Genomic DNA, 144,179 nt, shown 5'->3' on the forward strand with positions numbered 1-144,179 from the left:
AAAGAAAAATTAAGTTGCATTGAAAACGAAAGTAACTTTTTTCTTTTAATATCTAATTCTAAATAATCGTACATTGATAAAATAATTATGAAAGAGGAACACGATCTGCATTAGGAATATATTTGTTGAATGTATAGGCCTCGTCAGGCACTGCTTTTTTTCTAAGTCCCTGATCGATCACTCGATCGATCATATCTTTTTTTCTTAAAATAATCGTCGACTCACGGTCGCACAAACATTAAGACACCACCATCGCCCCAACTGTCCACAGAACGGTAAAAGGGACATAAACATGTGCCTCCTGCATTCGTGCAATCCTCCCAGGCTGCCCTTTCCTTGCCACGAAGGAAGTTGGGGTGCACGTCCGGACTCCTCAGCCTGCTCTTGCTGCGCCAGTCAAGTGCACTATCTACGGGAGAGGGCTATCAGCCTACAGAGAGGATGTCTCGTTACCAAACTTTGTCGGAAACCCGATAAGGCGATGACCTTTTCGCGTAGTTCACGAGCACATACAGTCTGCGAGCTTGTCACGCGAGTTACTGTCCCGTTGGATTCTACGTGTCACCATGTTTACGTGAGCGAGGCACGTGAATGTTCCACCAGTCGTGCCTAAAATAGACGTATCTTCTGACTGACTTGTCGGAGCGTTTGTAATTTACGCTGTAAATGGGCCCTGACAAAAACCCACACATTAAAGAAAATGGGTACCATGCTTAAGCATCCTTCTCTTAAATAAAAAAAAAAAAAAGAAAAAAAAAAAAGAGCGAAGGTGCCTATATAAATATTTCACACACATAATTAAGAAAGTAACCCGAACCCTTAGGCGGTATTAGATGGCTACGCTTGCATTACCCCTTTATATGTATATAACACTCGTAACTCGCACACCTACACGACAGGACCAGCATCATGTTTGCACACAAAGCCTCCGCCCCCTACACACACACTCGCTCTCTCGTGTACTGCACTCGATGTTCATTTTAACTCCTCCATCTTTCAAGATATTTAAAGATTCAGAATCAATATTCATTCGATCCCTATTTATATATACATGCAGTTCACTTGTTTGCGATGTGCTGTGGTTTTACGTTAAATTCGCGCGATTGTTCATTAACAATATAATTAAACAATTATAAAAAATGTCACGACACAGAAAAACTCAAAATTTGAACACAAGGCCCGCGCTTAGAACCTTCCTTTCTCATTATGTAATGATTTCCACACAGATTCCTCTGTATGCAATAATAAGCACAGGGTAAGCTTATGGCAGAATATAACTCGCAGAAAATGTATTCCGTCGATAAACACTCGATGTTAAAGTTAGCCTTGTCAGTACACAGCGTGTCCAAGCTTAGAGAGGTCGAGATACCTGACATTCCTACCCAACTGTCACGTGACCCCATATTCAGCGGAAGAATTTTTGCTACCTGCTTCGCGGGGCATGATGGACTTGCACTATGACGTCACGGCGGTGCAAGCCCTGTACCATGATTCGAATCTTCGCAATGGATTGTTGATATCACCGGATCGTGCGTGTATGTCCCCTCCCCTTTTGTATCTCTGCCTTTGGATCATATTGGATTATCTTTTTCATGCGTCGGTGGGCTGCCAAATTGTGATTTTGCAGCCATGCTGAAGTGTATTCCCCTGTTTCGAGCCTGCAACCAGCAGGTCGAGTCTGTAGATAGAAGACACTGGGGACTTACTGCCATTCCGGACGATGTTTTGCGTTATGCCAGGAGTTTAGAAGAATTATTTCTCGACGCAAATCAAATCAAAGACCTTCCTAGAGTAAGTATAATGTGTGAACATCTATCGAATTCCTATATGTGTCAGTTTTAATGCCGCTCATAGCTTATCGTCGTCTGTTTTTAGGGCTTTTTCCGACTGGTTCAGCTTCGAAAGCTGAGTTTGAGCGACAATGAAATCTCACGTCTGCCGCAGGATATCAGTAGTTTCGTCAATCTCATGGAACTGGATGTCAGTAAAAATGGTGAGTAACATCTGTAGTTAAGTAGCCGTGTCATAAGTTTGACGTATCGTTCGGGACAGGTGTGTGTATCTTATCAAAAGTAGCAAGTGTGAGGGCAGCCATATTGGACGTTCCGCGCATGTGTGGACGAAGTCGAGGTTTGTTCAATGACCAAGATGTACTTCTAAAAACGGCAACTTGTCGGCATTGACAGTTGGATGTCCAGGGTTTCTAGGTAGGAGTTGCGGAGGACATATCCAAACTGAGCGCGCAGAAGTTAGGGCGTGTAACACGATTGTGTTCATGCTGACTTGCTCAAAATCTGCCATTCTGTCTTGTTTCTCATTCAGCTGGCAGAATACCTTCATATGTTGATCTACACCCATCTACACCACACCATGAACATTATACATTCAGTGCTGATTTTTTTTAAATCATGGAAATACATTTTTGATTATCAGTTTCGTATGGAATAGTTGGACGACAGGTACCCCACAATAAACCCTTTTGCCAGTTTAATTCATGCACAATAAACATTTTAAATCACACTTTTAGCAAATTATGTGTGTTGAATGTTTCACAAGTTAACCCACATGTATAACAGTTATATTGGTGATATTGTAAGTTTTAGTACTGAGTAAATTTTTACCAGGCATCATAGTTCAATCTGCAAGGTGAAAAAGATAAGGGTGTTTTTGGTTACCAGCACATTTTGACATGTAAACTTGCTGAAGTTTATTATAGTATAAGAGTATTATAAATGAGCAAGATTAAGAAATACTGTTTGTTCCTAGCTTTAAAATTGCAAGGTTGTACTGTCTTGTTGAGAACAGGTTTTTTTTTTTAAAAGCATTTTCTGCTCATTGGTTTCAGCATCACCACCGTACTATAATTAAGTTGGAGCAACATAGGTTAATATAGAGGCTATATGCATCATGAATTGCATTCATAAGTTTGCTTTCTTACACAGACGTTTCAGCTCTGGTCTTTTATATTGTTATCAGCATTATGTGAGCAGTGTGCATTAATTTATAGTTCAGCCATCACTTTGGCTTTGAGTGTAAGATGATGTAGAACTTCTAAATTTATGACTTAGTTTACTTGGTTATTTCTGTGAATTTATGTTGTTCATTAACTATTCATCAGTTTAAAGAAATCCTTCAAAAATTAAAATGTTGAGGTTGTCATATTATACATCTTTCATATATGCAATTTAAGGATAGAGATTGTAAAATGAAAAAAAGATGAAGCAAGAATGTGGTGTCAGGGGATTTGCCAACATGCAGTCGTCGTCCCCCCCCCCCCCCCAATCTTATGTTTGACCCTAAAATAAGTACAGACTTCTTAGGAAGGAAGTTTAGAAATGTTTCTTTCCTCCTTAGGTCAAGTGATCTGGACTTGGTAGAGGCATTAGATGATTAATTATGAATAACAATAGTGCTCACAGAGTTTTCTGTAAAGACTTTGTCATTTCTGATCAGTTTTTCCAATCTTTTTATTTCTCTTAGATTTATTAAAACTGCTGATCCAGCCAGGTGTCTTTTAGCATTAAATATTCAGCAGCAGCTAAGTAGGGGCTCAACAAATTTAACACTTATTTTGATCAATACATTTTTAGGAAGATGAAGCATTTAGGAGGCCATGGGAGTATCTGGGGGTCACATTTTAAAAAAAAAAAAACAAGTTTGTTGAAATTCTGACACATTATAGTTATAAATATCTTGAGTACTAAGAAGTATAGCTGTACTTTTTGTAGCCTTAGACATAGTAGATTATTCATAGACTTAGTATGGCCACTTTTATTCTGCTTTTTTTACATGGCAGTTATAAAGAAGACATGAATGACACATAGAAGTTAGTGCCACCCAAAAGTCACACTGTGGTGATATTCCACTGAAAGTCTCAGCAGAAAATGAAACAGATTAAGTCACCCACCATGGTTTAACTGTTAAAAGAAGGCTGTTAGTGGCATTGCCAGTGCTTTATAGCTTTGTAGTAGTTTTTTTTAAATTTTTCTTTGTTAGTTGAGCTGCATTTTTTTGGCATAAGAGATTTCAACAGTAAACTCGTTATTCACACTAGTAGTAAGGTTATACATATTAGCACCATTTTCCAGTAAAATGTGGACATATGTAAAAGTGTTCCAGATCACACGAAAAATATTGGTCAAAAGAGTGTGAAAATGTACATGAGTTTAGAGAGGAGGTAAGGTAGTGTGTAATAAACTAAATATATAAAAGCTGATATTTCATGATTATTTGTTTTCAAATGTCAGTGTTATAGTTTTACATTTTTAAAAAATGCCCTCTATTTTAAACTGTTTTTTTTTCATATCCAGAATCAACGTTATGAAATGTTAAGTGTAGATTGATTTATAGGTTGTCTGTTTTTGCTAGGGGTATGAAAACCCCTTGTATCTTATGAGTGGTAAACATTAAGTGGCAGAGTAACAGCTGCAGATGGTGTCGTTGATGACAGTGTATGCTGCCATCATGACTCCCTCAGGGGTCAGGTTTCTTGTGAACTTTATAGTGAAGTAGTAAGATGTGACAATGGGGTTAAGATGACAGTGTGGCCCAGACAAAGGCTGGCAAAAAAAAAAAAACCTCATTAGGTTTAGAGTTGACTTTTACCATATCTCAGAACTTCAGTTCTGTGCATGCCTTAGTTCATGTTAATGCAGGGGTGCTTGAATTACTTTTTTTAAGTAGCATAATGTCTATTTTTTATCTAGGTTTTAAAAAGAATCATTAAAATGAATATAAAACAAAATATCTAATCTTGAATGTACTTTTTAGCTTGATATTTTGATCCATGTATTATGCAGGCCAGAAATTATTTGGGTCATGTGAGCAAGAAAATGATACGATACATTAACTGAAATACTGGTTAATTGACACAGTTCTTGACCAAGTTGGTAAAATGGAATTATAATGTGAAAGGCAAGTGTTTGATTTTGAACTGAAGATGTGTAAGCACACTTCATCTGCATTCTCAGTTAACTGTTGATACCAACTTCATTTTAGCATTCATGGGAGAACATTTAGAACTATCTGTTACAAAAGTTCCCCATATGCTTCACTAATTTATTGGATATGAAAGGAGTGTTGCTTTTCAAAGGACAAAGTTAGAAATGCCTGTTCTCTTTTAGAATCAGAAAGATAGTGCCTTCTTTGAAAAGTTTATTGCAAAAAAGGATTCCAGGTCTACTCTGCTATATTGCTCCATTTCTATAATGACTGACAAGAGGATTCAGTATTTATCCTATTGCCACACAGCAAGGTAGGATGGGTTTTAGCTAGTAAGGCATTTCTCATTTTCTAATTGGTAGTAGATAGCATAAGTGGAGCAGTGAATGACAGCCATGTGTTTGAAGAAAGAATTTGGGGGTGGTTATTGAAGCAAAGGATTAATCTCAAAGCTACAATTTATTTACAGGATATACCTTTCTAGTAGTAGTCAGCCATAACTTCAGAGCATAGAGTTGTTGGTTTGAAGCTTGTTTGGATCAGTGGCTGAGAAACCTTGCATGATCTAGCAACAGACATGCACCTGGCTTATCAAGAAATGTAGCATGCTGTGGAACCAGTGGTATACCCAAAGAGGATGGGGCCAGTGATGGGGAACTATCCTGGGTGCCACAGAAAGGGGGCACAAAAAGAAATACCAGAAATATTGGCCATCTTTTCAGGTCCTCCATTGAATTGTCTTCTATAAAATGTTCAAGCATTTTATTTAATTGTGAGCAGGAGCATGGTTTGCTTCTTTCAACCCTGTCGTTGAAACAAACTTGATGTGCTTTACCTTACCTTTTACCTGTCTACCAGTCAAACATTGCTTTCAGAAGTGTCATTCCTAATGATTCTACATCTGTTCCAAAAACTGTGTGACTGAAGTTGAACAGTGAATGTCCATTGAGAGGTTTTGATTGGTAGATTGTCACTGTAGACAGGGTTTAATTGAAGTCCCTTGATCTATTGATCATATATGGATTAGGGAAAAGGTGGCATTGGTTTGGCCATGTACTTTCAGTAGCATAAAAACATGTAACATAATGCCTGTAGCACATTTAATAGCAGCAGAAGTGAAGTTTATTGTTGTTTGTTTATATTAAAAGCATTTTTTAGTGAATTTTCCTTCCCAAGATCAGTATCAGTCTCTGATAATTAACAGAAAGGTGTGATTTACTAGAGTAGAAAATAATCTTTGGTTTAAGTGCGTGAAGCAAATAGTGGAGTAACTGACAGAATATTACTTGTTTCAGCCCATTGACATTCAGCTCTATTGCAGTGTGGATGCTTCTCGTGAAATTTGACAGATTATAATTTTAAACTGTTTTGCATTCAGCATTTTGGATCCAATATCTATATCTGATAGTTTGACAATACCTTGGTGTGAGTTTCCCAAGTTACATAAATAGGCAGATGCCATGCAAGCTTGGTTTTAGAGCAAAAAGTAACACTACAATTCTGCACATATTGACTGAGTAGCAAATGTATTTGATTCACTATCCTTTCTGTTACAAAACAAACATTCAGCTGTATTTGCACATATGCACATATACCATGGTGCTGCTAGGCTGGCAAGTGCACTATACGTCTTTGTGCATTCACATGCTTGATCAACAGTTGAGGAAGCCAGACCTCTAGCATGGTTGTAGAAGTTTATGACCTCTTTTTTCATTCTGACCTTTCATAGCTGACAGCTTCTATGGTAATGGGTGGACTTTATTTATGAAGAAGACAGCTTTTTAATGCAGGCTATGTTAGAAATCATTGACTGGGAAAGCTGCGCTGTTATGCGTTAGGAGAAAAGACTTATGTGGGAACAGAAATTTTACAAAATTGCGATTAATTTTTACTTTAGTATCATTCTTCACCATTAGTAACAACTGACAGAAAGTGAATGCCATATAGAGAAATTGAGGTCTAAATAATAAACATCAGGGTAAAACTTACAGATAAGAAATCTCTATAAGAACATGTTTCATTTTAGTAATTAAAAAAAGTATATAACATGTTGACATTTCAGAAACTAATTTGAGGAAAATCACTGTTGACTTGCTACCTTAAGACATTAATAATGCTGTATATGCGTAGCTTTTTTATGCAGATTTGGTTATCATTACCTCATATCGACAAGCTATTATTAGGTATCAGATTTTGTTTGTTTGTGGGTATCTTAAAAGCTGATTTTATTATTTCATTGGCCTTTATTGTTCTCAAAATATTTTATGATGCATTGTGGTTCACAAAATCCTAGCTTGTCAGTACTGTGTAAAGGGGAAGCAAGTAAGCAGAAAAAGCTGCAAGTGCCTTATTCTCATATTTTTTCATTGTTCATCATAAGAGCACCAGCTGCTTTCAAAATGCACAAAAGCAACAAAAGTAGATGTAATAATATTTATAAATTTTTATTTTGTCTTATTTAGGTAGAATACCTTCATTCATTGTGACAAAATCCTTTCTTGTAAAGATGCAAACGGAGATATGTCTGGAAGTCATTAACATTGAAGTATTTATATGTTTACTTTCCTTCCATATAAACCTGGAAGTTCTGCTCCTAGTTAAGTATTTTGTAACAAATTCTAATGTAGCCAGGGCAGTAACTAAATTTGAATGGTTTTCCTCCCCACCAGACAAATGTAGAGGTTCCTGCTTGTAGCTAGTACTGCCTGGGTAAAGCAGACTTGTTACTTACCACAACCACAGTTTAAGTGCCCATGTTTAGGATCAATTATTTATGGCTTTATTTCCAACAAGGTTGACAGCAGGCCTGTCAGGGGATTTTGTATTGATTTCTGTGCATGGCATTAGTAAAGCTTGGTATTGGGTTTGGTTAGTGGTACCCATTAATTACCTGGAAGATATATTTTCATATTTTAGGGTTTTAGAATTTAGAAAGAACATCAAATGCTTTCAATTTCATGTAGTGGAAAAGGTTTCCTGTAATTGTCACTTGAACTATTGGTCTAATTGGCTTTTTCCATAGACAGCTTTGAAACTAAAATTTGATAAGTTTTTCTCAGTGGTAGAGGTGATAGGAATAACAGCTCACTTTCATGTCATCATATAGTTGATGAGAATAAAATGTGCACTCTTACACTGTACATTAACATCGGTTATCCTATTATACATTATTAGTGGACCAGGCCAGTAAAAGAAAATGTTTTCTTAATTTTAAAAGAACAGAAATCACATTTATCACTTTTTTTTTACTTTTGTTTATGTCCATAAATATTTTCTTTCTTTCAGTTACAAATGTGTGTATTGTGTTACTTTTCATTGCCAAGCTGCTTGTGTGTAAATATTTTGGCAGTGTATGATGCTTTTTGCTGTTTTGGGTTTTGCTATTTTTTCGTGTTGCAGAGCTGGTAATGTCATAGTGTTTTGAGGCATAGGATAGGATACCAGACATTGCCTTAACCAGCTGCTTTGTGTTCATCAATGCTACACCTGGATAGACACTCAAAACTTAACAAAATGCTGGCAGGAAATCTGAACGCACCTATTCATTCTTGATATTGAAATGAGTTTCTTCTCAGCAGTAATGAAAATGAGTTTTTGTATTCAGCAACACAAGGAAAGGCCACATACCAACCAGCCCAAGATACTTTGTAGATGAAAAACAAATTTGAAAGGTCAGCACCTAGCTTGTTCTGCTCTCACAGCTTGTCAGATCTGGATAGGATGTGGTCCAAAGTGGGAAGACAGTAGAATGAGAACATAAGCAACAAATAGAGGGGGAAGCTAGACAGAGGGTAAGAAGAAGAAAAGACAGTTGAGGACAAATCAAGGTGCAATGTACAATCCCTTTTTTCTATGTTCAGGTTGCTATGAGATTAGAGATTAAATTTGGGATGTTGATGTTGATGAGAAATGTAGGTGAATAGAATCCCCATGCCCAAGCTTTTTACTGTTGGCACATGGTTACAATTTTTGTTGGTGGTGTTTGAGAAGAATTTTGCTTATGCTTGCCATCACTCTTTGCTCAGCAGACAAATAGATTGAAGCTGTGAATGAATGTGTGATTTAAAAATTTTTTTGGAGTGAAGCAAGAAGTTCTGAGCTGTATGAGATATTTACCAGTTTCTAGAAGAAATGTATGTATAATTAGACTGTATATATGGAGACCAAAAACATTTGAGATTCAGCGTGTCCTTGGAGAGGCTAGAAAATTGATCTGTCTGTGCATCAGTGTCAGCAGCTAGTGCTGATAAAATTCATTTTGGCATTAGCAGTCCTTTCCTTGATGTTAAATGGGAAATGGGCAGATTCAGCAAGTTCTGGTTATTGGGAGAGCAAAGGTCCAGCATGCATCAGTCAGTCTTAGATTAAGAACAGGGGAGTAGACCACCTTTTAAGTCAGCACCAGATCACAGTCAAGAAGTGAAAAATGTAACTGTCTTGGAAAGCCTATGCATTCTTTTGGGGTTTTTTACCTGACACATGATTGTTGAAAAAGAGGTACAGTCACTTAAGGGAGACTGTTGACATGGCTTAATCTCGAGCCTTTTGGATATTATTCCTTCAGTATAGTTGCCCTGAGTGTCTGGAACTCACTGCCCACGGCACTGAGAAATACACTTTCTCAGTATTTTCAGATCTCATCTAAAAACATATTTCTTTTGTCTGGCTTTCCCTTAAATAATCCTCCATTTGCTTGTGCAGTGTATAAATTTATATTTTCTCACTGTAAAGTTATATATGTGTGTGTTATTTTGTGTTGTTTGGTGGGGATGGGATGTATATATCATAATTGTAAAGTTCATTGAGGCTTAGGAGAAGCAGTGTGTTGTAAAAGTACTTAAGTATATTATTATTAAAGTATATTTGTGTGTGTGCATGCTCATGCATGTGTTTATTGTGCAGTAGTCATCTTTAAAGTCTCTATTTCAGTTTCAAAGTTAATCTGACAATAAGTATGTGTGTCAGTACATCATCCTAAAAGGACAGACCTCCCAGTCCATACAGGATTCTCAGCATTGGTTTAACATTTCTGTTTCCTTGCTTTGCAAGCAGCTCTATTGCTAGTCTGTTTTGGCTGCAGTATGGATAGTAGAAATTGTGTTATATCCAACTACACACATGAGCAGGAAACAGGATTACCATTTTGTTTAAAAATATTTACATCTTGCACTGTATATTTGAAGTCTTGGGCAGTAGGCAGGTTGTAAACAGAGGCTTAAAACCAAGTGAATGTCATTAAAAAATCAGTAGAGGAGATTTTAAACTTAACATTGTCATGCACGCTATTTTAGAGTGCTTCAATGGAGTTTACACTATTTATAGGTCTGCAAACATCTTGGACCAGCTGGTAATTAAAAATGCATATTGGTGTTGGTAAAGAAAATACAGATAAGCAGAAAAGTGCTGTATTTTACAGAGTGCATCATAAATATGCCAGGTGACAGGAGTATTACAAACTTTCTGCAGGCTAGTTAGTACATTAAAACCGCTCTATTAAGACTCGCTAAATACCCCACAGTCGGGTGGTAACTTACAGGGGTTGTAGTAGAGATTAACCTGTCTGCTTTCATTCCACCAACTATGACTTCAAAGACTTTTAAATTAAAGTTTATTTATTTAAATGTTTAAAGTTGAAATAATGCTTTTAATTGTCATTTTTGTGTTCTCTTGGCGATGGTTACTCTGCTGTACTGAAAATTATTAGGGGAACTCTCAAAGTAAGAGCAATTAATATGATCAATGATATGTACAGTTGCAGGCAAAAAACACTTTCTTTAAATGTGCTATTCATATTTTTTAACATGATTTCTGCAAAAGGTCACAATAAAGCACAGTCACATAATTTTATCTTTATAGACACGTATATTCTGAAAAAGATTATTAATGATGCACAATCGACTGATGTGGGCTGAGACAACAATGATGTTTCAACCAAAAACCATATCTACTCTGCACCATGACCATGTTGTCTCAAAACCAAAAGTTGAATCGACCAGGCCCAGGCTAAATGAATTCCCGAAGAGTAACACCTGTTTTGATATTAACCTAGCATCTCCATATACAGTTAATTAGTTCCTCCAGACTAAAGAATAATGACAACAAATGGTGATTTTTAAAAATTTATTAAAATCGCGTTTTATGAGATTTTAATCAAACGTCAGCAGAAGCATCTGAATACAAACCTCTAAAATAAAGAATAATGAAGACAATTGCTTTAAAAAATATCATGTTATGTGCCATTGTATGATTTGCTCTTCAAACAGGTATTGCAAAGCAGCCATTTTTTGTTGTTGTTTAGTACGATGGTAGTAAAACTTGTTCGAACAACACATGACTCCATTGAAAATATTTGTTATTAATAGCTACTCCTGTCATTGAATTGCGATTCGTCTTTTGAGTCTGGATAGATTTCACTTTCAGAGGTGGGACAATGTGTTGGCTATGGCTGGAGCAATATGGGTTGGGTCAAAATGACAGGTGACCCATTGAACAAGTAGCTATTGCAGGTGATTTCTGCAGAAAATCGTAATATTGCCAGAAATAGTTTTTTAAAATGTTCTTAATTTCTTTATCACTCAGCGTTGCAAAAAGGTTGTAGTAGAGCACAAACTGTCAGTCTAAGTCGGGTTGGGGAGGTAATTGTAATAGAGATGAGATTTATATAGCACAATACGCTCGTGAAACATTTGTGGGTCCTAAAAAGTCCTTAGGTTTTGGTATTTCATGTGCAGTAGACTGTAGTGTATTTTGTCAGTCATCTTAAAACTGTTGTCCCTTTGTTCAGAACTTTGTGTCCTATCAGGGACATTTTTCCTTTAACCCTCTTAGCACTGCATAAAAGTATAAGTATTACAAAGGGTGGCAAATAACTGAAGACTGTGAAGATGAGGGTGGGGGATGCTTGTTTTGTTTTATTATTGCTGCTCTCAGGTAAACATATAACCAAAAAAATCTATACAGTTTTGAAAAAAAAGAAAGCTTGAACTTTGCAATAAAAGTAATGAAAATTGCCTTCCCCATGCTTCCCTGGCAAAGCCACGATCATGGTTCATTGCACTATAAGGGTTAAATATCAGGAAAAGTTTGTTCACTTATTCTTTCCACACATTGATAGCCATGGCTTTATGTTGTCATTTGTCAGGCTGAACAATCTTGCCTTAGATGTGTTGCAGTAAGTTCCTGATCACAAAAGAAAAAAGATCTTCTCTAATATTCAGCATTTATTTAGTTTTAAAAGTGTTAATCAATTTAAAAATAAATTTGTACAGTTTGTGCCTCTTGCCACACATGTTGAGATGGAGTTTCACAAAGGACTTATCATTGTATTTTGAAAGTAGTTTTCTTATCCCAACAAAAGTTAGGCACCTGCATCTTTTTACCCCTTTTTTTGTAGTTTTGTTTAGTGAACAAGTGTTAGTTTCACAAGATACTGCAAAGAGGTTTGCAAGTAAGGTGCTAACAACATGGGGAGAGAGTGACAGTTTGCAGTATTTGTGTTGGTGTTGTGATTTAGGCATGTGATGCAAACCTACTCCTCATGAAAGAGAGCAGTTGAAGGAAATAAAGTACAGCATGAAAACAAAATGCTAGTTATTTTGCAGCATTGTTTGGCTTTTATCTGTGCTTTTAATTGTTTTGTTTAATCCTACAGCATTCATACACAAAATCAATTATCTTTTAAGGCAATGAGATAATGAATATGCATTTTTTATCCAACCTTAAACTGCAGAATCTGTTAGATTCTTTTTTCCCAAACTGTTTGGTTTTCTGATGTATAATGCTTACTTCTTTAAAAGAAGTACTTGTAGCAAGAATTACTGCAAAAATTAAGAATTGCAAATGTCATTCAGGTATAAAATAATGTTTATATTGGCCATGAGTTATAATTGAAGAAAGCAAACCAGAAGTTTGAAAACTATGCATGTACCTTAATCCCATTTATATCTGGCCACCCACATGTGGCAGCAAATTAATGCATAGACAGGTGAAGAACCCTGCTTGTGTATAGTGAGGTGTTTGTAAAAGGTGGATTGCCTGTGTCCTCTCTACACACCTGAACCCTTTCTGTAAGGAGGCTTGTTGGGGTTACAACGCATGAACAGTAGCAAACAAAAATCTACTTTGCGTACATGCAGTGGAATTGTGGCTGAAATCCTTTTGAGAAATACTGCAATGTGTGCAATTTTGAAAACAAAATTATTGGCATACTAGACTTTGCATCAAAGAAGAAAGGTTGAATCAGTGACATCAGTCATAAAGATTAAATAGTCTTGATGAAGTAGTGCTTATTTTGTATCTGTTAAAGGGTGGGTTGCACCCTTTAAGTTTAAAAATCCTGTAGGTTATGTCTAGCGACAGTGCACATCATCCAAGCAGTTAACTCGTTATCAAGCAATTAGCTGGTATTATTGCTCCCAGAAGTTTCTGATCAGATAATCATCTGAGTCTGGTGTTCTTTTCCTTTCTGTTGTAGCCACAAAACTGCTTATATCTCATTCAAAGGCAAATTCAACATTAAAGAAAATATTATTCACCTGGTTCCCAATCCTGCTGGAACGAAAGACATAACTGTAGATACTTCCATTGTTTTCAATGGGGAGCTATATTTTCTTACTTTAGTAACTTCATTATGAGTGCATGTGCATTTGTACAAAGCTGTTGGAAATATTTGCTCTTTTCATAACAACTAGTGAGGAATAAACTGTTTATGATGATGAGCATTACAATGGTTTTGTAATTATACATTATTTAAATCTTACATTCTGTATCTTGATGTGTGTTGTATTTGAGCTTAATGGCTGATATATCTCAAAATGCTTGTGCTAAGCAAATATTTGTTGGAAGCTTCACTTTTGAGTATTAAAATGTCATGAGAATGTGCGTATGAATATTTTGGTCCTTATTTTTCTGTCCACTGGCTCCTTGTATTATCATTTTGTTGATGATAGATATGTTCCTTTTGTTGCAGAGATATGTGAGATTCCAGAAAGCATTCGGTTTTGCAAAAATCTGCAGGTTGTTGATTTCAGCAGTAACCCACTTAGCAGGTTAGTGTTGAAGTTATCTGCTGTTTATGTTCGGAGTTGATTGTGGTGAAATGGGCTGAGAACCTTTGACTTGTTTTCTTCTCCCATTGCTCTTGGTCTTCTCAGTAAGCCTTGCCCCTTCTCTGTATGATTTGAGGGAGTAAAGAGGAAATGAATGAGAGTTGGTAAGGAAAAAGTTTCGTAAAAGGTACATTTCGCCCTAACATCTGCTGTTATTATGTCATTCAGGAATTTATGGGCCCCCAGAGATCTATTAAAAAAAAGAAAAGCATTATTGTATTCTTGACATTAAATCTGTTAATATATTTAGTGAATATACCATTTTAACCTCAGTCTCTGAAAATGCTTGTGTTTATTTTATATATATATGCGACATGTTTACATTGTTTTAGTTTATAATTTCATTTGATGTCATCTCACTTTTTGATCTCTTGACCAATGCAAAACATTTCACAGTCCACTACAGTTTATAATTTGAAGTCTCTTGTATTTTATGTCATTTCTGGAAATATGCATTGGAATGGCAGAAAGTCCGATTTTTCAATCATTTTGGTAACAGCTGAAAATATGCAAATATTTGTGCCTTCTATTTTGTTTAACCTAAAAGGAGACTAAATTTTAAAAAAATTTGTTTTGCGCAGGCTACCTGATGGATTATCGCAATTGCGAAACCTTACCCATCTAGGCTTGAACGATGTCTCACTTACACGGCTACCATATGACATTGCCAGGTATGTTATATACCATCTGCTGATGTTAAGTTTATTTCTAGAATTGTGCTGTTCAGTAATGAGAGTAACATTATCAAAATAACAAATGATCTATTATTGGGTACAAAATGTCAGATTTTATTACATGAGTATGTAATTAGCAAGCAAAGCCTGAAGGGAAAAATATGAAAAAGCCACATTTTCATCTGAATATTTATTTTTAACTGAATAGTTGAAAAGTGTTGGAAAAAAGTTTTCAAGGGTGATGACATTAACCAGAAAACAGACCTTAAGGTTATGCTGTGTGGGTGAAATGGAGAGGAAATAGGATATTTTGTTACCTCAGCATGTGGCAGTCTTGTGCTGTTTGCAGACAGCTTGGCGCTGTTTTGTTTTTGATTGCACTAAGAAGCTCTTGCATACATGTGAGAAGCCTTTCAGCCAACCCTCTTTCCTCTCAGCAGACTGCAGCCTGTATGTGGGTGTGGGGGTATTTCTGGTGAGGGATGGGTTATACCTGTTGATGGGAGGTTGTGTGCAAAAGAGCAATAGCATGGTGGCATAATCATAATGGCTAAATCTAGCATAATATCGCAAATCAAATTGTATTAAACTTGGAGAAATGTTTAACAAATTACTCTTTAGGAATGCACCTGAAACAACAGGTTACTAGCTATTTTGTAAGGCAGGTGAAAACACAAACCCATAGTTGAGACTTGCAACTTAGTTGAAGTTGATGCATACAGATTTTGGGGACTTTCCATCCACACTGTCCAGCACACAGCAGTTTTTGTCTTTAATTAGTGACAGTTACCTAGCAAAGATGCTAATAATTTAGAACATTGGAAAAGAGACTAGCAGGGTATTAGAAAAGAAAGAGAGAAGAGAATTCAGTGTGAGAAGAAGAGAGCATAACAATTAGTATAATTTTCTCTCAATTTTCATAAGCTGTTCTTTTTATGGCATAATAAGCTTTCTTCAACACCTTGTGCACACAAGTGTGCCCTTTGTGTGCATGACAAATAGGGGAAGGGGAGAGTGTATGCATGCACATGTATGCAAACTTTTATGTAAACCACATGAGAGAAACATGACTTTTATATAAACCATATGAGAAGAACATGAAACTTTGAATGGGTTGACCCAGGCATGTCATGAAGTAGATTCTTAGGACAAGATAATCCTTGAGTCTGACCATTCAAATGGCATACAGTTATTCAAGTGACAGTGTATATTAATAGGACCATGTTAATTCAGTCTGATATTACCATCTATCCTGGCAAGCCCTTAAGTTGTATTAACAGCCAAATGTTTCTAAGAATAATAAAAAAACACAGGCTATTTGGTCATCTTGGATTTTTATTTTTAAAATTTAGAAAACCCCCAAAATTAAAGCTTCGAAGTTTTATTTTTTTTTTCAGAATAAGACGTATTTCCTTTTCTGTTCATAATTCTTTACTTAAAACTTATCAGAAATTTGAGAGTTCAAAACAAAATGTGTAATAGCTTGCGGTTAGAGCACCTTAAAAGGTTATGAGTTCAGCACTCATTCAGGTCAGTGATTAGAAAACGCCTTCTGTCCACCCAGCTGTGGTGGATAAGCTAATATATTAGAGGCCACTGGGTGTGAATTCCTTTTCTTTAAAAACAATTTTAGCAAAGTATGTGGATTATCCTTTTCACTGGTACTTACTACAAAAGCAGAAAGTCAGTTGCAGGTTTTTTTTTAAAAGTATTCACTCCAGCTGCACAAGGTTGCTACTTCTTCATCAGCTGCACCACCACAACCAAAATCATCATTTATTAACCAATCTATCAGCCATTCTTAGGATTTATTGCAGAACCAACTGGAAGTTTCTGCATTGAAGGTTTATATCATTTAAAGGGATTCCACCTCTGCAAACTGATATACATGCATATGCCGGTGATTTCTTCTTGCAGCATAGTGCTCCCAACCAGTCAGAGGATCCTTCTGATATTGCATGCAAGATAACAGAAAAAGAGTTTTGACATTCATGTTTGCTTAAAAGGCTACAGCTTTCAGAGGGAGTGTAGGGGGAGCTATTTCTGTCCTGCCTAGTGCTAAAGATATTATTTGATGGTTGATTGAGAGCAGTGTGTGTTGGGGTTAAGAGGACAGTCATGGGGTAAATAACTGAGATGAAGCTGAAAAAGAAAAGGGAATCCCTCTGACATATATTTCAGTCTGTTATAATCACATGAAACTATAACTTTTTTTTAAATGTTCAGACACATTTGGCTGCATATTTTGTAACAAGTTGTACTGTGTAGTATGGTCCCATTCATTAAAAAAGTTATAAAAGAGAGGAAGACAAGGAAAACCCCCAGATTTCCTGGGACATGCATTGCCATCTGTCATAATGACATGATAGAGGTGGGGTTTTTTGTTCCTTTTTTTTTTTTGCTTAAATGTGTTTTTTTCATTTTGACAGTAGATTTCAACTGAAACAGGGTAAAGGAGATCATTCTTACACTGAAAAAGCTTCATAAATACAATAACCTTCAGCATGAGTTAATATTTTGCATCCTGTGAACATATTTAATTAAAGCTTAATAACATTTTTGATGCTGCATGCATTAACACATGCTCACATGCTTATGCAAAGTTAATTTGTTGTGCTCTATAAACAAGGCCGCAGATGTGAATCAGGTGTGAATCAGGTTGATCTTGAATTGTTTTGTTTTGGTCTCAGTCTTACAAGCTTGCAGTCTTTGGAGCTTCGAGACAACATGCTTCGCCAACTTCCACAGTCCCTCTCCTTCTTGGTCAAACTCCGTATACTTGACCTGGGCAGCAATGAGATTGAAGAACTGGTCAGTCCACTGGTTTTTAACAAAAGCTGTTCTTATAATGTGCCTATCTTTTGTTTATATTGTGTCTAATTCTTATCATTTAAGATGGTCTAAACATTTTCTTCATAATCTTTGAAGGAAACTGACTCAGTGTTGCATTTAGAAAGTCTTTATTTAAAGTGGGAAATTAAACTTTAGATTGGTAGACAAAAATAATGATTGCTACAATTTATTAGGAGGGGAGTTTACTGAAAATTTATTAAATAAAGGCCTTTACAATGCAGTCTCGTGGACATTACATGCCTTTGAAAATGCTGCTGTTTTATAATAATTGTATGTAGAGCACATTACACTCTGTGGAGGCAATGCAAGAGTTAAGGCATTTATCACCTTTTGTTTGATTGTAATAAGATACTGATGCTGAAATCAGCTTATGGAAATCCTTAATTACAGAAGATGAATGATACCACTTTGTAAAGTTTTGTTTGGTTATTATTTTTTTATTAGTATTTTTTTTCACTGTTTTGCTTATCAGCCCTCAAGTATAGGGTCATTACCAGCACTTGAGGAATTGTGGATAGATTGCAACTATTTGGTGGAGTTACCTGCAGTAAGTGTACAGATCATTTTATTGGCAATGGGATTAATAGTTTACGTGTTTTCTTTTTTTGTATTTAAACGTTTTCCCTGCACTTTGCCTCTTGTTGTTTTTACCTATAACATGCTCTGCAGTGCATTGTACTAAATGTGTGGTTACCACCGCCCAAAAGTTTGTTACAAAAAGTCACCAGGTAAAGTGATTAAATGGTTAAATAGTTATCAGATGACTGAGAGAATATTCTTCAGTTTATTCTTTGTATTGTGAATTCCACTTGACCTGGCCTTGTGTATATGCTGTGCGGGCTAGAAATTTTTTAATACATTTATAAACAAACCCAACATGTACATTAATAATTACATAAATTTACTACAACAAAATCTCCTTTGCATATATAAATAACATTTTTACTGAAATTTATGGTTTTAACTGCAAACCTAAGACATATAATTTATATTAATTTAAAAAGCAAAGATAAATTTCAGTATTATGTAAAAGGGCAGTAATATGTATCAAACTGATATAGATCACAAAGTGTTGCCATTTTTAAATTGTGGAATTTTTCAGGAAATTGGTCAACTCAAGAAACTGTCAATACTTGATGTTTCGGAAAATCAGTTAGAAGCATTACCAGAGGAAGTCAGTGGACTGGTGGGGCTCACAGATCTATGTCTTTCCCAGAACCGCTTGGAGCAGTTGCCTGATGGTATTGGTAAGTTATCTCTGTTATGTGCCTTTTGAAAGTGCTAATTCCAATTTCATTTTAAGTGCCAACCATTGGTCTTGAGACTATATATGTTGCTAATGCTGTCTTCATTTTGAAATCTCTTATGTTCAGGCATGTTACAGATGTCTTCTTCAGCTACATAAATATTTTCTTCATACCAGCTGTTAATATAAAAAGAATATATTGAACTTGAGATTTAAAGATAATTATTGAGGGTGATGGCAGTTGTAATGGGATGGAACCAAATGTAGGTTTTATCTTGGGTATTTGCCATTGCTTATTTGAGGGCAAGGATCGGCATCAAAATTTATGCTGAATGGAAGAAATGTTAACAGTGTTGTCTAATGAGTTTTTTGTCCTTGTATGGCTACATGCATTAGACTTACTGTTTCTGTCCGGATAGGAGTGGGGAGAATAATGCTAAGCAGTTAGCTTTACTTTAAAGATTGCAGCTGCTGCATTTAGCCTATGTATGTAGACCACATCATGGACAAACAAACTACAGCTTCATGTTTGCCATAATCAGCGCCATCTCAAAATTTAATAGGAAGATTAAGGTAGTAAAGAGCAGAGTCATTAGAGGCAAACATTTGCAGAGAATGCTCAGTGTTAATAGAGGAATAGATTGTAATCACCATAAACACTATTCATTGCACTAAACAGTAATACAAGCTGATTTTTACCATCAGTTTGTGTGATCTTTAATAAGCAGTCAGTGTAGTCTGTTCCAACCTACCTCACAGAACTTTTTATAATTTACATAACACACAGTAACATAAAAAAAGTACTTTCTTTTTATTTTTCTTGAAGTCAAAACATTTTTCAAAGCGTGTTAGGCTTTTTGTTTTTTAAAGCTTCAAGTATTGCAGTATAACTGTCAATGATGCAATTTATTTGCAGGTTTCCTTAAAAAACTGGCTATTTTGAAGGTGGATGCAAACAGATTGCTCTCTCTTACACCTCATATAGGCAGGTCAGTAACAAAGATAGGGGTGCTGCTAAAAAAAGAACCCCCAAGGAATATGTGTTGTTTTATATAATTTGTGTCTTATTCTGATTGTTCTTTACGTGACGTTTATTTCTTTGCTATACAGCACCGCCAGCCATTTATTTCCTAAAAAGCAGCTAACAGAAACATTGCAGAGTAAAATGGTTTTTGATGTTATATGTTATAATTGTGATCTGATGATACTGCATGAAACACTAAGCAAGCATAATTATCTAGATAATTAACAACAGTGTTATTGTTCTTCAATAACAAGTCTCACTAACTGCCTCGCTAGGAAATCTACACCTTTTCAGATACCTCTTTCTGCAAAGAGGTCAAGATAAATTTTTACTTCTGCCATGAACTCACATTTGTTTAGACCTGTTTTCAAGAACTTTTTTTCAGTATCTATTGTCATGTATGTAGCATACTGGTGGCAAATTCCATCCCATTAGTAGTCTCTGGCCACTTCCTGCATCCTAATACCAACAACTGATGACTCATTTGTTTTCATTTGTTGTGAGTCAGTCTGAGCAAAATGGATATTGCTATGAAAGTCTTTATTTTCCCTGTTATGTTCATGTAAGTCAACCCTAGCTTTTGTACTGATCATAGCATGTGTGTGACCAGGATGTGCATGCATTCACGTGTGAGAAACATTTTTGCCCTCTCACTAGATGTCATAGTATGCACTAACAAAACACTGTATAGAGCAAGCGTAAAGTTTATTTTGTTTTATTGCTATCAATAAATCTGTACCTTTTGCAAACACATCTGTACAAAGGTGCACAAATGCATCAAGGTCAAGCATGCTACGGATGTGCACATTTCATCAACACTGGCATGTTTAGGCATCATGCTGTCATATCCTCTTAGCTAGAACACATTGATTTCGACATGTCCCAAGATTACTTGATCCTATCATTTGTGCCTGCTGCTGACACATGTATATGTGGTGCATAGGTGTGTTAGCTTATGTAAAAATGTGCCCTAGTTATTTACAAAGGCATATGCAGGTGTCTGAAATACTTTACCTCATTCAGCCAGTAAGGACGTGTCAGTTCTCACCTCATTCCATTATGAAGCTTGAAGATAAGCAGAGGGGCGTGATTAAGGAGGGTCAGCTTGGAGAGTAGGCTTTTTCTGTTCATGCCATAGATGGCACTTCTGACACCTCATATGCCACAAAGGAGATGTGGGACATCTTGTTAATCTCACTTTGCATTTGGTAAGAGTCACAGCCACAAGTTTTTAGTTGAGTGAAATTTTCCTTGCTGGAGCTAACTGCACCCCTGGTCAAGCTCACAGCAGCATTTGTAAAAAAAAGAGTGAACAAAAAAATTCCACCTGATGCCCTTGCACACGGCAGGTTGTGGGATGGCTCACAAGGATGTGGCAGTCACTTTCCTAACAAGCCAGTCACTAGTTTCATGCTCCTGGATTAGAGAGAGAGAAGACTAGAGATTGGCAAACTTAAAAGGTTGTGGGAAGGAGGGATTGTGCATCATCACAGATAGTTGGTAGAATAGAAGGGTTGGTAGTAAACATCTTTCCCCCCTTTTTTCAAATACTAAGTTGCTGTCTGCTTTGGCAGTGCAGTAGAAGAGATTTCTGTCCAGAGCAAGCATGTGTGTACAAGAGAGAATTATTTGTTACTTAGTGCAAGGTGACAAAATAAAGTAGAGTTAGTAGAGATTTGCAGCCTGTGGTGATGAGCTGGGTTTATTTTTTCTTAAACCTATTGTGCTTAGGTTTTCCATCTAGGACTGAATGATGAAGAAGATCCTCACATGCTTAAGTATCAGATGTTTGTAGAGGTATTACTGATCACCATGGCTACAACAGTGACTTTTTTTTTTTTTCTGGCTAATAGGTAATTATTTTCATCCAGATCAGGTATGAAAGACTAAGGTTTGCATGTAAGTCACTGATCACGTTTCATCTCAGTGGGGTGGGGTGAGAAAAAGGATTGGGAAGAGTGTGTCAAATCATGCACTCTAATAGCTAATATAGCTATACATTAATTTCTTATGTTGCAGGAAAAACGCAAGTTTCTTTGTTATAGATATAGTAACTGATTTTGTGGTGATGGGAGTGGGGGTGGAGGAGAGTAAAAGTTTTTCTTCAGCTTATATGTACTAATTTTTGATGACCATTTCACATTATTTCGAAAAGAAGTCAGTGGTTCTTGTCTTGACTGACATTTTTTTATGCTGAGACCTTTCTGAGCTTCATTGCCAGAACCATTTGAGCCTATGATGCATTAATCTTAAGTTATCCAGACTTGGCATTTCACCAAACCTTTGGCACATAAGTTAGTGTGAAAATAGATCTGCATGCAATTTTTAAAGGATTTTGTTGAAATGTTTGTGAATGAACCACCATAATAAGAGATCTTAAGTCAATGTGAGAGAAGGACGGTGATTTTAATTTTAACTTTTTCATAAACATGGAAATGTCTTTTGGGTGTTCATCTTTGTACTGTGGCGATTGAAACATGAATTTAATCTTGCAGCTGTGATGCATTACAAGAACTCATCTTGACAGAAAACCTTTTGTCTGTAAGTAGTCTTTATCTCAGCTACAGATGTTTCGTTATCATGAATCTATCTTGACTGCTTGATGGATATCATGTTTTCAGTCTGCAGTCTGGGTTTAAGCCATCATTTAAAATGGATAGGGTATACAAAAGTTGCACTTTAAGCAATTGCTAAAATATTTAAATCTTACTTATACTACATTTGCAAAAGTGAATTTAATGCTACAGTGAACAAATAAATTTCTTGCAAACTAGTGGAACTAATATTTTCAACTGCTGCATTGGTTATGCTTTCATAAGATGATGATATTGTGTTATGTACTTTTATGTGTGTTGATGTCAAGTGTTGAAAAATGTTTACCTTTAGCCAGTATCATATGACTCTTCAGGGACTTGAAGCGATTAAGTAGTAGTCAAATTACATAGAAGAGCGGGCTTTTGTACACAACCAACAAGATGGAAAGCGACTATAAAGGAAAGCAGTCTAATTGTTATGAAGCGTTCTCTTCTCTTGACAGTGTTTTGCTTTGGTAGGACAGTTTATGCATAATTCATCTACATTCTAACACTGTTAGTATCATTGCAGGAATTGCCAATAACCATTGGTAAATTGAAAAACCTTCATAACCTCAATGTTGACCGCAACAGATTAGCAGAAATTCCAGTTGAGGTAATAATTTGAGACTGATTAAAATGTGTATATATACTCTATGTGTGTGACATGCATGAAGATATTTATTATTGATCAACTGAGCTGTACAAATCTGCAGATGGTTCCAACTCTTTCAAAACATTTAAGGTCTCTCCCCCTCACCCTAAAAAGGCTCAGCTATCTATATTTTTATGTTACATGTGATAGGATCTTGTTTTCAAAAATCATAAGATGCCAAAGAGTCTTAGGGATGGCCACATCATAGTGTGTGTGAGCTGTAAAAGCAAGCAGTTCATTGGTTTTGGTTCATTAGTGTTAAGGGCATTTCTTTGTTTTAATTTCCTTGTGAGTAATGTTTTGGCTTTTCTCTAAATATTGTAAATACAATGATGTGGCTTTGAAATGTGTATTTGACTTCATTTGTCTTGTTTTATTGCCTCCTATCTTTGGAAAAGAAAATAAAGAAAGCCTTGGAAAATGCTTATTCTCTGAGAGGCTGATATGTGTGTTTCAGATTGGAAAGTGTGTCAAGCTGGGTGTGCTTTCTCTGAGAGACAATCGATTGCTGCGCCTCCCACAAGAGTTAGGTTCACTCAGTCGACTGCAGGTGCTAGATGTATCTGGAAATAGGTGAGTGAAATTCAAGTAAATTCTGGTGCTTAATAACTCACATTATTCAATTTTGTACCTAGTTACTCTTGGTGATCAGTCACTTGCTTTTAGCCACCACAGTTAAACTTTGCTAGTCCCCCTTTTCCCCAAAGAAGGAAAGGTGTATTTGACATAAATATACAAAGGCCTGGAAAAAACCCAGTTTTTTGTGAATGGATAGAATGTAACTGTTGCCAGTCTCTTGCAATTGTTTTTCAGAACATTTTCTCTTTTTTTCTCCTTATCATCTCTCCTTTTGTTGAAACAGATTAGAATATCTGCCAATAACTGTTGCCAATCTGGACCTCAAGGCATTGTGGCTGTCAGAGAACCAGGCCCAACCACTTCTTAAGTTCCAGACTGACTATGATGAGCGGACTGGGCAGAAAGTCCTCACATGTTTTCTTCTTCCCCAGCAGGGATTCCACACAGAGAGCATGGGTGTGTGACTAGTGAAGCATTTATATGACTGTCATAGCTCGTGACAAGCATCGCACATAGTTAATTGCTGGCTAGTTTGATTTGTTGAGAGCAAAGATTCTATGTTTTTGTGCAAAGGCAGGGTTTGAAAGACTGTTTCATATAATATAAAAAAGTTTTCTGATATTGTGGTCAGCTTCTAATAGTCACAGACGACAGCTTTGTCATATCAATTTAGGTTGTAGATTAGTGTTAAATATTTTGAATATATATATTTGTTCTGATAAAGTTCATTCACACGTTTCTTTTAACAGAAAACCTTTTGAAGGGAAGCATAGCCACAGAAATTGAAAGTCGACAAAGCTGGTCAGACAAAGAGCGTGAACGAGACAGGCCACGTGACAGCGTAGTTCAGTTTCCTGATGGTTATGACTCAGAGAAATCTGACGATGAAGATGTAAGCATGATCACAAATAAGCAAATTACAGGGATTGTGTGGCCCAATCCCATTCTGCACCCACCCTCCCCACTTCACTTTCTTTTCATGCTGTTAATGTCTTCAATTTCCTGACATTGACTGCTGTTTCTGCACAAAGCAGACATTTTTAGTTGTTTGAATTGCTCATATATGCATGAATTTTTGGGTGTCTTAAACTTTGCCCTTTTTTTTCTCTTTTTAAATTTTGCATGTCAGTGCTAAAATTTTCTAAAATGCAGTCTTCCTTCTTTTGAGACAAACAATGACTAATATCACCAGCTCTATTATTGAATCCATATTCTCTTAAGCATAATACTGCAATGTGTTCTTAAAATTTTTGGGTTGTCATCTGTTGTTGACTGATTATTTTTCTTAACTTTTCATACTTATATTGTCATCTTTTTCTTACAGCTTTCTTTCACTAGTTTTCAGTTATACTGGTAGCTGGGGAGGCTTGTGGCTGCATTTATTTCTTTGTCTCAAGTAATAGCTGATATGCATTGTCTTCATTTTAGTTGCCATAGCATCATAATGTCATTTTTTAATGTGGAATAAATCAAACACTTTTTTTTAAAACACTTTCTCAATGCTGAATCTATTTCAGCATCATAAATTTAAGTAAATTCAGAATTTTTTATTGTAGTAATTTGAGGCATCTTGCAGAGATGAGAATAAAGTGAAATGGAACAGGAATCAAAATTTGGGGAATTGGTGAATTATAATGACCTGAATATGGTGATTTAAAAAAAAAAATCCATAGCTACTGTTTAGTAAACCATAACCCTATGTATATGTCTAATGTAATCTTTTTTATCACAATTTTTACTTCTCAGAGGCTGTTGGTTATATTTCCATTGAGAAGACCTGATATGTAGATCTTTACTGAAGCATTGTCTAAATACTTTGTTTCTTCCCTTCCTCAACTTGTGATATTCTCTTTTGACCTCTTCTATCCTGTTGCAAGAATTATCGGAGGCCCATTTTTATGGGGAAAAAACTTTGAGATTGTATATGCATGCAGAATCTTCCTACCACAAAATTGAGATATGCTACCACAAATAGCCTTGAGTTAGTACTGCTGCTTTAGTTAGAGGATCTTAGCTGAATGCATGTGTTAGATCTCATCTTTTGGCTGGTGCTGCAGACACTATTTTGGCATGGCTTGTCTTGACGTGTCCTTTGCATTCTGTCTTGTCTCCCCTCAGAGCCATTTTGTCCGGCATAACACTCCCCATCCAAAGGAGCTGCGAGCTCGGCACACCAAATTCCCCAAGCAGAAAGACATTGATGGCCACATCATCCCACACAAAGACAAGACGGAGGAGGTGAGATTAAGCATGCGTGAAAGAAAGTAAGTGGCAGGTAAAGCACGTCCCATTCAGGCCTCCTTTAAGAGCGTGGATAGATGCATCAAGAATGGCCAGAATAGAACACCACAAGGAACTGCACCATGTGAAAAATTAAAAAAAATTAAGATACCCACCTTCACTTTTATATTTTCACTGAGAGTTTGTAGGTTGAACTGGGTAGAGATGACAGTATGAAGCAGCCCGACATACAGGTAGCATATATCAGGTGGATGTGCATGTGGGAATAAATGCTGATAATTGCCTGAATGCCCTTATTCCCATGAAAGTGTGTATGTTTATTTACGAGTATCAGCACATGCATGTAGATGTAAATCTATTATACTGTATGCACATCTGCTTGATTAAATACAGTAACTTGGATTGGTGCTTCGTGTTTCAACTGTTTATATGTGCACAGGCACATGCATGCACACTCAAGCATGTCATGTATGGGTATATACATGCAAGCACACATAAGTACAAACATGCATGAACACGCTAACAGATAAGAGACATCAACAAGCAAGTAGATGTATTGCTATTGATTCAGGGAATATTGATGTGTTCCATATTTACCTGCCATATTAGCTAGAAAAGAGAGATTACTGGTTTTATTGTTTTTCTCACAACCAGTGACCTGATGATTTTGTTTGACTTAACTCCAGTTAATGCTATACCAGTAATATTTATTTATTTGTTGTCTTTGCCTTCGTTGGTGTGAGATGCAATTGATTGTCTACAGGACAAGATGTTCATGCCTTCTCGTGATTATGATGCATCATGGGACAAAAATGCTAATACACATCCTGCACAGCAGGTTCCAACAATAGAAAAGGAACCTGCTCCCTTGTATCACTCTCAGCAGTCCCCATCACTGCAGCAGCAGTCACCTTCCTCACCTGTACCACCAGAAATCATCAAAGGTAATAATGGAAGGAGAAAAGATTGTCTTCGAGATTCAAAATGTTTGTCTGTGTTATGTGTTTACTATTGTTTGTTTAGAAATGTGTATGAGAACTTTTAGGTAGCTAACCTCATAAGAACCATTGAAACTGCCAAAGTTTTCTAAGGTTTGGTTTTTTTTACCCCCTTGGTCTATCCATAGCACCAGACCTGCAGGGAGCAACACCAACAACTGTGGCATCAGAATCTTCTGAAGATGAAGATGAGCAGTTGCCAAAGGAGACCCAACCCTTACTTGTGGGCAAGACTGTGACTATAGCAACAACTAGCCAAGATGATGAGGAGGGAGAGCTAGAAGCCATGTCAGCAGAAACAGGCAGTGGTCAGAATGTCAGTGACTCTGATCGTGAGCCTGCCTCAGATGATGATGATGATGATGATGATGATGTAAGGTTGCATGTAGACAGCCATGCATTTTTTCTCAAACCTTTCTATTCCAGATGTGATAAATGTCATCAAAATATTCAGAATATAGGTGGTTTTTTTCTTTATTAATGAAAAAAAAAAACATCACAATGAACTACAGTAAATAAAAAAAAGGCAGCCTCCCACAAGCATTGCTTGCATTTTTGGCAGGTGCAGTCACGTGACAGAAAGGTTGGCTTCGTGCCAGAAATTGATGATGAACCAGACAAAGATCATCGATTGCGGCGCAGAGATACTCCTCACTATTTGAAAAACAAAAGGGTAAACAAAGAGGAAGATGCAGAACAAAAAGTCCGTGAGATTCTTGCCCAGGCTGCTGCACAGAAAGAAGTGGCAGCCATTTCACCAATTGTTAAGGTATGGAACACAGTTCTGTTGCCTTATATAACTGCGACTACTTTTTTTTCTATGTTTGTAGTCATAGGCAATAATGGTGACTGTTGAGAAAATTTTGGAGTGTGCTTTTACACATTTTAAGAGATTTCCTTAGTGGAAGATCTGGGAAATGGTGATGATGATGATGATGAATAATTTGATGTTTGCTCTAAGACCCTCATAATAGTATGACCATCTTTATTAAGAAAAAAACCCAACATGGCTATCCTTTTTAAAAACAAATTTATATGAATAATGAAGATATATATATATAGAAGAGAAGTTAAAACTCGGTCACACATTTAAGTTACTTATGATTAATTTTGATGTATTTCGGACAATAATGGCTCTCTATGCAAGAAATAATGCAGTAGCATTTAAAGACCAAGTATTTGAAGGCACTAGAGAGAAAGAGAGTTATGATAAATACCTAGACAGACTGTACAGTTGGCCTTCAGATTTGCAGGTTTCACTTTTATGATTCTGATTTTTTTGTATCAGCCCTAAGTAATTGAGAGTTCTTTTTGACAATGACCAACTTTATTTAGTCTCAGTAGGCAATTTAAACATGTGAGTTACTAAAGATAAAGTTCTAGTTGCCGAATAAGTTCTAAGGTGAAAATATGAGCAAGTGGAAGCATATGAGCAAGTGACACACTCTAAAGGAAGAGGAAAAAAGTCTTATATCTGGATCATTCATATGCTTGCCTACAATATCACATACACACACCACTGACAATTCATCTGGGATTGAGCAGCTGGAGGGCACAAACGATTTCAGGTGTCTGTTGCTTCTACACACAGGCATGGCATAACGTTTACCTGATAACACAAATTCTTCCTTTAGTACATGTTCAAGAATTGATAAAATGCAGGAAGTTTTCCTATTTGTTGATCACAGAAAGAAGTTAATTTTTGTTACACAGCCAACTGCAGAAAATCACAGTGTTAGAATCCCCCTTTCCCCCAAAATTAAAAAAACACAAGAAACTTTATAAATAAAGTTATAATTTGTATTATCTGTTAACATACTTTTTCTGTTAAATATGGTCTATAGTATTATGGTGTGTAAAGGGCTAGAATTCTTCATGAATTGTCCACATATGGGACTTAGAGGCTCTGCACCCCTACCCTCGTGAATTCCAAAGGCCAGCTGTAATTATTGTATGCTTAAGAAAAATATCAGATTTTGTCAACTTTTCCACATTTGTCACTCCTCAGCCACCCCAGCATGAGACGATTGCTGCTCCTTCTGCTATTCATCAAATACCAGCACCACTTGAAGGTGAGGAGGAGATAACCATTCACATCCTGCGAGAACCTGGCCAGGGTCTTGGCATCAGCATTGCTGGAGGGAAAGGGTCAACACCATACAAAGGGGAAGATGAGGTAACTATCCAAGAAGGCTCAGCATGAGGGTATGTTTATGTGGGTATGCCCTTATTTAACCTTTAGTAAGTTGTTTTACAAAGTCTAAATTTAATTTTTTTCCCCCCCATTGGGAATGTACCTTTTATGTGTTTATGTTGATCATAAATAAAAAGCTTTAACTATTAGGTTTTTCCACAAACTCAAAAGATGGGTATTAGGACTTGTTTTATAATGAATGACCACAGTTGAAGTCCAACTAAAGAAAGAAATATAACTTAAATTATGCAGGTAGTCCAGATCACTGTACTTCCTGCTCTGGACATGTTCATACACTTTTGTCACGAAGAAACATTAATAAAATTAAAATCCAGAAATGTTTTGATGCTGCTCCCTAGATGTGCACAAAATTCACTCCCAATTATAATGAATAAATGATATAGGTGGAAAAAATTAATTATAGATATAAATATGCAGAAATTATTCATATTATAATTCCTCAACACACCACATTTTTTTGGTAAAATTCTTAAGAAATTTGATAATATCCAATAAACTTTCTAAAAATATATATGTGCACATCATTCTCTTTTGTTCATTTTCGTCTGTTTCGTTATCATGTTATCCATCTTTCTCTTTGCCATAATTTGCCATTAGCATGACGATTTTTTAATTTTGTAGTTCAGAAGTGTTGAGGTAAATGTTTTTCTTTGGTACAAAATATTTTGATCTTAATAGGTGTTCAAGGCTCACCAAAGCACAGGTCAAGCAGAACATTTGTCCAAAAATTTATGATTTTTTTCACTTTTTTGATATTGATAAATTACAATTAAGACATCATAACTCAGTGTCTAATTAGTCTGGCTGTATAACCCACTATAGCTTTAAAGATCTATACAGATATCTGCAAATTTTCTTAGCTCAGTCTGCATTGGTTAGTTACTAAAGTTTGAAAATGGCAAATCGGGAAACAAAACTGAAAAAGGAGTAGGATTTACTCATAGAGAAAAGGGTTGTGCAAGAAGAAGCAATATGTACTTTCCACTCAATATGTTAGTTTCCCTTGATATTCAAGTCTGTACTCTTTAGCTAGAATATGCGTACTTTCTAATGTGTGCATGCCATGTTTATGTTCAGATTTAAAGATGTTGTAGCCAGTCTCATTAACATTTTAAAAACAATCTGCAGAAGAGCATCATTAAGCAGCCATATGCCTACTGATTGAGTAAAGTTCTTTTCAGGGTGTTTTGAGCAAAACAGTTGAAGCACATTCAGTTAGATATGTCAAAGCCTCAACATTGGAAAAAGACAAACTTTTGTATTTTGTTGTTGAGAGAGAACTACATATATACAGCTTGTTTACTTTGTAACAGCAAAGATCATAGTGGGAGGGGTTTGTCACACTACATGCATACATCTCACATCATTTGTGCATGCACATAATATTTGCATTCTTTCATTCAACAACAACACAATCCAGATTGGCTAATATGGACCCTGTCTAAATTTAATAATATGTTGTACTTTGTGACACCATACGAGAATATACTAGCATTCATAGCGTATAGTTTGTTAACTGAATACAGTCATGTGCTCTGTGGTACGTACATGCCCATGACTGGTCTCAGTTCTTTTTTGTGGCAACCTGTGTTCAAACTATGGCACAACTGCATAGTTAAGCAGCACAACATTCCTGAAAGCATTTATTTAAACTGAACACATCTTTGAGATACCTAAGGGATACTGAAGTCAATATAGAAATGATCCCTAGTACTCCAGATGAAGGGTTGGTTCTAGGACGAACAGTCTTTCATGTAATGGGCAAGTGTCGTCCAGCAGGCTTTCCACCCCACAAGCTCAGTCTCCACTTCCCACGCACAACCTGATGTGGCATCCAGCATGTTTTCTTGGGAAGTCAAAGACTGACCACCCATTTACAATTTATACAGCACACTGATCCTTCTAGAACCTTCCAGACAACTCACACTCTTCTGCATTTTTGTGTGTGACGCAAAATGTCTGCAGTTAACAGGATGTCAGTATTCAGATAGCTTTGTTATTGCATGCGCACACAAGCAACTTACAGTTTTTGCCTGTAAAAATTAAAAAATCTTTACTCAAATTTTGTGTTTACAGAGCATTTTTATTTCGCGTGTAACGGAGGAGGGCCCTGCTGGAAAGGCTGGTATTCGGGTTGGTGACAAACTGCTGAAGGTAATGCAGCATTTCACATGCTAATTTCAGTTGACATAGATGTACGGATTTTTTTTTTTTAAGTTTTAGTATTCATGAGTTTATTAAAATAGAAAAGTCTAAAGGAATTCAAAACAGAGTTGAAACTTTTTAGCTGGTTTAATTTTTTTTTGATTCAGCCACTTTTTTCATGTGATGGTTGGTTCATGTAATAGCTAATAATGTGGTGCAGCTTGTATAAGGTGTGCAAGATATGGAAGGTGGACTCCTTTCATTGGGATAACACTACTTGTTTCTCTTTTTCCAAGATTTCATATTTTCCATATTATCAGTTTTTAGGGTTTGGACAGGCAAAACTTTCCTGCACTCTTTCCCTTTTGTGTAACACTTTATTGTCAGTGTAGACTTGTTAGTGGCCATTTTTATGACTGAACTTCACAGTTGTAGGATGTCTGGCAGGTGAACAGTAGCAGCTTGGTGGGTGCAGACCACTACTTTGCTGTTGATGTGCTGAAAAATAGTGGCAATGACATCACCATGGTGGTTGGGCGAGAACGGCCACTTCTTAACTCTCACCTTGTGGTAAGCCAGCAAATTGAGGATGTGACTATTAAAACCAAATAGCTGTTTACTATCATTAAAATCATTCGGTGGCTGCAATTGAATAATTAAAGTTCCATTTATCTTGGTTAAAGTGTTTGTTCGTTGGTTTTGATTTGTTTAATGAATTTGCCATTATACACATTATATAATTTTTGTGTTTGATTCTACCTTTGTAGAATACGCAGATATTTACAAATTGCAACTACCTAGGGTTGTTCCCCACCTTCCCATCTACTTTGTACTAGAAAATTAAAACAGTAGCACAGAAGGTAAATTCTTATATGTGTCTGTGTGTGCGCATAAATGTGTGTGGCCATGTTTATGTTCACATGCATACATAAAGGAGGATGAGGAGGAGGAGGTGATTGAGGAGGAAGAGATGGTGGCAGAAGAAGCGACTCATACTAGCATCGCCACTGTGTCTTTTACCCCAGAGCCAGAGATGGAAGTTTATGGAGAGGTAGTATGTTTTCAGATATTTTCAATTTTCATCATTTGATTTTCTTCATACAAGTAAGATTTACTGTTCTGTAAACATTGACACTCTGCCTGTTTTGAAATAATGCAGAAAATGGCCGTGACCTCACCGAGACTGAAGTTTAATCTGGTTTCTGGAGAGAATTAAATCATTGTTTTATCAGCTGTTCGACTGTCAGTGTATATTGTGGAACTTTGTTTCTTGTCTGTGGAAATCTTCTTGGTTTATGATTCTTTTTGTTCATTTTAGACTGTTACAGTTGAACTGTTGCGTGATCAAGGTGGCCTTGGGTTCAGCATTGCTGGCGGTAGAGATTCAGTTCCTTTCAAGACTAATGATAGTGTAAGTATGCACATATACACACACAAATTTATGAAACTTCAACTTCGGTGAGAATTACAGTCATTACTGGTTTGGAAAATGTTTAGAAGTAGTGTTTTAGTGGAAGATCTTTTAAATTTGCTTTTAAAGAAATCAGACCACAAATTCTGAGATCAAGGCTGGAAACTAAGGTCATTCCTAAGTACAGAACATATGTCAGTATCTTGAGATGTTAAAAGATGTCTGTAATGTTTGTTCTTTTTTTTCTTGCTTTTACATTGAGTCTATGAGTACCAATTGCATGAACATAGCATTTACAAGTTTTTCACGCATATTTTACAACTTTCATTGCACATTTCTAAAGTGATAAAAGTGGTTGAAATGTACATAGGAGTTTGTTTGGGATACATTTTGAGATGAAAATCTTGATATTACCTTTGTCAAAATAATGTACTGTTGGCGTCAAAAGTATCTGTACCAGAAGGTAGTAATGGAAAATGTCTTCCAGACCTCTCTTGCTTGTAGTTCATTTTGTCTTTAAAGAGAAAATCTGTTTTATATATGTCATGTTCCCCTCCACCCTTTTGTGTTTGTGTAGACTGGCCTGGGATCCATTGGGCTAGTGAAAAATGCATGCTGTTTTATGACATAGGAATAATAAGTTGACCTTTGCAGTTTTTGATTTTGCATTTTCACAGTTGAAGATCTTGTGCTTTTTTAATGAGCAGTTTTCCATAAATGCAGTGAATGTTTTATGTTTATTTAAAATTATTTCCATCTGAAGATTACTGTTTTGACAAACAGATTTGTCCATCAAACATATGCAGAGAAGCTTCAAGTTTGCATTTTTGGGAATTGCTTATTTCCACAGCAGTATTGTTCTTTCTAAATAACATGCATAGATACTTTGATTAGTTAGATTTGATTCTGTACTTTTATAATACGTTGAAAAAAGTTCTGAATGTAGAGGTTCTGTTAATTTTGTTGCTTTTTGTTGTTTATGTCCTTTTTTTAAGTTTTTGCCAAAAACATTTGAACCCAGAGACTTGCTTATAAGCTGAGACTGAATGACCATGTGATATTGCATGAAAGTAGAGCAGTTAGGGGAATAAAACTCACATGACAGACCAGGTGACCTGAAACCATTAGCATCAAGTGATGACTTTCATTCCAGAAATTTGCTTCCGCTTTCTCTTCACTAGGTAAACCTGTTTATCATGGCTACGTGTAAGGAACCATTTGTCACATTTTCAACTGTCTGTTGCACATTGAAGATATTAAAGAACTGCAAATTTGCAGATATAACATCCATTATAAATTGGTGATGAGGCATACATAAGAAAGTTTTGGAAAGGTGTGACACATAATTACCATGTTTTCCGCTCTTTGTTGTGTCTCGGCAGATGTTAAATGAAACACTACCTCTTTCTGCATCCCGACAGATTTGTAATCTCTTGGAGGTTGGTATCAGCAAGCATCTTGGTGTTCCGTTTTCTTACCTGCTGCCTTTGTAGTTCAGGTGTTTCACACTTGCAAAACTGTGTTTGCAGGATCTAACTCGCATGAGAATTCAGAACAGGTTTAACATGTTGCACAGCAGTCTGGTCCATTACTGGTGAATTTATCCATCTTTCCACAATTCTGTCACTGTATAATTTCTACAATAAGTTAATATGCAGGTGATACACAGGTTTGTGAGAAATTTTCCTAAACCTAGAAATACAGTGACTGGAGATGAAATGATAGTATGTAGAGGTGAGATTCCTGACTGTCTGGGTGAGATGTGGCGAAATGGTAGAATGTAGAGAAGTGAGACTTGTGACTGTCGTGGTGATGTAGACCGCATTAACCTGGAGATAGTTTTATTACATAAGCTTACATGAGTGTAGGGAGTTTAGTCTTCTTGTCATTAAGATGTATAGTGTACAAACACTTGAGATGGTGGATTATATAAATCCTAGACATGGAAAAGTGAGTGGGTACAATCAAGTTATGGATGATATAAGCCTTAAGTGAGTAGATTATATAAACTTTAGATGTAACTTTGTATGATGAAGTGAGTCTTGTTACCTTTGAGATGTACATCATACCAGCCTGGAGATAATGGATTACATAAAGTTGAATGTATAGAGCCTGTAGGTGATAATATAGACTGCGATGGGGGCCAACTGTTTGATCTGTTCATAGTAGAGATGGCCTAGCCTGCCATAGTATGCCCCACAGACAGATCCTACCCACCCTCGTTTCATCTCTATGCTCTGTGCATCCTTAGCAACCCAGAAAGACCCCATGAAGCTGTGAGAGAAAAAAGGGAAATTTAGCACTGTTGGAGGCCAAGTTACTTGTTCAGCCCATGTACTGGATGCAGATAATATTTTTTTGCTTGTGAAAAGACTGTCTTGTGACTGGTAAGGGCATCTGTTTTCTCCACTTGAGACATCCTTTATAGGAAGTGAACTCGGATGATGGTTTTTGTTTGTTTTTTTTCAGTTAAAACCACAATAAATTTCTTTCGCAGCCTTGTATCAGTAGAGATTGCACAGCATGGCTTTTGTTTCCATGATTTTTAACTATTATGTAACCATCTTGCCATTTTGGTGCTTTTTGTGAACCTGTTTGAGTTAAACAGCATTGTTTTCTTGTTTTATTTCCATGTTTAGTTTCAGCTTACTTTTTTGAAAGTTTTTGCATTAACTAGTCTTTTTTAAGTCTGTGTTTATCAGGACTGAACTGCAGCTTGTGAAGTAATTTGAAATGAAAGCAAGCGAAGCAGCTGAGGAAAAAAAGACTTGGGGTGGGGTGGGGGGGAACAGACGAAATTCTAATAAGACCATTGTGTTATCTGAGTTAAAGATTAGCCCCACCTCTACTGTGTTCCATGCATGGAAGTGACCTGTCATAATGCTTGAATTGTGAATTTTTGTTTGGTTTTGCCTGTTTGGATTTTATTTTTTATTTGATCACTGTGTAATGTTGTGAATAGTTGTCTTATAATTATAGCAAACATGCATATTTGTGCTGATTATTATGGGTATAAAGGTAACAGTATATGTCTTTATGTTGTTTATATTGACATTTAAGATATGACAAATCTATTTGTTCTAGAAGATGAGTGAGGTTAATTATTTTTTAAAGTTTTTTTGTGCCTTAATTTGTGTGGTGCAGTAGAAGATATTTGACTTTGACATGTGTTGACCAAACCAAAGTGTATGAAGAAAATGTGAACATAAAGGCAGTAGTCTTTCAAGTCCCCTTTAGCAGGTAGATGTCTTGTACAGTTCTGGATTTGTTAAATGCTGTTTAATGCTGTTTTAAGCATTATGCCAGTAGCATAAAAAGGCAAGTGTGCAGGCCTGTAAAATGCTTCTGCATCAAAGTTTTTTCTGTTGCAGGCAATTTACATATCTAAAATAACTCCTCATGGCAATGCTGACCGAGATGGTCGTCTGCAGGTTGGAGACCGGATAGTCTCTGTGAGTATTGCTGCAGTTTCAGACTGATAAGTTATTTAACTTTGATGATGTAGGAGACAAAAGGGAAGCATGAGTGCACTGACTTTTTGCAAAACAACATTTCTGGACATATTAACCATTACTTTTGACTTCAGTAAAGTTCATCTTGGACTCTGGAAAGGTGGGGGAGAACAAAATGTTCTGTACTAAAATCAAGTTAGGCCAATCCTATCCTTCATGCTCCTATCCCTTCTCTTAGTTATTTTATTGTTGATTTCATTTTTTTTTTCTGCTTATCCTTTATATCCTTTAGATCAATGGAGTAGATATGGCAGATGCCCGGCATGACCAAGCGGTGGCCCTGCTGACTGGAATAGACCGAACAGTCAAGCTTGTTGTCTACAGAGAGAAACTTGTACCCAAAGGTTCACTTCCACCACAGTCACCAGGGTCTGCATCCTCGACAGTCCAGCGTCTGCCACAAATTACACAGCCTGTGATTACCTGGAATCAGACCTCAGCTGGAGCAGCTGCAACAAACCCTGGTAGCACACCAAAGCTGCCATCTCCTGCTTCTGGACAGAGTCCTACTATAACTGTACCTCCCAGTACTTTGGCAGGAATAAGCAGCAGTTTGAGTACTGTTCCAGCATATAGTGCAGCAGTGCCAACATCATACACACATTTAGGTAGAACTGGTCAGATATCAATTTCCCCTGTGTCTAACAGTGTCTCCTCACCATCGCCAGAATCACCAAAAGTTCTTGCATCAGCTTCACCCAAAATGCTTTCGTCTGACTGGACCACACCGCCTAGTGCAGTGCAACCTCCTCGCTTTGTGTACCCCAGTTTCAATCGGTCTCCAACGTCTTCATCACCTGTGACCACCATCCCGACTGCAGCGTCACCATCTGTGATCACTGTGACCACCGCCACCACCTCCTCTGTGGGACAGTCATTTACTTTAGCTTCAGCACCTTTCCCACGGACTACAGAGAACAAAGAAACAGTGTCTTCTCCGCAATTTTTGGGTCAGACGGTGGACATTTTGCCAGCCACCCAGGTCTATAGCACAATGCCTACAAACTCTGCTAGTGTAGAGATGGGTAGAGCCGAGGTGGGGGCTCCTTTACAGCGTGATCAGATTAAGCGGCTGGAGTTCAACCATGTGCAGTCACCAACAGCCCCCAGTGTAACAGCCACTTCACCACTTTCGTCTGGGTCAGATATTTCACCACAGCCATACCCTGTTGAGGTGAGGTTGTGAGCTTTTTGATGCATAACACCCAGTTGTTTTTTTCCCCAGGATTGCCAGTTAATTCACACTTATGCTGTGCAGTTACTGCAGGTTTACATGATGTTAGAGGGGGCGGGGGCATTGGTGTTTTACGCCGTGTCAGCAACTATGGCTATATTACTGCAACTCAGCCAGCCCTGTAAACAGGTGCCACGTGCAGAGAAAGAACAGCGTGCCCGAGACGAGAAATGAACTCTGGGCAGCCAACCTTCACTGTATTGGTGACAGGCGCTAACCGTTGCGCCACTGGGCCGCTACACGATGTTAGAAAAAAATCTGTAAATTTATGTAAACTTAAGGTACCTGAAAACAGAAAGACTAGGCTAAAAGATATCATGATGCACAATTACACTATTAACAATTATGAAGCAAAAGTTCAGGATTATTATATATTCTATAATAATCCAATATTTTGTTAGAAACAAATATCCAAGGTAAATTTTATTTATTTGGGTTTTATATTTCTTTGTGGGGAAATATTGACTAAATCCATAATAAAGTTATAAAGCATACATGCACTACCAAAAACTATCCCCCCCAAAAATTTGATAATGAACACTCCTTGCATTTTTGCTGTTGGTAGGCACTGAAACATTTTAATGCATAGAATAGTCGGTTTTAGATTCGTGGTTAAAAAAAAAAAATTTTTAAGTTCAAACTGCAAAACATTTTTATTTTTTATTTTTTAGGGTTTTATGTCTGTTGCTTAAGTTGTTTTAATTGCTGTAAAAATGTGATAAAAATGAGGAGTTTGTTTGGAGAAATGATGTGAATATGGCAGATAGAGATTCTGTACTGACTGCTTGTTGGTTGAGATAGACCAAGTTTTTGACAGGTGGAGCAAATGTGGTGATACAACAAAATGTTCACTTGAGGAACACTCTTTAATAGTTCAGTTTTGTCATATAGATATCTTTTGTTATATTTATGTAAAACACAGTATGATGGTATGAGACATATTTAGCATTTAGCCTTGAACTAAATGCTTTTTTCATGTCACTGGTCAAGTTCTTGTTTTAAGAAGATTAAGTGTGTTTTTTCAAATAGTACCAAGTTAATCTTGTTAGTTATTAATTATTTTAACTGTTTAAAGAACACTGTCCAAACAAAACTAGGATGAGGTGTAACTAACAAAAGCGTGCATGTCTTCAGGATGTTCGGATAGTGAAGGCTGGGGGTCCGTTGGGACTCAGTATTGTTGGAGGTATAGACCATTCCAGCCATCCTTTTGGTGCAGATGAACCTGGCATCTTTGTATCAAGGGTAGGTACCTTGTTGCAAATACCTGCATGTGACTGGATCCACATGTCTGTAAGTACACTAACATACATTGACAGATGGGGAAACTTGCAGAAAAGTTAAGCATGTCTTGTTTCAGGTCATTTTCATATTAGCAAACTGTAGCAATTTCATTGAAGATATTTTTAAAAGAGGTTTTCTTTTTTATTGAAATGATGTAAAGATTGTAAGCTGCTAAGTGCATTAGCTCTTGAAAATAGCAATCTGTATCTTACCTTTCTAGAATATTTTGTATCATTTGATTTGAGTAACATTTCTTTATGCCAGATTGTCAAGGATGGAGCTGCAGCCAAAACAAACTTGAGAATAGGAGACAGGCTGTTGTTTGTGAGTATGCCTTTTATGAAAACCTGTTGGGACAGTTGAAATCTGTATTTGTTAAAAAGTAGTCACTAATTTTACACAGTTTCACTGTTGAAATGGCAGGTGTGATTGATTGCATAGTAAACTAGTGCATTGTATTGTAGATTTAATTTTTTTGGAGCCATTGAAATTAAGTATTTTCTAAAACAAGTAAACAAATTTTCGTACAGTACTACTTTTGATCTTGATGCACTCCTACAAGATTTAACACAAACTAAGCCACTGATTAGTTTTTAAGCACTCATAGGATGCATAACTACAAATACAGCTATAAGTTTAGAACTCCATTTAGTGTCATTGCACACATAAAATATGACCATAGTCATGTACAGTTGAACATCAAAAATTTCTTGGAACATCAATGAATATGGACAGGTGAAATAGAAAAAAAAAAGTAAGAATGATGCTTGTGTATAGGTAAATGGCAAAGATGTTCGAAAATGTACCCACCAGGAAGCTGTGATGGCCTTAATAGCCCCCACATATGAAATCCTACTGAAAGTCCGGCATGACCCACCACCAAAGGGTCTTCAGGTATTCTAAGTACTGCTTAAAAGACTTGGATGTTTATGAGCTTTCATTTATATTTGTGATGCATGATGCATTGCATGATGATATTGTTATTGATGAAATATGTTTATACTGTTTTATATATGCATATGATAGACTTATAATAGTAGTAAGTAGTGACTAATGGAACTTTTTTTTTCCAGGAATATGTGATAATCAAAGCTCCAGGAGAAAAGCTAGGGATGAGCATAAAAGGGGGAGCCAGAAACGTACCCGCTGGACCCATGGATCGTTCTGATGAGGGAATTTTCATTTCTAGGGTTTGTACAAGAAATAACTTTTCTGTGGTTTCCAGTCTTTTTAAGGGCATAAATGGTTTTGTTAACATATTTGTGTTTTGGTCATTTGTGATGTAACATTTATTTATGATGATTTTGTTTTCATTGAGTAAATTTTATGTGTGCCATTCTTGCAAGGTCATTGTTAAGATAACAGGCTTCAAGAGTTAATGATGAATAAATGGCCATGAAAGTGAATCCACACAGAAAAATGTTAAGTTTTCCTATTTGTATAATACATACATTAAATATCTTGTAATTAAGATGTCACTTGTCTCTGTAGATAAATGAGGATGGAGCTGTGGCTAGAGATGGTCGATTGAAAGCAGGACTTCGAATCCTAGAAGTAAGGCATCTACAGCTTCATCCTTTGACAGCCTTCCTCTGTCTACTTACAACATTAACCACTTCATTATCTTTCTCCATCTTGGCTCGCAATACCAACCACTTTTGATAATCATTTTCCAGCAGTCATCATACACCTTTTGCCTGTTCTGCACTTCCCTTATGACTTTTTAGTACCATATGCCTCTCAAGTTTTCATGGCAGCATCTTCTTACAACACCATTCTCTTTGATGGTTTTTTTGACATTCTAGTTCCTTTGCTGCTGTTCTAGCACCTTTCTAATTTTGTTCCCAAAGATTGTTCTGTAATGTGTCTGGTCTTATCACGTACATTGTGTAACCTGTCATCATTTGGGAGTACCTTTCCTTAGCGCTGGTTGACACTGTTGATCCGAGTGGAACATTTAGCCAAATATTCCATCAGAAAACGCATATGCGTTAGCGTGCCCACTAACCAAATATTTGGTTGTTGGAATGTTCTGTTTTTAAAAGAGAAACTAGAGCAACGGATGTGCAACGGTTGAAAGATATGTGATTTCCTAGATTTACAGCTTCTCTGACGCAATGCTTGTTTTGATTGGCGTTTTATTGGGCTGGAAATAGAGCGATCCCACTCTAGAGTTTTCCAACTGCACAGAGTCAGTGCAAACTGTACGCATGCTAGGACTACTGTGTGGTCAAAGAACACACTACAGGAGGCCGTAGCAGAGATCACGAACACTAATTTGGATGATCTACAATCAGTGAATTCCCTGGATCAGGAAAGGAATGGCAGGGAAAGTGACTGCAACATATTATTAGAGATGAAGATTCTGATTCTCTTCATTCTGACGACAACAACGGTCATCTTGATTTTGATCGGACAAAATAAGAAGAAAGTTCTGACGACATCAGTGAGACTTACAGATGGTGGTGAATTTGCTGCACAATTGCCAGAGGTACCCAGAAGTAGGAAACGAACAGCAGCAGACGGGAGCACAGTCAAAGAGGGTCGAGCAACAGGTGGCAGAATGGGGTGTGGCATAAAACAATGCTAGGTTGACTCAGAAACACTTCTCAAATGTGTCCGATACCGAGAAACAGGGAGTGAAAACATCTGCGCGATGTAGCAATAAGGGTCAGGGTAGGGTCTCTAAGTTCTACTCTGAATGTCCTTCCAAGCTAGGGCTGTGTGTGGTACCCTGCTTTGGAATTTATCACAGTAAGCTTGCCTACTGGAAATAGAATATTTCAAAGCATGGTACAATGTGCAGTCCCATCAATGGCATTCAGAGCAGCAGAATGTGGAGTAAAATCTTTTGTGTATGAATGTTGAGTTTGTTTTTGAAATGACAGTGCTTGTGACTTGTGTGAATGAACTACATGAACCGTTAAGATGGACATACCACGGGTTTCTCATGGCAGGTAACACATGTTAGTGAATAGAGAACAATTTTGTGAGAAATGAGTTGAGGTTTTCAACAAACAGTAAACCCTGAACTTTATCTAGGCTGTATTTTTCACTTTCTGAATGAAATCCACAAAAGTTACTGAGTTTTGAAGTCAAGAAGTACTTTGAGTACTTGATTGTGTGTGACATTGTCTGTGCATTTAGTTTTTCTATAAAAAAATACATTTACATAAAATAAAAATCCAAAGAATTGTATTTATTGGTTTTTATTGGCCTCACTTATTAGAAAAATCACTTCTCTCTATGAATCGTATGGGTTTTATATGCTTTGCATGCATCTACAGAGCTCCAGATTTTTTTTTTTAAAATAATGACCGAGAAATCATCAAAATTCCTTGGCACAGGCATGCGCACGTTCCTCATTAGCGTCTGGCAGTCAAATGGTTAAGAAAGAGTTTCATGTTAGTAGCTTGATTGAGAAGACAGAAGCACTGTAATATTAAAAAAAATCAGTAGGAGTAATTTTTTAAAATTCTAAGAAGCATTTTATTTAATACATATTATAATTTTACATTATTTATTTAATTATTATTTTGTTATACATTTTAAAAGAAATACCGTTTGGTTGCAGGTGAATGGACAGAGTTTGCTTGGTGCAAGTCACCAAGAAGCAGTTCGAGCTCTTCGCAGTGTGAGTGACCGCATGGTGATTTTGGTGTGTGAGGTGGAAGCAACAGCCAGTGCAAACATGTCTTCTCCTGAAATGGCATCTCCAGGAAGTCCTGTCGGCTTTTTCTCTTCGCGACAAGGCTCTGTGTCCAGCATAGACAGAGATGATGAAGATGCAAAGCTTTTACGAGAGGTAGAAAGTACAGTCAGTTTTATTGGCACGAAATGTTTTCATCTATAAGAGTGTTTTGTCTTTTCTTGGTGCTGTATTGATATAATTTGCTGAGTGTTTGATTTATGAGGTATTCTTCAGTAGCACCTTGTTTTCAGCTGAGTTTAAAGAGATAATGTCCATTGGCACCAGTCCTGCCAAACTTACTGACCCGTTGTGCTTTGCATGGCCATGAAAGCAAGATTTCTGGCTGTCTGACGTAAACATTAAAATTTTTTTATCCTGTTTCCTAGATTATAGTACAGATGCTGGCATAATATAAATTCTATAAAATCACCCCACTTCCCCTATGTGTCACGATAGACATGAGTTGCAGATATTTCTAGACAGTAAATAGTAAATAATAGGAGAGAGACTATGACATAAAACTGCTCAATATCTCTTGGTGTTCTAACTGCAGTTTGAGCATTTCTGGTGGTTTTTGCATCAAAGGCATCATTTAACTGCTGGAGCGAAGTAGAAGAAACGTCTTCATAAATTTTCTTTTTCTGCTAACAGTTGATGTCATGACCATGCTAGTCCATATAATTTATTTTTTATTGTAAATACCTTATAGATACTTTTCATGAATCCTGTGTGTAGTCTATGTCCATAAGTGATTTTAATGTCATCTTGAGGGGTTAACATGCTTGGTCATTATTCTCTTTGTTTAGTATTGTGTATGTTCATGATTTGCTTTTATGAACATTTGATGGGTTGATGTGCTTTGGGTGTTATTTCTTTAGTATGCTGAATATTGTGTTTGTCACTTCGTTAGATCCATGCACTGCAATCTGTTTCTTTTTTTAATTTTTTTTTTTAATCCCATGGTGAACATGTGCACTGTCCAGGAGCGAGCCATTTTGGATGAGGCTGAAGAGTGGGAGAATGAGGAACTAAAGGAAGCGGTAGGCATCCATTGTGGAGATTTTGTAGCTGCTCATTACACTTCAGTAGGACAATGAGTATACATATGCTTTAATATTGGAGTATTGGTTACTGATATGGTTGCTTTTATTAAGCCACTTCTTCAGAATGGTGACCTCTTCCATAAGAACAAGAGGCTACAGTGGCTGCAGCCATCAGTTGTGTTTGTGTTGTATGTCTTGCACAATAATAACAGAAAGTAGTGATTTACATTATTTATTTGATCATCCACTGCTCTCAGTAGTGAGTTATTCAGGTGAGACTTTTAAAGCATATGACTTTTCATGTAAGTCATATCCTTACCACTCATATTGGAAGAAATCTATAAGCATGAGGCCCTACATGACCTGTGCTTGGCTGGTGGCGTTGAACTGATGGAAGGCACCAACAGAAAACTGCAAAAACCTTATTAACAGACTGAGAATGCAAATATATATGGATTGGAGACCAGCACTGACAAGAGCAAAGTGATTATTAACATTAATGGCAACAACAGAAATCTACATGAAGGGAGTACAGCTTGAGGTTAGCAGCTATCTTTTCTTGGTAGCTCCACAACAGACATGGACCTCAACCTCAAGAGATGGCACAACAGCACAATCAGGTTTGCTGTCAGGTACAAACTGTCCCTCATAGTTCCTATTCTACTATACAAATATGAGACATGGACTCTACTTGTCAATATGTCGAAGAGAATCCAGTCATTTGAGAATAAGTTCCTCAGAATGTTGCTCTGAAGATTCTACGTAGAACGCAAAACCAGTGACCTTAGTATGGAGCAAGGTTGCAACTCTCGTGAAACATCAGGAACCCCTTCTTGCAACAGTCAAACTGTGCAGTCTGGTCTGGTTTGGCTATGTGACCTTGCAAAACACTTAGAGACTATTCATGGGGTACTTTGGAGAAGAGTTGATGCTAAGGTGCACAGAGGAAGAGTTAGCTTGCAAATGAAGGAATGAACTGGTAGTTCCATGCAGGATCTGCTCATCATTGCTTAAAACCAGCTTATGGGACCTTGTCAGCCATTGTGCTTACCCTTTTGTTCCCCTAATAACCTAAGTACTTGTGAGTCAGCATAACATTTGTCAACTGGTATGAGTCAAGGGATAAATGAATGAATAAAATGCATATAATGTTTACTAGTTCCAACTGGCAAAAAAACTAAAACTGGTATTTTAGAGAGTAATTTTTTTGGTGTAAGATCTTGCTGAGACCGAGTCTGGTTCCTGCCTCCCTCACCCATCTTATTTGATTTTGATAAGTTTGTTGTATTTAGGAAGGCTTTTGAACATTATCTGCTTTTGCAGTGGCTATATGCTATTTTCTTCTTTTTACACAGTGTGTGTGTGTGAGTGAGAGAGACTTAAGTCAGAAAGGAAGAAAACTGATCTCAAATTTTAAGGGCAATTTATCCTATAAAATTGTAGATTGAGCAGTACAGAGTAGTATTTTGCTTCAGATTAAACTTGGAGAAATGCAGTATTCAAAAACATCTATAAACATAAAGTTAAAAGGAAACTGGACTCTTCTAAGTTTCTTGTAAATAGTACATAGTCTATACAGTGTAAAATATGAGAGAATGGCAAAATGTTACGATACAAGTATATTGCTGCAGGAACGATTGAGGCAGCAGAGAGAACAAGCAGCTCGTCGCCTTGGCAATGGTACAGCTATGGAGGCTGTTCGCCAAGCAGCTATTCTCAAACAAGAGCAGGCCCAAATCAGGGGACATGGGGACTCTCCGCCAAGACTTGTAAGGCCCCCCACCCTCCGTGATGACATTGTTTTCACTGTTAACGCAATTGTTAGTTAATAAGAATTTTATATTTTTGTATGCATAGACATGTCTATGTGACAGAACAGAAATATCAGAAATTAAAGTTCTGATGAGATTTCTGTTAGCTGTACTTTTGCCTTTTTTTTTTTTAATATCTTTTTTTGAAAGAGATTATACAGACTTTCATCAGATTGCAAGTTTGGAAGTTAGCAGAAATCTTGGGTTAAAGCAACTCTTGTTTTTGTTTCTGTGAGAGATTATTATTATATTTATTTATTTTTTTCAGAGTGCAGCTACTGTGATTAATCAAGTGCCTTCTGGTGATACTGTTTTACATGATGGTGTGGGCACTAAGAGTCCAGGGGTCAGTATACTCGATGTTTTCTTTCCTTCTCTCCCTTCCTTCGCCCCATTCTGCCCCATGGTCACCTTTACTGCTTTGCTTTGATATTTTTTTGCTTGCTCACTGTCTTTCTCATTAGCCTACAGTAATTTCATCTGTTTTCTAGTCTCACCAAAGGTGCAGAGATGGACTACAGATTTATTGTTAAATAATGTTTAAGCATATGATCAGATTATTGGGAAAAATGCCTTCTTCATCATTTACAGCTTCTTGTCCTATATTAGACTGCTAAGACTAAGAGGTTGTAATTAAAACATTTTCAGAGTTAAGGCTTTTTAAATTTTGTCACTGGGAAGGACTCTTTCTAGACATTAACCACTGACAGATTTTTATCCAGAAATCTGGAGTATGAGCAACAGAGCCTGTGAACATACCTGTTGTTTCAATATGTAATTTTTAATTTTAAAGAGAGAGAGCAAGACAAATCTGTGAAACTTTGTTTCAAGGTCAAGGAATCTCATGGCAGTTATCTCCTGCTGGTTCTGTCACATATCATTGTTCCATTTTCAGACCAGACATATTGCAAATATGACCATATCCTCCCCAGATACAGCCTGGTATATCCCTGATGTGTTAAGCACCAATAACCAGTCTGTAGCTGAAATTATAGATTTATATGTATTCACTTGCTATGTCACATTTTCATATTTTATCCCCACAGTTAATGAAATGTGTCCTTAGTGCCTTAAGACTAATTGTATAGAACTTAAGGCACTTTACTTCTGTGTATGCATATTATCTTTTTATGGTATCTCTCACCTGTTGTCAGTTACATGGGCAGGTGGCAGTTTTCAGCTCTGTGTTGATAATTTTGTTGTTTGTTTTTTTTTTTTTTCAAATCACAACTTTTGTTCATCTTCTCCCTTTCCTTCCACAGGTGATTGCCCACAACTAACATGCACTCATGTGCGCACACACACACATTTACACACTCACAAACACACACACTTTCATTTTTTTCATCAACATTGTTGCAATAAGCTACTCATAGCATTCCCGCAGTCTTGCCTCGGACCTATTGTTGTCCTCACTAGAATGTGTGTGTGTGTGTTTTTTTTTTTTTGATTGTCCATTACTTCAGCACTGTACTCAAAGAAGGTCATCTGAAGAAGCACTCTATGCTATGCCTACATGAGCCATGCTCACCTGCTAAAGATATAAAACCTAATAGATGGCATATAGATTTGCTCAGGGCAAATCATCTATATGTTGATATGTTGAGCCATTTTTTCTAAATTACATAAATTTCAAACTTTAAAAAATAACAAAAACCACAGATTGGTCATATTTATGATTTTGCATTGGAACATTCAGTTGCTGTGTGCTTTAGTTGACTTTAGCAGTGTTGACCATACCTTCTGTATTAATGAAGTATGGACACTGCAAGTAGAGACTTGTAAGCATTTTGAGTGTTCTTCAGATGAGTTTCAGTGTGACTTGTTTTCCTGAGATGTGTGACTATGTTCTGCAGTCACATTTTTTGTATGTTTTCGGTTGCAAAGTATTCCATAAAATCTTGTTTTCACTGGCTGACATGAAAGTTTGATCCTGTCCTTTCCACAGCTTTGTTGTTGTTTTCAATCTCTTTCAGCCAGCTCTTTTTTTTTTAATATAGAGACATTGTCACTCTTTTGCATGGTATTTGCGGATGAAGCTTTTCCTGGAAGATCTTGTGAAGAGTGACTTGACTCACTGGCTTGAGACTGTGATTAATGTTTGATTTGACTTGTTTGCATGTGATTTCATGCTGCCAGTAGTGCTGATCCTGTTACCATGGAAACCATAACACTGTTGAATAGTTGTGATACTTGTGTGCATGATTTCCTTGTGTTGACGCTCCATGTACAGTTACACTTTGAGATGCCTTCATGCTACGAAGTCCAAATACAGTTATAAAGAACACGCACACATGGACACGCATTCAGCTAAGCACTGACAAGTTAAGATTAGCTAGAAGATGAGAGCCAAGGAAAATCTGCACTGGAGCTTTCCAAAGTATTTTGTGCTTGTCACGAGTGTGATGAATTTTTGAAGAGTAGTAATAACGTTTTTGTTTCCCTTGCAGCACAGGAATTTTCACCTGTGTGACCAGGTAGCCACTGTAAAGTCATTGTTGCAAGCTTGATATATTGTTGTCACCCCCTCTATGCCATTGACAATATTCTTGGTTGAGAGAATATTATTAAAAGTGATGAAGGGAGTGTAGTATTTAAACTTAAAATTGTATAATTGTACATATATGAAACCTTGCATATAAAAGAAGAGAATTATTTTTTTTACTTGTTAGTATGAAACATATACAGATAATTAAATTAAATGTGGGGGAACACAGATATTCTAAAGAGGTTGAAAGAAAAGCTAAGCAGTTCAACAAAGGCCAAACAAGTCACGAAGAAGACAGTTGAGATGCTAAAAATCAAATGAGCCACACAACCTACAATGTGTATTTATTGCCGAATATCAGTTTATACAGAAGGTATTGAACAGTCTCAACTGTACTTTCAGGGTTTTAATATTGGTTGAGGTGGTTAGCATAAATTTCCATTGTGGATTTTTTCTTTTAACTTTTTTGTTCTGTCAAGCTTTCAGTGTTGCAGCTGTCTGGACTTTGCTAATATGCCATAGTAATAAGCCTGCTTAATTTTTCTGATTATTTTATAGGTAAAAGAGAACAATATGAAAATTCTAGTTATTGACAGCAGGCCTTTAGCAAAAGGACAGGTTGTACCCCCCTCCCAAAATAAACTAAACCTACCCCCCCCACACACACACCAAAAAAAAAAAACCAAACAAAACAAAACAAAAAATGTTTTAACTGTTGTGAATAATTCTGAGTGCTGAGAAGTGAAGGAAGATGCATCCAGAGCACAGATTATGACAATTGTTGCCTCTTAATTTGAGGCGCAGTTCTGGTTTTCTAGTTTTTGCATTTCAGCAGCTGTATAAAAGCATGGTGTAAAGAGTTAGTGAAGCTAACAAGTAAATATTACTCTATTTATAGGCAGGTAAACAATGGCTTTACAGCCCTCTGTGGTCCTTCACAGTTTGTCCAGAAAATTGGAAAAGGGTGGGGGGTTGGGGCTCACGTGAAAACCCAGGACTAGTTTTCTATTATTTTCATCAGCTTTTTCATATAAGCTTGCGTCCATAAAAAAGTAAGAACGTATTGCATGGGGGGAAAGTGCATCTGAAAATTGCTCACTTTTGAAACTGCTGATCAGTCAAAATGCCTAGACAGTTTTTTTTTTTAAATTTACGAGGTGCCACTTTTCATTTTTAGCAGTACTCTGGAAAAAATGCTTTTGTAAGACAGACGTGCTACACCCTATTCTCTCTATTCTTGCTTTATTGTGCAGGTGTTTTCTGTGTTACAAAGATCTTTTTCAGAAGTGGCGGGGAGGGTGAACGCATGCATTTAGTGTGTAGCTTATTTGCTGATGTCTTAGATGCTTTTCTTTCTTTTCAAGCTGCAGTGAGATTAGAATGCACAGTATACTTTATAACATTAACCCTTCTGTGTTGGACTACAAAGTGTATGTTTTGTTGGTGTGTCTGTGCCTGCCTTTGCCTGCCTGCCTGCCTAAATTTACTGTGTACCTGCCTGCCTGCCTGACTGATTCGTGATGTAGCTTCCGAGAAGAGGTCCTAAACCACCTATCCCTCCAAAACGCATGGTGCCTAGCACACTGCAAAACATACCGCCCACACCACCGCAGGAGACCTCATCACCTACTGATGGGCTGGTCTCCCCTGGAACTGAAGTGCGGAAGTCAGCACGCCTGCCTTCTGGGACTAACATTGGATTAAAGGTAAAAAGTAACAGTGGCCTGTCTCATTTTCACAATGCAGGCTCTCTTCGTGGAGGAATTTCACTGGGGTTCGGTTTCATGCTTCTGACTGTATGTATGTGTGAGTGAGTGTGCAAATACATAGGGTTTTCTGTGAAAAAGAAGAATTCCTACAAAAGCTTGCACTAATCTCTACAATTACTTAGATTATGTAGCATTTTAGTCTGCTTTCTAATGAATACAAAATCTTTTAATATGTTTAAAATAACTAGCTCTGTTAACAGATGGACTAACATGGTGGTTGTATGCACTATTATTTTTCCTGATGCTTGCGTTATCATGGTCCCCTGCTGCAGACTGAGGTGGTACTTAATCATGCACTACATTACTGATGCTTGTTTATTCTTTTGATACTGGGTTTATACCAATTTGTAATCATCTGCTAACGCAATACTTTAGTATTGCAAAATATGAACCCAACTGGAGCCTCTCTTTTTTTCAGTCTTTGTTGACATCAGTTAATAATTACCTATGAGGTACTTAATATCAAGTAATCTTGTCATCACCCTCATCGCTGTCCTTGTTCACTGGAGTTCTGGCACATGGCGATATTCTTGAACCGGAGGCTTCAAAGAGCCATAGAGAGGCTGGGGATGGCAGGCGGTCAAGGTCTGCAGAATAAGGGAGGGTAGAGTGTGGGAGATCAATGTTCAACAGCCAGCTGGTCAGAAAAGGATTGGGAGGAAGGCTAATCTGAGTGGTGTGGGACAAAGCAGGGTGACTCACAACTGTTAGCATCAATACTCAGATATTTTTTTTGGCTCGTGGGGTAATTCTGAAAGCAGCCACAGGTCGTAATTTTTAAAAGGAATAATTAACATGCTCTTTAGGTGCTTTAAAACCAAGAGTCTTTTGAGAGAAAATATATGGTGAAGAGAGAGTAGTTAATATTTTATCATTGATTGGGATTATTCATTTACTCTCTGGCAGCTTGAAGACAACAGCTGTATAAGAAGTTCTCACAACAGCATGATCATGAAAAGTCAACAGAGGCGTGGGTCAGAGAGCATATACAAGAACATGATAAGATGTAATAAGCAGTAGCTCACTTGAGGGCAAGTAAGTACATGACCAGCAAGATAAGCATCCGATACCACAGGACTCCGGCGTCTCGCGAGGGCCTGTCAAACCAAACAGACGTAGGACTTGTAGTGGGACGATAGAAGGACGCCTACCCTGGCGCGGTACGTCAAGCTGGGGCTGTTGGCGCATCTGGTTGCCTGCCACCCGTATCGACTGGCTGACGGGCTGCAGCAGGCTGGCACCCAGCGGCCGCACGCGTGACCATGACCTTGCGACTGCCGCCTGTGCTGTGTGGCGCCAAGCTGTATCCGCGTCAACATGGTTACGGCCACGCAGCAGACCCTCCCAGCACAAGACAGGATCGGGTGGGGTGGGGGGGAAGGGAGGACGGAGGGAAAGAACAGGGGAAGGAATCAATACTGCTTTGGATATTCATTAGCGTGGGTTGCTCCCCGGTTTTCTAGCGTCGTGGCTGCGGGTGTGGGGATGTCGGATTGTCGCGCATTGCTGCACTGCTGCATCTGCCACTGCTGCTGTTGCTTGTTGGTTGTAGTGTAGCGGCAGTTGCAACGACAGACGCGTCGGTAGTGCAGACGGGTGCGTGGTCGGTCAGTGAGGAGCGTGCAGTGCAGATAGGTACGAGTTGCCGGTCCGTTGGTCGGTGGCGAGTCGTTCACGGGATTATCGCGAGTGTGTGTGGGCCGTGCGGCCAGCAGCTAACCCCCAGCCATGGCAGCTAACTCACAGGTAAGGGATCATCCGCATTTTCACGGCTTTATCTTTCAGTGCTTTATAGCTAGAGTTCTTCTGGAAAGCGTGTTGCTGTGACCGAACGCTCCTTAGTATTCGGAATTCGGCATTGAGAAATTTCAATTTTCCAAAATTCTGTGTATGTGTGCACGCGCGTGCTCCCAAGATGGAGCAGCACAGCTTGGTAAGCCATCGTCTGTCTTATCTAGGCGTAAATCTTTAAAGCCTCTCCCCAACAACAGGTTCTCATTTGGGTTGTTGAAACATTTGGTGTCGTGAGGAATGTTTAATATGTGCCTTATCTCTCGGGAAATACGGAAATGTCATGTCTGCGCACACATGCAAACCAATGTGTTGCTGCATGTGGGTCGAAATATGAGATTATTATTTTACAGTTTCGATGGTGATATTTTGTGTCTGTCACTCTGGACAGCACAGCGATCCTCTTGTTTTCTTGTATCGCCGTGGGCACGTCCATGCTTCAGTCTTTTGCATCATGCCACAGGAGCATGTTGGTCTGAAGCTGAAAACGGCAGATCGAAACTTACCCTTTTCCCATTTTTTTTCCCTTCTTCTCGATCTCAGTAAAGTGGCTATAGTATAGATGGCGAGACCACTGACAGAGTTAATGAAGTGAAATCGTAGACAAAACACGATTAACTCTAGTAAGGACGTGCATCCATCTGCTTCCCGCTTGTAATGTCTTATCTGCCTCCTTTTTTTGTTGTTGCAAGATTCTGTCTGTACTACCGGGACGCTCGTGCTTTGCGCACCATCCTGCGCTGCAGGCCGCTTGTTTCGAGAGCGCGTCTACTCACTTTTGCTTTTCAGAGATTAATCGGTGGGGAACAGCCTTGAAGTTGCTAAAACGTATTATATTTATTTGTGTGTGTGGAGGGGTGTTTAGAAGTCTTCCCGAGATACAGATAAACACCATGCGGTACCAGACTGGTGCAACTTGTGGGGGGTCAGCAAACTTGGTTAGACACGACTGTATTGATCTTTGTTGGCAAAGTCCCGATCCCATTGCGTGCAGCAACACGGGGGTCAGGGGCCAAAGGTGGCCCGGAGATGCGAGTTGATGACGGGTGTCCTCAAGGCTGCAAGTGAAACGATGACTGTAGGCAGCGAACCCAGGGTGACATCAGGTGGTGTACACCAGCGAACTTCTGCACAGAGGTGGGGTGGTGAGACTAGGCAGGGTGATGCTACGACAGGTTTCTCTCATTCACACAATTTTAAAAATGTCGGTTGCTATTTTGGAGGCAGACTTAAGTTGTATTTATTCTCAGTGAACTGGTTCTGACAACAGAGACTTCTTCTGGTGCCTGTCATAGAGGCGTCTGCATGTTCTTTCTTGATATGGCTCCAAAGCCTAAGACATCATCAGCTCACCATTTCTTGTTTACACTTGAGGACAAGTTGTTGTCATCTCCCTTTGTTGAAGACATCCAGGTGGCCGGTTGGATATCGTCGCTTGGCGCCAGCAGGCTTAGTTAAACATCAAACACTCGACTGGGACGATTACAAAATGTAAACTTTTCTTTCAGCTGTCGGTAAGCTACGAAGCTGATAGAATATCACAGCTTGTCGACTTCAGACACACAGGTCCTTGTGTAGAAGCATCCCGGCATGTGCGATGCCGAGGTTCTACGAGCAAAATAGTTTTCTTGGATCACCGAAGAAGGAGGGTCGGGACCCTCAGCAGCAGCACGTTTTTTTGTCCCGTTTCTGCTGCACGCGCCCCTGGCTGGAGGGGGGAAGAGAACCGAGGCGCCAGCGCCACCGCCACCGCCACCACCGCCCCTCTCTATTCTCTTCCCACCCACCCCACATCTCCTACCATTCCCGAAGGCCCGAGGACAGGATAACGCCGAAGTCCAATGTGAGAGAAACATGTAGACTTGGTGGAGCACGATCACTCAGGACATAGGATGTCGTGTACGACAGTCACCCACAAGCGATTAGCAAAGCTGAGTAAGCGTGACCGTGACATTTTAGTGATTTCCGCGAATAACCGGATGTGCAGAAGCTGGGCCCTGTGGTCACAATCTGTTCCGTGTTTTTGCTTTTTTTTTTTTTAACGTGAAAGTACGTCTACCGCTAGGGAGCTCCCCCGTCCAACCTCCTTTCCCCTCTCACACGCGGGAAGAGGAGGGGCGAAATTGTTGCAACTAAGGCTATACTGTATCACTGGGACGCAGTCAGCCCTGTAAACAGATGCCCCACGCAGAAAAAGAACAGCGTGCCTGAGACGAGATCTGAACCCAAGTCAGCTAATCCTCTCTGTATTAGGTGACAGGCGCAAACGGTTGCGCCACCGGACCGCCTCACTCACATGGGAAGAAGACACTTGTTTCACAGGAAATTTGTGCGACTGGAATAAAGGTGGGTTCTGGTTGCAGGAGGAAAACCAAGCTGCTCCGTTTATATAGCAAGGCAAGTTTGGTGGGTAACTGCCATCATTAATGATAAGCAGCATATGCACTTCATAACAATCGGTTTGACTGCCCCCCTGACATGGCCTGGGAGTGGGAGGAGTGACAGACATTTGGTTAGATAAGAAGCAAGGGCATTTACTACCCAAGCTGTCGCGATTTGTACTCGCGCCTATTAACAGGATTGTAGTAGCTTTTCTTGATCTGACCACGGGGTGTCTGGTGGTGGCCCCAGCTTGGTTCGCATGACACTTCCCCCGCTTTTTTTTTTTTTTAGCCGGACATAAAAAGTACCGCGACTCCCGTGTAGCCCGCATAGATTACGGATAGTTTTATGCAGGGGAAGGGCAGATGAACACGTATGCATCCCAGCCGTGCAGCACAGGGAGAGAGATCGGCCCGTGGCAATACATTAGAGCGAGCGTTGGTGAGTGAGGGCGAGTAAGTGAGCTGATCAATACAATTAGTCATAACCTCCTGTACCAGTGGCCTTGCGCCTTTGGCGTCCGCTTGTGCATTTCCGCAGATAACAGTAGGGGAGGTGTGTCTGCAACAGTGGCGCGGGGGGTCAGCAACAGTGTCCAGGGACCTTCAACAATGGGCTTCTTGGAGAGGGTTGCGCCAAGGTTCTTGGTGTCTGAATGCGTGCGCAGAACTCGTAGGAGTTAACCGACTGCGGTACTTGAGGCGGGTGACGGGTGGCAAACGGGGAGGGTGGGTGGGTATTGATGCATGTTCGGTGTGGTGGTGGGGGTGAGGCTTGGGAGCAGTTTCTGACGAAAACCTCGAGCTGGAGGCTGAAAGCTGACAGCTAGTCAGCAGCCAGTGTGTGTGTGAGAGAGGGGAGTCATTCCATTCATCACGCGCTCCCTCCGCTGTTGCTATTGGCAGCGCCAGCCTGATGAGCGCCGGCACGAGACTGTCTTTGATGTCAGCTTTAAATCGTGCCTGCTTCTAAAGGGCAATAAGGGACGGCGGGGGTGGGGGCAGGGTGGACGCCATGCTCGGTCAGAGGTCACAACATGGAAACTTGTGAATGGCTAGTGCTGGTTGGAGGGTTGTCAACCTTGACTACAGGCCTTTTGACCCCAAGTTTATTATGTTCTCTGTTCTCTTTTTGCCTTTTGAAAGGGAATATAATCCATGTCTGATATGACATAATCGGTTCATTTAAGCCTTGGAGGAGAACATGACATCTAAGAACTAATATCCATTAGCATTGGGGTTCATCTGATAGATAAAGGACATATAATGCCATGTTCAGTTACATTTCATTTGGCTAGTTTAAAAAAAAAAGACATGGCTTGGACAGATCATTATTTCTGACACAAATTGTGCATAATTTGTGCCAGAAGTGATAATACATTGTATGAGAGGTTTGGATGTACAGGACAAACTGAGACATGGTGACACAGACATAAAACACTGGGTAACGTAGCAATGGATTTGCCTGACCTTGTCAGCAACGCAGCATAAGAGTAGGGCTGGGAGCCACCAGAGCATGAACCTGTAGTGTCTAAATAGGGAAAATAGTGGAAAAATTAACTAGGACCTTCAATCTGGATAATGTGTTCTTTGGACTGTGTCATGTAGATGATGTATTCATTGGGACGTAGGACAAAACCTGAACATACCTTCCATGGGAGTCAATCCAAACCTGTCTGTTCAGGTTTTGTCAGTATGTCCAGATATTGGCGCAGGTGTTGGAGTATGGTACAAGATCACCACTGACTTCTTTTATAGTCAGTCCCACCATTGTTGCCAGCTGTATTTATGCAGAATTCTTGTAGATTAAAAAAAAAAAAATTTACTAGCTCTTTACATACACAACAGTGGTTAAAAAAACTACAGATATAACTAAGCCGAGAGATCGGAGGGTGTGGTGGTTCCTACTGTTAGTGATTTTGCAGAGCTGTTTTCCAGGCACACAAGATCATCTTCTACTATTATGACATTGACATTGTATTCTTACTAATTGGTGATATGGATGTTTTTGATGCAGAGTGCCCCAGGAGATCCTAACAGCATCAATCTTGATGGGATGAGTTTCCGGGAAAAGCAGAAATACTTTGAGAAGGAGATTCGTGAACACTCAGTTGCACAACCTGCAAAACCAACATGTAAGTTCTTTTAATAGCAGCAACCTTAATAACCCATTTTCCTCACTAGGGATGCACATGTCCAGCTGATGTGTCAAAGCTAGAGGCTGATGGAGGAGAAGTCAGCTGAGGGAGAGACTTTTGCCCTGGATGTATGATGTGCAGTATTTATTGTGTGAAAATAAATTGGCATAATGATTTTTTGTGCCTTTTATATTTAAACTATAATTTTTAAAGCAGAAATGCCTGTTCTCTGATTGTAAGAGATACATGAAGCAGTTTTGCAAGAATCCTTGGGGCGAGGTTGGGAATGGGGGAAGGAACTGTTAGACAGTTGTAGAGAGTTGTAGTTGATGGAAGTGTTTGCTTACATTAATGGTCAGCAATACATGTGTGCTTTTGAGAGGAAAGTTTGAGATGTTTTAATCTTCATTTTCCTGCACAGCCAAACACTTCAGTTATCTGGCTGAACACGAAATCGCTAAAATGAAACAAGAAGAAGGTATAGCGGTTTACGAATGAAATTTATTCTTGTTGTGCTGAAGATAAGATTTCTGAGCATTTTTCCTGTGCTTGTGAATGTTGTCTTTCTTGAGTGGTTTGCTTATTATTAACAGAGTATGGACCCTTTGGGGCTTTCAGGTGCAGTTTCATGTGCACCCTTGACATTGTGCACTGATGAATGTGCATGCGACTACATGTACATGCACTCTTTTGAAAGTCAACCATTTTGCATTGTTAGCATTTACTTTGTGTTTGTTGTAAATGTGCTATTGTCTGGAAAGATTTGATAGTGTCCAGTTTGCTATGCAAAGGAAGCCATAGATTTGAAGATATTTGAGGTGTGTAGTTTGTGACCTAGAGATAGGTTGAGAGGGATATCATCTAATATACCATATTTATCAGCAGCCATAATTCTGGTGCATACAGTTGCATCACAAATCACATTAATTAGACATGTCTTCCTCCCTTCCCATGTCTGTTTAATGCCGTTGGTTTCCATGCCCTTGTTATTTTGAAGCTTATTTCCAAGTATCTTAGAATCTGCTAGAGAATGTCATCTTCCTGCTTCCTTTTGTTGTCTGGCTTGCACAGGTCATGAGTGTGTGTGTGCACGCATGCTTGCACATGCTTTAGTCTTCTTTGTTCCCTTGTCAAACAAAGCCACAAATATCTCCTGTCCCCTTGCATGCAAGTGTCTGAGTAGTATCTCTAGAGGCATCATTTCTCCCATTTCTGTCATGTAGTAGATTGTGTAGGGCATAATGACCTGAAGAAGCGCCTGAACCCTCCAGTCTTCTGCTGTTGTCAGTCAGCTATTTTTATGGTACAATGACCTGCATGCCATATCAGTCATTTTGTGAAAAGCTGTCACAGCAGAACTAAGTTGATTTTATATATATCCCCCTTGTTACATGGCTACATGGAGAGTGCCTTTTTCTCTATTTAAACCATGATGTCTTGAAGCAAACAATTGTTATCTGATTGAATGCATTTTTTGATTTTTGTAATTGCAAAGTCTAGTCAATTCGTTAAAACAGCTATCTCTTTACATATGCTGTTGCATTGAGTGTAGATATCCACATGTTGGAGAGTACTTTATGGAGTAGAGAGGGAGGACAGGGTGTAGCAATGATGCATAGAGAGGTTGGACATGAGATAGTAGAAGATTTTAATTGTCTTGGTAAAGAGGAAACCCTTCCCTTATTTTCACTTTCAGATTTAAATATCCATCCACTAGGGAGTTCCAGAGAGATTTACACTTTATTTATTTATTTTTTTGTAGCTTGAAGATGACATTAGTATGCATCTTTGTCTACCAGGAAAAAGTTTCGTGGTTACCACTGTCCATTTAGTCAGTTGGATATTAAAGTCATTACCATTTGTATATTAAACTCAGATTCCTTACAAAGCTGTCACCTTGACAAGTTTTTCCCAGTTGTAACCACAGGGTGTTTTGGTTAGAGTAGAGTGGAGGTGGGGATAGCTAAGGTGTTTAGGGGAAATGTGTGCAAAGAAATTAGAGATGTTTCTAGAAGTAATTTACAAAGTGCAAGTACTATGGTGAGATATTATGCTGACCAAAAATTTTTATATTGCAGCAAAGAAAACAGCAAATATGTCACAAGAACAGCTACGCTCCTATGTGGCCAGTGGTGTGGCTGACATAAAACCTGACCATGATCTTGACCACATGCTATCCAGGTCAGTGTTAGAGATTGATTTAATAGGGATTTTGTAATTAAAAATAGACCTACTTTGTTGGGGAGGGGAAAATGGCAAAAGTGATGTCTTAAATGCTTAATGAGACAACAGGATTAAGAATATAAGATATATGAAAAAAAGTATGCGAAAATGTTTGTGACATCAAAGGAGAAGGCAAAAACTTTAAGCTAAGTCTCTGGCTTTATAACTTGATGTGTGAGACTACATAGGATTACTGTTTCCTCAATGATATCATTATTTTGAAGCAGCAGAATGGAATTATTGTTGATTTAGTTCATGAAGAGAATTGGGTAGACAATCAGGCTCCGGTAAAGGCAAAGTTGAATTAATAGTAAATGAGTAGTAATGATTAATGTGATATAAAATGTTTTTTAATTAGTTGTATTTTCCCCTTTTTTCCCGGCTACAGTCTGAACACACGGAGGTAACTGTATATAGGTGTTGTGTGTGGTGATTTTAAAATGTTTCTTGTACATTTTTTCTTCGTTTAAGTTGTTTGTTGAGGCATTTGAGGTGGCTTTTTGCACGCTGTCATTTCCAGTGCTAGTCACTTACATATTCTTCCCATTCTGCCGCAATTTTGTTAGGGAGGCATAAATTCCCCACTTACTCTTGCTTGTTTCACTCTTGACAAGACTGCACATGGGCTACGATTACTTGCATTACTTCCCTTACTACTTCCCACTGCAAAATGCCCATGCAGTCTTACAACAGATGGATATGCACTCTCCAAACATTGATCAGTTTCAGCCTTATAAAACTTTGTTCTCCTTAACTTCCCTCTCGTTATACAAAGCTACGCAGGTGTGTATAGAAAGAGAAAGTGTTCATTGGTGCATAGCAGAACAGTAATAATAATATATAGCAGAACAGTAATAATAATCAAACCTTAATAGTGTTATAATATAGAGGAAAAATAAATATGATGTAGCAGAACAGTAATAATATTATATGCTTGTCCTGTCAAAGTGAAAGCATATATATATAAAATATAAATATATATATAAATATATAAAAGGTTTGGTAATTTGTGATGTCCAGTTAAACAGAAATCTCAAAAACAACAACAAAAATCATTGCTGTTAGTGGACATCTTGAGGTACTAAGAAATATCTAGTAGGCTAGAACAGCAGTATTGAATGTCTTTTCATAGACTGTGTATTTATATCATGATTTCTAGTTTCTCATCTTTCACTTGTGTTGCCTCCATTGATTGCTGCTTTAAGGCCGCTTCTTGCTTGGGCTTTAAGAACTCCTTGTATGCATTCATTGTGCAGACTTCCCACTTGATCATGCTTAGAGAAGGTTTTATTTACTTTTTATTTTGCCCTGTTCTCATTCTGTTTTTGTAAACTCTCCAAAAGCAGAATATAATCATTAATATTGCAAAGCATGAATTGCAATTTTTCTAAATCTAGCAAATTTGTAACGTTTAATGTGCTGGCAAATCATGACATGTGTCGTGATACCTGCGTGCCTAAAGTCAGGACTTGGTTTGAAATGCATGTGAAGCATGTTTAATGATGGGCTTAGGTAAGATTTACAAGTTTTTAGGTAGGTGAAAACCGCTTAGAATATTGATAATACTATCACAGGAGCTACACTTAAAAGCCTGTCTTCTGTATTCAGAGGATCCAGTTTGTAATAAGCAGGCTAAAATGTAGCATCATGTGCAGTATTCTAGCAACCACTTGTGGAAGCAAAGTATGAAACAGGGTTTTGTAGAAACCTGTCAGTTTATCAGAGTTTTAGCTGTGGGTTCACAAGATCAGTGCTAGGAGAAAGAATGGAGGAAGGGATATGTGAAGACTAACAAAGGTGCATCAGGCTGTCAGTACTGTGGGTTCTGCATGTCTTGGCATGAGTCAGCTCATACCTTAGGTGCCAAGTTTTCAAGCACCCACAATATCAAACTTTTTGGCTTGAAAGGTTGACTGAATTTACCTTTGCCTTGGCCTTTGATGTTTTGAGGCAGGGGAGGCAGAGAAATGCTGGCTAGCAGAAGGCAGTTTTCAATAATAAAAATAATATTAATTCTTATATTGCCCCCGGTTTTTTTTTCTAGAAGCTATTCAGCACATGCACCCATGCATACAACACATGCACCCATGTGCAGGGAAATCAGTCAGTATTTTTGATTGAGATGAGATTGAAGATATTCTTTTATTTCCCTGTTTCTGCATATGCCATAATTGCACTGGCAGGGAATTCTCAACTGTGGGTCTAAAAACTGCACAGGAGTATTTACCAAAGATGGAAAGGGGGAACTTTGGAATTTTGAGCATAGTCTTGTGCACATGAAACAGACCAGATATAGCATAGTGCGTAGAGCAAGAAATACTTTTGCTCCGGCATGTGATGCATGTTTGACTTATTGCAGAGAGTAAGGTCCAGCACTGATTGAATGTTTATCTGGTTTCGTCATTCATTGCACTGCAATTTGGTGTGCAGCTTGCTGCCATGCATGCCTTTCCCAGTTTGATTTTTTTTTATTTGTTTGTTTTGGCATTAGTGACAGCTGGTGAAAGAAAATATAGTATTATTTAATGTAAACTCTATATTTGATTTGTGTATTCGCAACAGGAGGTGAAAGAACTTACTTATCTTAACCCAAACTTTGTATTTGAGTATTGTTTTAATAAAAGGTGAAGCAACAATACTATTTAACTCAAACTATGTATATTTGTAACCCAAGTTATTTAACTTAACACAATAACTAAAACGGAAAGGGTTTTTTTTTTTTTGGTTTACAAACAATTCAGGTAATAATAATGAAATGTTAATTATATCTTATTGAAGGTGTCAACCTTGAACAAATGAAGCAGTACGCTGTGCATTGTAATTTTGGGTTTAAATATTTTCAAGTTACAAAGATTGTAGCTATTTGGTAGATTCTGATACTTGCAAAATTAATCATCACTTTAATTTATGTAGCACAGAACACAGTAACCTCAGTCAAATCAAAGGCAAATCAAGGACAGATGATTTTAAACCTCTCTTTCTGTCTCGACTCAAATCTTTTATTTTATTATTGATGTGCTTCTGTTTACCACTTAGATGCATGAAATTTTAGTTTGCTTCATTGAGCGTCTGTTAAAACTCATTTCTCTGAGCAGTATGTTGGAATAACAGTGAAAGAAAGAACTTTTAAACATTAAAAGTAAAATCCCCTTTCATGTCTTTTTTTGAATTTAGTTCATTTTTAGACAGAGTCACTTTGCTTAAACATTTTAAGTTGCAAAAGTGTTTTGATATTTTTTTCAATCCCCAATTTTTTTTTTTAAAAAAGTGACCATAGTAATTTCAGTCATATTATTTATTATTACCAGCACCATGACTGGTAGTGGGGTAGTTAGAACACTGAAGGCAGAAAAACGACTTCAGATTTACAACTTTTCGGAGAACAACAATTCAGAATCTTCTGTTATGGATGACCAACAAATATCTTCTCTTGATCCACGGGAAGTTGAAGCAGAAAAGCGAGCTGCTTGGCGAAAAGCTAGGTTTGTTGAAGCCATAACACTTTACCTGCAGTATTTCTGTCTTTTGAAATGTGCACTGCTATTATATCAGAAACCCATGCAAAGAAATGGTCTTGGGAGTCTATAGAAAACTGTGGAGATAAAAGTTAATGATTAAATAAAAAGATCAGCTTTTGAAAGTGTTGTGTTCAAATAATTCACAAAGGTCATTTATCTGAAAGAAAACATGTTTATGATAAGGGAAGGGAAGGTCCCCGGGTGGGAGGTTAACTTTGTTCAGTATAAGAGCAGATACCTCATAACACCTCAGCTTCTCCCTCTTGCCAAAAAAAAAGAGAGAGAAAAGCATTCCATGGGTTGAGAAGTTTGATACTTCTAGACACAGCTCAGTTGTCGTGGTTTTAGTTGTTGCTTTTGCATGGTTTTTTCTCCCCCACCCCCTTTTTGGTTTCAGTGGTTTTCAGTCCAGCTCAGTTGTAAAAGATTCTTTTAAACTATTTTGTGTTGTCATAATAGTTAAGAGAAAGATGTAGTAGAATTGCTTAAAATGTTGCTTTTACAAATGAAAAAAAGTTGTGTGGTTTATTGATGTGGGTACAAAACAAGAATAGTGCATTATAATGTCAGTACACAAATCTGCTGCTGGATGAGCAGATTTTAATACACCTGTTGTGTTGTTTGTTTAAATACACACAGGCCTGAAATTTCCAGAAACAACTCTAAAATGAAAATACTTATATTTTGCAGTTTTGAAAATATGAACATCGTGAATTGGGGTGTCACCAGCACTCTCTTACCCAGTTTTTCAGAGATTTTGCATAAAACCCTTGGGAGGTGTCAGATTTTGTTTAAAAATTGATTTCTGGTGTGGTGGAGGTTGAGTTCACTTCTGTGCATTTAAAAATATTTGGGATTTAGTGGCTTTGAAGTTTATATCATTATAAATTGGTGGAAATGAGAATGTTACTTTTTATTCAACCCTAAAGATGGGGAAAGTGGGAGGCAGTGGGCAAAACAGAAAAGGGAGAAAGTTCTTCACAGTTGGTTTGCTTTAGACTGACGTGCAGTTATCTTTGTAAAAATGTTGGTGGATCTGGATTAGTGTGAGCATTTGCTTGCATGTACAAACAAGTCTATGATGGTCTTGCGACATTTGCAAACTGACTGAAGCCCTGCTGGAGCTAGCACCCAAAATGATGTGTTAGCTGATGTGTGGGCAGGATGAAGAGTCTGGAGGCTGATGCCCTGCAGGCTCAGGCTGTCATTGTCAAGGCTCAAGAGATGTCCCGGGAGCCCGTCCATCGCTCTGACAACACGGCAGCATCCAATTTCTCCACAGTAGACATCGCTTTTGCTGGTTGGTGTTTTTGTCCAAAGAACATTAGTGTAGCCTTAACTTTTTGTTATACTTATTTAAGAATTAATCACATAGAAGTCTATTGTAAAGAAGAACTTTTTACGAAAAATTCTGTTGATTTTATGGGATACAGCCTTAGATTCTTTTAATGTCATGCTGCAGTATTTTTCTAGATCCTTTTGGCTTTTGTGAATTAGTAGATTTACTACAAATTTCAAAATTAAAGCACACTTCTTATTAAATTACACTTGAGCAGTCCTGGAAAGGTTAGTTTTTAGATTTATTGATTAGCTGTAACTGTACATGTCCAACTGTCTTGCAAAACCTGGAGCCTCGAAGTGATTAGGTTTTGTCATTGTCTTAGTGCATAAGAAATGAAGGGATCACTTTGTAAACTGTTGTTGGTGTAAGTGTTTTATACACTTACCGTTTCTCTTTAAAAATTTCAGTTTCATTGTTTAGCTTTGTATTGGCTATATTTACTAGCAGTTTTTCAGATCTGCCATTCAAAAGACAGCTTGTGTATCTGTGTTCATTTTAAGGTACAGATATGAATTAAACCTCTCTTTTTATGTTACAGATGAAGATGACAGCCATCAGAACCACAATGGAAACTCCCAGGTAAAGTTAAAACAATTGTAAACTCTTCAGTTTAAACGTAGACCTGGGCACGGTGAAGACAACCTTTGTCCTGAAAGTTTCAATTTTATGTTTGAGGAGTCTGTAGCAGAAAGTTATTTTGTTCTTAGATAATAAAGGATCATTTCAGAAACCCTTTTTTTTCATTACTTATGTGCACACATTTGGTGTGTGATCCATACAACTGCTAGCACAGCTTTGACCTTGGAAATACATGCTTGACTGAGTCACCTGCTGCCTCTCCAGAAGGATTGTCAACACATTGTATTTCTCTCCACTAGCAGACTGTTGTCTCAGCAACTCCATTGGGTAACAACAGTAACCTGTCTTCGTTGAGTGTAGCATTTCGGCGAGGCAGCAACATGTATCATGAAAATATTACAGTTCTTGGTGAAAGTGTTAAAACCATCACAGAAGAGGTTCTGAATAAGCAGACAGGGAAGCTTGAGTTTCAAACAGTCCAAGTGATTGAAAGAAGATTAGAACGAGAGGTAGGTAGGGTGCCAGTCTTTTCTTTCAAACACCCTACCCACTTTTTTATTGGGTTTTGTTTTGGTTTTTTTGTTTTTTTTTTTTTGAGTTTGTGCCTGTACCAAGAAATTCCCTTTGGGTATGGTATTTGAGCTTCACATGTGGAAATAGCATGTGGGTAGTGACCATTCTGCATGTTTGTGTGCTTGTATTTGGGAGCAGCTGGAGTAGTAAGTAGATTGGGGGAGAAACTAGCATTTTGGTGGAATCCTATCCTAATTTCCATCCACTTTCATTTCTCCTATTGCTGCCCACCCCCATGTCTGGTTCTCCAAGCATGCATGCTTGCTTCTCTCTCTCTTTTTTTTTTTGAGGGCAGAATGCCTAAATATTGAGACATTTAGATGAGCTCACTCAAGAATAATTATAAAAGTTTTGGTGAATATGTGCTGGTTTCTTGTACCAGCAGAACATTCATTATTCAACGAGAGATAAAGCATTTGGCATGCTGACACCTGCCTGAATTTTTATTTTTTCAATGAGGCAGAGATGGTAAATCATATTGGAATGAGCATTATATATTTTCTCTAATAAATTTATTAGAAAATCCACTCTATTATGGCTGCTTTTTACCATTTTACTTTGGCCATTTATGCACCTTTGCCCCTTTGCTGTGATACATGGTACTGTACTAGTTGTACAGTTGAGTCAAAGGTTTGGAACTCTGGAATGTGGTGTTATAACTTTGATTTGCATGTCTCTTGTTTTGATTAACATTGTGATGACCTGGCCTATATTCCATAAATCTTGCATTCTTCAGCATGACCTGGATTCTCAGGGTCTCTAAAATTAGGCATCCATAGGTCTTATGTCTTTGTAAATCACTTTTTAATAGGAGCCTGCTTTTTTTACGTCCGTTGTTGATCATAGGTGTCTGCTTTCATAGATCGAGGTAAAGACTCGGCGGATTTTCGAGGTGAACTTGAAGAACAGTGATGGGTGGAAAAATGGGTAGACAGAGGTGAGGACATTTGTGAGACCATCTTCTGAAATCTAGGATGAGGGGCACATTAATCATTATGGTGGCTTATGTTAGCTAAAGATCCACGAAGAAGAAAGCACCCTATAAGACAGCTTGTCCCTCGAGCATATATTGCAGCGCAGGACACGATGAATTCATGGCAGAGGACAAGCTGACAGTTGTGTTAATGTACTATTTAGTGCTCCTTTTTTAGTTACACCCTCTTGTCATTTATCATACTGTGAGACAATATTTAGTTGTCCCTCTGTTTCTTGTTACTTCATGCTGTGCAGCAAATTAGGATGTTGACAATTGTCGAATTTCTTTGGAAGCTTCGAGGCCAGGTATCATCATATGTCAGCCTTTTATTTAATACCAACTATGGAATGCTACAAAATATAATTATAGAATGACAGTAGTCTCACATGAAAATCCAAGCTATAGACTGAAAAACAGAATTCTGTACATATACAGGTTCTGTCCCAGCTGTTTAAACCTTTATCTCTGAATTCCTTAACTTGAATGTCTTGGTCTACTATTTACTGACACAGATTTAGTGACTGACATACATCCCTTCCGATATTAATCATTATATGCTTAAAACTTTCTCAAATATTTGTTTCAGGTTCACTGAATTGACTGAAGTTTGTTTCTGCTTCCTTGCTCACTTGAACTACAACGCCTGTGTTTTTTCAAGAATGAATTGTGCTCATTTCCGCTGGTGTGGTCCTGTGAAAATCTATCACAAGCATTCTCATTTCAAGCCTTTGTACCTGAAAACTCCATGCACGACAGCCCTCAAGCAAGAGGCCCTTTCCCCATCACAGGCAGTCACATCTCAGGCACTGTTGACGACAATTTGATAACAACAATTCTGTGGGTGTTTTCTTGGCTGAGTGACAGAAGCATACATGCTCACATGGCAGGGTTTTTAATGTAGAGAAACCTGCTTCAGATACTTTCATAGTGACTTAACGACCAACATTTTTTCTCTTCTACTATGCTGGGCAGTTTCTTTTTTAGTCACCTGCAGTATCACAGTGTACACTTTTAGATGCTGCTTTTAGATTTCAATATTGTGCAATAAATCTCACTCTCTTATGCAGGTGTTGTGTAGGACTTTGTTTATTGTATCCCCCGGTTTGGTCCAGGTGTAATTTGCTGCAGATGTTTCATGATTTGTTTGCACCACAGTTTTCAAAGCCTGCTTTGATTTTTTAAATATTTAGCTACTTTAATTTTCTTTCGGGTCATGTGATTGGCTGGCCTCTGCAACTGATGTATAGATCATTCATTATCTGGAAAGTACAGAGTATTGTCTTGCATCAAACATCGTGTTGTGGTTTTTGGCAAGGCATTCTCATATCATTGACAAAAGTAGGCACGCTGTACATGTCCAATTTCTTCCAATTATTTGCCTGACAACCTCAAGGCTTTTATAGATAGCGATATTTATCTGTCTTTCCAAATAACCCCCACCCCAAATCCCCATTTTGTTGACTTGTGTATAATGGACTGTTGATTTCTTGGCTTTTATACATTTAATGAGACCATTAACTTTTTACTAATGCCAAAACTCTAAAGTTTCCTGTTTTTAATTCTGTAGAATATGCCATTTCTTCATACTTGATGCATTTTAGGAAAGGAACATGCTTCTGACAAAAAGAGACTGATGAACAAATGTGGTTTTAGGTCACAGTCCGGGTAATCTCCCTTGAAAGTTACAGTTCTTTTCTGTCTATAAAGCGTGTATATTTTTTGTCTTTGCCAGTTTTATGTGTACATGTGTGATTTGGAATAATCATGGTCCCCTGCCTTTTGTATAGTTCATTCAGAGATAAATATGATTCAGTATTTTCTTTTTGTGTCTCTGTTTCTGTGGTGGTGTAGTTTTGGGATTTGTTTGGTTTTTTTTTTTTTGTTTTGTTTTGAAAGAAAGTGGTAACTTTGTTTAAAAATACTTCATTTCTAGTAGCCATTTCTAACAGAAGTCGAATTTCTCTCTATACTTACATAGATCACAAATTGACATGCACCTTGTTTTCAGCAAGAATGACCATGGGTCATGGGGACTAACATTTTTTTTTATTGAATGTGCAGTAGCAGCTCAAATACCACACTGCAGATTGCAATAGCAGCAGGTGTATCGGTAGACTTAAAGTCTTTACACACTTGAAATGGTGAAAGCTAGACTTTATTGCTGAATATACCCCTTCAGCAAAGTTCATCATGGGTTCAGTTTCTTATACCTGGTTGAACAAAGAATATCAGTTTATCTGCACTTTGAGAAGTTTACTTCATGTTCTCTACTGCATGCATAGAAAAGTGTTTTGTAGGGATAGTGACCCACTTGGAAGCAACATGAAATATCCTGCTGCTGCTTTCCTCTAGAAGCTAAACAAGTCATTACCTTTACCAGCTATCAAGATTTTCATGCTGCTTCCCTTCTCTCACTGTGGCTCCGCGCGTGTGTGTGTGTCATGTGTTTTCTACATATTTGCTTATTGATTCTTACTTTAGTAAGAATTTTTTTATAACAGCCATACAAACATTTGTTAAAGGCAGTCACATATTCAGCAGTTTGTGTCAGATTACAACACCTGTCAGTCCCTTCATGGGGAAGATTGGGCTACAAGGCTGAACATTCCTACAGACACTGACATTATTCTCTCATATTTGAGGCCTACACCCAACTATTGACCTCATAATACATGGAGGAAACACATGGACTATAAACTGCTGCTTAAAGCTGTTTACTGTTTACTGGCTGTGGCACTATACAAACAAGCCTGGCAAAAATAGGGTGTTTGCCTTTCTAAGCCCTGTTTTTTCGCTCGAAGTCTGTGAATTTTAAGTAACTGGGTATATGAGTAGGCGACCATGTTTGGAAAATGTTTAATATGACCGTTATGTAGAAGTGTGGCAAAGAAAGTTTGCACCAGTTTGAACCCCAATATTACCTCTTTGCTGGGTTCTTAATTTTGCGAACATGAAACAGGAACATAGATGCTTTAGTTTTATTGATGAGAGAAGGCTAGTAAAAAAATTTTCCTTTAAAATCGAAAGCCCAATAAAGAGCACATAAGTCCTGTGCAAGAATAGACTTCTCTTTCTAGTTCACGAGTCACTCGAGCACCGAGAGGTGGCAGGGTGCACAAACCGAACATCACACGCGATGCAATGCAATGAAAGATGGAAAGATCGGGTCAAAATAGAAGCAATAATTCAAACATCAAAGCACTGATGCTCTTAAACCTAAATTAAAACTCAACCTATCGACAGGTGGGAATATAAAAGGAGGCGAAGCACAAGGCGGTTAAAGAGCAGTCGAAGGTGGCAGTAGCGCGGGGGAAGGGAGGAAGATGGGGTGAGATAGATGGGTGGGCTGCTGATGTTCAGGTGATGGCCGTTGTGAGGAAGGGCTTGCGTACGTCTGCACAGTTTCGGAGCAAACAAACATAAAAGTCAACGGAACATGTCTGCAGTGTTGTCAGTGACGACAGGAACAGAAGGGGACGCTGTGAAGTGAAAGGTGAACCGCGGCAGTCTGGTCCGAGGCTTACCTCAAAAGAGAAAGAACTTCTTAATTGACCTTATATGTCAGACATTTATGTAGATCAAAGGTGTTTGAATTTCAGGTCTAAAAGTCGGCTTGTGAAAGAGATTTTTTATTTACTCTGTGCTGTCAGGTGACGCTTAAAGGGGATTTGAGTTTTATACCGAGTCAGCAGTCACCACACTGTCAACAGGTGCCACACACAAATAAGAGTGTATCTATCCATCAGCTAGATAGCTTTTGAAATTTTAATCTCCAATGAAAACAATTGATAGAGTGAATCATCCACTGAGAGACTTGCTAATTTATCGAAGTTACGTAACCTATAAAAAATTAATATGCAAGGGAAAACGTTAATATAAAGAAATATACACTCCGATTTAATAAATTAAAAGAAAATCTTATGAAATGAAAAAGACTACCAAAATCATAGTTTGAAGGGGCCAGAAACTGACTATTTCACAAAGATGGATGAAGAAAGGGACGCACTCACATAGCACAGATCCCTAAGACTTACCGGCACAAAACCAGATATTCTCACAATAATTCAAAACAATAAATCTTTGATATCGTTTGTGACTTAACATCAATACTTTCATTTCAAAAGGTAAGGTTGCCAGTATCATGAAAACCTTTGAAAAGTTAGGAAAATGTGCAATTTTTGCATTAGCTCAGAAAATTACCGTCGTCCAAATTATTGTTCGCGTTAAACCACCGGGGTCTCTGTCCTCTAGGCATGATATCTGTCTTTCACGTGCAACAAATAGTCATAGACCATAGATAACGGATGTGAAGGGTCGTTACCATGACAACACTTATTTTATTTTTTTATCCGTTGCTGGATTTTTTGTGCGCGTATTGTTTATGGCATCAATGACATCAAGAAAATGACGACGGCCAGGAGGATTACCGCCTCAGGTAATAAAAAAGATCAGGGTATCTTAGAATCAACGCTAATGGACCGTAAATGCCTAATGGCTGTAGGTAGTAGTTATCTGGAAGTACAAGTAGTTTAACATGTCTAGGGTTTGATTTAATATGTTTAATATGTCTCGGGCTCTGACTATGGAAGAAGGAGCCCAACGCTCTTTATCCGTCGCTTCATCACTCCCACCCTCTAAATATACATCTTTTGTGGAGGGACTTGGGGGGATGGGATGGTCCACATTGTTCTACCCATTGTTCAGAAGATAATTGCAATGAAAATCATAATAATGATTAAAAAAACGTTTGTTCTTTATAATGAAAGTGACAAATCAACAGGAAAGGATGGTTGTTTAGGCTACATAGGACAGGGAGAAAAGAGATTTACAACCCGAAATTTTGAGCAGAAGCGATTCAACATGTATTTACACCCAACTTGCCATTTATCTTTTCTTCTTTAAGGGTTTGTTGTTGCAGTTGTTGTGTTGTTGTTGCTGTTGTTTTAATACAGTGATATGGTATTTGCACGTTCTTGGATAACAGGTTGGTGAGAATTAGAAAAGAAGACTAAAGGTAAATAAAAAAAGGAATTCCAGCGACAATTACATTTCTGGTCTGAGGCGTTGTGCACAGACATGATCTGGAGAAAAAGAAGATTGAAGAGACCATATATCATTTCTTTTTTATCACTTTATTAAACTTGTAAGTTCCCTTTAGTATACAATGTTTGCATTCCGGGGATGTTGAACTTTCCTCACCTAACAGGTGAGTACCGTAGATTTCGCGGCAGAGAAGGAAATAATAGTCTTGCGGTGATGACAGCTGATGAAAACATCAAAGAGTTGATTTGTGTGTGTGTGCGTGCGCGCGCGCGCGCTCACGTGGGGGGAAAATAAGCAAGGTAGTGAAAATAAGCAGTCCGAGTATCCCCTTCCAGTTGCATGTTGCGTGGATGAATAAACAGTTCTTGCTTTGTCCACCCGCGGAGCTGAAGCGCTGTTGTCGGTGATGGCTGAAGACTACTCACATATCCCAGTTTGCACTGGGCACGGGTTTCCGCTACAGCACACAGGGTCAAAGATTTCGCGGTCACACCGCTCGCCTTGAGGCATGCACTTCACCTGAAATATTCATTTCCAGAGGACAATGAAGCCACATTGCAGTCTACAAGGACAATTAGCAATCTTCCCATTCGTTCTGTAAACGTTTACAGGTGCGAGTTCACTCTTTGGCGGGATTTTAATCTGAACAAATTCAGGTCAAGATCGGTCAGGACAGGTCATATTCATCTTGTCTACGTCGGGTGCACTAATGCCGTTAGGCAAACAGACAAACTTGCGTTACCTGGATACTGGGTTGAAAGGTCTACGACACTGCTGAACATTATTTTTAAATCAACTACATTCACACATAGAAAACAAAACATAATAGTATGGTCCCACAGGACCGTAATGAAGACATATTATAGGTACGATAAAGGCTATGAAATAATTCCATAACGATAAAAGGAAACACGATTTTTTTTTTTTTTTTTTTTTTTCCATTTAAGACAGGTAGCTCAAGCGATAAAAAAAAAAAAAAAAATTTAAGAGAAAAAAATGGGGATGGGGAGGATAAAGTTGTGATATGCTCACTGTATACATGGTGTGGATACCATCAGCCATAACCTAACAGTGGCCACACTCAGTGTAGACATAATGTGGATTCTGAAGCAGATACGAGGCATCAACAATAGTCTATCAGCCAAACAACTGAAAAAGAGTAGCATCTCCTCAAACAGATGCTAGGTGTTCTGCACAGAACACTCAGACCGACATTGGAAGCAAAAAGGAACAGCGCAGGTCCTGCAATACTTACTGTGTCACATAATTTTGTTGTTTCGTTGCAGAAACCAACGCAACACTGATGACTGTGTGATTGAGGAATACACTTAAAGCCAGTGTAGATACAGGTCTGGAAAATGAACAGACTCACGTACGTACGCACGCACCCCACCCCAAACACACACACACACACAGAGTAACAAAAATGAGAAAGCAAGGAAACAGAGGGTAAATAAATAAAATAACAATGAATGAAAGCTACAAGGTTTATCACAGCGCGATTTGTACTTTAGTATATGAAGACCTCAACACAGGCAATGTTTTAGCTACATGCGGAGATGATATGTAATGTGTATGTAGAACCCAGCCACTACTTTATTGTGAGTACAGTTAATACTGAACATCTTTGTGGTTTGTGAAGATTAACTTTATCGTAGACAGCAACCTCGGTGGTGTAAGAGAGGTGAAACCCAGGGCAAAGTGGGAAAACAAAGTTAAGTGTCTTCTCTCCCAAGGGAGGAATGGTGCACCCAGATGTGCGGCTGTGGAAGTTGCCCGGCCCTGGTCGGTACTGTTTTGTTCGTTTCTTTTTCTTTTAAACAAAAGCGAAAATAAAATGGATCACGAAGGAAAAAATAAATAAAGACTTCAAAGAAGGCTATAAAGTGTAGGCTTCATCTGTACTAAAGCTACTGCTACCTCCAATAATTGTATCCAAATGTGAGAAGACTTTGACATCACACATGCATTAGGTGAAGGATATAAACATTCCATCGTCTTTCATCTTCGTTTCTTTTATCTGCCAAGTTTTTCATGTCCACTGATGACATTTTCTTATAGAATGGGTGTGAACTGAGCACTCGCATGTACACAGGTGTAAATTGTTCATCTCATGCAGAGACTACTTTGTTTACCAAAACAGTTCACCTTAGTTCACCTTTACAGCTGTAAGGAATACTCAACATTTCTTAAACAGTCGTGTCTTTGTCCGGCTGTTGATAGACTAATGGTGCGCACAGTGGCTATACACATATGAAACAGTATAAATCGTAACTCAGTTGTTGAAATTTTTCTGACATTATACATTTCCGTTTTAAAGTTTATAAGGCAATAATGTTAAAGTAACAAATCGTTAACAAACTTCATCGTTAGATATTTTGAAACAGACCATTTTAAACAGTTTTAGAAGGGCTGGCTGGAATAAGAACTAAAGGTTCCCTGTACGACCACAAGGCTTTAGACACGAAATGCCATTTAATATCAAAGAATAAGTGCAACAAGTTTTTCCTGCCATAAAAATGTGTGAAGTCAAAGAACCCTCACCCTTTTGTAACAAGACGCGAGTGAGAAGGACGGCCGGACGAAATTGTCATAATAATCGACCACTGGGAAAGCCTGAGTACAGTGGACCACACACACCAGGAATAGCAGAGCGCACTCATGCATGGCGGCGATGGTTTGCTGCAGATGAGAGCATCCACAACGCTCGATAACCGGAAATGATGTCATCAGGAACATCCTTTCATGTTCGTATTTACACATCTGAAGTTTACCTAATCAGTCAGTAAGTTCGGAGACTACTCGGTTAATCGGAAACTAAGAACATCATTAAATTTTTTTTTTTTGTACTGGACAAACATGGAGAAACATTTGTTAAATTATAAATGAACAAAGTAACAATATTGACATTGTAAACAGCCTTTCTGAAAACAAGAGAATCACTAAGAAAAATATATCATATTAAAGAAAGTTTTGAAAGTCTCGTGATACACAAAACAACAGCACAAAAAATATAACTAACAAACGCATGCAGAGAATTTCGATGTTGGTCAATCAACTCTACCTGAGGCCGAGCGCAGACAAGGGAGATGACTCCAGAAGCACTGACTATGGCGCAGACGACACGCTGTGCTGGACGTCCCGTTGGACAGAAATCTGGTGAGTGGGTGTAAATCAACCGACAAATCCGAGAGAAATGATGCTTAAGCTTCGCTGCATTTTCTCCGATAAATACTGACAGTCGCGAACACTCCGCGTAGTGGATAAGAACGAGTCGATTGTTCCTGTCCATAATCATTTACCTACAGTCGGCCATGCGACAGCTGCTCACTTCAATGGGTGGTCACCGCCGAGACAGATGGTTTTACAGTTAAAAACAAAATACACTATCCACGAGAAGATAGGAGAAAATGAAGGGAAGCGGCTGACACCTAGCAGCTCACCTCCTGTTAATGTCACTCACCGGCTTCTTAATCATCTGAAATTAACGACCACTCGTCGATTAAGCGCATTGAGATGAAAAACTGTTCATTGATTTTAATTGCCTTTTTTTAGATATTTACCTCTAGGGTTCTATGCTCTTTGTGCAAATTCAACGAACACTTGTGGGGTTTGATGGAAGGGTGAGGAAAGAATGGCCACGCGATCATATTTCTCAGTTTAAATACAACGACATGAAGATGTTACAGAGAGTGATTGTGAAGTCTCTGAAGTTATCTGACACATGTTCCATCCACTATAAAGTCGAGAAGTGGAGATAAGCACATGGCGAGCCCAGGATAGGACACTAAATTATTGCAATAATCATATTTATAAAAGCTGTCAAACAGGGAGGATAAAATGAGAGGCTAGTCTAAGGGTGGAGTGTCCAGCGACTGCTTAATTTCAGATGCTAAAAAGTTCAATTGTTTGCATTCAAACAAATCTGGAAGTTTATTTAGTTATTTGCTTGTTTATTTACTGAAATATTAAAAAGGTTGAAAAGACACCGAGGGACCACGGCATTCACTTTCGTCAACATAAAGTTCAGCAGAAAGCGAATTGTTTTAATATAATATTTCTCGCGTCTCTTTGTCATATATTTTTGTGATACTTTATGCTCTATGTTCATCAATTTTTGCTTATCACTTGGGTTAGTCTCTAACAAGTTCAATTGTGCCCCAGCATCACAAGACTTACCGCGGTTGCGTGAACCGGTGGATAATACCGAACACTAGAAATAAAGTGATAACTGGTAAATTTCGCACATTAAGAAATTACCAAAATTAAATAAAGTAATAATGAAGTGTATTGCACACTATATTGTACATATAAAGTGTATTATCGTTTTGTCTGCCACACCCAGGCGTGCGTATGAAAGTATGGGATTCTGACTTTTTTTCTGCAGCGGTAAACCGCAGATAAGTAAATCATTGGATACTGAATGAGGGGATATGGGAACACGACTACATGGTTTGTAGTTTCACCGAGGATCGTTAACACAAAGCTAGCCCAGCACACAAAGTGTTACAAACTTCACGTATCACGTAACGTAACGTAACGTAACGTAACGCCGCAAACGACGGGTGTGACGGACCGTGCAAGGGAGACAACTACAAAATTGTAAATAGTTTGCAATGTGAACAACAAATGAGGGGCAATATTTTCCTATTTTTAAATCTCGGAACCTATAGTGTGTGTGTGCGAGTGTGCGTGTGTGTGTGTGTGAGAGAGAGAGAAGGGGAATGAGTGAGAATGAGAGAAGTAAGAGAATGAATTTATATGCTAGAGCTGTGGATTCAACAAAATTGCAATACTAGTAAAAGTGAGTCCAACTGTCTCCAACTACTTACCTAGCCGTATCTTCGGTAAGAAAACGGGAAATAAAAGACTTTCTAGAAGTGGCGCATAAACTCGCAATCTTGTCGAGATTTCTTGGTCAGCATTGCCATTTTGAAGATGCTAGGTACTTTATTCTTTCACCCTTTCAGCGGGACTGAGTTCTTCAAAAGTCAGTCATTCGCATTACATACTAGTACAATATCAACATATAAAGCATCAAACATAGACACTAATACTCGTATGTCCATACACACACCCAAATTCTGTCTATATTGAATACATACGCACACACACACACACACATACACACATAATATACAACACACACACACACACACACCCTCCGCTTGGGGGCGCTCACGTCACAAAAAAATAAATAAATAAACAAATAAAAATCGAGAAGTGAGCTTCATGGATTTGTTTTTGTGTTTTACGATTTTAGGCTGCACACACCCACAAGGGTAGTTACACCCGAGTTTTACTAGTCATTAGAAAAAAATCATCTGTGCCATGCGAGCCCTTTAAGGCCACGTAGTCATTACACGACATGAGAAGAAGTTGTAGTACCACCGTTTTTATTATTGTTTGCTGTGTTTGCTTCAATCATTGGGATAAACACGTGCGTACGCCACCTACACACACACACACACAATGAACACTTGTAGGACATGCTAAGCCTGCTGCCAATACCTGATCCTTGGTTCCTGTTGAAGATCCTGCTATTGTTGACAGAACCCACGATACACCGCTGTGCCCAGTGCATACTTAATCAACTGGAACTATAGCAGGGAGATTGATAGGCCCCATTGCGCCTGGGATCACAGTAGGATTTCAGGTGCCTGGCCAAGGTAAACCGATCTGATAGCTCAGGTAAACATTGACATATGCAGACGACGGTGACAGTGTGTGAGTGCACGCGTGTGTCTGCGTGAGAGTGCATGCATTTGCAAGTATGAATGAACCTCACATAACGTTCTATCTCCGATTATGCGTTTGTATATGTGTATGTGTGTGTGCGGGCGCGCGTGCTTGTGAAAGGTTTAACGAAAACTGAGAGAACGAGAGTGCGTGCACATGCCCCCCCCCTCCCACACACACACACGTGCGCGCAAACGCATTTGCACAAAGAGCGTTGATATAAACTGACTTACAGACACGACAAACACTTGTCTGTAGGTTTTTGTGACGCGGTAGATGTGTTGGCGATGTGTGTACTTCTACCCGCTGTATACCCGCGATATCCCGTCTTGATCTGTCCGTGCCGTGTATTACTTTGTCAGATTTATGTCAGAGATGTTAATACTTTGCAGCCCACGATTACTTCCGGTAGTTTTGCTGGCGGGAGGTCTGCACTCAGGATACCCGTTAATTGCCACGCTGCCAGATATTCCGGGTACATGCTGGTAGGAAGTGGCCACTTCACACCTGCTCCGTCGTCCATTTCTGCCTTTCGTGAAATTGTTGCTGTAAACAAGGAGTCGCTTTGCTTCTGAAACTTCAGAATTGCGATTATTACTTAGCATTTAGCAACAAACTAACTGCTTTGTTATAGATAAGGCAACCGTCATGTCGAATCACGCACGCGTGCGCACACACACCCCTTGTTAGTTCTACAGCTAGAGTGGAGCTCGGTTAACAAGACAAAATTCAAGATAGCTAATCTTTGAGTGGATCATTAACTCGCTTTTACCTCCACTTTCCCTCTTTTTCTAAACTGACAACGTGCGTATTCACATTATCCAGGAACTAAGTGCTAACATCCAGAGTTGTGTACATGCAAGATAAGCCTTGTGTACCACCTACAATGCATTGAGACAGTCCACCCGACAGAAGTACAAACTTTATCTTCTTCTGCCTTCACAGGGCAACATCCGCCTTATATTCTCTCCATCGCCGGCCTCACTGTACAATGTCGGGTGGACTTCAAGTAACGCGCTCTTTGAGCTCAACAATGATGGTCAGCTTTAGGTTGTGAGACCAGTTTATCCACAGACAGACAAACAATATACATGCTATTTCAAATTCGTCTGCACCTGATGATTTCAAAATGGTGGAAACATTGGAGGTGCACTCAGAGACGATAGAAGACCGCCATCTTAATAGCAGGGCGCGCCATGTTGTGTTCATTGTAGGGGAGAATAATTATGGTCTCGCAGCCATCACACCGTCTGCTGTCCCGCCCTCCTCATGGCTGGTCTGAAAATCAAGCCAGTCATTAAATTATGCATGTTCAGTTCTCAGTAACAGTCCTGAAATGTAATATGATTTAATGTGTCCTAAATATAAAAAAACTCCCTGAACATGACGTGTTTCATGTCGTTCCCTATAGACACAGTGGACCACTCACGTTCACTGCCCCAACGCCCTCTAAGCTATGAAATCAATTATCTTTATCATTTCATAAAAAAAACTCTTAATACTGTCGGTGCATTTACGCGTGTCAACAGGCAGAAGGGTGTGTTCGAGTGGATGATAGAATAGGAGGTGTAGAATAAATACAATTTCTGAGAAGAAACGATTGAAAAAAAGGAAGCACACTTATTTCACCTACTCAGAACATTTTCACAATGGCTTTTAACAAAAAGGCATTGAAAACATTTCGATTAACATATCTTGAAAACCTCCATTGACCTGCCACGAAAGTGTCCTACTTCTGGTCCTTCAAGCACCTGGTTCAACGATTAATAATCTGCCGACATTTCCAGAACTACTCAAGCGAATCGAGAGACGTGTCCACCGACAAGGCACCTTACAGCAGTCGAACCTTACCTGGAGGTAGCCTGTACTCGGAAACTAGGGCCCGTGCAAGCGGGTAGACATGCTTTGTGTGAGGCCCACTGTTCACTGCGGACTAGTCATCGTGCTGTATGTACAATCAGTTCTCGCCACGAGGTGTGCACGAGAGGCAACGAGTCGGTGTGCATCGCAAGCAATGACATGGGTGGGCGGGGTGGAGCGAGCGTTTCTTCCGAACTGTTCCCACAGAGACTCTACTGATGGCTGTGTTCTGATGTGGGGTAGTTCAGAAGGGTCACAAAGATCGTTTTTTGAAGCAGTACCGAGTGATCAGAGCGGGATTGCACCGTTTGTAGAAGGTGAGTTCCAGTTAGTCACTTGCCAGACAACTGCTTACAAGCATGGATAGATAAATTAATGACAATTCCTGAATCGTTGCTAGACAAAGGTTAAGAATGTATTACGAATCGTTTCTCAATTTCACAGGTTTGTCTGTCTCTTGCGTTCGTGTATCTATCAGTCAGACCATTCAATAGAAAACCTATCCAACTACAGCGTGAGAAAGCGAAGAGGAAAATCCTTCCAATGAACATGCGCAGAAGACACTGGCAGTCGCTCGTACTGACACACACACACAGTGACAACTTATTCTACAGCCAGGAACTCTGGGCAATAGTGATCCAGAGCTATGCACACTGCACACATTTTATCACCTGACAGGTGTAGTGCTATCCAGGACCGGCACAACCTCGACTCCTCATGTCTTCCTTGGAGAGGACTGTAAATAAAACTTCTGTATATCAGGCCGCGGACTGTGTCTCCTGTGACTTTAAGAGCCCTTCTTACGGGTATCCTAACGGAGCTGACTGAAGTCAAACCCTACATTGTCACTCGAAGTTTTCACTGTATGCTAATCAGGTAAGCTATATCCGTATTTTACCACGGTCGTTTCGAAGGTAAATACAAGATTGATCACCAATGGTCTTATCTCGGATTTGAAGACTCAGCCGAGAGGTTTAAAATTTAATTTCCACAGAGCTTACAGCACAAACATACTAATATCCAGTCTCTGCTTTACTGAACACACCAATCACCATTTTCATTGCCAAACCTATTTATGCAAATCAGCCTAAACAAATAAATTCATCCTGCGAAAATCCCAAAGTAGCAAATGATGCTGCGCCGATGCTGTAGGTTTCTATTCCAGGAACAAAGAATGGCAGGAGTTTACATGTATTATATACACACAACATCCCGTGATAGTAAACACTGTACCGCCAGGAGGCGCCAGCAGCAAGCTGCTACTAGTGATGTGAAACACAACGTGATTGCGCGAGAAATAGCGAGATCGAAGGGAAGTCAAGACAAGCTGGCCCAAAAAAATGACAAAGAGTCCAGAGAAAAAAAAAAATTCCGCATGCTTGGGTGTTGTTGGTACCAGTGGATCACTCACTTGCACTAATTTATGTCGTGTCAGCAGCACAGGTTATCTCCAGTCAAAGCCATTAAACACGCATAGACAATTCGTCCGCAGGCAGTTACCTAGAGTTGTCTGTGCTCCACTTTACATTCCTTCCTTTCTGTCTTTTTTCCGATTTTTTTTTCTTTTGTATTTTTCCCTCTTATTTCTTGTTGAAACATTACATGATCAAGATCAGACAATCGCTCAATACCCGAGTGACGATTTGTTTGAATGGCCTCAGTCGGTGACACGACTGACCTCCGGATTGAATTTTCTCGACACTGTGCACAGGAATGAATTCCAAGCCGTTGAATACGATCGGAGACGAATCAAAAGAAGTTGCACCTCCACTGGGAGACCACGCGGAACAGTGAGACGCGGCCAGCATTAGGTGGCGCACACGGGTTCTGACGGGTGGCTGGCCGGGTGGCCCATTGAAACTGCAGTTCACACCAGAACACTTGTCGGACTTGTTGACTTTGGTGATTCTTTGTGAAGAAGTCAATCATACAGGAAGTTCTGCTTTGTCTAACACTGATAGGATGGATGGTGTCGCTCATCCAGTCCTGCACCTCGACAAGAGCATAGCATGTAAGTGTTGATCGTTGACTTTAAAATCCTTCTTGTCATGCTCACCTGTCACGATTAGATAATATCAATCAATCGGGGCCCAGTCAATCAATCAATGGAGAATCTATTAATTCACAACATAAATATACGATTTATTATTTAAGGGGAGGTGGAAGTATCTGTTTCCTATTTGTTTGCATTGTGTTTGTCTCTCTGTCGCCTCACAAAGTCTCTGTGTCCCAGACGACCGCGGGTGTGGCGAGTTATTGTAGTGTTTAAAATGAGTCACTGCAGGGTCAAGTGAGTTATTGGAGGATAAGTATCTTGTGTCTTTGTGTCAGTATTAAACTCTCTGCTAGACTATGGATTGTAACAGCGGCCCACCTACCCACCTTGCCCTGACCCTCAACGTTCCAACAGCGCGTTCACCGATATCGTTTCATCGATGGGGGTCCACCCGCTGCGAGCTCAATGACTGTTTGTGGGTAGACTGAGCACTCTGAATTATTTCATGCATGATCTGTGAAGCCTTATCTCGATTGAAAAAACAACAAACAGTGTATGAGCAGGTTCACAGCGCCAGTCCAGGCACCATCTTGTTGTAAAAGAAAGAGGATTGGGGGCGGGACGAAAAACAACCCAAAGCTTCTCTTGCTTTTGAACATTGTTTGTGTAATTTAAGTAGTAATTTAAACGAGATTTTATATGTATATTCTATAATATCTATAATATATATAGTATATATATATATATATATATATATATATAGGGAGAGAGAGACTCTTTTGCTACAATGATTTAGTAATCTCCCCAAACAAGAAATTTTATATCTCTCTCTTTATCTCATCACCCACAAGCGTGCATATTTTTTTTTGAGACAATGCCAAGCTCACCATTTACAACAACAGTCACATTCGGTGCTCTCAGACCATAGACAGTCGTGACGAGGCCACAAACAAATTTGATTGAAACTACTGTTAGTGCATTTTCTTATAACAACTCCTGTCGCTCTACGTGTTCAGTCTGCTCCCACCGCAGGTGTCCTCTCCTTTTTCATTTTTTCCCATGTAATTTGACTATTCGTCAATCATGTTCACTCAAGCGGGTCCAGTAACAAAAGAAAGAGAAGAAAAAAAAAAAGAAAAAAGGAAAAGAGATACAAGGGGAAATAAGTCTACAATGTCGTAGTCAAAGGCTCGCTGTTCTAAAGGATTAATTTAGGAGCAGATGAGCAAGGATAAAGAGAACAAATAAATCAGCTGGACCGTCCCGAAAAGAAATATGGCGCCGGCCGGATGTGCGCAAAGTGCGGGGCCTCACGCAATTAGTCTGGGCAACAATAGGTGTAGATGATCTCCCTTACCGTGTTACTAGGTGTGGGCTTGGGAACATTATCGCTACATCTTGAATGACAGTATTGATTGTATCGACTGGAGTCGATATCTCGCCAGTGATCTGTCGAGGCCGAGTATTTTATTTGGCAATAAATCATGGAAGTGATTGCCAGCTGATATCTACTCTTTTTTTTCTCGACACACCGTTAAGTGTTGCTGGTCACAAGTCATTGGTGGTCAAGTCAACGAGCAGTTGATTTTTCCCACTCGTGGCGAGTGCTTTTTGGTGTATAGAAGCATAGGTCACGTGTGTGTGTGTGTGTGTGTGTGTGTGTGTGTGTGTGTGCGTGCGTGTAGTATCTGTATCTGTAGCCAGCATTGCCCAGCACTGACCGCTGTGCTTCAAGAATGTTCCTTGTTCAGCCAGGCGCACGTGCGTGACGTCATAGGATGATGGATGCCGCGGTCCTCACAAAGCCACGACCACCATGACGGAGAAGGCACTGGAAGCGCCCCCTAGCGGCATGATGGGAAGAACCGGTCTCCCAGAGATCAGCAACTGTGGCTGCCTGCCGGGTAGGTCAGAGGTCGACTCACTTTAGATCACTAGGCAAACACGGGCGCAGATGAATGGGCGGTCGTATGTCTCTTCTATGCATGAGCGGTGCCATAAATATTACCTAAGCGGGGGCTGCGGACATTTTTATTCACGGGGAAGGAAATGAGAACGATTATGGGGCTCTCACCTACTCAGCGTTGTATATTTACTCACTGTACTTAATTACGCACTTCATAGTCATTTTTAGAATCAGTTTGGTGTCGATATAGATAAGGAGATATTTAACAATGTTTTTATAAATATTAATTATTATTTTTTTATGCAAAACCAATTTCCAGATTCTTACATTGACATTGACATCACCTCTGACATTTCAGACTGAAATTTATATGTGCGCTGCTTTACCTTCACTTTGCGCTTTATTTCTTGACCTACATATTTACCTATACTCTCCAGGCATGACCCTAGCGGAGACAGCGTCCCTGTCGATGGAAGCGCCGCCGCTGTACAGCCAGGGACTGCTGACGGTGGAGCAGTTGTCGCAGGTGGCGGTGGACGCAGACATCCAGGCCGCCGTCAGCGAGTTCCTCAGTGGCCTCAGCACGCAGATGTTCGCCCGCATCGTGCGCAACGGCTCGGCGGAAGTCGGTGGATGGCTGGGCGCCAAGATCCAGGGCGAGCGGAACGGATGGACCACGCGGCTCAAGATGGCGATGGGAGAGATTGAGCTGCACCGCAAGCACGCGCTTCTGTGGGGGTCCGCGCTTCTCGACACATCCGACCACCTCGCCTTGCTGGACTTCCTGAACGTCGTCCCGCAGGAGCCCACGGTGCCGGAAGTGACGCTGGATAACATGGCCGAGAGCGTTCACAAGCTGGTGGATGCGATTTCTGAGCGATGCTCGACTTTGCTGGAAGATCGTTTCGAGTGTTGCCAAGCTCTCAACGCCACCATTCCACCCCCAGCAAGGGTGTCCCCAGTTCTGAACGAGACGCTGAAGAAGCTAGAGCAGGAACTGGCACGCATTGAAGACGAAGCGGTGCAAGCTGAGGTTGAAAGTTCAAAAGTCAGGAACGAAAATGCCCGGATGTTGGCGGAGGTGAGCAAGTCTCAAGAAGAGATGAAAAAGAAGCAAAGCGAAATGGAAATGCTGAAAGTGCAGTTGAAAGAAATTGGAAAAGTAGTGAAAGTCAGAAAACACACAACGGCGGAAAAGGGTGTGGACACCAGCAGCGACTTCAACAGCTTGAAGACGATCGTGCACGCCGACTGCGTGGGGCGAGTGACCACGCAGTCCCAAGGTGTTAACACCCTCTCAACCAAAAGAGAAAACATGTTCACGCAGACGACACGCCAGCCCTCTATAATCGAGATCTCCGAAGACAAGCTTCGGATCTTGAAAGACCGAGCCAAGAAACTCGAGCACTCCATACACGATGCCATCAGCAGCATGGACAAGCTGAAGAAGGGCATCTTGTATGAGGGTTCTCCCAAGGAAGCCTTAAAGACCTCCCGTACGACTTCAAAACTCTCCCTCCACGAAGCCACCTAAAGGCAGCTGTGTACAGAACTGGGTCATGACCTCCTCCTTCGAAGTGACTAACAGAAGAAATACCTCACACGTCATCGCTGCCCCAAAGGTCAGGCACGCGCCGAAAGCTTCGGACCGGAAGTGCTTTTCCGAGAGACCGCCGAGCAGAGTGATTGCTCGTAACGACGACGGCGACTTGGTCAGCGACCAGGGCAAGGTCAAAGGTAGCGATCACAGGAAGTTGTCTCGCTCCAGGGGGGCGCAGGTCGCTAAGTGTCTGCGATGTCAGAAGCTGTTCACAGCAACAGACAACCACAAGCTGGCCTGCTGCTTCCACGCCCAGGACAAGGAGCGGGTGGAGGTGTACTCCGACGGTGGCCGTCTTCTGAAGGTGCAGTACATATGGAAGTGCTGCAGCCAGCAGGCTGAGAACGACGGTTGTTGCTGTGGACACCACATTTAGCATCCGCCACGTTCTATTCCACTTCAGAAGCGTGAAGTCCAATGGTCTCTGTCCAGTGCTAGCATCCGAGGACGGAGGCGTGAGCCCTGGCTAGTTGAATCCCAAGTGTACTTGCCACAGTCGACAGATGGGTTCCTGACTCTTTAGAGGTTTGGGAAAGAAGAGAGGGGACCGGCCTCACTACAAGATGTTCTAGGAAAAGTACAGTTTCTGACGACCCTGAAAACTTACTTCCTAAAGACTACAAGGCATCGGACTAAGTGTACCATACATTTTATGACCCCACTTCATCATAATTAGAATCCTTGACCGTTCTAATTTTAAAACTTCAGGGAGTAGAATAAAGGAACCTACTTGCACTTCGATCTCTTACACAGGGTTCATAAGCGCAAGTCGACACCCACCTTTTCCCCAAGTGCAATAAATCCTATTAAAGCACAACTGGAAAAGTCTGGCGATGTGGTCGTAATCTTCTAGTTGACAAGTGCCGGGCAGATTGCCCCAAGACTTCGCAAGGGGAAGTTTGCTAGAGCTCATTTCCCTGACAAATCTTATGATACAAGTCGAATTGCAAGGAGGGAACGAAAACAAACTTGTAATTTTGACTGTTTGCCTGTATGCTTAAATCCGCTGATACAAAACAGATCGTTCAAGCGAAGATGTGATATATAATACAGTCCTTAGTAGAATTCCCTCTTTAGGCAGGACATAATGGATGTTATTGTCTGTATATCTGTCTTTTGTTTAATGTACACTTACAAAAAATTACTTTATGACAATCGTCGTCCATCAATTCTAATCAGTTATTACTTTTTTGAAGTGTGTGTATATGTACGCGCGTGTGTGTGTGTGTGTGGATGATCGCAGTAAAAGTGGAGAATATAATTATATAAAAGGGGTTTTATATTATTGTCACACTCGCATATGGACATTGGCGTGTTGTTCCTTTAGAAAATAACTCTGTCCCCTTCGTAGGCCAGTCAACATTTAATGATGTTAACTAAATTTATACTATAGCAACTAATAAAATACATCAATCATTACTATTATTTCAGATATATAATTTTAACACAGTTCTAAAAGCAAGTTCCTTTTTTCTGGATTGATGATCAAACATAAGAATGAAGTGTAAAGTCCGACACAACATTGCTTTTACTGAGGACCAATCGGGTGATACTCTTAACTTCAATCACTGGGTATTGTTGTTCCACTGTACAAACAGTCACTGGGGACGATGTTCCAGAATCAAAAAATATATCTTTCACATAAACTCTTACAAATTATCTTAAACCATAAAAGCAAATAAAGAAACAAAACACAACTGACGCCTTCACTCGCGAACAGACGTTAAATACAATATGGCGCTGTCTCTGGGGACGAACGACCTCATCTTTCCTGAGACAAATACTCCAGGGTACCAATAAAACTCTAACTCACAAAAAAAACAACAACCTCTCATTGGGAAGTGAACTGCTGGCTGGCGACAGTTGATTAATTGTTCTTCCCTCTTTCTTTCCCACTTTCTAAAAAAAACCTCTGTCATTTGGCAGGTGCGGCTCGACCTCGCTGTCCTGGCTGTTTAATCTCATGTCACCCCTCTGTGACAATTATCCACTTGGATTACGATCCTCGATAGTAGCGCAATCATGTAACTACTGACAGATGGACGACGGACAGGTATAGTACTAAGGGACACAACCCTTAGCTACTTGTGATTTTATAGCTTAAATAACTTAGTGCATTGTATAACGAAGACTTAGTGATGTAGATAGTGGTGTCTATTTACCTGTCTGACCTTGTGATTCTAAGAGATGACACGTGACCAGACAACAGACTCAAAACACAGAGTTACCTCCCACAATGATGCGACTGTGAGGTCTGTACGAAATGTACAATGATTGCGCCACCTGGATGTGTCGAGGACTCAGTATGTTTGCGATGTGTCTGTTTTTATGTATGTTCACTGTGCTCCGGATGTGTGCCGGCGATACTAAAATAAGTTGTGTTCTTAATCACGTGACAATTTCGCCACCCAGCAGCTGTTTTGTCAGGAATGTTGAGCTATTCAGCAGAGTCAACCTCCTTTTCCTCGTCTGACACGTGGTCTAGCCAGAAAAAAGAGAATCAGATAGAGGTAATAAACTTTATTGAGCAAAGTAAACCCGAGTATAACTGATCGCCTTGAAGCTGAAAGCCACCGACACACACACACGCACACCGCTCACAATCATCATGCCAACCCTGTATCTGCCATAGACCCTTGTATGTAGTCCAGGGAAACCCAAAGTTGTGTAAGCGTTCGAATCTCCCCTATGTAAATAGATGAGTTTTGTTTTTTTGTTTTTTGCACACATCTGTGAAAAATTATTCTCCTTTATTTCTAAGCCAGCGAGCGATTAGTAGCGCAGTCCAGTCTTCATGACCTGGAGTCACCTAGCAACTGATCAGGTAAGCAGGTCGTTGCTGCTGTAGCACCGGTATTGAGGCTCTAGTTGAATGTGTCGTAGTCGAGCTGTATAGTGGGTGATGGAGAGTACGAGGGAACTTGAATGAGAGAAATAAATAAATAAAAAAAAAACAATGTCAGAGAATACTAATTAGAACTTCAAGTCCTTCTGTGTATCTTGCTTTTCCTTCTGCTCTTCTGTAAAAACAAGTATCAGACAATTGATAGTGTTGTGCACTGCACCGTGTGAACTGTAGACCTTATAGAGGGGGAGATGCCTTGTGTGTGAGACAGGTAGAGGCGGGAAATACTTGTATCGCAGGCAGCTGTGACAGGTAGAGGCGGGAAACACTTGTATTGCAGACAGCTGTGTCAGACAGGTAGTGACATGAAATACTTGTATCTCAGGCAGCTGCGGGCAGCCCACTCGGTCCTCGCAGATCCACTCAACTAACGGCCGCGCAACGCAAAGCCACGAAGTTCAAAGTTTCAGCCCGCGACTCGAATCTCAGCAGCGGGCAGGTGTAGCGCGAGGGGTGAGCAGGAAATGTCCTCACCTGAGCTTGCCGAAAATGACAGTTCCTCCACGTGCTATAACAGCAGTCAAGATGGAATCTCTTTGAGAGCGCGGATACTGGGCGGTTTGTTGTCTGGTAATTCAAGGAAGGAAGTACTAATAAAGTAGCTTCACGCCTTCCAGTTTGGGATAGCTACGGTTTATAGCTATAACTCCAGGATAGCTACACTGTATCTATGAACACGATGAACTGTAGAGCTCGCTGTGTCATGTGGAAGGCAGAACCCAAGTTTCTCTCTCCGCTGCATCTTACCTTCACTGATGAATCAGTCTTGCCAACGTGGACTGAGATGAAGTGCCCCGCTTTGTTTCCATCTCTCATTGCCTCCGAGGTAGCCAGAACAGTCCCATGGCTTTGAGAACGGGTGTAGGTGACGTATTCATGGAAAACAGGGCGGGAAGTCTTTATACTCAAGATTTTAGACGAGGCTTTCCGCAGAAGTGACTGCCAGGTGACTTAAGACTGAAGTATGATTGTGAACTTGTCGCAAGACCACTTCAGGGGCTAAGAAGCTTTATGCACCTTGTTGGGCGTCGAACCACGCTGAAGACTGATGTCTTTCAACTTTGTGAGGTGCTGTTTGGGATGAAAACTCAGTGCTCTGCACGTGCATGGTCAAGCATTCAACATGTAGCACAGATCGTCCAGACACTACCATGTGTGGGTGTCTACAGTTTTTAACGGTACTGTTACATAACCCAGAATAACTACCTCAGCTATCTCGTTAGAGAAACTATTCTCTCAATGTGATCACAAACTTCAACTCGGTGATATCAGCTTGCCACGGTCACGAATGCATGAGGATAAATTCGTCGTTGTTTTTAATGACAGTAACAATGAGAATAAGGTAATATGTATACTAGGGACGAAATTACCTCCAGACGTACGACGGAAAAAGTGAAACCATAATGTATTTGTGGGTCTGCTTTACCTGCTTCTCTTGATTCGTGACTTCCAGATATTAAATACTCAAGTAGTGTATGGACGCAGACAGAGATGATTTGCGGAGGTTTCTAACTTCTATTGATACCAAGAAATACGAGCCGCTGCATTTCAAGCGACAGCTCATAGTTAACATACAATAGTACAATTTTTAATGTGAAAATTAAAACGAACTTTGTAGATAGAGACAGAACACTTTGCTTTGTCTAGTCAGACAAAAATTTAAGTAATTTTTCTTTTAAAAAACCGCATAGATATACAAACACATACACGCATTCGTGCGCACGCAAGCGTATATATATACACACACAGAGTAAAGTACAGACAAAAAGAAGAAAGAGTTTTTCTCTCAAGCTGTCAGGTAGAAAAGGTGACTAGTGAGTTATGTATTGTTTCCACGCACGCTAGAGAAGCACAGAGCGTGGCACTTGCCTCCAACACCAGTAACCACGACACGCGGCACCACGCCACCCGGCAACCTCTACAGAACCTCACTGAACGCGACAGGGTTACCTGCCCTCACTGGCGACATTGCCTCCCCTTGTCTGAACACCTTTCATCACACGTTCCTTCTGACCTCGCTCCTGTGCGAAGTCAATCGAGCCTTTCACTCCTTTTATTGCTTTCTTACTTATCGTTTGCTGAAAGAAGTATTGACACGAATCAACAACTGGTATGCTGTGACGATCACGATGAAAGAAAACTGATCCTGTCTGTTTTTTTAAAAGAGAAAACGGAATCGGTGGCATTCTTTCTGAAGCACAGGAACCATCTGTATGTGGGGTAGGTAGTGCTCTTCACACCTGGAAGTGTCCACTACATGAGATTTTCGTCCAGCAGAGACAATAATTACAACTCACCTGTGAGCATAGTTCACACTCAGTATCATGTTCACTGAGAGGACTGACCTGTAGTGCCTCAACTCCTGTGTCCCTCGAGACTTGAAGGTTTGAGTGCTAGGCGGTCTGGACACCAGAAGATTAAAACAGACGAGAGGTAATCATATTGTTTTGCAATTTTAAGTAGCGATGGCTGCTTTTACTAAACTATCCTGTAGTTAGGAACTGGCCGACTGTGCTCACTGCATATCAATAAATATTTCTTGTTTTAGTTTAAGGTTTCAGCCTAAATAATAAGAATATTTTGTCATAGGTGTGATGTGTAAGAAAGTGTATGAAAGAGATAAAATACTGGTCATTGATTGCCATAAGATATGTAACATTAGACTGGTTTTTAATTGCCTTCGTTCTAATACCTACAGGCCTTGTGTGTGTGTGTTTTGGACTATAATATGGCTTCTGAATGCTTGTTTGTGTGACAGACTATGTATGACTATATATGATTGTATTGTTTGTGTTTGAACAGTGTGGTTTGTGAATCGTATCTTATCTTAATCGTCTATGGCTGCCTTAACATGCTGATGATTGCCTCGAGTATTTCAATCCGGAAATTCTTGAATGGCTGTTTCTCAGTAATTGTAAAAGTAACCTGATGATCTTACTACAAGAATTTGGCTATTTTTTAGTGATTGTTTTTGAGATCAGCAATTATTTTTCTTTTTTTTTCTTTTTAGTAAGCGCTTTGAGCCTTCCTCTAACGGTGGGGAAAAAGCGCTAAACAAATAATAATAATAATAATAATAATTGTATCTGAATAATTGCCCTTTGGGAATGAGACAAACTGAACTATATCGTAACGTATTTCTACTGCATTTTTTTTGTATTGCACTTATTTGTACAAAAAAACACTTGTATTCGTGCATGCAAACGTGTACCTTTGCACCATATATGTAACTTTGAACCATATTTGTATACACATTTAAAGATAAGTATACGATATTAAACACGTACATGCAGATGTGCCTATCAGAGTGACAGTTTCATCATATCGTGTGCACACAGTATCAAGGGAGAGTAGCCAGTGACTTATGGACTTGCGTTATATTCACAGGTTGTGTCCCCTCAAGCGTTCGATCCCTTTTGTCAGCGAGGCTTGCACCGTCAACCTGTGTCAGTGCGCAGTCATGACTCACACCACCATCACCAACCCTCCCACAGTCCTCGACGACGACCTGCAGCGAATCGTCCACGAGATTCTCAGGTCCGCCTCGGACAGTGACGACTTCGACGACGATGATGACAGCAGCGACCTGCCAACGAATCAGGGGAAGCTATCGACGGGGTTACGCAAAAAGCTGCTGCAGTCGCTGAGCACCGCGCTGCAGACGGAGCGAAACCACTGGAAGGACAAGCTGCATGCAACTCTGCAGGAGATGGACCGTCAGCGCCGCGACTACGTCACACTGCAGGCCGCCCTGCACGACCTAGCAACCGCCTGCGGCATCCGTACCACGCACACTCCGGAAGTCGACGACACCACCAGCAGCTGCTCAACGACAGACCTCCTCACCGAGCTACACGACTACGTGCAGAGGATGCAGATGGTGGAGGAGAAAGCTACGAAGAACGACTTCCTGAAGAGCAGACTTCAGATCCTTCAAGGCAGCCTTGCTCAGATGGAGAGCGACAAGTCCGAGCATCAGTCGCAGTTGAAGAAGAAGACGAAGGAGATACTGTGGCTACAGAAGGAGCTGAACTCCATCAAGCAACAGCTACAGAAGCTCCGACAGGTCGTCCTCAGCTACAACGAGTCTCATTCCACCAAATTTCACCTGTACGATGTCAACGCTCCCACCGACAAAGAGTTATCTCGCAGGGCTCTCACCCGAGAGACGACGTACACGGAAGGAGACCAGCCTCTGGATTACGTCCCTTTCGGGGGCGATGTCGCCGTCAGGAAACCTCGGGGTCAACATAACAAGTTCTTTCCTGCGAAAAACCATAGGAAATAAAGGCATAAGCCAGTGCCTGAGATGCCAGCAGCTGTTCAAACCTAACGAGAACAACCACCTGGCTTGTCGCTATCACAAGAAAGGGAGAGAAATCAAAGAGCAGTACGACCTCACAGGCCGCCTGTGTAAGGTTTTCTATAAGTGGGCCTGTTGTAAGCAAGGCTTGAATATACAGGGATGTTCTTACGGCTATCATGTCTGACATGGGGATTACAAGGCTCCAGTTAGTCAGATATTTGCATCAGTGCACGGACATGGCTTATAATAATATATTGTGTCAGTAAATGAACTTGGCTCATTATATACAGAGAGAGAGAGAGAGGGGAGGACCAAATGTTTTATTTACTTTGTATTTTCGACAAACACTTTTACGTTAAATAATGTAGTTCAAGTGTTTTATAGTGCTATAGTGCTCACCAAATGCAACTGAACTTTGTCACGGTTGCATGCAAATGTTTGGTTGACTAGCGCTTATAAACATTTTGTGGGAGAGACCTCTCGAGAGTAGTAAACTCTACCAACGATCGACCTTCTTGCAGCTGTGGTTGAGTAACTGAATGTGGCCATTGTTCATAATGACACAATGGGTTAAATTAACTGAAATATTTTCACTGCTGAGACTCGTTTAAAGAAAAGAATCTCATAGAATCTCCAAGAAGGGGATGGCTCATGATGAATAATTAGGAATAAGCTGCAGATTTTTAGGATAGTTTCTTAAATGCCACTTTTTGGGTTGCTAAGAAAAACTTATTCATAGCAACTATAGTACGTTTAGAAACATACTTCGCCCAACATTGTAAAACAGGAAACGCAAGTTCATTGGCCTGGTATTGCTACAATTAAAAGTTTGAAGAAGGATCATTGATTTTCGTCTGAATAATATGTATGATGAGAACACTAGAACTATTTCTCAATATACCATGAAAAATGTCTCCATGTTCAAAGTAACAAAGAGGAAACTATTTGATTAAAAGTGTTTTAAAAGTATAATTAGGTAACGAAACTGGTAACGACGATTTTGTTTATTTTTGTTTTGGTGGCTGGATGTGTGGTGAGGAGTGAGTTGTATGGAGGTTTCTGGTCAACACCCATACCCTTCCCGCTGTTAACAAATTTTAAAAGAGTATTAAGTTAGCGTATGTTCACATAAAACAATGTACATTAATGTAGTAACACAAGGAAAATTTAGACATCAGTCAGAATATAAGAACTGTGAAACAGCCGAATCATGTGGTCAGTATAGTACGCTCCCTCTGTGAACTTAGCTGCCTTCAGGATGGTAGATGAAGGAATATAAAGTGGAAAGATGAGCAGCAACTCTAGTAATCAGCTTAGCAATAGACCCTCCCCCACCCCTCACAGTCTTTTCATAATGGCTTTGGTTTGGGGAAAATGAACGTGGAAATGTGAAAGTACAGGAGCACATTCTCGATAATAAGCATTTAACATGATGTTAGTTTCAGTCAACTTTCTTTGAAATAATCTTTAACAAATGTAAGAAAAGTGTAAGTGTTAGAAAAATTATTATCGAAAAAACCCCAATTTTATCTACAAATATATAAAAGTCAAAGTAATCGACAAATCTAAGTTAAGAGTGTTTTTGTCATCATTTATTTTCATTAACTGCGGACAGAGAATTAACTGTTTATTTATGTACTATAATCTGTGGTTCTGAACAGGGTATCATTTGTCTCAGCCAGAATCCACCATCCTTATGGCCACTGTCAGATCGGTGTTGTGGATATGTATGTGGTCAGCACAAACTTTTATGATTCTGTAAGTCTGTGGGGTCAGTGTCGCTCTTTTTGTTTTTTTTAAAGCGGAGAACAGGCAAGGGGAGCAACTCACGCGGGCGATAGATTTGTTACCTGCATTTGTCTTCTCTTCATACAAACGAATGGAAGTCGTCTGCTCCCTGATGTCTGTGAAAGCTTGAGACTGACTGCCAGAGCATGATGGATGACAAACTGAGAAGAATAATTAGACAACATCGTTCACTGGTTCAGGACATTGTCATCAATGAGACGTTTCTCGCTCGGCTTCAAGACGAAGAGATCTTTCCGTCCGACCAGTTGGAAAGTATCAGGGTTGGTTGTGCTTCTATGTGTGTGTTTAGGAGAGAAGAAGGGAGAGAGAATTCAATATTTATCTGCGTGGTATGAAGCACACAACGACAGCGCTACCCGGATGATGACAAGTGCACTAAGTACATGGCTGCGAATACCAACCGCAAAGTTTTTCCCGGGGATCTCTGTGAATGTCAGGGTTAGTAAGCAGTCTAGACTCTCCCCATGAACGGTGAAAGCTGTCGTGTAAGATTAAAGAGAAGCCATGGGACAACGTGCCTAGTCTAGTAAATAATGTAGACATCTGACCTCGTAAATATGGCTTGACAACAGACGAGAAGCTCATGTTTTTAGTTGCCTTTCCTTTGTTTTAAATTTTAATATAAGTGGGTGTTACTCTCTCTCACTGACACACAGAGTAAATGTCTGTATTTTCATTTACCAAACCCTCATGGAGTCTCTTTGCGCCTTATTTCACGTGAACCAGTTTCCCGTAAATCGCTCAGTGATTGATAGTCAAGTTTAATCAGTCTTTTGGCATGACGCACGCATGAAATAGTCACACTTTTCTCAGTTGAAAGATTCTGCTTTGTATAAAAATACATTGCACTTCATTTAAAAGCTAACTGGACCATACTTCAAAGGCCTTCTATTAATATATATATAAATAGATACATTATCTGATAAGAAGTGTCAGGGTAGCAGCAGTTAGTGTTTCTCATTCTTTCCATCGTCATCATCAAACATCTTTTTCAGACTGATCAAGGTTACAAGATGCTGGAGCTGCTCCAAAGGCGTGGATTAAAGGCTTTTCATAAATTCATTTGAATACTTGAAACGGACTACGGCTGGCTGGCTGAACTTCTAAAAGGTGCTGAACTAAGAGAAATGTCAGGCCATAACAAAGCTGAAATGCAAAGGAAGAAGATCATGAGCTCCACAAAGCCGGTCACACTGGCTGAATACAGTGAGCTTATCGCAAAAATCGTCGACGTGGACACGATCTTGAAGACAGTAAAATACTCTTTGTCTTCTGATGAGAAGCAAGACATTAACTTAAAGTTAAGAGCAAGTTCGTTTGTGTGTGTGTGTGTGCATAGTATTCGAGAAAGAGACGAGAGAAAGGGAGAAGTGCGAGAATATCGTGTGTGTGCTTGTTATGTGTAATTCATTAAAATCTTAGCATTCAATATACGATTATTAATATATGCTTTTACACGTAGTCCTAAGACGACATATTATATTTGCTGATATTAATCGGGACAATAACATTTTCCCCAGAACCACCAAAGCGAAAAGGAAAAGATGGGTAAACTGCTGAATGTCATTTCGGCGAAAGAAGACAACACTTTCGATCTTCTGATAAGTGTTCTCCGAAAATACGACAAAGATCTCGCAAATCAACTGCAAGAATACGTTGCTGATGTGGAAAAACGTTCGAAGCCACAGAACAAATGAGGAGGAGCTACTAGAAGTGTGGTACTATAAACATTGTAGCCGACTAGGGATATGAGAGAGTATTTGTACATCCACATTTACAGTTTTATCAGATAATTAAGCAAGAGACGCTTAAATGCTAATTTAAGTAAAAGTACAATATTTTCGCTGTAAGATTCTTCTCTGGGCATGGTTGTTCTCTTTGTGTTTAGAATTTCAAAGGCATCACGCCCAAGACTTTGTAAGTTGACCTGTTAATTGTGTAGTTACAGAATTCATTCTAAAAGTAACTTCAGTGCATAATATCAATGAAATACGTTTTTACCGTTTTTCTCTCTCTAGCTACAGAATGAATTCTGTGCTTATAGAATAAATTCTACAAGTATAAAATTAATTTTATTACTAGAAAGAAAATTCCAGTCGGTGCCCCATTCGCCTGGTGGGTTTGTTCGGAAGGTCATCATAGTCAGATGGTGCAGAACACATTAAAAAGCTCAACCAGGATGTTTTAAGTGGATTGTTTGTCGTTACTAAGATCAACCGGGACGCTATGGGTGGTACTAAAACAACAGTGCACCAAAATAAACCTACCAGATCTTGTGGCTGTAGTTTCCAGCATTTGTGTCTCTTTGGTGGATTTCAACAAACTCCCTCCAGGAGATTATTTGTAGAGATAAGCACTCCTGTCCTTTCCGAAAAATCTCAAGCGAGCAGTTGTTCCTTGTTCTTGAGTGTAGAGGGACATGGCACTGATAATGATAGTCACTTGTATCAACCTGCACGAATCGTGTACACGTCAGGTCGACACACAAGAGAAAGCAGAAGTACTACTGATGCTTCTATAACTACAACTAAAATAAATTTCGGGTTTCTTCTCGATGTCGAGGCTATTAAAATGCGTGTAAGGAGGGTTGGGGTACTTAACGTCCAGCCAGCAACTGCTCCATCATGGTAAAGCATCTAGAAACTGGTGTTGTATGCAGAGAAACAACAGATATCTATTTTCAACAAAAACTCTATTGTGTGATGACATACTTTGTGAGGTTACTGTTTCATTTACAAACTATGAACTACTTTTTTGGTGCCATTCCAAGTTTGATACCAAACTCTTCAGTGTACCTTACTGCTCATTAGTAGATTTCTGTTTTATTCAACTAAGTTCCTCTTTTTTTCTCATATTGAAAGACACACGTGTACATCACTGAATTGTCTGGACCAAAGACACAGATGTATGCGATGAGTTCATCCACTTCGAGACACACAGACCTATACACACCTGCTGAAGATGCCTCTTTGTATCTTCTTGTACGCGTGCATATGTGTGTGTGTGTCAGAGAGAGAGAGAAGGGAGAGTAAGATGTGCTTCATGCACACGAACAGAAGATTCATTCATGTGCACATCATCTATTCCAATTGCACTGTACATTTAAACCACGTTTAAGAAAATCTATGCTGCCATGGTCCACTCCTCCACCATCAACATCCACCGGTGACGCCGACATCCTACATAAGACTGTGGTGCACAGACAGTTCGGTCAGAGGAGGAGGATCAGCGAGAAGTGTTTTAAAACACATGTAATAACTCATAACGAAGTTCTTTCTAAGAGCCTCATACATTTGCCCGACATTCTTGTGGAAAACCTACAAACACTTGGTAGTCAGCACCATGAGCATCTAACATTTTGATCAAGCTTGTATTCCATTTTCTGTGATTTCTTGTAATGTGTTTCTGTTGCACATTGTCTGAGCTTCTAAGTTTGATTGCTTAGTGCCTGCGTGTGCCAGTAGCTGTTATGAGACAGTCAACTGACCTACAGACATACGCTGTGTTTGACCTGACCTCTCTATCACACTGTAAGCGATCCTTGATAACGCACAACTCCTGTCACCTTGAACTTACAGTTTCAATGGTTCATTCAAAAACAAATAAACTAGGGACACTTCCTTTCACAAAAGTTGATAATGACATGCCATTGACCTACTTGCAATATCTACCCAAGTTTTTGAAAAACCGTCTAATGCCGCGGTTCTCAAACGGTGGGGTGCGCCCCCCTGGGGGGGGGGTCGGGGGTGGGGCGACGTGCTTACAAGGTGCGAAGGTGGTCATTTTTTAAAAGTTTCTTATACCGGTATTAGTGAAATTATTTTTACATTGCTGGATAAGGGGACCGCGGCCACGAACCTTTGTTCGTCAGGGGGTCACAAAAAAAGAAATGTCACAAGTAAAGGTTGAGAACCGTTTATCCGTTGACTCTAATGTGACACAGAGACCAGGAAACTTCCTTCTACAAAGGTCTGTACACTGGTAGATGGCTGGCATTTCAATCACGAGTTTGATCATCTATCGTACACTCTCGTGACAAAGTCCATTTGCACGGCACCACACCATCTGACAGATTCTTGAGCAAAACTTTCACCATCTTGTTGAACAGATTACAGTCACGGTGGTTTCTTAGCAAATTTGTTTGTCTCCGCATGGAGAGCGCATCTTTATCTCCTACGCTCTTTTGGTCTCAATACTATCAAGCTGAGTGTATCACCCTTATATATTCTTTCAAGGTGGAGGAGATGAACTACTAAACTGGGTCCCGCTAAGTATCACTCCAGGCCTATACACGCGCATCGATGTCTCGTTGTGACTATCTGTGAAGCTATGATGCATGGACACGCCGAACTTTCCGCTTTTTCCTTCTGCGTTCTGTTGACGATCAATGAAAACTAATAAAAACCGAAACGTCAGTCTCCTAATGGCCAAATAGAATAATTTAGAAAATACGTGATTGAAATAAGTCATGCAACACCTTGCTCGTTCATCTCAATTCAGTCTGCAACAACGGAGATGGCCAATAGGGAAGTTTGAACCGATAAATTCTTCTGTGTTTATTCATAAACTATCAGACTGGTTAACGTGGACATTATAACCAAACCCGTGTGTAGAGACATCTTGATGACCGAACCGATTCTGTATTTTGCAGGTTGAAAATACTAATGATGAGAAAGTATTCAAGTTGATAAATCTCCTTCTTATAAGAGGACCAGATGCCTTCAAGAAGTTTATTTACATACTCAAAAAAGACCACAAATGGCTTGCTTCAAGCTAATCAAAACGGAAGAAATATTCAATGAAGGCTTATATATGAGCTACCAGAAAAAATATCAACTGACTAGATATCGCCCTCTCATCGAGGAAACGGTGAGGTTGACGACATCTGGAACGACGTTGAACACATATTTAACCATTCCGAGAAGATGGAAATTCAAGTAAGTCTGAATAAAAACACATTGCAGTATACACAGCAAACAATATTCTGTGAGTGTGAGAAGTGCATTGCGAACAGTATACAGGCAGCAGCGTGTGATAACTTTTAGATAAACTGTTTTGACTCTTTAGATACTAACATCATACGGACCTGTTTTCCTTGCTAGACATTTATTGAAATCACATAAAGACTTCAAACAAACCTCAGTTTAATAATGAAACATAAATGCATGAGTTATGTCATAAAGAACATTTTACTCAAGATTTTGTTTTGTAGTCGAGCGTGAAAAATTTCGGATACGTTTCTTTTTGCCGTTAGAAGGTTTTATGCTTACGATGACTGTTCATGCTGAAAATACTGACAAGAGCATGAACTAATGTTCATCGGGATGTACCCAAGTTTGCGACAAATGTAATGTTCTCCCTGAAAGTATTATAAAGTGCGAAGGATATGAAATCACAACAAAGAAAACAAGAATATTACATTCCCTACATGGATACTCTGACACTTCTTATCATATATCTTATAATATATATCTATATAGAAGGCCTTTGAACTGTGGTCCAGTTAGCTTTTAAATGAAGTGCAATGTATTTTTATACTAAGCGGAAATTTTCGAAAAACTCGTCTCTTCCTTCTGGATTTCTACAAGCATGTCATGTAACATACTTCGCTATATATTTATATATCTATTTTCTGCACAATGAGTATCATGTAGACCTGGCTGTTAATTAAAACACAAGATACGTCGTTTAGTGTTCATGTTAATATAAATAAAATATTACACTTGATTACAGACACAGCCAAATTCACTTGAAGAAACTGAAGAAAATGCTGGATATATTAGTACATAAAAGCGATGCAGCTTTTCGTCATTTGGTTGATGCACTCCGACAAGTGGACAGAAGGCTGGCAGGTCTTCTAAGCATGGTACTTCTGGTGAGTAGGAGCCAGGTAAAGTGGAAAGACTCCATAACAGTTTAAATGATTTACGATGGAGCTAGTCTCACCTGTATGAACAGACCACAGAACTCCCACAATACACCTGTACAACGGGACTAAAACAGAAAGTAAGGAAGCAGGGTGGGTAGGGTGAGGGTTGACTCTGTGATCCACTTGAATGTGTCATTGTGTATGCTTATATGTGTCATGTGTCAAATATGGTTAAAGTGTACTCATTTTATTATTCAGTACTTGAATATTTTAATATCTCTCAGGGTTCCTAACTCTTCTTGTGGTATTTTTTGATCCAGTGATCTCCAACCACTTACAATGCGGATTACATTGATCATGACAACCAACACAGACGGAATGCACCTCTTGCCTTTGACCAGAATGGCAGAAATGAAGATTTTTTCAAGGGTATCAATCCATCCTGAGGCAAAGTGCGCTGAACAATCAGAACTTATTCTTACAGAGACAAATAAATTGGAATATAAGGACGCAGCAAAGAAACAGCGCAAGAAATACCTTGGGAAAACACTTGTCTAGCTTTCTCGAGCAACATCCATGAGAATTCTCCAGTCAAAAGTGGTTAACTGATCGTAATTGTCTTCTTTTTTCTTTTTTGCACCTTTTTGTAGCATCAAATCATTTGTCTCAATATATATTGCCTAACTCAGGTTACTGGCGAAGTGGCTAAGGCGCCGGGTACTACCCTCTCTCAAGCTATGATATATAACTGTTACACTAGTTACAGGGTTGATCGTCTGTGGGCACTTACTCTGGTCTTCTCCATTTTCTCTCTCTCTCTCTGTGAGAAATGACTAGAAAACCTTTATAATAACAGCAATAATAATTACAATAATAATTGCATAACATAATTACAACAATAACCTTTTACTATTAACACTTCATTTTTGTTATTTGTTGAAAGCACTCCATGTCGCCACGGCATACTGTGATACTGTTTTGAATGACACTCCTTTATGGGAGAATATGCGATAAACCATTCATCTGTGTAAATTTGAAATCACTTAAGAAAAGGGGTATTAATAAATCAATGTGAACTTGACTGACTTTTGTATGTAACTCTTGGTAGTATTGTCATTAGTCGGGTTCTGATATCTACGAGTTGCCATGTAGCTCCATTTGTGTTTGTCAGCGAAATTGCATTCACCTAGATTTCAGTTGTTCTTCATGTCTGTTGTAAACGGTAAACCAATCTACAAAGCTTCATAATAACCACTCACTCACCAAAGAAAGAAACTTGGAATAATAAGCTAGTGAAACAAGATAGAACAGAGAACAAAGGCAGCAAAGCAATTCCCACGGCAGGTCATGCTGTTAGTGTGTTTCTAACATCTCGTCAAAGTGTGCTACTAACATCTTGTCAAAGTGTGCTACTAACATCTTGTCAAAGTGTGCTACTAACATCTTGTCAAAGATCTGTAGAAAGAAAGGTAAGTAAATTTGCATCGCGTGTCTTCGGATGTGTGGCACTGCGCATGTCAGACGAACTTTGTGCAATAAAAACTTCTGTCATGTTGTTTTCCGTGTGGCAGCTCCCTCTAGTCTGTCACAATAATTAAGAAAGTCTTCTGAAAGAAAAAAGTCTTGCCTGGTGCTAACTGTGTTATATTTGTGTACGGTACTCACACGGCAAAGAAGTGGAGTTTGTCATTTTTTTTTTTTTGGATTCGGCAACGAAAGAAGTTGAACCTCGAAAAGGAGCAATAGTGGCTGCCATTGTTATATTTTTTGTATCCTTATTTACCACAGATATCTCGTACAAAATTACTAATTATCGGCCTTTTTCTTTAATAAAAAACTAATTTGGATGTATAATATTAATGCTTACCCAAACTTATTATATTCAGTTATAAACTTGTTTATTTCCTGGTCAAATGTCAATTTGTTAGCCATGTTGTTTTGATCTGAACCGGAAGTGTAATTGCGAGCGGTCAACGGCTCTTGGCATCAGGCGAACTGTTAACTCTCTCTGGGAGCTCATCATTCTTTCTACAGATTTCTCGTTTTGCTCTTGAGTCATGTGCCCATTTTTTTTTTTTACATTGATACACAGATCCTATAACATGAACATAAAGTAATTCAACAATTGAAAAATACACACACAGAATGTGAGCAAATAATAATAACAACAATAATAAAATCTTTTCCTATATAGCGCCATATCCTTTGCCCTATAGGCAAGCTACAGACGCACAAAGTACACAATTGACTACTGCACAAACACTTGAATACTATAAGAAGAGATACATTTGTTCTTATAATACCAGCCAGACACAAGAGACAACTAATATCAGTTTCTAGGCTGATAGGAAAGTCTGTTACCAAAAGCATGACAAACATCCCAATGTTGACCCTTTAACAGAAATCTATGCCTGTTCAAACCATATATTAAAAACTACAATGGTGCTTCCTAAATGTGCCCAAAAATTCTAATTACATTAAATGTAAGCAATTATATGCCTAATCACGAGAAAATGAAAAACAGACACAATACATACGTATACCTTACGGTCATCATGGAGCACAATACACTTCCTCGTAGTGAAAGAGAATGAAAGTAAGAACAGTAAGAACCGCGATTAAATTGTTATTTTGCTGAAACAAATTGTAAACATCTTTGCACATTCGATACGTTAAAATACGATAAAAATAAATAAAGCTAAAACCAGTTAAATACATTTACAGGATTTCTAATTCGGGGGTGGCATGGGTGCAAACGCTGCGCAAACTGATTGGTGCTGGTTCAATGTCCAGTCACCGATTTACTTCCCTGTACACCAAGACCTTTTATACCTTTGCTTGAGCGCTGGGTTCTGTCAGAGCCTAATCTCGGCATCACAGCAGAATGAACAGAACACACCGAGAGATTTTACAGCGGCACAGCTATACACTGACCACTAGGTTGACACTTGACGAAAACTTCATTCGTTTGTGTGAGGCAATGTCTCTCATTACTCCTGCCATGAAGATTTCTATCATGGTAAGTGACCGTCTGTATATAAGTGTATTTAAGGCCTGATATTGTTTTAGTTACTGGCGTGTATGAGTAAGTACACATGCGTGTATATGTAAGTCTGCCTGTATCTTTTATGCATAAGATAGAAATTTGGATTATTTAGACTACAGGTGCACACGTACCTTTCCATTGTTATCTAAAGACGAACACGGAAGTCAACAAATGGATTTGTGGTTACAGAGATAAATATATACTCTGTAGTGTGAAGTGAATAGATAGCGGCAACAGCTTGAGTAGAAAGTTAATATGTGACGAATGTACATGTAGTGAAATAATTCAGTTTTTCTCCCGCACGTCTAGCTGTAAACACTAGACAATGCAAAGACCTCTAGATCATCAACAACCAGATTCTCAGGTCTGCAACTGTTTTCAATGAAAGACCCCGCAACCTTAGTAGCTAACCATATAACTATAGCTAACCCCTAGGTAACGTTAACTACAAACGAGGTGATGTGATTGCAGCTTTTTGTATGTGAAATTAAGTTGCATAAACATTTGTTTACTAAAGAGGTACTTTAGAACTTAGTTGGTCTTTGTTGGTACTTTGTCACGAATATAAATGTCAAATGACCAAAGATGTAACCTCTGACGACACCGTGACTGACACAAACAGCTAGTATAAGGCCTCCCCCCTAAGTCCTAAGGGATGCACCCCCCCCCACCTGTATATAAACACAATCTTTTACACAACGGAACTCACCTCACAGAGGAGCACCCAGCTGACATAGGAGTATTACTTAAATCTTAATTACTAACCAAGATCACACTCATAAACAATCATTTTTTGAAAACACACACACACACGTGGAACTGTCCCCTGAGGATGGAGGTAAGATGTCCTATCATTAAGTGCTAGGTCACAGTATTGTTAATTAAAGGGACAACTATTACACGAGGAATAGTGAAAAATGTTGATTGCAACCAAATTTTTATTTCCTAGGCTGAGAAAAGCGACTCTGAGAAAACATCGAGGTTACTGGACTACTTGCGACGAGGAGGGCCAAACACATTCAGGACTTTTGTTTACGTGCTTCAACAAACTGAACGTGGTTGGCTCGCTTGCAAGCTAAACAATGCCGTAGAAATAGCTAATGCAGAGGGAGAGATGAGTCCCGAGAGAACAGCCAAACTGCAGCAATGCCGTCAGGAAATTACGATCATTCCATTAGATACGATTTGGGATGAAGTAGATCATATTTTCTCTCCTGATGAAGAAGTACAAATTAAGGTAACTGTCCTTTAAAAGCACGTGACCACAATTACTACAATTTAACTGAGGAATCTCAATTGTCTTCTACAGGTATCTACTTTGGGTAGCTTTGACAACAGCAGCTTCATGCAACTAATTTTCAAATCGCTTTGATCATTATCATTAGCACAACTGTTCCATCACTTGATGTAGATATTTATTGTCTACTAACTCCACTATTGCTGGTTTACATGTAATAGTCCTCGTGTCAGTGCCTTAGCGCACAACTGTTCAAAAATTAAGACGGACTTAGCCATCGCTTAATGTCATAACATCTTAATGTCTCTTTAGAACCATCACGCAGTCTATTCAGTTTTCATAACTGTACTTTTGTAATGTATTTTCAGCATGTTCTATACATCAATATACTTATTGAATGATCTGTATCTCATTTGAGAAGAAGACGGAGCGCAGACTGTTTATTTGTGCCAAACTGACAATAACACCTATTTACAGGACGCAAAGCAGTAACGAAATGAAAATGGCGACACTACTGTATATATTATCAAGTAAAAGCGACATGGCATTCGACCATCTGGTTAGAGCTCTAAGAACGGTCAAGCCAGAGTTGGCAGGTCGTTTGGAGCACGGCGCGCACGAGGAAGAAAGAAGACCTGAAAATCAAGGTTAGTTAGATTGTCTGATGCTTTTTTTACTTGATGTCCACTCTCACTTCTGTTTATCTGTCGTTAGACACTAACCCTGCCAAACCCACGACAGCTTGTTTTATCCACTTATCGTAAGCAAAAGCATTTTAACTAACAACATATCTGAATGGCTAGAATTATAAATGCTTTGAAGATGTAATTGTCCTGCAGTTGCGGGTATACATTAGTGTCTACATTTCCTTGTTACTAATATTTTTGTTAAAAGAAAAGATACATTGTAATTTGTGCGGTTATACAATTTTCATCCTTTAATTTCAGTTCGTGTGTTACAGCCTGCCTTTTTACATTCATTTCATAATTGTGTGCATTGTTTTCATGCGCATTTGTTATTTTAGTGGTACGCATTTGGCACCTTAAATAATGTTATGCAGTTCAACTGTTATAGTAAAATAGTCTTAACAGCCTTACAAAAACCTGTGGCTTTGCTAAACATTTTTAAAAGATTTTCTAGTTTATACTAAAATTCGTCTTGCAGATTAGTAACTTTTAGTCTGTGGTTCATTCGCGGTACTTTTTCTCCTTCGTTATATCTCGTCCCTTTTATACACTGATAATACAGCTTCGTTTACTTGCAAACTCAAAAAAAAAAACCTTTATCATGAACGACTAATTATTTTTGATTCTAAATGTTTAAAGAGATCAGCAACACGCCTATAACAGACTCGACAGAAGATGAAGAACTAGTTCATCGACCAGAAAAAGTGTTGGAAGCAGCAAGGATTCAGAGAATATCAACGGAGTGTTAAAAAGGCAAAAAGAACATCATAGTGAGCTACAAGTCTGTTGACAACGTCAACGTACAGCCTCCTACGTCACGTGTCTTATGAAGAGGAGAGCAACACAGACTGTACTGGAGAACAGTATGAGTGATACGAGAACTTTGGCTATGCATGGCATGATGTGAACCTTCGTCTTTCTGATTAAAAAAGCTGATAACATTTTAAGGAGGGGAAATGGACTGCTTGTAAGTGAAGAGTGTATACATGGTATTCTAGAGGGATATAGGGAGGTGTAGATGGTATACAAATGGGAGAACAGTATGTGTGGTATGGAGTGAGAACAGTGGGTATAGTATGGACAGAGAGACAGAAGAGTCAGCAACTACAATAGTTTTTTTCCTAATATTACCTCTTTTAAGTTACACTCGATTTCCTCCTTCGTATTTTCATCAATTCAATCATCTTAAACTTTTTTCCTTTCTCCTCTTCGTTGTGTCCAGTTTAAGATTCGCAAAATAAAATATTCTGCAATAAATTTAATCTCTTGAAACCGTTTGTTGCTTTGTCATGATGTTTTTATTAGCGACTGAAGGACACACATGTAAAAGAAAACAATTTATACTTACGATAACTTAACAAGTAATAACACTCTTCTTTTTCTTGGTCCTGTGGTGCAACAGCTAGCACCTGTCACCATGCAAATCTGTGAAGACTGGATGTCCTACGTTCAGCTCTTGTCTCGGGCACACAGTTTTTTTTTCTGTCTACATGTGGCATCTGTTTACAGGGCTGGTTGCTAGGCGTGATACAGGCTTAGTTGCTGGCTCTGTATTAAAATTATCCCACCGCACGCGTCTTCTCGTTATTCTTGCTGACAAAAATACCACCAAAAAATACTGATTTTGAGTGAAAACAATGTTACTGTTACAGCTAGGCTCAAACCCGTCATGTTCCTGCCCATTACACCACATAACTCACACTTTGAAAAGGAAACTAAAGAGATAAGATAAAAGAGGAGAAAAGGACTGACAAGAAATGTCATGTTAGTTTTATTTAGATTACTAAGATTCTCTCATGCTGAAATCATGAACACACGACAATAAAAAGTCAAAGCACGAGGGAAGATCCGTTGTCAAGTCGATCACAGTGACGTAAACTGTCATGGCGACCATGGTGCGTCACTAACGACAGTCAGCGGTCACGTCACTCACACACTGATGGCGTCACTCGCGTCTAGTAGACCTCCCACGGAAAGCAAATGGTGTAGAGCCCTCAGATTTCTGGAAAACGACCGGCTAGCAATGACGTTCGGTCACGGGTCAATTCACGCGCGAAAGGAGTAGCGCTGCTCAGGTGTCGGAGAAAACGACAAAGATGTTGTGACAGGTGTTTCGCCTTGTTATCAAGACCAGCCGACACCTTACAAGCTCGTGTAAGGCTTTCTTCGGAAATAGACCCAGCACACTAAGAACAATTAATTCACAAAGGAAAACCCAAAGCTTGTGGCTGCTATACTTCCTTCATTGGTCCTGAATCGTTCTCGTCATTGGCATACGACAGAAAGTATGAGCAAGCAGAAAAGGACATACAGCGTGCACTGACCCATGTTACCCCAGTTGCCAGAAGAAAAAAAAAAAGCAAGCACTATACTGACTTTGTCATTACATGCAGCACTTGACAAGTCAAGACACGCGCATGGTCCTTGTTAAGGTATGTGTACCTCAAGTCGAACTACAAGCACAAGGGTAGGAAGCTTTGAACTGGATCACGCCCTGGCTAAATGATTTGTTGTGCAATGGTATTGAGTAGGCGTAGAAGCACTACTAATAAAAAGCATCATCATCATTGTCACCTGAACATCACAATATGAAGGGAAAGAGAAGTGAGGGTAGTGCCTTGTGAAGGGTTGTGCTGTTTTTTAAGTGCTTTGATGTATGGTGCATGTGTTGTCCCACGTTGAATGTGGGAAGGGAGAATGGTAAATATGATTATTCCACCTATCAACACCAACACAGGATTACTGCGCAACTTTATGCAGATACAATCGCAATTCATGCCACAACAAATATTTATTTAACACAAAATGTGGTCCACTATAAAGATGTCTATATGCAGATACGCTTTTTTGGTTCCTCTGCAGCCTTTCTACATTTTTTCCTTGTGAAAATGTTTATTATTGCATTATTTCACTGTCACTTGCTCATAGATCTTCACGTATAAAGATCACAGGTCAATGGTAATCAAAGAGAATGAACAGCTGATAAACTGATTTTATTTTAAAAACAAATAGTTTGCACAGTAAACATCACTCAGTTGTAGGTAATGTCAAATTGCAACACTATAAAAAAAAACCCAGCACATTTACAGATTCCCAGTATCTGTACACACTAGTGACCTAAATCACCATAGTAAGCATCACTCAAATGTAGGTACTGCCAAACTGCAACACACTATAAAAAACAGCACATTTACAAACTGCCCACAATCTGTACACATTGTTATAAATTAAATCAACACCACAGAGAAAGAGCTATCCAATAGCAGTATAGGTATTGTTATGTTATATGCCTAGACAATACTCTGTGAACATAAAGTTACAAACTTTCTCCCCTGCTAACGCAGCATATTTAAGATGAGGCTGTTAGCTTGAGAAAGTGTGCTCAGCCTACTTGCATCCTGGTGCCTCATATTTATATATATGTATACAATCTACAAGCTTTTTATCCTTTTATTGAGGACATTTGTTCTGCTTTTGTTTTGAGGGTTTTCTTTAGGAAGTTGGGGGGTGAAACATACAGAGATCTTGAAGCTTGACTGAATTAATGTGTGCAGGTAGGTATGGTTGTAGCCAGAAGCCACAAACAAGATGAGTGGTGGGCTTTTTGGGTGGAATGTAAGATCAATAGTTCTGTGTTGATTCTGAATCCTGAAAGAGAAAAAAGACATCATTATTTCAAGCATCAAGGAGCAGTTAGGGATGTCAGTATGTGTCGTGGTTTCCTGATCACTTTTTAAGCTGCATTTTTGGATTGTTTAGAAGGTAATGTACAAGAGAGGGAGAGATTGAGGGAGGTTTCCTTGCTTGTGTATATGCGCATGAGTGTTTATATATACAGTGTAGGGCCATTAAGACACGTTGATTGCAGTTCAAACTGCTTAACCGCGACTTAAATATTTATCAGCTGCTGTTCTATGAATTGTTAAAATTTGGGAATCAACTCTTCTGCTGCTACAGTGTCTGCTGACTTAACCTTGCCATTGATTTTACTTGTGAAATGCCATGTCGCTGTTTCCACTTTTTCAACCACCCACTTGAAACTGTAAACTCAGGATCTGCATTGGGACCATGGATTTCCTTGTATTATTTTCCTGCTTGCACTTGGATGACTGGACCAGAAATAGGGATACCATTGTTTCTAGCCTCACAAAATGCATTAAAAGTTGCTATGTCTAATTCTGGATCTTTTTCTGTTCTGGGTTTCTTGCGTCTTAAACCACCTTCATCAAGAAACATTCCCAATTTTTGTCATCTTTGATCCTGTTCTCAATTTTTGTCATCTTGGATCCCCCCACACAGTGTTCTAGTAAATCTAATTTACTTTTATGCAAGTTTCGGCATTTTATATTTTTTCGATGACATCCAGCTTTTGCGGAAAGTCATATAAGGTGTGTTTACATTTATTTCTCATGGCATAAAATTTCTAAAAGCAAATATGATAATGCGCTCACTATAAATTCAGAAACTGAAGTGATTTACCTTGGGTTTGTGACTCACATTTATACATTTCAAGTTTTATCAGATTATGGAATTGAAGATAATGGTTTAAACACGAGTTGAATTTTTGCGTATGAACTTTGTAGCATTGTAAGGTGTGAATCGGTTGCAATGGCAGCCTCAGCGTGGATAAAACAGATTATGTGAATTTCATTGTAAGTTATTTTATCGTTTATTGATAAATAAAAGACGAATCTTCTATAAATAGCTATTTGAAGTTATAAACCAGCATTTAAATATTTAATCTGCAATTGTGTATAGCATGTTAATCACGGACATTCAAAATACCAAAATGACAGCTGTCAACACATCACAAATGTTTGAGAGCCACGTCCAGGTCCCTACAATCAATAGTGTCTTTAAAAAAAAAAGAAAAAAAAAAAAAAAGATTCAAGTATTTTGAGTGGCTTAAACAAGTTCACAGATTACTAGACCGTAGCTTAATGGCTCTACAGTCTACACCATCGGTTCTCAACCTGTGGGGCGCGACGTGCTTACAAGGGGGGTGCGAAGGTGGTCATTTTTTTAAAATTTCTTATACCAGTATTAGTGAAATTAGCTTACATTGCTGGCTAAGGGGGGCACATGGGCGTACCTTTGTTCGTCATGGGGGCATCACAAGTAAAAGGTTGAGAACCGCCGCTCTACACTATATGTGAATGCGTTGGAGAGAGACAAAGAAAAAGGGACTGTCACTGTTATAATTAAGTAAACTGTATAATTGTATCTAATTGTATTGTTAGGGACTGTAATGTAAAATGAATGTAAAAAACAAAAACAGCAAAGTTAGACTGCCCCACGTGGTGTAAATTACGTTAAAATCACAAAATTTCTCACAGACCATTGCAAGTCAGACTCAAACTTAATATGTTATAAGCTGTTCTAACTGAGCAGGGAGAAATGAGACGTCCAATATTAGATTTAAATTCTCTTAAATTTTCAGACCCACTGTCCTAAATCATTGGCTGGTTTAGGTAACTCAGAAATCACTTAAGCAATGATAATTAAATAGTACTGAATAATAAGGCAACCATAAAAAGTGAAGTCTCTAACACTTACCTCCCTTATGGCATAACAAAGGTAAGGAGACAACCTTTACCTTAATTGCCTTTGGTAATGTTCTCTTTCCTGAAAAGTGAAACAAATTAAAAGCAAAAATTAATATTACCAACTACATTTTAAAAACCTGAAGCCAAAAAATTATTTTAAAACTTTAAGGGAGTATATCCTTTACTTTCAAAACAAGTTTCCCTGCTAATCATTTTTGTTCTGGTTGCACATGCATGTGTGCAAGTAAAAGAAAAAAAGTGTATTTTACTACATCTGTGTCGCATCTTTAACAGGTGATGTTGTTAAGGTGCTAGAATGTCTTGCACTTACCTTTTTCTTAACAAGTAGTTCTGGACAGCAGAAGGTGTCCTTTGGAAATTAGAACTTCTTATAAATGTTAATATGTTGTCCATGCGGATAGTTTTCTTTCCATGTAACTCATCTCCAAATTGTTCATAAATAGTTTTAATCTCTTCAGAAGACCATATGATTCTTGGTGTTTCTGCACAAGAAATCAACAAGCATCATATTCCATAGTCAACCAAGTCAAAACATCTTTTAATCTACAAAGGACATATAGATCCTAATCTAGCACATAAACGAATGTCAAAACATTGTCAATTAACCCATGTGTGATTAAAGATGCTGCATGGTAATTGACCAACTAACAAAAGATCAGATCAATAAATTATTTTTTAAAAATGTCCATTACCATAACCAGCTTTAGCAATTCCATCCAGTGGTCTTTTCTGTATGACTGTAAAGAAAGAGAGAAAATCAAACTATAAACTCCATGAAATAATTTAACATAAAATATCCATTGCAAAGCTCCAGAAGGATTTCATGCTCCATGATCATAACTAATGAAATTATGAGATCTTATTCTGTCAAGGTTTTTAAAGCAACTTTGCAAGAATATCAAACGCACAATTCTAAATAACTTGCACACGAGAGAAATCTCTGTATACTGACCAGGGATGCGGTCCTATGCTCCTCAAAGGAGCAACAAGGAATAAACTAAACTAAACTAAACTAAACTGACCAGGGACATCAAGCACTCCAGATGCCTCTTCAGTGTGCTGATCCAAAGGGTGCACCACATTTCTGAGCAAAAATAAAGAAAAACATTTAATGTACTAAACATGATCCTCACTAACTTTGACAGCAGTTACTATTTCTATAAAACTGTGGGTGTATTTTTAGACTTGGCTGTTCCATGCTATGAGTATAATACATACACATTAGCAGGGACATCTGCACTCTCCTGTGGAGGTGGGGCAACAATGTCCTCTCCTCCAACTGGGGTGATGTCCACAACCTCACTGAGGAGAGATAAAGAAAAGATGATTTAGTCCTAAGTGAACAAAACTTTCGTTTTGTAATAATGTATAGTATGACACAATAAATAAATCACATATACCACACATCATGACCTGAGTGCATGCATACACGTAAACACATTTTCTAAAGTGATACTGCCACCTATCAAGCTTCAGGTAAAAAGCTGGACCAAATCATGCTCATTCTCATAGTTATCACAAGTAACAGACTGAGATTCGCAAGCCAGCATGATATTGTGTTCAAGTTGCACTGTATGAAAATAGACAACAATGAGGTCACTAGATAAACAAAATTTATCTCACATAGTACAACCACTGCTCTTCATAATTAATATTGTGTTCCAAGTTCTAATTGAGACTGTTGCTGCAAGAAACTAAAAACACGAGCAGTTCTTTCACTAAATTCTACAAGCTCTTGTGGCTTAGACACATTGGGTGAATGCCACCAGCATATCAGTCAACCACTTAAAAAATACCCTAGAGGTATTTTATCATTCCCACAAATGCAGTCTTCTCATAGTTATATTGGTTGATGACACAGCCATATCAGTTTGTAGCAACTGCTCTGATCCTTAAGATCTAATGTCGTTAGTGTCAGTTAATGCTTTGCTAAAATCTTCAGCACATTTTAAGTGTGGACAGGTAAATGTTTTACTAAATCTAAATACATACGCAATAACAGCAACATCTCCACTCCCATGTGAGGACAGGGCAACACTGTGATCTCCTTCAGGCAGGCTGGAGACAACACCAGTGAACTCCTCCTGCAGAGGCACTTGTCTGAGCAGATAAAGAAATAAAACTTTCTTCACATACAATTCCATAACACATATCTTGCTACATTAAAAATATACATATCACAAAAAGTTTAAATTTATTTTTATTTTATTATCTAGCTCTGCAGCTCAACACATGAGTCAATAAAGGAATAAAAGTAGGACCCATTAGGACTTATGTTTACAAATTGTGCATAGGAATACAGTAAAATTAAAATTAAGAAAAATTTGTTCGCAAAAATCAAAGTTTCTATATGTTAATTTCATGCTCATGGGAGTTAAAGGTACAACAAGAAAAAAAATGCAATAGTGAATCACCTTTGATTAAGAGGTACCATTTTGATATGGTTGCTGTTATTCAGTATTGCCTGCAGTGCAGGAAACCCATAGCTAAAAGGTTCCTTGAACGGAACTCCATGTGGCATGCCAATCACAGCCAGCTGTGGATTTTCCTTATGTCGTTTGTATGGGAAGTTTTCGTAATTTCCTGTGGCTTCATCTGGAAACAAAGTAACCAATTACAACCAAAAAAACCCACAAACTAGTTTATCTTCAGCAATACTACAAACTTACATACAACCAAATAAAGTAAATAAAAGCATCATCAGTAATACTACAAACTTACGATACAATCCATTAAATAGTTTTTGAACGCGTCGCCGCAGGTTTCTTTTTTCCTCATATGAATGTTTTGGGCAGGCTAGGGATACGGGGTCTGATGAGGCAGTTTGGGCAGATGTAGCAGTAGGGACAGATGGTGACTCTATTGTAGCAGCTGGGACATATGGTGACTCTATTGTAGCAGCTGGGACATATGGTGACTCTATAACAGAGTCTGTTGTTAAGATCTTGAAGTAAAATGTCCACCCCAGCTGCTTCATGAAATCAGTCTAAAAATGAGAGAGAGAAAAAAAAACAACAAAGCAGTTTCATGTCATTTTTTCCACTTCTGAAATTACCTGCAATTATAAAATACTGTATAATGAGCATCATAAGACAATATGTTTGATATCAATATGTTACATACCAGGTCTTGTAATTCAATGCATACTCTGCGCAGATAGGCTTCCTTTTCTTCTTCTGTATCAGGAACCTGCTGCTTTTCCAGGAGAGCTTTCCTTTGGTAACTTCTCCTGCCCTCCTCCCCTAAGTCGCTCCACTCCTTCCTCATTCGTTTAAGAAAAGCGGATTGCTCTGAAAATTAACATAATCCACATAGTGTAAGCAATACAGTATTCAACAATACATATTTTTAATGGAGCAATTATGATTAACTGGGGGATCTCACACTCAAACTATCTGAGTTTGGCATTTACACACACCATAAACATCTCACCAGTTTATTCAGTAGCTTGGCTGCTTTTATTTTCAACAATACATGTATGTTAGTGTTTTGATCAACAGAAATGTCTACATTAACATGCCATATACTGGAGGAAACTTAAGCCATAACTATGACCATCGTTTGAACCCAGCTACATGACACTGCAAATAAATGAACTACTGAAGATATCGCTTTTACACATGAAAGAGTTTCATATTAAAGTGAAAAGTAAAAGCATACATAACAGAATAAGGATCCATTGACACATTAACTTACCTTCATCAGGTAGAATGTTTCCATTTTTTGTAAATACACTGAGAGAGGTCATTCTCTTTTGTCCAATGATCTGAAAACAAACGCCCCAATGCATTGAAGATGCTACTGCGTTACATCCAATCTTATCACAATGTCTACATTGGTAATGCTATATATATATATGAATGTAAATGCTTTTAAATCAATGTAAAACACAGCAAAAGGCACTATTTGGGATGCCATGTACCATAATTATAATGAGCATTTATATGGTGCCTTTCCAAAACAGAGGTACCAAGGACTGGTACCAGAAACCGTAGAGTAAGTCAGAGTGGAAAGTTTGTAGGCTATATGGTCCACAATTAGCAGCTAGTAAAGAAAGCGAATAATAGAAGAAATATGTTTGTATCGTTAGGGTCTACAGATGAAGCGAGCAGCGTTATTCTGGATCCTTTGAAGTCTCAAGAAGATACTTTGGAATTTCAGCTAAAAGAGAATTACAATAGTTCATTCTTGATAGCACAAAGGCACACATTAGAATTTTAATTGCATCGTTTGTGAGATAATGTCGAATGGTACTAATCCTACGAAGTTCAAGGGAAGCATTTCCGCAGACTTGAGAAATATACTGATGAAAAGTCAAACGCTGATTGAGGACACCCAAGTTGCGGGCAGAAATGGAGAAAAGAATAGCAGAGTTGTTTATAGACAGCGACCGAGGGAAAAAAGGACGACTTGGACATTTCTCACATGTGACATGGCATGGCGTGGTGTAACATCAGAAAGTATATAACACGATGCCTAGATTTAACCCATACAAAAATCTCCAAATAATGGATCAAACAAAACTTACTCGTCGAAATGACTTCGATGATTTATCATCAGTTGGTCCTGGCATCTTTGACTTAAAAGGGTTGGTGGTTAGGAAACAACGAAAGCAAAACTTCCCGCTGGCGCCGACAATCCAGAAAGACTCCTGGCAGAGTAGCCGTTCTTGGCCTTAATGAAGAAAACGAGACAATTATTTATCTTCGTATAATTTGTTCTATAGTATAAGTGCATTCATATATTGAATTTCAAAACGTAACCTCCAACTTATTTTTTAGTCCTAAAGGTATACCGCTAAGGGAAAGACTATATAATTATATAAATTCTTGAAACTCGCATTTTACCTTAAATGGACAAAAATTCACAACTGTCAATTAAAATCTATTTAATTCACCGTATTAAACACATTTAAAGGTATATTAATTAAAAGAGCACATTTAGCTCATACTTCTAAAGCAGCATTTTTGATTTTTAAGTATGCAGAACCAACTGAAAACTAAAGCTGTCTGTATTATCAATTTATATAGTGGCTTTTAAAAATTGATCCGAATTTTCGAAAATGTGATACCACGAACTTGTATTACTGGACTGCTGGCAGACGATTTTTTTTCCAGTTAATTCCTAAAACGAGGCATGATATTAAAGCTTTCGGTTCATTCACATTTCAGATTATAACTACTAAAACCAGGCATGATACTACAAAGCTTCCGGTTTAGTCACATTCTTTGTTTACGCTCGCCGAGACTAACAGCGGAGAACTTCGCAAGAGGCTATAGTGTTTTATTTACTTTATAATTTCGACAAACAGTTTTATCTTGAATAATGTACGTACGTATAGTTCAAATGTTTTATAGTGCTATAAAGAATTTAACTTTAGTCGTCACAGTTGCATGCGAATGTTTGGTTGACTAGCGTTTATAACGTTTTGCACACAGCCCAACTGGCGGTTTGTACGAAAAGGAGATAAATATTTTGTGGGAGAGACCTCTAGAGAGTATATATATAGTACGTACAGTATCTGTACGTGGTTGAGTAACTGAATGTTGCCATTGTTGACACAATGTGTTCTCTAAAATTAACTTAAGTATTTTTACTGCTGATCGAGACTCGTTTAAAGAAAAGAATCTGATATACAATCTCCAAGAAGGCGATTAAAATGGCTCATGATGAATAAGAGAATGGCCGTGTTATCTATAAAACTAAAAGTACGTGCCTCTGCGGATACTACGTGTTAGCAGTTGTTTCTCGGTTGAAGGTTAGGCTAAAGTGGGATTTAGGCTTAGGGTTTAATTTAGGCTAGTTATATGTTAAGGGTTTGGGTTAGGATAATGGCTAATTAGGTTTGGGAAAAATGAGCTGACGATCGAAACGGACGCAGAAATGTGAAAGTACTGGAGCACTTTCGCGATAAAAAGCATCCAACATAATGTTAGCTACAGTCAACTTTATTTGTAATAATCTTTAACAAATGTAAGAAAACTATAAGTCACATTTTTGCTTTAGCTACTGCGTTTCAAGCGAGAACAATTATTACCAAAAGCAGACGATCCTCCCCCCAACCCCAACAAAACCCCCCCAAAACTACAAAAACAAAACCAATTTTATCTTAAAATATAAAAAAGTCAAAGTAATCGACAAATTTAAGTGAAGAGTGTTTTTGTCATCATTTATTTTCATTAACTGCGGACAGAGAATTAACTGTATGTACTATAATCTGTACGTGGTTCTGAACAGGGTGTCATTTGTCTCAGCCAGAATCCACCATCCTTATGGCCACTGTCAGATCGGTGTCGTGGGTATGTGGTCAGCACAAGCTTTTATGATTCTGTAAGTCTGTGGGGGTCAGAGTCGCTCATTTTGTTTGTTTGTTTTTTTGTTTTGTTTTTTTTTTGAAAGTGGAGAACAGTCAAGGGGAGCAACTCACGCGGACGACAGATTTCTTACCTGAATTGTCTTCTCTTCATGAAACCATATCGCGGTTATCGTCAGGAACGAACAACTCTGCGGAAGACGTCTGGTCCTTGATGTCTGTGAAAGTTTGAGACTGACTGCCAGAGCATGATGGAGGACAAACACAGAAGAATGATTAGACAACATCATCACTTACTGGTTCAGGACATTGTCATCAATGAGACGTTTCTCGCTCGGCTTCAAGAAGAAGGGATCTTTCCGTCCGACCAGTTGGAAAGTATCAGGGTTGGTTGTGCTTCTATGTGTGTGTTTAGGAGAGAGGAAGGGAGAGAGAATTCAGTATTTATCTGCGTGGTATGAAGCACACAACGACCAGCGCTACCCGGAAGATAGCAAGTGCACTATAAGTACATGGCTACCCCGGGATCTCTCTGAATGTCAGTGCTCAGTAAGCAGTCTAGACTGTCGTGTAAGATTAAAGAGAAGCCTTGTGACAACGTGCCTAGTCTAGTAAATAATGTAGACATCTGACCTCGTGAAAGTGGCTTGACAACAGACGAGAAGCTCACGTTTTCAGTTGCCTTAATAAAATTGGGTATTAAACAAATCCAGTCAATGTCAGTATTTCCGTGTACTAGTCATGATGAAGTATTTGGGTATTATTTCACGTGAACCAGTTCCGGTAAATGGATCAGTGATTGATAGTCAAGATTAATCAATCTTTTGTCATGACACGCGCACGAAATAGTCACACTTTTCTCAGTTGAAAGATTTTCTATTTTCAATCTTTAGCCGTTAGTGTTTGTTATCCTTACCATCGTCATCATCAAACATTTTTTTTTTCAGGCTGTGACGGACAAGTATGATCAAGGTTACAAAATGCTGGAGCTGCTCCAAAAGCGTGGACCAAAGGCATTTCATAAATTCGTTGGAATACTTGAAACGGACTACGACTGGCTGGCTGAACTTCTAAAAGGTGCTGAAGTAACAGAAATGTCAGGCCATAACACAGCTGAAATGCCATGCAGATCTCAACCTACACAAGAGGAAGACCAGACTACTGCCGAGCTGCCAGCCATGGCTGCGTCCACTCAAAAGACAAGGAAGAAGATCATGAGCTCCGCGAAGCAGGACGCACTGGCTAAACACAGTGAGCTTATCGCAAAAATCGTCGACGTGGACACTGTCTTGAAGACAGTAAAATCTTCTTTGTCTTCTGATGAGAAGCAAGACATTAAGGTAAGTTTAAGAGCGTGTTTATGTGTGTGCATGGTATTTGAGAGAGAGAGAGAGAGGTGCGAGAATCTTGATGCATCTATCTAATAACTACTGAAATCTAAGAGAATTGTTTGAACTCAGATGGACTTATCTTCGTTTAATAGAAATGTAGAAGGCGCTACGAAAGCACAAAACTTACCATTGATAAGGTCATAGTTACCCGTGCTCCAAGCTCGGAGAAAGACATTATGCCATGATTATGATTAACCTAAGATATGGTTTCCAAAACAAATTGAGCATTAAGCAATGTATTATTATTATTGCAAAAGTCTTGTAAAAACTTGTCAGCATTTTTTTCCCTCGGCTCGAGTCTCTCAAAGACATAATTTGCATTTTCTCAACGAAAGCAATTCAAAAGAAGTAAGGCTTATAAACAAAACTAAACACGCAGAAGGTAAAAGACTAAGAAATACAAGCCAAGGTACCAAAATAATATTTTAAATCCAAATTTGTGTTATCCTACAATAGGGTTGCACTTTGACTCGCCCGTCAAACAGCAATCGCTTGATAGCTATTTTGTAAATCTGCATTTTTTTTTTTTAATGTAAGGGCCTTCGAAGTGCGTGCATGCGTATGAGTGTGTGTAAGTGCGTTTGCTGTGTATAATTCACGAACACTCTCAGCATTCAAGATTCATTAATATATGCTTTTACCCGTAGTCCTAAGACAACACATTGTATTTGCTGATATTAATCGGGACAATAACATTTTCCTCAGAGCCAGCAAAGCAAAAAGGGAAAGATGGGTAAGCTGCTGAATGTCATATCGGCGAAAGAAGACAACACTTTCAATCTTGTGATAAATCTTCTCCGACAATGCGACAAAGATCTCGCAAATCAACTGGAAGAATACGTTGCTGGTGTGGAAAAACGTTGTAAACAACAGGACAACTGTAAAAACATTTGAGAGGGAGCCACTGTGGCACTGTGCCGACTAGGGAAATGAGATATAGCATTTTTGTCTCCACATTTTTAACTATGTAAGCAAGAGACGCTAAAATACTAATTTAAGTTGAAATAGAATGTCTTCGCTTCAAGATTTGCTTCTGGGGAAAAAACTGGCATGGTTGTACACCTTTTGTTTAGAATTTCAAAGGCATCATGTCCTAGAATTTGTCAGTTGACTTTTTGAACAGCGTGTTTCCAAAATCAGTTTTTAGCGTGCTAGCCTTTGAGAATGATGTTACTGGCTTGTTTAAGAATTACAAAAAGAAATTGTTGCTTAAGTCATGATTTAAGTCATCATCATCATGATGCAAATTTTCATAACAATGACTGTTGCACACCTTCACAAATAAATAACAAACTAAAGGGGAAGAGCTTCACAAACATTTTTGTGCCTGATAAGTGTTTTAGTGGAATAAGAGTATCGAATGGTTTTGATAGCAGAAACGTCGTCTTTGATGACAAAATCAAAACCAAACACAGCAAACTGCAGTGACGAGATACCGACCTAAGCATGATAAATCTCAATACAATAATATCAAGGGTAGAGAAGTTATAGACAGGATTTTTCGAGAAAGCCATCTTTTGTCTGAAGATGTACCCTTATTAGAGGTGACCGCAGAGTAGGACCAACAAGACTTTTTGTAAACAATAAACCAACAATGTAAAAATCGCAGGTTAGCAATGCTACTAAAATCTCTGCTTAAAACATGGATAGTTTGTGACAAAATGTTGTGTTTGGCGATGACCAATGACCTATACACAATTGTGAGGATCTGAGAGTGTTCTCGACTGGGATTTAAACGGTCGCGAATTCGAGACCTTTGCGGGGATACAACTGAAACACAGTCCCTTACGCAGTAGGTATCCAGCAGAAGTGGTTGACTAGATTTATTAAGTAGAGACTGGCCTTACAAAGAACAGATATCTGCACGCGGAAGTATCGTCGATAACCACGTTATCTCACGTCAGTCGGACGCGCAGCCTGACTACGAGATCTGACTGCAACAACCACCTGAAAGTCGGGTAACACCATAAATCGCGGTGTGCAGACAAGGGAGCTTCATTCCAGACATTTTTTTTTATAATCGGCGAACACCTCTGACCCCCTATTGGCAAGGTGCAGACTGTAGGCATCGACATACGATAGTGTGGAGAAAACATGGAGGAGAGACACAGAGCCATTATCAAAGAGCATACCCAACAACTGGTGAAGGATATCGTCGTCAATGAGGCGTTCCTCGCCGCCCTTTCAACAGAAGAAATCTTTCCGCCTGATATGGAGGAAACTATCAGGGTATGTACATGTGTGTGTGTGAGAGTGTGTAACTACGAACACATGCGCGAGCTCACAAGTACGTAGCTGTGAATGTTCGGTGAAATAGACTGAAAGACGCATGCATATCTAGCTTAATCTTTAACCTATTAAATGAGACCATCCGTGGGGAGTACAACACCATAGTCAGCGGTGGGTTGAAGGTGTAGAGTGTGTTGTTATCAATGGTTACCGAGACGACGGTTAAACTGCTCTAATCCACGTGAGATGCACGTTCGTCTTTCTGTCAAATCAGTTTTACTACTCTGTGAGACATCAGTAGACATCGAGTTAAAGAATCAAAGGTCTGAAAACAACAACAACAACAACAACAACAACAACAACAACAACAACAACAAAAATAGTTTTATTCATTTTTAATTTGCTATGTGTCTATGAACGAAATCTTAAAAAATTATTTGGAAATGGGCAAGATCGTACATGTTGCAGGCAAAGAAAGCTAACCACAAGAAAATCTACAAATTGCTAGAGCTCTTACCAAGACGAGGACCGACTGCTTTCAAGAAATTTGTGAGGGTGCTGAGGGAAAGCTATGCCTGGATTGCCGACATGCTCACAGCTGCTGATGAAAGGCCGACGAAAGACCAGTTCATGAGCCCAGTGAGACAAGTCGCACTGCACAACTGTCGTCTCGACAAACCGGAAGATATCGACTTCAACATAATCTGGAGCGAAGTTCAGTCTCAATTTTCTTCAGAAGAACAACGAGAAATCAAGGTAAGTTAATGTAACTATAACACACACACATATATGCACGCGCAAGCACACACATACACACATTTACACACACTCTCTCTCACACATAAATTATCTAACGGTATTTACTACGAAGCCACCTTTCTCCTTATTGTTACACTGTGCTCATTATTAGCTCACATATCTCCCTGTTGTTACCCCGTGATTAGAGGCTAACTTGGTAGTTTTCACTAAGAAAATGAATGCTCCTACACAGAGCAAACCTAGCGGAAAAGAAATGGAGAAACTGCTGGATGTCTTAGCGAGAAAAGATGACATGGCCTTCGATGACGTGCTGGCTGTTCTTCAAAGTCACTGCCAATGGTTAGCAGACGAAATAGAGCACCAGGTTTCTGAGGAGGAAAAGCGCTGGACGAAACATGGTAATGCTAGACAACTAAAATTGTCTCACTCTTGTTTCCATAGATACAATGCGATGCCCAGACCTCGCGGACACTACGTCACGTTTCTCTACCCCAGGGCATCTTTGCCACCGTTGTATAACTACAGCCCCAGGGACAAAACATCTGCGAGGTGTGGACACTGCTTTATAAGTCTGGAAACAAGTCGCTTGTACTTAAATCCTCGACTTAAACCTCAGAGAAACGACTTATGTTCGTTACAGAACTACAGTCTCATCAACATTAAAATACAAATAGTCTTATTTTCTTTCTTGTGTGCAAGTTTGTGCTTGGTAGTTGGGGCTCACACACACGCATTCACATGTCTGTGTGCGAGGTGTGTGTTTGCGTATGCCAATGTGTCTTTTTGTGTGTTTATTTATTCACTAACCATGTTGCTTTGTCCTTGCTAAAGACACGTGACAAAAGGTTTCATTCGCCAACACTTTTTTGACTATAATGACTCTAATGTCAATCGTATGATCTGAAAATAATTACTCATGTCTTTTGTGGGTGTTTCAAGACATCAGAACAAAGCTGTCTCAGGCTCTTCGGGCGTCAAGAATCCCAGACAAGCAGAAAGATAATATCATTGAAAGGCTGACGGAAGTAGTGGAAAAGGAGATTGCCAAGTCCAAGCGAGGAAGCGTCCTTAATCATAAAATGGAAGCTCAGATGAACACTGTCACCAAAAAGATTCAGCTCCTTATACTGAAAGATGTAAATCCACTCATCTACGGCTCAGTGGACACAGACTTGCCGACGACAGATGATGATCAGGACGCAATCGAAGCGTTGAGGAACAAGCTGGATAGTCTGAAGGTGCTACAGAAATGTTACGAAGCCATGAACGTAAGTGACCTCCACAAGGTAACGAAGCTTATGCTAAAGTACAAACCTATTTTCAGTAGTATGATACGACTGGTGTCCAGTCACTTAATCCCCAGACACTTCATCCCCGACACTTCATCCCCTAGACTTTTAATCCTCAGACACTTCATCCCCGACACTTCATCCCCTCCGATCATTAGCTTACCTTTCATATTAACAGCAATTACCTCGCGAACACTCAAGAACAATTTTCATATCATATTGTTGAAGAACATTAAATTTACTAGCTTATATCAATTTTAACTAATGTTGTAGATGTTCAAATGACGTTGAAGTTAATAGCATGATTTGAATTTGAATTCTTTGAATTTCAATTAAATTTTTCGCTGACTTCATAATTTTTATAGTTAAGGATTTAGTTTAGGGATTAAGTGTCTGGGGATGAAGTGTCTGGGGATTAAAAGTCTAGGGGATGAAGTGTCGGGGATGAAGTGTCGGGGATGAAGTGTCTGGGGATTAAGTGACTGGGAACCGATACGACTGATTTCCTCCGGATAAGAAACAGAAAGAGGGAAAATACCAGTCAGGTATACTGGTAATAGTCCGGTACCCCAGTGGTAAGATTCGCTTCTCGTTGCTTCATTGAGAGTCATGGTGTAGGGTTCAGCCCTCGTCTCGAGAAACACGTCATCCTGGACGCAGCACTTAATAAATAGTGCTAGACCATCAGGGAATTTCTCTTGTACCTCCCCTTTGTTGCCCCTTTCCCTTAAAGTGTGTTATGACACCACTTTAAAACCCTTTCTTGGCCAAATAATCCAAACTGACCGTAATATCAGTCACGCATGAGTCGAATAAGTAAGCGCTCAAAATCTATTCTGATCATGCTTAATTAACAGATACTCTATGCCCTTCGTTTGTTTGTGGCAATGTAAATACTACGTACCAATACAGTATCACAGTTTTGACCCCTTCTGTGAGGCGTATTGACGCTTTGAGGATTGTATTTAATGAAATCTTTATGTATGTATATTTAAATCTCATTGTAGTAAACTATAAAGTATATGTCGCAGATCACATACAGAAGAGGCGGCGACACACTCCCTGTCCTCCTAATGCAGAAGATAGATGAGGTTCAGGCTATTGTCGAAAATAATAAGCTGGGCAGAGAAGGTGAACATCGCGAGTTGCAGGAGCTGAACAAAAAGAACAAAGAACTGGAAAGGGAGTTAATCAGACTCAAAGAACTTGAAGGCGAAAATAAAAGACTGGGAAATTTAAGGAAGCAAGCAAAGAAAGCAGTTCGTACACTGAAAGACGAAAATTTGACGATGGAAAAAAACAAAATGAAAACTGACGAAGAAAATGAACGGCTTCAATCCCAGCTGCAGATAATGGAGGATAGAATGTTGATATTGATCAAAGGGAACGACAACCTGAACATTCAGAATAGTAAACTCCAAAGGGATAACCAAAAGCTTTCTGCAACAATTGCCCAACTCAGACTGGAATCTGGAACAAACTATATATCCTTTGTTGACCGGTTAAAATCTGTAAATAAAACAATCATAAATGAAAACCTCAGGCTAAGGACAAAATACAACAAGCTGGAGGAAAGCAAGCGACAGAAAAATATACGTCTGCAAAAAGTCCTTGTTGAGAACGAGTTTCTCCGACAGCAGATACAGAAATTAAAGCGCATTGGTGCACACAACTCAACCACACGATGAACTGTACATGAACCATTACCTCCACTTACTCCTTAAAAGTGGGACGTTTGAAGCAAACATTAAACTGCCTGCTTCATAAATGAATGATGAGGGCTGGAAGAGCTGTGTCGTCTTCATGAGTTTTGGATTTTAAAGAGATAGCTGAACTTTGAACTTCTGGATATTCTGGAGCAAATACAGACGCCTCGCTGATGTGAAATGTGACACCAGAAGCGTAGTAATATTAGGTTTATTATATTCATAGCATTTCACGGCTTCCGCAAGTGAAAAGATGCCAGGAGAGTTGTTTGGGTAAGTGCTGGATGGTGTATGTGGAGAAAGGACAGCCTAAGGGTTTGCATGCTGTTTGGGCATGATATCTTGGCACAAACAGGCTTCACACTAACAACAATGGTAAAGATCGTTCCTTAGGCTTAACCAGGATGTTTTAATTGGTTGTTTTGTCGTTACTAAGATCAACCAGGACGCTATGAGTGGTACAGAGAGTACTAACACAGTTTGTACTAACACAATGGTGCACCAAAATAAACCTACCAGATCTTGTGGCTGTAGTTTCCAGGTGTACAGTATTTGTGTCTCGGTGTTGGGTTTCAACAAACTCTCTCCAGGTAATTATTTGCGGAGCAGATGTGACGACAAACATTCCTGTGCTTAACGAAAAATCTCAAGCGAGCAGTTGTTCCTTGTTCTTGAGTGTAGAGGAACATGGCACTGATAATGATAGTCACTTGTATCAACCTGCACGAAACGTGTGCACGTCACGTCGACACACAAGAGGAAGTAGAAATATTACTGCTCTTCTATAACTACAACTCTAACATTATATGCAATTAAAGTAGCACTGTAACAAAACCAACGTACACTTACCTTGCACACGCACAGCGCACTACACACACAACACAACGCTGACAAGCCCCCGCAGATGACGATGATGATGAAGAGATTTGTAGGTGAATCGAGTCGAAGATTTACAGTTTCAGAGGAATGTCATTGAAGATGGCGGACGAAGACCGCTGGGGTTTTTTTTTCCCGCTCACTCGGCCATTAGAGAAAAACTCCATTTCTCATGTGTGACGTCTTTTTCTGCTTCAAGTGACGTAGAACAAATGACGCACACAAAACGTCAGACACAAGACACAATTCATACGCAAAACAATATGAGACCTACGCAACTCATTGCAAGGAATACAATAGACTAGAAGATGAAGAACTAGTTCATCGACCAGAAAAGTGTTGGAAGCAGCAAGGATTCAGAGAATATCAAGGAGTGTTAAAAAGGCAAAGGAACACAACATCATGGTGAGCTACAAGTCTGTCGAAGTGCCTTATGAAGGGGAGAACACCACAGATTTTACAGGAGAATGGTATGAGTGATATGAAAACATTGCCTATGCAAGGCATGATGTGGATGATATGATGATGTAGACCCTCGTTTTTCTGATTAAAAAAATAATTAGATAACATTTCAAAGAAGGAGGAAATGGGCCGCTTGTAAAGTGAAGAAAAGTATATATGGTATGCTAGAGGGTAATGGAACGGATATAAGGAGAAGGTGTAGATGGTATGCAAATAGGAGAACAGTATGTGTGGTATGAAGTGAGAACAGTGGGTAGGGTATGGTATAGACTATAGAGAGTTTTAGTGTCACACATACAGAGAAGAGTTAGCAACTACAATAAAGTTTTTACCTAAAATTGCCCCTTTTAATCACACTCGTTTTCCCTCATTTATATTTTCATCAATTTAATCATCTTAAACTTCTTTCCTTTCTTCTCTTTGTTGTGCCTAGTTTAAGATTCGCAAAAAAAATTTTCTGCAATAAATTTTATCTTTTGAAACCGTTTGCTGCTTTTCATGATGTTTTTATAAGCGATTGAAGAAAATAAAAGAAAACAATTTTACTTACGATAACTAATTAACACGTAAAAACACTTTCCTTCTTGTTCTTGGTGTAGGCTCAAGCCCGTCATGTTCCTGCCTTTTACACCAGAACTCACACTTTAAAAGGAAACTAAAGAGATAAGACAAAAAAGAAGATAAGAACTGAAAAGAAATGTAATGTTATTTAGATTACTAAGATTTTCTCAAGTTGAAATCCTGAACACACGATAAAAAAAGTCGAAGCACGAGGGAAGATCAGTTGTAAAGTCGATCAGACAACCCTTGCAGTTACAGTGACGTAGCCGGTGTCATGGCGGCCATGGTGTGTCACTAACGAGTGTCCGATATCGTTAGATGATTATTTTAGTAAAATAAGGCTACTTCTCTAATCCTACAATAGTTGGCGAGTTGTTACTCCATGTCCTGTACTGTGCTGATATGGCAAGGTTCTGTCCCGCAGATCTGAGTGGTCTTGGCACGTGACCAAACAGGTGAGAAACACACTTCCCCAACTGAGACAAGCGTTCATGAGAGTTAAAATGGGTTTTGACATGGAGCTATTCTCCCCACCGACTGAGTGAATGTGATGTAACATTTTAACGTCCACACAACGATAATCACAACAACAGTCACCAATGTGGGTGACGAATAAGGTTTTCGGTTCGACTGCAATTTGTGAGTACTACCTCAAGTTGATCTTTGTGTTTACGATGGACTTTTCTCCAGTTCGCATTCATCGCCTTCATTTGAATGTACATTTGAAATCTACAGGAGGAATATTTGTCAGTTCACTTATAAGCTCAGGAAAATATTTACATAACTGTACAAGGACTACAAGCATGGCCTTCACTTTGAATTAATTACCAGACTGCCTGCCTAACACTTCGACTGTCTTTTGTGTCTTGCAGACAGGGTGTAGTCTTGTGGTCTGTTAACGACCTCGCAGAGACCTTTGACCCCTGACCCTACATTTCAGCGCATGACATTACGTCAGACACTGGGGACCACAGTATGGACGACACACACCGACTCATCTTACACGCTACCGTCGGAGACTGGCTGACGACATCATCATCACTGAGAGGTTTCTGGCACAGCTTGAGGAGGAAGGCATCTTTGAACGGGGCATGGTGAATGTCATCAAGGTAAGTAATAGAAACTTGTGAAGTGCATACATGTCTTTGTACCTTTGTTTCCATATTTGGTCATCTCTTTGGTCACTGCAATGCTTCCGTCCTTTATCGTCGTCGTTGTTGTCGTCGTCCTCACTTTTCTTCTGAGACCATTCTTCCTGCCGAAAATAATATTGCCGATAGGCGCTACCCAGATATTTCGCTTGGTTATCAAGACCACGCTACACGCTACACGGGGGAATGTGGGGTAGTGGGCTATCGTCCGATTTTTTGGAAATAGACCCAGCACACAAAGAAAAGGAAAACCCCAAACTTGGGCTGTTACTTCCTTCATTGGTCCTGAACCGTTCTCGTCATTGGCATACGACAGAAAGTATGAGCAAGCAGAAAATGATATACAGTGTGCACTGACCCATGTTATCCCAGTCGCCACCAACAAGCATTATACTGACTTTGAGTCATTACATGCATTTGACAAGCCAAGACACGCGCATGGTCCTTGTTAAGATGTGTACCTCGAAATACAAGCACAAGGGTAGGAAGCTTTGAACTGGACCATGCCCTGCGTAAACTGATTTGTTGTGAAAAGGCATTAAGTAAACATATAAACATAGAAGCACTACTAATAAAATGCATCATCATCAGCATCATCAACCGTAGTAGTCAAAGTCGATGCTATTGTCTTTGCAATAAAGTGATCCAGGGGATGTACATCCATAATTTTTGTTTATACTTGCCTGCACTTCTATTTGACCGTCGGAACCGTCGTCCATATCCTTTTAGCAAAGAGCACAAGTATAAAATCTTGAGTAAATGCCAACACATGATGTTTTCTCATTTTATTTTATAAATTGTCTTACGGAGTTATTTCTGTGATAAAGCCACTTCTATCCTCGGGGTAGAGTAGGTGAGAATTAAACCTCAACAATGTGTGCAGGGGAAAAACCGAATCTGAGCAGATCTACAAGCTGTTGGAATTGCTTCCAAAGCGAGGACCAGAAGCTTTCCACAAGTTTGTGTCGGTGTTGGAGGACGACTACTTTTGGCTTGCTGAGCTGCTGACCAAGGCGGAACCAGCGAGACGCAGAAGTCACAACGAGTCTGTGGCTGCTGATGCATCTCAAAATGACGGTCAGTAGTCAAGATGTTTTGTCTGCTCACCCTTCGAACCAGCGTGCATTTGTGTCCATGTGATGGATACAATCACATATTCAATGCGTTTTGGAAGCGAGAAAGTATTTTCGAGTAGGCTGAGTGTAAGACTTTACTAAAGTTCTTTTTTCTTTTCCGCCCCTCAAGGCTTGAAATACTTTGCCTTTATTATTTGCACAAAGACATGAAGACTTACATGCCGAAGAGTGTACAGTGTACAAATTTCTTTAGTGTTCGTGTGCGATTGAAGAGGGAGTTATAAGGTGTGATACATGGACACAAGTAAAAAATTATGACTGTATAATCCTCTAGGAAAGATGTGTCGTAAGAAGTTCTATACTACCATGTTTTTGCCCACAGAAATGCCCAGAGAACGAATGACCTGTGACACTGACATCAAGAAACTAGTTGGAACTTTCGTGCACAAACAGTTCGGCCAGAGCAAGAGGATCAACGAGAAGGACAAGAAGATGATGGAGAAGTTCCTGACGGAGCAGATTCAGACAGAACGAGACCAATATCAGGCAATGCTTCGCTCGGTTACACCTGCATCCTCCGATATGTCTCGCGAGGATGGGGACGATGAAGTCTTTCGAAACATCGAGATTCAGGAACATCTGGTCCGCATGTACATTAAGATCAACATCCACCTCAACGCAGACGACCTACACGAGGGCAGCATTCTTCCAGAGGATCTCAGTTTCGATGTCATTGTCGAGAAATTAGATAAGCTGAGTGAGAAGATAAGGAGATTGGAAAGTCAGACAGCGAAATGTTTGGGCTACTTCGAGAACTCTCCACAGGGCGCGTCCTTGCCGCAGCTGGTGGCAGAACTGCATTCAACGAATGTCAGAAATCAGAAGGAGCTGAAATTGAAAAAAGATGAAATGGACAAACTTTCGAAGGAAGTAAACCACTTCGCTGATGTTATTAACAGATTGGAGATCGATAGAGGTAGCGTACGCCGTGAACGTCAACAAGAAAAGAACCAACACCAGCAGGACATGGCAGTCCTGTTGGAGAAAATCTCGCAGCTCGAGAAAATCAACAGAAAACTTGTCGAGGAGAAAATGTCGGCAGTTGCCTCTCAGATGGCGCGGAACTCGGTGCTTCAGGAGCCTGTGATAGACGTGAGTAACAGGAGGCGTAGAACTAACTACAGAAAGCAATCCCAGGTCAGAAATGCACCCAAGAAAAAAGGAAAACCCGGATTTAACATTTAAATCAGCAGCAAAAGTTATTTGTAGAATTTTCCTTATCAGTAAATTATGAATCAGCATCTCATAGTGTTATCAATTACCACTGGGACTCGAAAGCTTGGAAACAAAAGCAATCGAGAAGTTTGTGGTGGCGTTATGATTTTAAACATTTTCTCTAAAATTTACATACATCAGTTACTGGAGGACTTTCAACGAAAAAGTAATGTTTGGGCTTTTATCATTATGATAGAATATTGTTAAGTGATTATGTAATTTAACACGTCCTTTCAAGGAAAAGAATGAAAATATTTCTAAAATCGTTATTTCGTATATACATTAATCTCACATCTTAGTCTTAATGAGTACATTTGTCATTGTTGTCATCTGACGATAGCTTTTCATTGCTGAAAGCTTATGCTGTTTAGGTGGATGATTTGTACGAAATGTTTTATAATATTATCATACGATGATATAGTTTGTAGACAAATTGTGTGTAAATTTATTTATTCGCTCACTCATTAACCTATTCACCCCCCTTCCCTATCCACAGAATTTTGATCGTTCGTACGTGGCCCCTCTCTCTCTCTTACAAGCGTATCTGAAATCTTATAATTGAGCAACTTTTAAAATTTCCGTTAAAAGTGCAAAAAAAACCAAAAACCACTCTATGCTTCCTCTAGAAAGTTACGGGGTGGGTGTGGGAGTGGGTGAGAGGTACTACCCTATAGACACAGTGTTTAAAAACCGCTGCCGACCGCAAGGGCACGACAGTCAAACCGATAAAGGGAGAGAACCAACTACTGCAGGCACTTTGGTTGTAGGAGAGTTGCTTTTCTTGATTTCGTTCCTGGGTAAAGACATCGCATAGCACGAAACTCGTGTCCACCGATCTTCATTCTGAAATTCATGATTAACTATTTATGGATGATGAGTGGGGAAGAGTGGAAGTCATTAAAACCGAAAAAAAGAAGTTTGTTAGACCTCGGATAACTTTGCCCCACTTGTCATTATCTGTCTTTCACTGTTACAAATATTACATGCGACTGGTGACCAATGACCTCCCACAAATGCATGCACAGCACGTGTGGACACTCCTCGTGTAGAGTTGTTATTAATGTACTATAGATACATCTCGCTGAGCAGTGGCCACATGTCGACACGAACTCAGTGTCAGACGACATATTGTAAAAGTGTTAACAAAATTGGTTGATTTGCTGGGAAATTCCTTAAAGTTCATGGTGTCATGATGGTCTGTCTGTGTGCGCGCGTGCTTGTTATGGGGTAAACATTAATATACACTATGGAAAATGTTAATATATAAAACAAACTTACTGACTAATCAATTAAATAGAATTTAATTGATTAAATAGAATTTAATTGATTAAATTGCTTCAACCTGTTGGTGTCATGGTGATCTATCTCTCTGTGTGTTCTTGTGCGTTGTACAAATGTCTGGGCAGAAAATTAATTGTGATTTTTTATGTGAAATGTTAGAAATAAAAAATAAAGAATTTACATTTTGTTAAATAAAATCACGTTAGAATCTTACAACAAACCATTTAAAACATTTCATTTGCCGAACTTTATAATATCTCTGCCTTGAAATGCGTCGTAAAGACTACGTTGGAAAATGTGTCTGTCTGTCTGTCTGTCTGTCTGTCTAACACACACACACATTCGCATACGACGTACACATGCTCAATCCCCACTCCCAAGGCGCGCGCCTAAAGAACAAGGTCTGTTCCGAGAGTTATACCAAATAATCACTGAAGCTGTGTTCTTATAGTGTACATATTTGTACCACCAGGAGTTAGCACACAGACTTCCTTGACAACCAGGTACACGAACATTCAGAGCCTAACTTTTGTATTTGTTTCGGTCTTCATGCAACCGAATCTCTAATGGAGCACACCTTTTCTGAAAGAAAAAAAACAACAAAAAATGTACAGCTTGGGCACTGTGTCTACAAACGTCTGCACATTCGAAACAGGATCTGTCCAGCACCCTCGAAGCTTAACAGCTCTAATGATGCGCATCGTGAGCACGTGACGGGCTCAAGACAGCTCCAAGCTCGGGTACAATGGCAACAAAGGTGGTCTGGGGCTGCGACTGATCGCGAGGTCAGATTGAAAGGTTCCTCCGTCGCCGGTGTACGGTTATCCCCTGGGGAAACTTTCTGATCGTGAGAAAATGTTTGAAAACCGTTCAGTTAAAATCAGCAGGCCAGTTCAGGACGAGTTGTTTATGTATTTTCATAAGAAGGTTTGTTGTTATTTAGTCACACGTCACCTTTACGTTCTACAATGAAGGTGCAACATAGGTTATTCAGTTTGGAGATGTGCAGGTCTGTTTGGTGTACGTGTATGTAATTCACACCTCTAACAGATATTCACAAGTGTTACAGTGTTCAGTGTTTCAAACGCTACAAGTAAAATGTGACGAGAGAGTGAGAAAGAGAGAAAGAGAAACAAAAAGTGACTTTAAAGAAAGAAATAGGAAGAAGGAGGGACAAAATGAGGAGAAAAAGAGATAAAGGGAGAGAAGTGAAGTAAAGGATTGCTCAGATAGAATACCGTGTTCACGTACTCATCTATATAATAAGATATTAGATTACTCAGTGTATTAGACCATCACATCTTGATACGAAAAGACTCACATAAAACATAGCTTTCAGAATTTACATTTCGGAAAGTCTTCTCAGAAACTATTATTAAAATAATAATAAAGTTCTGAAATCTGCAGCACAATCAAAAGAAGAAAAACAGAGCTCACGCCGCCTGGTATTATAAGCAAGGAATGATTAAAAGCGGATTAATTAGCCATCAACACAAACAACACAAAATGTCGTTGCTGTGAGCGGAGCAGAAGATTTCATTGTATTTCAAATGATCTTTTAGAAGTAGTTTCCCTGGGGGCTGACATCGAGTCTTAAAAACGCAATGACTAAAAACCTGGCTACACGTTTAATTATTTTATTTTAAATATGTTTGCCAGACATGTTTCGCGATAAGCCTTGCGTGATTCGAACCCAGATGGTAGGATCTGGTGACTCCTCTTGTATTTATCGCGATATGATGCACGCAAGGTCTTGCTTGGCTATCCCCTGGACTATCTATCCACAGGTCTTTGAAGACAAACAGTCTCTAGGCGAGGAGAAAATACCTGAAGTATCTTACACAAGTTGTGACTATTGGTTGTTGTTAACAGCAGTGTTTTCGGTTGCTGTTCCGCCTGTGAACAAACTTTTCTGTACTGATCATCAGCGTTCTTCACAAGTTGTTCAGCAAGGATATGTAGAAAGTGTACAACTAAATCTGTGTTTCTTACAACAAAAATCCTACGATAAATAACAAAATTTCAAAGTTGTAAAGGGTGCTGTCAACAATGGAGGAATCGGAAAAAAGGGTCTTGAGTCAGTTCAGGACACGACTAGCAAATGAAATTGTTGTGACGGGCAGTTTTCTAACGGCTTTCTGCAACAATTCCGTCCTAGACGATGAGATGTCTAGATTAATGAAGGTAAGTTCGATGCTGTTCACTGAATTACCTCTGATAGATTCTAGTTTACTACGTTATGTTTGTTCATAGTGTTTGTCTTTCTAATGAGAAAAATGTTCACTCTATGAACCATCAAGTAAACATCAAAACTTAGTCATCCGGAGTGAGGAAAAAAAAATCAGTGACAAATCTTCATTCAAGGGATTAACACACGCACGCCAGGAAGACGGGTAGAAGGGGAAAAAACAGAGGAGGAGAAAAATGGAGGGAGGGAGACATAGGTCTGATAAAGCTGAGATTTTTTATAATAATTTTATGTAAATAGCCAGATTTCTTGGTCTGCTGGCATCATCAGGGGACTGAGTGCAGGGTACAGGGACAGCAAAAAAAGGTTAACATTTCCTATATAACGGCTTTTCTCTATACAGTCAGATGAGAGCTATGTGGCCAAAGCGCACAAGCTGTTAGATCTTCTGCCCAAAAGGGGCTCCAGGGCCTTCAGCACCTTCCTGGAGATCCTGGGCATCACCAACCCCTGGATCGCAGAGAAGATGAAGAGCGCGCTGCACGAGGAGAGAACGAAGGAGGCCAAGCTCAAGATCAACTCGCACATGGGAGAATCAGGTGAGACTGAAATACCGGTCATTCTTTTCTCTCGATGGCCTTGCGGCTGGACCTCCTATTCATGCTGCAAGTGGTGGAACTATATATATATATTAATATTCTGAGGTAGTCAAATAAAACATAGCGGTCACCACCAAATAGAAACCAAAATTCACTGTTTCATTTGACTAAAACTTAATTATTAATTTTTTTTTGCTGCATGTGTGTTTCTGACAACCGAGCATAAATAACTTTTCAATCAAATAGGTGTAGCTCGGTAGAATTCACTAAACAATAAGCATAGTTTTCTTGTATCAAGCGTCCATAGAAGGCTACTGTGCCTCCTCCTTGCGCCACGTAGACATGGACATCAAAGCCACGGCGAACCGCTTTGTGAGCAGCACTTTGCATCAGCTGACGGAATCTGAGCAGCGAAACATCGAGAAATGGCTGAGTGAAGAACTACAAAGGGAGAGACGACGGCAACAGTATCTTCTGCCAAACAACATACATCGACACCCACAGGTAGTCAGTCTTCGCGTGACACAGTAACAACACAGACCTGGGTGTAGGAGCTCTCTGCTTTGCACACACACCAAACATACCTCACAACACACACACACACACCTGTGAGTGACAACAGTAAGCATGTTTCTTATGAACAGAATCCTTAGGACAAGAGAGGATTTGACTCTTTCTGGTGAAGCTTTGTGCAAAAGGCGTTTCTTAAATGAAAATAGTCCTTCCTATTGTTTTATTCGAACGAAGTGAGAGTGTATTTGGTGAATCTTATACAGGAGTTCCAGTCTACCAAAGAGGTCCAGACAGAGACCACAGGTATGGAGATGCAGGAACTCTGCGAGGACCTGATAGTGCAGCTCTACGGAGTGGACTACGTCAAAATGAACTCTGACCTGAGCTTTAAAGCTCTTCAGAGACAGGTGAGGTCCTTCTGACTGCTCTCATCGTCGTCGTTATCTCGGCATCTCCAGAATGTGAAGTATCGCTAGGGTTGTAATCATTATCATCTATCTCTATCCACCTCTTACACCACTTCAACTTTACGGTTAAGAAAAGCTAAATACTCGTATTCAAGTGCATACCCACCCCTAAAAAAGCAGTGATTTGTAACTAGGGTATGATGTGAAAGAGACGGACCTCGACTTATTTCTTCTGTCTTTCATAGTCCTTGATACATCAGATATCATTTGTTGTGGTGTGGATGGAAGAACTTTTCCAAATTCTTATACGAGGGAGCTTTGATCTCACGACTTCTGGTTCAAAGTCGAGCGTATTACCAAAGATAAGACATAGAGAAGGTGCCAGCAACACGATGATTAGTAAACAATACAATAAGAATAAAACCATTCTTTTGCTGCCAGATCTCAGAACTGCTGGCGAGGGTTCACAAAATGGACTTCCTATTTCTGGAGTGCATGGACAAGTTTGACGATAGGGACCGATACACTCGGACCCTTCCGGAGCTGATCGACAGCACCATCCACCATCAAAAGGAACTTCGCAACGCTCTCATGGAAAGCCACCGCAAGATCCAGCGGCTAACAGACGAAAAAGACAGTTTGGAGCGACATACCCACAGGCTAGAGGAGGAATACGAGCATCTGGTGAAGAAGCAAGGACAGTCAGTGGTGTACCCTCAGCAGCTGTACCTCAAGAAGAGGCGCGAAGTTCAGATGAAGTACACCGCCATGTCGAGACCGGCCAGAAGCCAGCAGCAGAGCCAGCCAGCGCACGTGGCGCGATGACGGAGTCTTCATCGGATTTTTCGACGACGATGAAGACGACGTCTGTGGAAGACGCACCTCCTCTGGTAGAAGAGCAGACGGACAAAAGCCCTCCAGCCTCCCCCAAGGCTCGTGTAAGGTTCACGAATTCTGTGACTAGCAGGTCGGTGTCTGCAGCCCCGAGTCAGTACAGGAGGAGGACAGGAACTGCGAGGTTACAGAAAGGAGGGATAAAGACACCTGGGAACTGAGATAATCACTCTGTCCCTCTCTCTAACACAGACTCACACTAGCTCGCTCGCGCGCACACACACATCAATACATAAATGCGCTTGCGCAGTCAAAACAATTTTTTCCAAAAAGTGCCTAAGTTTAAGAAAAGTAAAAGAATGGAAATTTCCTTGGCAGTTACAGACACTTGGTGCCGAGTGTTACACACCATTTCACACCAGATCCGCAGCAACTGTAACACAACATGAACATATTATCCGTATCTCTGGTGTTTGTGTGTTAGCGCTCCTGTCAGCGAGGGACACACAGAATTACCCGAGTTTTTCAATAGGACTCTTTGTGTTTGAGGTACATCGCAGTGATATCACCATGTCATTATGTTTGCACACCCCGAGTGAGATTCTCAACTGTGAAAGATATCAAGCGTGCTAGAGAGTGCATGGGCGGATCTGAAAGTGAATGAAGGAATCAGTTGATCGTTGGGTGGGTGTTGGACGGACGAGTGGACTGATGCTTGACTTAGAAAACAACTCTACGCAAGATTCGTAAACTTTATATATTTACATACGAAATCAACAGAAATGTTAAAAGTGAATAAATTACTATTTGTTATATATATATATCTGTCATGGGTGTAATAATGTGTGTGTGAGTGTGAGAGGGAGAGAGTGAGGTATACTCTGGTAATTTCTTACATACACAAGGAACAGTTGAGAATTACCATATTAAATTTTCTGTCAAGTAAATAATGCTGCATACATTTACCCAAGTCTGACATTCTAGTAAAATATCAGTTTCACGTTGGTACATTCCATTAAAATTCTCAACTTTAAATACTCATTTTTCAAAATCCCTTTTTATTTACTTATTTATCCTTTCTGTCATCTCTTTTTACCTTCGTCTTGCACAAGCCCGACAACTGTTAAAAGCCTCACAGGTCTTAATAAAACTGATAACAGACCGCGAGTAAGGCAAAGTCAGCTTAAATAGACATTAAAATATCAAAGGAATGAGATCAAACGGTCCACACAGACATAGAAGTCAACTTTATATCCGGTATAAAATATAAAATTTGCTGCCACACCTTCAGAGAAAGCTCCCGACAAAATTCTTCCACCAGGCTCCATTAACAGTTGGAGCCATTTAGTTTCTTCTCATTAATCATTTTGCACAACTCAGGTACATGACACCGCCAATGTTAACAGTAAGTCTGACTATACTCAGGTCAGGAGCGAGAACTGAATGTTTGTGAACCTCTTGTAATTTTCTGTCCTGCTTACTAGGGGCTGAAGATAGATTGGCAATAAAGCTCGGACACTAAATGCTTGTTTGTACCTGTCGCCAAGCACGCGGAACACACCGGTCCTTTGACACCACACCTTACCTCCATTCCAGGTGTGCAGGAGCCTCGCAAAAATATTGACTGGCACGAAAAAGTGTTTTATAAAAGGAGCTGAGATAGTGGACATAAACGGTGGAAATGCTTTCACGGAGTTTAAAAAGATTCTTCAATAGACAAGAAAAAAAATGTTGGAAGTGTGTTCGATAGCAACGGACCTTCAAACACTAATTTAGAGACAAGGAACACTCAGACCGTCCCTTGCACATGTCAGAGGGCCTGGCTTACTTCAACATGTCATTTAATACCGGTTGATAGTTTATTTTTCGAGAGAAGGTGTTAGACACAGTGTTCACTGTTCAGCTCAAAGTCCAGAGATCCGTGCGCGTGCTGCAGGTACCGGTCCTCCGTACACGCCCACCCTGATGTTCTGTACACAGAAGGATTCTTGGTATTCAAGAGTCGACAACTGTTTGGTATTCATGCTTGATAACCATTTTGTAAAAAGACTATAACTTGAGGAAAACCGATTTGGCCATCCCACCATCGTTTGGAGGACGAAGACCACAGACCGAGATGGGGTTCAAAGCTTTCGCTGTTATCGGTTTGACAAAAAGTTTCAGTAGAATTCATTAAACACAGTTGATCGTGTTTTCATTCTGTAACCATGGAGACAACAAGAGAAGAACCGCAGCATCAGCAGGAATCTGATGGCAACATCACGGACCGTCACTTCCGCTCGCGACACACGGCGGCCATGAGCCCGTGAAACAAGCGACACTCCTCAACTACCACCTGGCCATCGAGGACAGCGTCGACGTGGACAAGATCTGGACTCAAGTAGAACCCGTGTTTTCTTCTGAGGAACGGCTGGAAATTAAGGTAAAGAAGTGCTCGCATGTGTGTGTGTGTGTGAGAGAGGGAGATGATTGTGTGTGCGCGAGTTCGAGAAATGATGAGCTGTAAGTCACTCGCCATAATTTTTCTTTTACTAGCAGATCAGACACGTCTTAACCCTTTACATCTAACATCTAACGACTGTTGCTATCACTGGGAAACTAAAGAAATAACATTATCTTACAGACCGTGGACAATGGCAAAGATTCCATGAAAAGAATGTTGGATATTTTATCGACGAAAGGACGACGCAGCTTCGATCACCTGGTGCGGCTCTGCGAGCAGACTACAAATGGCTGGCAGATCGACTAGAGCAAGGTGTTGCCGATGAAGAAAACCGTTTGAACAAGTTGGGCAAAGGTAATTTCATTTGGACCAACGTGTTTGCTAGATGACATTTTTCAAAAAACTCTACATCCATCGTCCTTTTAACGCAGGTTGACACAGCATAAATATGTATGTGATTATGAAAGACAGAGGAAGAGAGAGAGAGTGACTGTTGGAAGTGCTCAAATTTATGTATATAAAGTAATATATGCGTATAAAGTAAATATAAGATGTAACCAATCCTGTAAAGTGTTAAAGATCGCAAGCTTTTTGTAAGTCAGTTCCCCCTATCTCTTTCTTTTCCCCTCTCTTTCTTCGTTCTCTCTGCCTTTCCGTCCTCAACCCTGCAAGGTGTCAGACATCCGTTACAATACTCAATACTCATTGCTTTAACCAAAATAATCGCCACTAACTTTTCTCATTTGTTCCTTCACTGGAGTCAGGCATCAAGCGCAAGCTGGCTCTGGCTCTACTGACAGCAAGGATCTCCGACAGACAGAAGGACAGCATCCTCGAAAGGCTGACGGAAGTCGTGGAGGGCGAGATTTCCCAGAAGTCCGTGCGAGTCAGCATTCCAGATCATCGTGTGGCGGCTCAGATGGATACGATCACCAAGAAGATTCAGTTTATTGTTCACGAAGAGGTGAACCCAGTCCTCTACGGCAAAGGTGCCACGTCCACCTGGGAGACAGACGACCCTGACAGCGCCATTGAAATGTTGAGAAACAAGCTGAATGAAATGAAGGTGCTTCAGGACTGTTATAAGGCTATGAAGGTAGGTGAAATCAGTCATGTCATACTGTTATAAGGCTATGAATGGAAGTGAAATCAGTTGTCATACTGCCATCACGTGGAGTGGCACCATGCATGCAATGTTATTATTTCTTTGCCTCAGTTTCTCATTCTCCTTCTTTTCTGTTTTTGTCATGTACTGTCGAATACTGGTTGCTTTTATCTCTATGTTTGTATGTCTGCGTGTGTGAGCGTGTGTGTGTGTGAATAAGAGATAAAAAAAAGGGGTGGAGGGAGAGAGATAGCAGACCGAGTACTCAAGTTTACATTAAACCATTCATGTGGTAGGGTGCGTTCGTATTTCCTTGTCAAAATATCGACTTCTGAACTTTTATCCATGTTAAGATATTTTAATCCCTGTAATCTCAACAAGCCATTGCAAAGAAGGAAAGAGGGATTTACTCTTGTCATTCTAAAAAAACAACCTGGGCGTTTTTCAGATCACGACCAAAACAAGTGAAACCCTTCCTTCTCTCCTGCGACAGAAGATTGACGAGGTGCAGGTCGCGATGGGAATTCTTCAACAGGAGAAACAAACCGCCGAGAAAGAAATGAAAAGGGTGAATAAAGAAAACGAAGACCTTGCAATATCGCTGTCCAGGACTGAACAGAACAACAGACAGCTGGAGGTTGAAAACCACTCACTGCAGGCTGAAAACAAACAGATGGAAGAGTCGCTACGGCGTCTGCAATCTGGCAAATGGGAGTCGGAGAAAGATCGAGAGAAAGGTGGAGGATGAGAACGAGAAGTTAAAATCGCAGATACAGGTACAACATGACAAAATATCAGAGCTCGTCGTCTGGAACAAGGATCTCGACATCCAGAACACGAAGCTGACGAGGGACATCCAGAAATTTTCCACCGCCAACGCCAAGCTGCGAAAGGAGTGCAAGCCTGGCAGTGGCAAGATGGTTGCCAAGCTAAAATCCGAGCACAAAAAGCTGACAGAGGAACGTTTGAGACTAAAGAAGGACGTTCAGAAGCTGGACGAAGACAAGCGGAAGTTGACCATTCGTATGCAAAAGCTCACTTCCGAGAACCAACACCTTCGAGATCAGAAGAAGAAGCTGGCCTCCGAAAAAAAGAAAGCTGTAGCCGAGAACAAGGAGCTGAAAAAGGAGGCCAAGAGGTTAGCGCTGGGCAAGCAAGTGGTCCTGCCACCTATTTCAGATAAAAAAGACAGAGATCGAGCTAAGGTCAAGGATGGGATGACTGTACAGAGTAGAAGCGAGAGGTCCAGGTCACCCAACAGAGAAGACCAATCAACCCACCTCTTAGATGATGGCGCGAGAAAGAAAGCAGACGACTCGCCGTGGAACAAGTACAAGGAGGATACAAGACGACACGGATCTGGCGACCAAGAAAATGACATCTTCGATGACAGCGACAAGGCGTCGAAGAAGCAGCCATCATACATGGTGTCCACCGCCAGCTCCAGAAGGAAAGATTATCTCAGCAGCAGCTTCAGGGAGGAGTCGCCCACACCAACCGCTGCTCATAAGTAGATGTGACACAGTATGATGGCAATCAGTTGGTTGTCATGGCTACTAACAAATAGCTGGCTGTTATCAGACAGTGTGTCGATTATTATGAGTGGAAAAAGGCGTTTTTTAAAACCAGCTTATTAGACTCTGTTAATGAGCACAAGAACAAAGGTTCTAATATGCAGTCAGTGAAGACTTCAAAGTTTGTTTGTTTGTTTTTGTTTACGGGCAGTGCTTGCTGTACAGCACAGGTCCAACTGACGCCAGTGCTGATATTTAGTCTGTAACAAACTCAAAGTGGTATTAGTGTTAACATCTGTCTAACAGGTCAGTAATGAGAGTCAAAGTCCACTTTTCTGAACATGTAACTTTTAAAAAATAAAACATATTTTTCAAAAGAATGAGTATCTTGCTAAATTTTTAAGGCTAGTTCGACTGCATCAGTGGGAGCCTTTGGGAATTGTGATGGGTTGATAGAAGACAGAGTTTAGGTCGATGCACGTACGTGTGCTTTGCTAAAATAGGAAATTAAAAATGAATAATATTATTTTGCAATAAACTAATGATATCATTATCTTTTTATGCCAGAAACTTAGAACCTAATTTCATATTTGACTCAAAATAACTTTTAAATTGGGAATAAGAGTGTTATTTGATACACATACTTACATACCTATATTGTTTTTGAAAGTTCCACTATGTGAGAATGGACTAGTTTTGCAGAAGATTCTCAAGCTATTCCCAGAAAGAAAGGAAGAGTGAGAGTCAGACAGACAAACGCACAGACGTAAAGATAGAGAGAGAGAAGGCAACAGGGAAAGGATGATAATGGGAGTGGGGAAATTATGATGGGGTGAGGAAAGGTGTGTAGGCTAGGAAAATAGTATCAAGCTATGAAAGCGACCTCTGTATGGACGCGATCACTGTCACGTGACGTAGCAGTGGGCGGAGCCTGCACGACAGGAGGGCGGGGCTTTGTCTGTCACTGAGGACGACGACAGCATTGATGTGCGCACCGTTCCCCGCGACAACATCGTAACGAGTGAGTTCTGCTAAACTTATTCACAGTACTTCACCTTGTTATTTTGTTATTGTGTTTATTGAGAGTTTTATATGTTCTGTTATTGTTCTCTCTCTCTCCATTTTTTTCTCATGTTTCTTGTACGTACATCTATACTTGTTTTGTTTATATGTATGTGTCTGTGTGTGTATGTGTGCAACTGGATTGAAATAATCTCATTGATTAGCATATACCAACAGACAAAGAAGAAAAAGAGGTAAAGGGGATAAGACAAACAAACAAACCAACAAACAAACAAACAAACAAACAAACAGACAAACAAAAATTAAAGGCCGTAAATTTTTTAATTAGCCTAAAAAAGCTCACGTTAATGGACGAACCGATCAAGATGCTGATAAAACACTGTGAGTGAGAGAGAGAGAGTGAATAGTTATGAGTCCACCTCTGTTGGTGTGGTAAATATTATTATTGCTGTTGCTGCTGCTGATGATGATAATGATGATGATAATTTACAAAATAAAGTATCCTTTATATTATTGCTGTTTAGAATTTCACTAGAAGGAGTATGTTGCACCCGATAACTTGGGTGTGTAAAGAGACCCACATTTTAATGTCGCTTGCTACCCTTTAGGTACCGCCTACCCTCTAGACCTGCTGGTGGAAGTACCCGGATGACATGAAGTACGCCGAGCTCATGTTCGCCCTCGGTGTCATCATGACTCTCGTTCCTCCTCAAAGCTGGTCTGTGATGTCTGGGATATCAGCACTACCACCACAACCGCCTCCCTCACCACCACCCTCAACTCCACCCTGGGTAAGTCTATTCAACCACAGAATGAAGCAAACTGTTCGCAAGAGGTCCAGGGGCAAATTTTGATGTTTATTGTTAGACTGGGATGGACGAACGTGTGAATTAAAACTGCGTCTAGAATGAATGAATGAATGTATGAATAAATAAATAAATAAATAAATAAAGTCATGATCTACAATACGAAATATACTGACCAAGAGAGCTAGCTCCTGGTAAAACTTTTCAAAACGTGGGGGAATTTTAACTCAGACTCATAGAAATGATGACAGAATTTAGGGCTAATGTGTCTTATTTTCACAAGCCACTTCGCATTTCAAGGCGACGGATTTCTTTTCTATTAAAATATCTATCAGCTAAGACTACTGATGCCTGATGCTGTAGGAAATTATAATTATCATAATGTCTATTGGCATATTTTTATACTAGACCATTAGATTTAGGAATTTACATTTTCCCAGGTTCCTATTCATCTTCAAGTACATCAGTAAATGATCTCACTACATCAGACCTGATGGAAGCGAACTCTTCAGCCTGCCAGAAGCCTGCGATTCCTGTCAACATGGAGTTAGTGGATGACAGAGAGGAATATGGCATCAACACCACCATAGAGTGGTCCTGTCTCAACACTTCTCTCTGCCAGGTTCTGGAAGGGAACAGCACCCAAGTGTGTCTGGAAACAGGCAACTGGTCCGGCACCGTGCCTTCTTGTATCTGTAATTTGACTTTTACTGTCGTGACAACGTTCATGTTCATACAACTGTTGGTGCGTGTGTACGAGAGGAATGGAGCTTGCTCGTATATCAAATATTACTTATTATCATATGTCACCGGCATCCGGCTCAAATATGGCTCTTGACCAACTGATTCACTGATTATTTTGAAATATAACAAAAATGACTGATTATCTGATTATTTTTTTAGCTCCTTATACGAAATAATTCCTCATAAAAACAATCCCCGAAGAAGCCAACAGTGGATCCTCTCAGTAGACGCAGGATTGCACTCGTTGGCTTCTCCGCTGATTCACAGGGCAAAGTTGGTCTGACCCTTCGTGCAACATGTCTCACTGTTCACATGCATGTGAAAGGTCAGTATGCCAAGTGCTGTTCTGTTACTGAACGTTTCAAATGACCTTCCCTTGTCAACAGACAGTGAGGTCAGTCGCTGCTCGCCATTGAACAGCTTGCTGAATACGTCCATGATCTTCACCAGCCCCGTGGACGATGACCCCAGCGCGTGCGGGGCGACAGTCACCTACTGGTGCGAACCTGACTCCGAGGTTGAGCAGCAACAGATGATGACGACTACCTGTATCTACCCTGGCAAGTGGTCTGAAAAACCCTGGAATGTCTCGTGCACACGTAAGTCCAGCTCGTGGATACGAGATTTGGAAGAGGGAGAAAAGAGAGTCTAGAAAATGAGACTGAACAAGTCAGGGTAAAGCAGGCTATACATAAAACCAGAGAGAGGACTGAATTATTTATGGTGATACAAGAAACATGTGGTGCTGACATTATTCTGTGTTCGATTCTCTACAGGAAAAGTTCATTTCATCGGGTGTATGATGTTCAACATAACTTCACAGGACGACAAAGTGAACAGCACCAGTCTCCAGCCAAACGGAGAGCAGGAGTGTCGGAACTATTGCCAAGAGCTCGCTTATTATTACTCGGTGTTGGTTGAAAGCAGCAAGTGCTTCTGTACCAACAACTACATCATAAACGTCACTGCAAAATCTGTCAACAACAACTACTGCAACATGTTCTGCACGGGACAGAAAAACCAGTTTTGCGGAGGGACACCCGTAGATGCGTCTTGGCCCTGGCTTGGCGCCTTTTACTTCACAATAGGTACAAACTGAATGATTTATTTATGTATTTATTTATTTATGAATTACCCTAATTTGAGCAAGCCCTGCGTTTTAGTGGTTGTTAATACGAATACTTGAATCTTCACTAAGCTTATGAAACACATTTTATCTGTTCATTCAAGACCTAATTTTTTCAATCAGAGACTGTTTTTCAATAATTAGAAAAAAATATTTTTTTTTATTCTCCACGAGCCATTAATAAAGTTCTCAATTATCAGATGTATTTGCTCCTTTCTCTGTCCCTCCCCGCTTGCCATTCTGGACTACCTCCACATCATTTTCGATGAAAAACATTCATCAACCCCCTCGTCGAGATGACCCTGAACTCTTTCCTCACCAGGTGGTTGCTATGCGACTGAAGACATCCTGAGCCTGGTCAACAGTTCTGGGGTCACGTGGGTGAGTGATGACAGAATGACCCCAGTGGCCTGCAGACAAACGTGTGACATGAGCAACTTTCAGTACGCGGGTCTGCGTGGGACTCGGTGCGTGTGCTTCAACCATCAGCACGTGACACCCACCTTCACCTCGGTGGAGCGCGTGAAAAATTCTCTGTGTTCCTCGAGCTGCGCCGAGAGTTCGTACCTGTCGTGTGGAGGCTACAATGCTACCTCAGTCTACAACCTCGGCAAGTGTCGCATAGTATGTTCACCAGAGGTTAAACTTCACCTTGCAATCATTTTGTTTATCGGATTGCCAAACACCAAATTTTGTAATCAACATGGTCACATTATTGTACCTTTGAACTCAAAATAAGCCAGAAATATCGGTTTAAAATGTTTCACAATTTACATAAAAGAAACAACAAACGTTCGTGTGTGACCCGTTATGTCAAAATGTTGTAGAAAACTCCAAAGTAAAAATTTGCGAGACACATATCTGACAATCTTTCCTAGTAAGAACGTCGTTTACCTGGTCGTCACTTCAATTATCAACAGTGTTGTATCCTATAATTTCTTTAGGTATTAAGTTTGAAGACCCAAAGGAATGCATGGATCTGTACAAACTGGGGGTCAGAAGTCATGGCATCTACAAACTCGGAAAAGAAATGAAGAGGTGCTACTTTGCGGGTGAGTAAACGAGAAAGCATTTTTGTGTGTGTGTGAGATGTTAACCCTATTTAACTGATTTTTTAAAATACATTTACATCGTAACAGGACAGTCCTGTTTTACATTCATCGACTAGTCAAAACGACAGTTTAGTTAATCACTACCCCCCCCCCCAAAGAAAAAGAAAACAACAAACAAAACAAAAACAAACAAAGCTTCAGAACATCACTTGGCGCAAAAAAGTCAACCACAAACTCGAGGAACGAGTTGACCTGAAGTTTAGGGGGTGGATGATTCCGGAGGCAAAAAAAAAAAAGGTTTCAATGTTACATGCATCATAATAACTTACTCAACGTTGAAACTACTTACAATCGAGGATAACAATGAAACAAATAAAAGAAAAGAAACTTTGAAGCACTCTGGTGAGCAAAGAGAGAGGACAAAGCAAGCCATGGTCACCGCCTGTTGGCATGACAGAAGAGGAAGGGACGAGCACGCTCCATCATGTTCTCACATGTTCTTGCATTTCAGAAAAAAATTTTTCCTGCTGTTCACTGTTGTAGTGTTCAGACAATGACTTCCATTGTTGGCGCAGTAGAATCGATCAGTTCCTCCCGTCTGACCTGCTCCCTCACTGAAAGTTACTTTATTGTCTTGCTTTTTGAGCTTTTAGCGTGGAATTTTAGGGAGGAAAAAATATAGATGAAGTCATTGTTGGTTTTCAGACGTGGTTGACAGACCTCAGTCGACTTCAAACATGTATTGTCCAGGGTATAAAGAAAGTGTTTGAGGACCTGCTGAATTCTAGAAAAGAGCGTTTAACGGTAAATTTACTTTTGATGGCGAGCAGAATCTTTTGTTTTAGTCCAGGTCATGAAGAAACAGCGAGGAT

General features: G+C 39.5%; 9 protein-coding genes across 24 annotated transcripts; 7 read left to right on the forward strand and 2 right to left on the reverse strand.

Moving 5' to 3' along the window:
* Positions 1-1,440: 1,440 nt before the first annotated feature.
* LOC112561052 (protein scribble homolog) lies at positions 1,441-66,835 on the forward strand. Of its 16 annotated transcripts, none has more exons than XM_025233214.1 (46): positions 1,441-1,791; positions 1,876-1,993; positions 13,910-13,988; positions 14,630-14,719; positions 17,413-17,533; positions 18,048-18,122; positions 18,678-18,822; positions 19,738-19,810; positions 22,341-22,386; positions 22,951-23,034; positions 23,531-23,646; positions 23,936-24,108; positions 24,402-24,544; positions 25,771-25,890; positions 26,657-26,837; positions 27,020-27,264; positions 27,454-27,660; positions 28,900-29,067; positions 31,183-31,260; positions 31,699-31,821; positions 32,186-32,302; positions 32,570-32,662; positions 34,045-34,101; positions 36,034-36,114; positions 36,407-37,348; positions 38,543-38,653; positions 38,957-39,016; positions 39,470-39,586; positions 39,766-39,882; positions 40,184-40,246; positions 42,267-42,497; positions 43,367-43,423; positions 45,058-45,195; positions 45,506-45,583; positions 47,688-47,714; positions 49,252-49,431; positions 55,684-55,801; positions 56,226-56,282; positions 57,883-57,985; positions 58,416-58,430; positions 61,336-61,509; positions 62,709-62,845; positions 63,426-63,466; positions 63,769-63,975; positions 64,902-64,976; positions 65,602-66,835. In XM_025233214.1, the coding sequence occupies exons 1-45, from the start codon at positions 1,630-1,632 to the stop codon at positions 64,968-64,970; spliced, it is 5,937 nt and encodes a 1,978-aa protein (XP_025088999.1). In that variant the 5' UTR covers positions 1,441-1,629; the 3' UTR covers positions 64,971-64,976; positions 65,602-66,835. The 16 variants fall into 16 exon arrangements, with proteins under 16 accessions (XP_025088999.1, XP_025089000.1, XP_025089004.1 ...); XM_025233215.1 differs by having other exon boundaries at positions 27,020-27,261; XM_025233219.1 differs by lacking the exon at positions 64,902-64,976.
* Positions 66,836-70,027: 3,192 nt separating this feature from the next.
* Positions 70,028-73,539, reverse strand: LOC112562429. Its single transcript, XM_025235694.1, has 4 exons — positions 73,123-73,539; positions 72,603-72,740; positions 71,314-71,409; positions 70,028-70,577 (listed from the first exon to the last, which is right to left on the reverse strand). Exons 1-4 carry the CDS (start codon positions 73,354-73,356, stop codon positions 70,476-70,478), a joined length of 570 nt encoding a protein of 189 aa, XP_025091479.1. The 5' UTR covers positions 73,357-73,539; the 3' UTR covers positions 70,028-70,475.
* A 5,484-nt stretch (positions 73,540-79,023) lies between these two features.
* On the forward strand, positions 79,024-84,235 carry LOC112563132. Its single transcript, XM_025236889.1, is given in 4 exon segments — positions 79,024-79,668; positions 81,405-81,557; positions 81,997-83,088; positions 83,090-84,235. Coding segments are annotated over 3 exon segments (1,626 nt in total). The 5' UTR covers positions 79,024-79,668; positions 81,405-81,469; the 3' UTR covers positions 83,536-84,235.
* A 5,193-nt stretch (positions 84,236-89,428) lies between these two features.
* On the forward strand, positions 89,429-91,299 carry LOC112562466. Its single transcript, XM_025235747.1, is given in 2 exon segments — positions 89,429-90,338; positions 90,340-91,299. Coding segments are annotated over 2 exon segments (1,125 nt in total). The 3' UTR covers positions 90,555-91,299.
* Positions 91,300-105,181: 13,882 nt separating this feature from the next.
* Positions 105,182-115,142, reverse strand: LOC112562784. The gene is made up of 13 exons (XM_025236267.1): positions 115,032-115,142; positions 113,113-113,258; positions 112,281-112,350; positions 111,708-111,874; positions 111,306-111,570; positions 110,999-111,179; positions 110,577-110,684; positions 109,803-109,886; positions 109,607-109,668; positions 109,277-109,321; positions 108,895-109,066; positions 108,574-108,642; positions 105,182-106,665 (listed from the first exon to the last, which is right to left on the reverse strand). The coding sequence occupies exons 2-12, from the start codon at positions 113,155-113,157 to the stop codon at positions 108,615-108,617; spliced, it is 1,227 nt and encodes a 408-aa protein (XP_025092052.1). The 5' UTR covers positions 113,158-113,258; positions 115,032-115,142; the 3' UTR covers positions 105,182-106,665; positions 108,574-108,614.
* A 3-nt stretch (positions 115,143-115,145) lies between these two features.
* Positions 115,146-125,682, forward strand: LOC112562783 (protein Daple-like). Its single transcript, XM_025236266.1, has 8 exons — positions 115,146-115,283; positions 115,845-116,237; positions 116,994-118,517; positions 118,986-119,273; positions 119,509-119,674; positions 120,216-120,544; positions 121,597-123,617; positions 124,595-125,682. The coding sequence occupies exons 3-7, from the start codon at positions 118,383-118,385 to the stop codon at positions 122,251-122,253; spliced, it is 1,575 nt and encodes a 524-aa protein (XP_025092051.1). The 5' UTR covers positions 115,146-115,283; positions 115,845-116,237; positions 116,994-118,382; the 3' UTR covers positions 122,254-123,617; positions 124,595-125,682.
* A 501-nt stretch (positions 125,683-126,183) lies between these two features.
* Positions 126,184-129,009, forward strand: LOC112563246. The gene is made up of 2 exons (XM_025237075.1): positions 126,184-126,398; positions 126,780-129,009. Exon 2 carries the CDS (start codon positions 126,782-126,784, stop codon positions 127,640-127,642), a length of 861 nt encoding a protein of 286 aa, XP_025092860.1. The 5' UTR covers positions 126,184-126,398; positions 126,780-126,781; the 3' UTR covers positions 127,643-129,009.
* Positions 129,010-130,738: 1,729 nt separating this feature from the next.
* Positions 130,739-133,931, forward strand: LOC112562370. Its single transcript, XM_025235612.1, has 5 exons — positions 130,739-131,137; positions 131,545-131,740; positions 132,039-132,244; positions 132,517-132,660; positions 133,102-133,931. The coding sequence occupies exons 1-5, from the start codon at positions 131,003-131,005 to the stop codon at positions 133,483-133,485; spliced, it is 1,065 nt and encodes a 354-aa protein (XP_025091397.1). The 5' UTR covers positions 130,739-131,002; the 3' UTR covers positions 133,486-133,931.
* A 1,770-nt stretch (positions 133,932-135,701) lies between these two features.
* LOC112562467 lies at positions 135,702-138,901 on the forward strand. The gene is made up of 4 exons (XM_025235748.1): positions 135,702-135,762; positions 136,118-136,291; positions 136,702-137,033; positions 137,491-138,901. The coding sequence occupies exons 1-4, from the start codon at positions 135,702-135,704 to the stop codon at positions 137,788-137,790; spliced, it is 867 nt and encodes a 288-aa protein (XP_025091533.1). The 3' UTR covers positions 137,791-138,901.
* The last annotated feature ends 5,278 nt before the right edge of the window (positions 138,902-144,179 follow it).

The sequence above is a fragment of the Pomacea canaliculata genome, linkage group LG4, assembly GCF_003073045.1.
Source record: "Pomacea canaliculata isolate SZHN2017 linkage group LG4, ASM307304v1, whole genome shotgun sequence".
In the NCBI taxonomy this organism is placed as follows: Eukaryota; Metazoa; Mollusca; class Gastropoda; order Architaenioglossa; family Ampullariidae; genus Pomacea; species Pomacea canaliculata.

What these genes read in the sequence shown, in the direction of transcription:
- LOC112562429 (XM_025235694.1), bottom strand. Translation starts at nt 73,356, where the DNA reads ATGATTATGGACAGGAACAATCGACTCGTTCTTATCCACTACGCGGAG. An exon ending in TTGTCTGCGCTCGGCCTCAG is followed by an intron (nt 72,741 to 73,122) that starts GTAGAGTTGATT and finishes TCTCATCTGCAG; the next exon opens with CAAACCATCGCCGCCATGCA. An exon ending in TCGCGTCTTGTTACAAAAGG is followed by an intron (nt 71,410 to 72,602) that starts GTGAGGGTTCTT and finishes TTCATTTTCCAG; the next exon opens with ACCTGTATCTACACTGGCTT.
- LOC112563246 (XM_025237075.1), top strand. Translation starts at nt 126,782, where the DNA reads ATGCCCAGAGAACGAATGACCTGTGACACTGACATCAAGAAACTAGTT.
- LOC112562784 (XM_025236267.1), bottom strand. Translation starts at nt 113,157, where the DNA reads ATGCCAGGACCAACTGATGATAAATCATCGAAGTCATTTCGACGA. An exon ending in ACTATTTAATGGATTGTATC is followed by an intron (nt 111,180 to 111,305) that starts GTAAGTTTGTAG and finishes CTTTGTTTCCAG; the next exon opens with ATGAAGCCACAGGAAATTAC. An exon ending in AACTACTTGTTAAGAAAAAG is followed by an intron (nt 108,643 to 108,894) that starts GTAAGTGCAAGA and finishes TTCACTTTTCAG; the next exon opens with GAAAGAGAACATTACCAAAG.
- LOC112561052 (XM_025233214.1), top strand. Translation starts at nt 1,630, where the DNA reads ATGCTGAAGTGTATTCCCCTGTTTCGAGCCTGCAACCAGCAGGTCGAG. An exon ending in TTGGAGACCGGATAGTCTCT is followed by an intron (nt 36,115 to 36,406) that starts GTGAGTATTGCT and finishes TATATCCTTTAG; the next exon opens with ATCAATGGAGTAGATATGGC. An exon ending in ACAACCTGCAAAACCAACAT is followed by an intron (nt 55,802 to 56,225) that starts GTAAGTTCTTTT and finishes TTTCCTGCACAG; the next exon opens with CCAAACACTTCAGTTATCTG.
- LOC112562783 (XM_025236266.1), top strand. Translation starts at nt 118,383, where the DNA reads ATGGAGGAGAGACACAGAGCCATTATCAAAGAGCATACCCAACAACTG. An exon ending in AAGAACAACGAGAAATCAAG is followed by an intron (nt 119,274 to 119,508) that starts GTAAGTTAATGT and finishes GCTCCTACACAG; the next exon opens with AGCAAACCTAGCGGAAAAGA. An exon ending in AAAGCGCTGGACGAAACATG is followed by an intron (nt 119,675 to 120,215) that starts GTAATGCTAGAC and finishes GGGTGTTTCAAG; the next exon opens with ACATCAGAACAAAGCTGTCT.
- LOC112562370 (XM_025235612.1), top strand. Translation starts at nt 131,003, where the DNA reads ATGGAGGAATCGGAAAAAAGGGTCTTGAGTCAGTTCAGGACACGACTA. An exon ending in AGATGTCTAGATTAATGAAG is followed by an intron (nt 131,138 to 131,544) that starts GTAAGTTCGATG and finishes TTCTCTATACAG; the next exon opens with TCAGATGAGAGCTATGTGGC. An exon ending in CTCGCACATGGGAGAATCAG is followed by an intron (nt 131,741 to 132,038) that starts GTGAGACTGAAA and finishes TCTTGTATCAAG; the next exon opens with CGTCCATAGAAGGCTACTGT.
- LOC112562467 (XM_025235748.1), top strand. Translation starts at nt 135,702, where the DNA reads ATGGAGACAACAAGAGAAGAACCGCAGCATCAGCAGGAATCTGATGGC. An exon ending in TTTGAACAAGTTGGGCAAAG is followed by an intron (nt 136,292 to 136,701) that starts GTAATTTCATTT and finishes CACTGGAGTCAG; the next exon opens with GCATCAAGCGCAAGCTGGCT. An exon ending in ACTGTTATAAGGCTATGAAG is followed by an intron (nt 137,034 to 137,490) that starts GTAGGTGAAATC and finishes GGCGTTTTTCAG; the next exon opens with ATCACGACCAAAACAAGTGA.